Raw genomic sequence first — 144,179 nt, forward strand, 5'->3', positions numbered from 1 at the left:
ACTGTTCAATCAGAAAAACCCGCCCCTCAGGTACCTCCCCTCCCGGGCATGCGACAGATATTCTAATCTGAATCGCAGGATATGACAGAAATTATTAGGAAAAATCCATTTTTGCAGAGTTTTTATTGTACTATAACAAATTTTGTTATATAATTTGTTACTTAGAGGGATTATATATTTAAGATTATTTTATTTATAGATGTAGCAGAGGCTGCCGCTGCCCCACCTGTCTCCAAGGTTGCTATGGAAACAACAGAACATGAATTACCTTATGATAAGGTAAATGGGTTATACACAATCATATAATTTTAGCACATTGTTATCTGGCTAGTTTTTCATTTTAGAACATTTTGCTCATTTTGTCAAGCTTGTAGCTTATAGCACTGTTGCCAAATATTTTATTTTGTTTGATTTGTTTCATAGTGAAATTCATTACACAGTTTCCTTGCTAAGGGCAAGTTGTGAATTCCAAAGTCCTCTGTATATATTTTAGTTATAATATAAACTTAACTTTAAAAATTATAGATATTGAAACCTCGTATATTTAGATTTTAACAATATCATATATACAGAAGTGTTCGGAACATAGATTATACCATAAAATCATTAGCTATGCCATTTAACAGGAAAATATGGTGGCTAAATTTGTACCGGATTCTTCACCTGAGCTTGTTCACAGACAACCGGAAGCACCAAGGGAAAATGATGAGGTAACGGAAATTCTAGCAGTTAAATTTCGGAAGGTAATCTAGCAAGATGTCCTGTATAGAATTGCTGTGATAATATGTAACCCAACAACTAGCAAGCTCTGCATGATGTGTGATATATATTTATATAAGAAAATATTAGTGTGCCGTGAAATAGTGAGATGATATAATCATCACCATAATGTCTTCATCCATGACAACATGGCTCAAACTCTCCATATCCCAATCTTAATGTTTAACATAATTATATTATCATCTCTTCCAATTATTGGATGAACTCATTGTTAATTGTTGTGTTACAGCGATTGTGAGATACCAATCTCATTGTTCAGCGCTGTGTCACAGAGATTCTGATATATCTATCTCATTTTTTTCTGCTATGTCACAGAGATTGTGAGATAACTATCTCATTGTCCACTGCTGTGTCACAGATATTTTGTAGACAAAACTGTGAACTTTTTAGCTCACCTGAGCTTGCTCAGGGTGAGCTTTTAGGATCGGTGAATGTCCGTCGTCCGTCGTCCGTCGTCCGTCGTCCGTCCGGCCGTCCACAATTACTTGTGAACACTCTAGCGGTCGCATTTTTGCCTCAATCATCATCAAACTTGGTCAGGATGCTTATCTAGTTGAAAGCTCGGATGAGTTCGAACATGGGTCATCTCGGATGAAAAACTAGGTCACAAGAGCTAAAAATAGATAAACCTTGTGAACACTCTAGAGGTCACATTTTTGACCCAATCATCATCAAACTTGGTCAGGATGTTTGTCTAGGTGATAGCTTGGATGAGTTCGAACATGGGTCATCTCGGATGAAAAAGTAGGTCACAGGAGCTATAAATAGAAAAACCTTGTGAACACTCTAGTGGTCACATTTTTGAACCAATCATCATCAAACTTGGTCAGAATGCTTGTCTAGTCAATTGCTTGGATGAGTTTCGAACATGGGTCATCTCTGATGAAAAACTAGGTCACAGGAGCTAAAAATAGAAAAAACCTTGTGAACACTCTAGTGGTCACATTTTTGACCCAATCATCATCAAACTTTGTCAGGATGCTTGTTTAGATAATAGCTCGGATGAGTTCGAATATGGGTCATCTCGGATGAAAAACTAGGTCACCGGAGCTATAAATAGAAAAAACCTTGTGAACACTCTAGTGGTCACATTTTTGCATCAATCATCATCAAACTTGGTCAGGATGCTTTATCTAGTTGATAGCTTGGATGAGTTCGAACATGGGTCATCTCGGATGAAAAAGTAGGTCACCAGAGCTAAAAATAGAAAAACCTTGTTAACACTTTAGCGGTCACATTTTTGCATCAATCATCATCAAACTTGATCAAAGATGCTTGTCTAGGTGATAGCTCGGATGAGTTCGAACATGGGTCATCTCGGATGAAAAACTAGGTCACAGGAGCTAAAAATAGAAAAACCTTGTTTAACACTCTAGTGGTCACAATTTTGACTCAATTGTCATCAAACTTGGTCAGGAAACTTGTCTAGGTCATTTGCTGGGAATAAATCGAACATGGGACATTTCGGATGAAAAACTAGGTCACAGGAGCTAAAAATAGAAAAAATCTTGTTAACACTCTAGTGGCTACTGTTGTGATCCAAATATTCTGTTAATTGGTCTGAAAGTTTGTTTTGATGAAATTTCTAAGTCAAGATCGAACATGGGTCATCTTGGATGAAAAACTAGGTCACACCGCCCAAATATGGAAAAAACCTTGTTAACATTCTATTGGTCACATTTTCGACTCAATTTATCATCAAACTTGGTCAGGATGTTTGTCTAGGTAATTGCTTGGATGAGTTCGAAATCGCATGTGAAACTAGGTCACCGGAGCTAAAAATAGAAAAATCTTGTTAACACTCTAGTTGCTACTGTTTTGATCCAAGTATCCTGGAAATTGGTCTGAAAGTTTGTTTTGATGATTTCTAGGTCAAGTTTGAATATGTGTCACCTGGGTAAAAAACTAGGTCGCACTGCTCAAATATGGATAATCCTTGTTAACACTGTAGTGGTCACATTTTTGACTCACCTGTCATGAGACTTGGTCAGAATGCTTGTCTAGGTAATTGTTTGGATGAGTTTGATAATTCAGGTGAGCGATCTAGGGCCATCATGGCCCTCTTGTTTGTTTTCAGATCCATATGTAATTGTCTTCCAAGTCTTTTCCAAATTATATAAAATGACATTTAAGTTCCATTATTTAAAATTTTGCTTCTTCCATAATAGTTTAACATCTTTGTCACTAAATAAAACTGGATTTCATAACCTGATTATGCTCAACTAATCATCATTTATATTAAAACACTGTATCAAAATTTTTCTTATGTTTAACTTTATGAGAACATTTCTTTTTTTTCTAGATTTTTATGCTTATTTTGATAGTTTAAACTAGTGGTTGAAATTATATTTAATTCATTTTTATGTTCAAAATAAGTTTTATCAATTTTCTTTTTTTCAAAATTAACTTAGAAAATTGTTTCTTCATATCCTTTTAGAAAGTTCTTTATCTAAATATTAGTACTCATAGAAAATTTCGTCACTGATTTTTTTTTGTTCACAGAAATAAATCTTCATTGAACTATCCTTCACCAAAAATAATTCCCCTGCTCCCTATAGACAAATCTTGCACATGTTATACTGTGTTTTATTTATGCACACTTATTTTCTGAGTTGATAACTGTTTCTTCACAACTAGGAGGAGATCGATGAGGAAACTTTAGCTCTACGTGCTGCGTCCCCGCCTAAAGCCATCATTGATCAACGTACTCTAGAGGCTTATAAGGTAAATAATGCAAGAATTTCATCATGTTATATATTTCTACTCTCACGGAGTCACTCAAATTATTGCTAGAAGAAGTTACCTGTTATTATGCCAGTCTCATTAAAAAGGGAGAGTATTCTGATACTTTTAGTTATCCCGTTGAACAACGGAAGTTATTCCCCTTGAACATAGGAATATATTTTGAAAAAATCATTTTTTTTCTCACTAAACAAGATAACTTACCCTGTTAAGGAAGACCAAAAGGAAGATAAGATATTTTTCGTAAGCAAAAGGAATTGACCCTGTAAAAATTATTCATATGGAGCAAGAGAAATTTTCATGTTAATCTTAGTTACCGCCATTGGACAAGGTAGGTAACCCTTTGGAAATTTGTTATACACAAAAAATAAAAAGAGTTTTTTATAAACCTATTCAAATTTTACATGAGATTTTATCCTTTTAGAAATCAGTTATTTTCAGTAAACAAGGGAAGTTTATCTGTTCACCTTTGCTATTGTCATTGAACAAGGGAAGTTATCAAAACTTTTTTTTGTTTCCTTTGTATTGCTGGGAACTTTCATTGAACAAGGCAGGCTACTTTAGTTATTTGTATTGAGAGAAGTAACTCTTTCACTTGAGCAAGGGAGGTTATCCATATTATCTTAATTATTGCTATTGAACAAGGAAAGTAACTCTTTCACTTGAGCAAGGGAGGTTATTCATATTATCTTAGTTACTTCTATTGAACAAGGTCAGTAACTCACATGCGCAAGGGAAGTTTATCCATATTATCTTAGTTATTTCTATTGAACAAGTAAAATTATTGTTCTTTTCGAACAAGTCCGAAACAATTGAATGTTAATTGGTCATTCTTGCATAGCAGACTGGCGTTTCCGTGAGTTTTACACATGCCGGAAATTTCATCTGGCATGGGGGGTGCCAGATGAGTCGCGTGCGAAACAACAACGTCATTTTTAGCGCACTTTATGAATGAACCGCGTTAAAATGACGTCATTTTAGAAGGGGAAATATGTGCTTAGGATGACGTCATTTCGCCGTTGTTATTTTAAGTGTAAGTTCATACGCTATTGTAAGAAAATAGTTATGATGAAATGACTTTAATTTCCATGAACATATATCATATTGAGGTAAACCATTTTAAATATGAAATAATATGGCAGAATATGCAAGAAAAAATATCTTTCATATGTTTGCGGTTCGGATCGGAATATCGGGAACCCGCCCATGGGCGGTAACTCAGCAAGCCTCGTTACCGCCCAATGGGCGATCCCCTCGGGACGGATATTCCGGTCCGAACCGCAACATATGACAGATATTATTATTCTAAGTTATCATTATTCAAGATGAGATTAAACCATGATTAAATTATTTTAGTATTAATATGTTTTAGCATATATATTTATAGAATTATAGAATTATATTCCAGACATTACTATGGTAAATGGTATAGCCAGCCAACTTTATGAATATATGGATTTTATTTAATTTATATCTGTATATACAGCTTTACTGTTTGTATGGTCTGGAAAAAACAACAGCATAGTTCCAGATTCTGTTACATAAGCACTTTACAAATATTAAACATTTAATTTTCATTCCACAAAATTCTTCGTGAGCAAATTCTTCGTGAGCACTTGTTTATGTGTATAATACAAAGTGCCATATTTAAACTAAAGTCTAACATTTATTTTATGGTCAAGTTACTTAGAGCCTTTTAAAATATTATTTTTTTAGGGCCTGTAGTATACAGCCACATAACTTTACATTAAAGAGCCCGTTTTTTACAACTTATATTATTATTTCCAAGTTATCTCCCCTTATACATTTAAACAAATAGGCATGCTTAATGTTATTCAAGTAAATCAGATACATTTTCTAGTACAAATATTTTCTTTTACTAAATATTCTTTCTTTCAATAATCATCCTAAGTTATAGCAGTAACTTCATCATCCATTTTTACAAGTTTTTCTGTTGTCTTTTTTATAAATACACTAAGTAAAGTGACATTACGCTCACATTTTCACTGTCAAGATGAGTTGAATTAGTTATATATTTCAAGACGTTCACTATTATATTTGGTGACTGACTGATATTTTATCATTCATAAGGAAAAATGTTAAGGATAAAATATAAAAACTACCTTAATTATAAAAAGACTGTCCCACTCTTTTTCAAAATGAAATGTTACCGATACATTTCGAAAGCTATTTATAGATATTTCCGTGGGTCACATGGATTATTGATTATTTTTGCATAGTTAAAAGATAAAATTGAACATAATTATAGCAAAATGTAAAGTTATTTTGATTTCACTGTATCTGCATGGACATAATGTCACTTTGATAAGCTTAATATAACATAGTTGGTTACTTTATTGTTTTATTTCAAAATAAGTAGCAACTGTTCATAATTTTATATTATTTCATTATTTTTCTTATTATTATTTTGTATGAATATATTCAAATTAGAATAAATAGGCAATTATTGTTGTTTATTGCCATGATTATATTATTCAGATACTTGGATATTTTAAGTATCGTGAACTATCACCCACCATACTCAGGTCTTGTGTACCAGCAGATGAACTGTGATACAATGTACACAATAAACCACAGTGACCATGCTCATTAAAATCAGATCATTGTTTTCACTCCAAGACTCTACCTAGAGAAGGGTAGTGGAGGGAATCAAAGGGTAGTGGAGGGAATCAAAGGGTAGTGGAGGGAATCAAAGGGTAGTGGAGGGAATCAAAGGGTAGTGGAGGGAATCAAAGGGTAGTGGAGGGAATCAAAGGGTAGTGGAGGGAATCAAAGGGTAGTGGAGGGAATCAAAGGGTAGTGGAGGGAATCAAAGGGTAGTGTGGGGGGGGGGGAATAGTAGTAGGGTATCATTTAGGACATGATTTTAATGAGACTGCATAAAATGCTCATTTGTTCAGTAAACAATGGCAAGGAATGTTTTGTATATCCCTTCACTGGCTGAATTTATGTGTCAGATTTTCCCCTGATTTAAATTTGGAATAAACTTTTCAATGTTTTAAGGGATTTCAATATGAATATACAAGAAGGAGCCATCAGATGTATAGAGCCTGGTTAGACTACACGGTTGTGCAGACTGGCCTGGCTGTATACCGATGGTAAAGGCTGGTCAGTTTGGGTTCAAGCCTGTTTAATGTAGCAGTTAAATATACACCAGTGATTAACCCATAATTAATTTAATCATCATTATTATCAATTCATTTTCCAATGATTATCAATCATAGGCCAAAAGACCAAATGGTAATGTAACAAAGGATTGGTTGGTTTTGTTGCCATGGTAAACAAAATGCCAGCTTCACATTGTTGTTTTTCTTTACAAACACAGTTTTTCATGAGTTTTGTGCTTCCATTTTGACATGTGTTTTTTGCACTACCATTGCATGCAAACATATTCAAGCCCTACCATTATTCATACATTTTAACCACCATTGCAATATAATCTTAATATATTATATAACAGCGAGTAGACGATTGATGTTACTAACAAGGTGAGACGCTCATAGAAATTTTTAATTGAAGAATAACTACTGTCAGCATAAACTATATTTCAAAATTAAACTGATAAAGACCTTGCAGACGTAAGATAAAAAAAATTAATTTTGTTTTTAGAACATCTTATCACTATCTTCTAGCATATTATAAATATAAAATTATATATATTGTTTGTTGCATGTAAATCAAATATATATTTCAAAGAGTAACAGCAAGAATATTATCCGAGCATACCACAAGTGAAAATATAAGAGCTGGTGTTCATGAGTGAAATATAATTTTATCTTACATACAAAACAAACAAATTCTATTATTTCATGCTTTGGATGGTCTTAAGCATTTTACTGATTTTGCCGCCATAACGCATGCACTCTATCATATGTCATCAAATTTATGACGCACAATTCTGTTAAAAAAATATATCTGTAAACTTTAACGAATAACGTTACATTTTTAAGATGATACGTGCAAATCTTCATGTGCTTCTTGTAATGAAGCAAATTTTACTCACAACGGCGTGTATTTCTGACAATATTTCCACTTATTTAAGTTATTAAGTTCTTTTCATCTGAATTCAGATAATAGTCCGGCTACTGTGAAAATTATATTATATAATTTCACCATGAAGTTATAAGATATAATGTCAATGTCCACTGAAAAGCATGTAATAAAGTGTTTAATCAATATTTTGGTGGAGTGAAAACTGATTTAACTCTAAATCTGCAGTGGGGCAATAGATTGTATTAGAATAAACCATGCAGACCATGACAGCCGGTGATTATAAGTCCGTCTGATTGTTTCACTTCCCCTATTCATCCATACATATTTATGAACTTGAAAATGAGAATGTTTTGTCAACAAACCATTTAAGATATTGTTGGGAGGTAAAAATTCAACAATCATGTAAACTTCAAAGTTTTCTTTTATTTGGATATTTTATTCTACAAAATTAAATAAAGTCAGAGACTGTCATATGTACCATTCGAGAAACCTTTAAAAAAAGATCACATATAACAGAAGTCTCTAAAACATTTTATTGAAAAATTGAAATTTAAAATATATATATAATCGTCTAATGATGTGCTATATGATAATAGCGAATTAAACTTACGTTCATGAGAAATGATACAATAGTAAATATATTAATAAATAGTACTAGATGTTTGAAATATTAAGTTATTAATGCTTTTTTACTACTCAATGGGACCATATTGTTAGCAAAAACTGTTTCACATTTTACATTTCATCAGAATTATGATTATTTTTAAAATTTAAGTGAAACTTGATTAAAACATCAGATATAACCTGAAATAAGAACTAATGTAAAGTCTGGAAAATTACCATATAGTGAGTTAAGTCATGTTGATATTACCATACAGAACCAACCACTCAAGTCTCATGCCGTCAAATATTGCTAAGTTAAAGAAATTTCGTATGGCCAATCAACAGATTTTCACAAATTGAACAAGAACATTTTCCTACAATCTATTACCTTACAGCACCATCATCGTTTTTTTTCTAAAACACAAGTTTTAATGGATTGTAGTATTTTTGGCATGTATTTAAAAAGATAAGATTTCTTTCTCTATTTAATGCCATCTTTTTTACTTTACAATTCACCTTAACTTATGAAGTATAATCATAAAGAAATAAACATTTTCAAAAGTTATAACTACGAGTTAACTACAGTTTTTTCTTCAACTATTAAAATTGACCCGGACTACAATGTCATAACCTTTTACTCACCGAGCTGCTAAGGAGTTTTAGATCTTAATGTCCCCCTCTTCCACATTGTTTGAACACTCTAGTGTCACATGTTGCCTCAATCATCATCAAACTTTTACAGGATGCTGTCTAGTATTGGGCTCGATGAGGTTTAAACATGTCATCTCAAATGAAAAACTAGTCACAGACTAAAAAATATGTTAAAATCTTGCTAAACTCTCTAGACTCTATTGTTAGCCACAATCTGGAATTGGTCTGCAAGTGTTCTTTGATATTCTGTTCCAAGTTCGAATATGGTCACCTGATCAAATACTACACACCCCCAAATATGAAAATCATTGTAAACACTCTAGTGTTCATTGACTCAATTGTCCATCAAACTGGTCCAGGAGTTTGTTAAAGTAATTCTCTGATTATTTGATGTCAGTGTGAGCGATCAAGGGCCACCTTCCCTGTTGTCATTAAAGATTTACTGAATTCAAGAATATAATCAGTTCTCAATTTATGCTATTCAAAGAATCATAATCCTGATTTTAATGGCTAAATGAGTTACAACAACCATATAATTATCCTATTCTTAAATAATAAATGCAACAATTGTCTTACTAAAAATTAATGAAAGCTGTAACAAAAGCAATCTTATGTAACTTCAAATATATGACTTTATGAATAAAGAATTTCATTGCCCTTAGAGAAGAAATATAACCAATATAACAATTCCAGCACTTTATTATTGTAATACATGTGTACACTTAAAACATAAACATTATAAAGGGATAGGGAAGGCATGATATTTTTCAGCATGTTATGTATATAATATATTTTGACTAAATTATTTACCATTGTTGTGTTACCATGGTTACAAATGACTGTTTTTGTACATTTAGGAGTTGGAGGAGGAGAATGAGCATATCAATCAGGATTTGAAAAAATTAACAGCGGAACATAAACGTCTCCAGGAGTCATATGATTCCCTGAAAAAACAACTTTCTACACCAGCACCACCTCCTGTTGTAAGTTTTTATTTTAACCCTTTAACCCTAAACTTGTGTAATGGATTTGCCCTGCTTTGAATTTGGAACAGTCCATTTAAAGTTTAAAGGATTACAATATCTAAATACAAAATTTGTTTGTTAAATTTAAATTACATTACTATCTTCCTTTCTCACCAAAGAGTATTTAGGTTACAAAGAACATGAGACACATTTTGAGTGAGTGACCACTTAAACGTATTTCTTGCGTAATGTAAACAGTTCTGATAAGGTATTTCCTACCATATATAGCATATCATGAAATCTAAATTCACCATACAAAATTGCAAATTCAGGCTCCTTCCTTCTTCAACACTAACACTTTTTCCCAATCAGAATTGGGGTTTTTTTTGCCGTTTTGCTTAACATGAGGCTTACGTTCTCGCTGAGCCCACTTTCGTACATCTTTGTTACTGTTTGACAGATGTACTGGATGTAGGTCTTGTGTAATAACTCAGGTACAAAATTTCAATTCATTGGCTGCATAATAAATTTGATTGCACAAATTGGCCCAAAAATGAAAGGCGTTGCAACACTTTTCACTCTAATTGGCCACTAAAATGGCATAAAACTCGACTATCAATTAATATCAAGTATATTTGCATATTATGTACTGCACAGTTTACAAATATATGTATACCAATTGACTTATGAAAGAGTTTCAAATTTTATGATTTAAGGACCTCATTGGATTTTCTTTAAGAATAAAATTGTTCACTTAACATGCAGCACTATCTAACAATGAGATTGTGATATACAAATACTTAGGAAAAATGATAATGTTTTCGTTCTTTCTTTCATTTTCATTTTGTTCATTCTTTCATGAGATATACATATATTATATCTGACATGTATCGAAGAAAGTACAGAGATGAAAATAGTGTCAACCTAAATCACAGCTGACAGAGGAACAAGATAAAAATGTCCGACTTATAGATAAAATGAAGAAATTGAAGAAAAAATTTAAAGTTCCTGTGAGTATAGATTGTAGCTTTTATAATATACTTAAAAATGAAATATTGAGAAATATTGATGAAATAAAATGCATATTTTCATTATCTGTATTTTCACTGTAAAAATTTATTTTTCTCTGCAGTGAAACATATTTTCCATATTTTCGCTTGTATCTTGCTTGATAACTTTCTTTTTAATTCAGCCAATTCACAAATTGTGAAAGTAACCAAAACGAAGCAATTTGCACATTACAAATAGCTCTCACAACCCACATAAATTACCAAAATGAGGTCAAAATATAAAATACAGTCTAACTTGCCCATGCGACCACGTGTATTAAGCGACTTTTGTCTTAAACGACCACTTTAAATTCCCCCCGATCATTTTCTCTTTATATCTTTAATGTATTAAGCAACTTTTGCTCAACGCGACCAGCGACCGCTAATTAGTCACCTAATTGACATCAAACTTTTTCATTAAACGACCACTTTTACCTGTCAAGTAATTGTGGTGTTTTTAGAGAACGCCACCGTCGTTATGTCACAAGTGTCAGCAATCAAAACACAACAATAAACGTGTGAAAAACTCTATTTCCCATAACCATTTTAGCGTATGCAAATGAAGTTAAGTTATACGCGTGACGTGTATTATCCAATAATATCGGATAAACAATGCAACGCTCCGCCCATACTGAGATGGTGTATACGCTTCGCTTGTTGACATTTAGACTGCATTGAATTGACCTTGAACTTGATTAGACATTAAATTAATCGTAACAAATAGATGTAGTTTGTTTATTTCAAATGAAAAAATGCACAACAGAAAACATGCTTCACTAATAGGGTTTTCGTGTTGGAGACAAGAAAAACAACGGAGAAGATTAAAAAATTCTGGAAAAAATGTCAAACATGTACGTAATGGATCAAAACTGTTTTGTCAATAAATATCAGAACGTTATTTTTACATTTGCATCCGTTTAGAATTATCGGAGCGTACTTATTATTCAACATTTATATAAAAAAAAATGAAGTTGAAAAACAATCCCATCGAATAAAAAAGATGTCATTTATAAATTTTGACTTTTATATCATGCTGACTGTCTTAAGAGACCGTTTCATTAAGCGACCGTTTTTGGTGTTTCCCTTGCCCGGTCGCTTAATACACGTTTGACTGTAATAGCCTTTACTGCATTTGTAACACAGTAGAAATATGGTTATAAATACTGAAAAATAAGTCATTAATCGCACATAACATGTAAACTATTTCTTACATTTTGAATCATTTTACTTTTCCAAAACTCTTAGTCCGTTTTTCTCACGTTTGATTTTATGGAAATATTTTGGCTCATTTGGAGGCATACAGCTTTAAATATTGTTGTAAATTTATAAAGGTGTTTATACAATTGTAAAAAGCTCATGGCAGCTTATTCTGTATTGGTTATTAAGCCATGTTATGTCCCTCCTTCTCAAGGAAATGAGAGGTACCATTTATATTGCTTCATACGTCAGTTGGTCACTTGGTTTGGTCTGTCGTTGTGTGGGTCAGTCCTGATTCCCCTAAATTAAAACAATGAAATTCTGGAAGTTACGTATGTTTATACAGGAGGAACATGGTGAAGAATCCGGAGGAGGACAGCTGGAATTGATAGCGCGATTATGATGAACTTATCAAGGTATGAAAATATCTTACAGATTATAATATAATTTACTGCCATGTTTTTAACGTCACTTTTCATGAATAATCGTGGACGTTTATATAGTTTTATAAACATGACCCTGCTGTCGAATTTTTATGCAAAAATTTCATGTTTTTCTCTAAAAAAGGATGCAATTTGTTATAAAATTCCTGACAGGTTATATGACCGTATATAAATGGCTGTCAGTATTAACCACATCTGGTTGCTTGGTTTATATTTCCAAGACAACCACTTATATAGGGCCAGTAAACATGTCAAAAAAATCTTCATAACTAATATTATATTTTGTATGCGCTATATTGAGATGATCTCACCAAAGTTTATCAGGGGCCTATATGGCTGAGTGGTTAATTCATTTTCTATATAAATTCCTTGCCCTTGACCTTTGTCGTTTTAAATCCTGTCAGGATTTTTTGATTTATTTTAAATGAGGTAGCTATCCATCTAGCTTATAGAATGTTGGTGGTTATAACCCCATTCTTGACTGAAATATTGAGAGTCACATGAGGTCTTTTTTGCCCAAATAAGGCTGGAAATTTGTTTTATGACCTTAATATGACCTTTACAATGTTATAGTGACTTTAAACCCAACAAAATAAAACAGTTTACTAATTTTCTAAATCCCATTCTTAAAATCCTGTTATTTTATTATAAGAAATAGGTCCAAATGCTTTTATATATAATAACATAATGTCATTTTAACAACCTAATACCCCTATATGACAATTATGTTTGTGAAATTTGGGGTGATTTGTTACAATCCCAAGTCAAACATTTACTAAGCATAGGTATGACTGGGAATAATAGAAACATTTGTCAACATAATGTGTCTAAAAATAAAGATTTAATGCACTTATAAAGTTAATTATTTTCAGAATTTATGTGAGGTATTGATAGATGAATTACCTAAACCACAGATGAATGTTGTTGTTTTTGTTTCTTTCAGGTCATAAACAAACAGTTGTTATAGATCACAAGCCTCAAACATTGCTTCTTCTCCAGAACCAGGTGTCACAACTTCGCCAGGATAATAAACAATTACGAGAACGTTTACATGTAAGTTTAGTATACTAGATTATTTCTATGTTTCAACATGCACACCATAGCTACTGCACTCATTAATGATTTACCTCCCTTTATCTCTCTCATTATCATAGAATACACCGGTTATTATTTCTTCTCTAGGCAGTTTTATACTGTATCTTCTGATCTCCTTTCATTCTTTTATATTGACTTGTAAGTTTATAAAAAATCAATAGGCAAGTTATAATAACATATTGTTTATTGTCAGAAATTTTACATTCATGCTTTTTTGATTGAATTATAAAAGTTGAAAACTGTCAAGAACATCTGTACACAAGTGGAATTAGAATAATTGTCATACCTCTAAGTTTGTAATGCCTATAAATGTTTTAACATATTTCTTACCTTTATTGCATGCAGTCTTTAAACAGTGAGTGTTTTGCTGAAATAGGCATAGATTACCTTGTGTGAGTTTCTATCTTTACTGTGTTAGTTGGGATAAAGAATTATCTCCCCTTAGGACATAAGATCTTAATAGTCATGGTTTATGTTTGAGAACAGAGTATTAAAAATACATTATGTTCTTACAGACCCACATTTCACACCCGTATTTCACAGCTTTATCATGTTCCATACCATTGTATTACAACATTATTATGTTATCATACCAAGCAACTCATTATAAGATACGGTAGTTTACATACAACTTTCTTGATATCCTTCTCTTAAAGCTGCATGCCTCCAGATGAACCAAAAAATTTCAAGACAAATTATATGTGAACAAAATGTACTAAGAAAAATACAAAAACCTTCAAGATTTAAGTAATAATATACATGTTATGTGTGGTTAATGACTTGATTTTTCTGTATTGATTACCATCCCTACAGTGGGATGTTTGCAATGTGTTAATGACAGTCTTTGTTCACTTCACAATATTTTACTTTTATATGCATTTTAAAATTTTCATAGCATGAATTTGGAGGCATGTTGCTTCAAAAAAGGTACAAAGATTCATCATGAATGTCTTTATTTTGAAAAAGCTACAATGATTGATCATGAATGTCTTCATTTGGGAAAAGCAACAATGATTTATCATGAATGTCTTCATTTGGGAAAAGCTACAATGATTGATCATGAATGTCTTCATTTGGGAAAAGCTACACTGATTTATCGTGAATGTCCTTATTTGGTAAAAGCTACAATGATTTATCATGAATGTCTTAATTTGGGAAGAGCAACAATGATTTATCATGAATGTCTTCATATCTACAATGATTTATCATGAATGTCTTCATTTGGGAAAAGCTACACTGATTTATCATGAATGTCTTTATTTGGGAAAAGCTACAATGATTTATCATGAATGTCTTCATTTGGGAAAAGCTACATTGATGTATCATGAATGTCTTCATTTGGGAAAAGCTACATTAATTTATCATGAATGTCTTCATTTGGCAAAAGCTACAATGATTCATCATGAATGTCTTCATTTGGGAAAAGGTGCAATGATTTATCATGAATATCTTTATTTGGGAAAAGCTACACTGATTTATCAAGAATGTCTTCATTTGGGAAAAGCTACACTGATTTATCATGGATGTCTTTATTTAGGAAAGGGTACAAAATCCACCATGAATGTCTTCATTTGGGAAAGGGTACAAAATCCATCATGAATGTCTTCATTTGGGAAAAGCTACAATGATTTATCATGAATATCTTATTTAGGGAAGGGTACAAAATCCACCATGAGTGTCTTCATGTAAAATGGATATAAAGATATGTTATGAATGTCTTCATTAAAGATCCTGTATGTTTTGTGATTGATATTGTACCTGTGTGTATACCACTTTTCCAAGAAATTATATATGTATATATATAATTATGTAAATAAAGCAAGTTTCAAACATACAAGAATATGTAAAATATGTACTGCAAATATTTGTGCACATTATATGTAATCAATAAATTATATGCATTCATTTCTTTTTAAATACATTTCTAATTACCTCCCTTTATTTACATGAAATGGTAAATTCGGTAATATCTTCATAAATAATGCTTAATATTGGAACTTTACAATAATTGAATAAAAATCTAATGTGAGCATCAATTTATGAAATAGACCAATAAAAAAGTGTACAGGATCAAGCAAGCTGTTAATGAAGGAAGAATTTCTCTGACTCGTCAGAATGCCTTGGAGCCCGAGGGTTAAATGATGAGTTACGATTTTCTATTACGCCCCCGCCTGGGCCCCTGCATAGTGATGAATGGAGGGTTCATGATGCAACAAAAGGCTCATAATCAAAATGCTGGCCCTTTCATAGTTGACACTAAATAAAACCAGACCTTACCATTACCTTTTATTTACAATATCATTCATTAATGTCTCGAGTGCACAGACTTAATATCATAAATATCTACACTTAGGATTTCTCAGTTTTTATTTACAGTCAGGGATAATGTATTTGAAATTGTTTCAGAAAAATGGAACAACATTAACTAGTCTTTTGCGTGCGGAGAATATTTAAAGACCCATTTCTCTCTTGTCGCGAACATTGCTACCAAAGACCTGTTATGTTACCCGTAGTTTTATATTTTCTTTTCTTTTAACAACGTTGTTTATTTCCCACTATTTTCATATTTAGCCATAAAAACACCGGTAGATTAATTAGAGAAGCATTTTAATGTAATTATTGCCTATTTCTATAAGTTACAGTTTCTTATTTTTTTCTGCTTTAGTCTTAGAAATATGTATAAAACTCCATCATTATTTAGGAAATAAATATAAATTTTGTTATTATGATTGTTTAAACTAATTATTTGTAAAGAAAGATTTTAGAGAAAAAAGTGAAATGTTCAGTAAAATATATACTATTTGATTTACATACAGAACATAATACATATTATCATTTAATTCTGAAAAATTTTAATACCTACATATTATTGGGTAGCTGATATTCTTTGAAATATTGTGATTTTTCTTTACCATGTATTTTTTACATGTCTAAACATTCTATATAATCTTTATGCTGAGTAAAAACGCTTGTTGAAGTATTAATATATCTATCAATCTCTTTGTCTATGTAATAGTATGTTAATAAGAAAAATATCAAACAATTTTAAACAGTTTAAAGGTACATTATTCCTCTAAAATAAATAAATAAATATTTCATTCTGTAGAGAGGGGAATTCTATATTTTATGATATTGTAATAACTGATTAAAGAACCTGTGAGATGCTTATCACTTAAAGAAAATAGCGCTGAATGTGAAATATTTTATCAGCATACTAGTAAAATTAATGTAAACAAAGTCGTATTTTGACTTCCATACAGAATAGTTAATCATTATAAATATGTGGGGACGGAAAGGGTAGGGGTGGGGAGAGGATTGAAAAGGTAGGGGTGGGGAGGGGAGAGAAAGGGTAGGGTAGGGGATGGGAGATATTTTGATTTAAGTGATAGTTTTGTTTTTTGTTTCCTAACTCTGTTTTGCTAGATGACTTTGTAGTGAAATGTGTGAAGTCAGTTTTGAAGTTGTTTTTGTAAACTTTCCTCCAACAGTGTTCTCTTAATATTTTCCTTAGAATTTTTTTACGCCCTCAAACAAATCTAGTTTGTTTTATTTTGACATATGTCATTTTTAGCTAGTGTGTTTCGAAGAAAGAGTCGTAGGTATTATGATTGCTACAGTGTCAGCATGGTTGTCATGCAACAAGTTTTTTATAGTCCATTATTTAAAGATTTCAAAAACTATCAACATGAAATTTGGAATACTTGCTTATCATGACAAGGTGCAGTTGTTAGACAAGGGGCATAATTCTGAAAGCAATATTTTTGGAGTTATGCCCCTTTTTAACTTAGAATTTCCAACAGACAAGCATTAACACCACATGAGGTGCTTTTGTTTTTTTTATCAAACCTTTTCTTTATATACTTTATGCTAGAACATAGCTACCCTCAACTTAATAAAATTTGATCTTATGGTTAACTTGTTTCCAGTAGCAACTTCTTTTACAATAATTGTACTACATTTTTACGATCATGTACTTTGTTAGCAAATAGAATCTCTTTTGTTAAATACTTTTCTAAAATAACAAATTTCTAGTTTTAAAATTTTAAATAATTTTTTCTTATAAATTAATAATAATAGTTGGTTAAGTACCTGAGGTTAAGTCCTAGTAGTTGATCATTTCTATACTGTAGTGACTTTTTCTGTGCTGCTACTGATATTTAAGTATAATATCTTGTCTAATGTAATTTGTGAAAGAGATTTATTGTCTTACATTTAAGGGTGTTTAACTTATCATCTTTCCCACTGTTATTTTAGAAAAAGGAATAAAGCATACCCCCCCCCCCCCCCCCAAAAAAAAAAAAAAAAAAATCCCAAAAATCAACAGTAATTGATTAGAAACAATTTGATTGTATCAACATTTTGGTGACTTTCAAAAATGAATCTAAATAAAAAACTGTTTGCAAAATATTGTTAATTGATATACATGTACTTGAATTTACTACAATACCTTACATTTAACCATAAAATTCCTTATTATATTACCACAACTTGTTGAATAATACTGTAATCTATTATAATTATATAAAAAATATGATTTGTTATAAATCATCATAAGGATTCACCCAGTATAACTGGTAAGATACATAGATTTTTTTTTATTAAATCACAATTTTATTCACTATCAACTCATGCAATATGAATGTGTGAATGTTCACTATGGCAGAATTATATGTTGTTATATACATCATATCACATAACCAAGTTATTTATAACTTATATTAAACAGTAAGAATTCTCAATTTCCTGTCATGGGTGCAACATATTGTTTTAGACGATCTTTTGATGAACATGAGTGCTGAATGATTGAATGACAATAGACATATTGGCCAACAAAATTTTCAAGTTGAAACATATTCTACACTCAAAAGTACACTCAGTCTCAAAATTACACTCATACTCAAAAGTACACTCTGTCTCAAAATTACACTCATACTCAAAAGTATACTCAGTCTCAAAATTACACTCATACTCAAAAGTACACTCAGTCCTAAAATTACACTCGGATTCACAATTACACTCGGATTCAAAATTACACTCAGACTCATAAGTACACTCAAACTCAAAAGTAAACTTACAGGATCAAAACTACACTCACACTCAAAAGTACTCTCAAACTCAGACACAAAGGTACACTCAGATGTAAGAGTACACTCAGACACAAGAGTACACTCAGACACAAGAGTACACTCAGACACAAAAATACACTCAGACTCAAAAGTACATTCAGACACAAAAGTACACTCAGACTCAAAAATACACTCAGACTCAAAAGTACACTCAGACTAAAAAGTACACTCAGACACAAGAGTACACTCAGTACAAGAGTACACTCTCAGACTCAAACTCTTGCAATTGAGGCTTATAAACTTTTAACAGGGTTGATCTTATGCCCTCACTTAGGTTGGGAGGCATATAGATTTGCCCTTTTCCCTCCATCCTACTCTTTGTCCATCTGTCTGAAGACTGACAAAACACTGGATATGTGCGGACATCCATGTCCCATGGAGACATTTCTTGTTAAAGAATAAACCATTCCTGAATGTGTTTTTATGATTGAATTTTTACCCCAGATTTTCATATTTTGTTTTATAAAAGCTTGTAAATTTTGTCCATAAATATAATTATCTTAGTTCAGATCTTTTTTCTCCCCAATTTCTTATCTGACTGGGTTATGTTCAAGTTTGACAGTTTGTTGATATTGTTTTTTAAGTTGTGTGCATGCATTTTCTGAAAGATGTTAGACTGCATTTGATATTTGTAGATTGGATATGTGATTTTTTTGTGTGCATATAATGTAACATATATGTGCATGTTTAAATATCACCTATTTGATAGTCTGTATAATTATCACCAACAAACAAACAGCATATTGGGAATATTAGTAAATTTTAAGGTTTTCTGCAGTATTAAAGTTAGTTTGAACAGTATTAATCGGGTAAATCCCTCCCCCTCAGTCTATTAACCAGCAGCAGTCCCTCTCACTCAGCCCTCCCCCCCCCCTCTGTCTATCAGCCATCAATCTTTATATAATACATAAAAGTCACATGGTATGAACATGAATATAACTGAGGAATAACTTTACAAACATTAGAATATGCAAATAAATGCCCAAGAATTTGTCTTGTTATAAATAGTAACTACACAACATCAATACAATTTGTTGTATATTGGGGGATATCAGTAATACTTACCAAAAAAATCAACAGAAAGAAAAAACAAAGTTTCAATAATAATAGGCTATCATTGACAAAAGAAGGGGAATCATATATCAGTATAACACTTATTTGTAGCATTTACCTCCCTGTAATAATTTAAAACTATATTGGGGAATATCAGTAATGCTTACCACCAATAAAATCAACAAAAAGAAAAAAAAACTTAAGTTTCAATGAATGACAAAAGAAGAGGAATAACTCTTGTAACTTTGCATACCAAATATTTGTATCGTTTCTCTCCCTTTAATAATTTGAAACTATTCAATTGTTGCAGGAAAAGACGGGCAGTATTTCGTCTCTCGCATCACTGGATGATACTTCGGAATTAGATCGCCTGCGTCGCAAACTTGAAGAAATTGAGACAGATCGACAGAGATTACAAAATCAGGTAGACAAAATATAGACAGAATAAAGATTGTCAATCTTGTAATAAAGACCACTCTTGGATAAAGTTCAAATATCAAGGACCTTTCAGTAAAAGGCCATAATTTTATTTTAATATTTCAGTAATTTTAAGCCACTGTCATCCATCTTTGGAGGTCATTTAGTTATTAAAGGTCACCATTCTTTATCTATGATACAGTTATTAGTTTAGAGTACATTGTCATAATTATAATATGTTAGATTTGTTGTATGTTTCTTGTAGAGAAATTGGTTATTACTGGTTAGTTATCCAGGAAAGCTGTTTAGGTGGACTGAGGACAAAACATGTAAAATTTTGGTGGCTACGTGGTTCAGTGGTCAATGCGTAAGACTAGTAATCTAAGGAGTGAAGTTGATTAAACAAGCAATCTGGTTTGAAACTCCAGAGACAAACAGCTTAATAGTTTAGGAATGTTGGTGGTTCTACTCAGGGAACTTATGCTAAAAGAGGCACCTGATGTCTAACTCTATCTCTAGAGCCGGAAAGTTGACATATAACTTTATAATCCCCTTCTGCAAAGCAGGGAGGGATAATAGGTATGGCCTCAGTCTGTGCGCCCGCCAGTGCGTCTAGCAATAACACTTACGTTTCTGCTCCATAACATTTTATAGTGCTGAAAATTTTTTGAAATAACTTGGCACAAGTGATCACCATTATTAGATGATGTTTGGTTAGTTCTACATTTTGTGTCCGCTCCATAGCATTAAACGGCTGCAATGTTTTTAAGATAACTTGGCAGAAATGATATAGCATGGCACAATATCAAGGTCATGTTTGGTTAAAGGTCAAGAAGGACACATTCATGTCCACTGCGGAAAGGGATTTGGTTATCCTTCAGGTTGCCTTGTACAATTTTATTTGACCTTAAAAACCAAACATAACAAAAGCAAAAAAACTATTCTACCTGTCAGAGAGATTTTATATTGTATACTGTGCTGTAAAACATAATTTCATTTTGTACACATAACATTAAACTGTAATTTGCTTGTTCATTATCACAACTTTATCTCAGATTCAGGAGAGCAATGTGTTCCCAGAGGAGCAGATACAGAACATTCGTGTGTTAGAGGAAGAAAATACGCAATTGCATATACAAGTTAAACAATTAAAGTCTGAAATAAACAATATTAAATCTAATCAAGATGTGCAAAATACTGTAACTTTGACTACTGGTAATAATGTAGATAAAACTAAAACAGAATTAGAATCTGAAAGTGCAATTACACCTGAGAAAAGTGAAAGTTTGGAACAACTACCTGCAAATGTTGCAATGCAAGAAGTTGATGATATTAAAAAAGAAAACACTGCTCTTCAGTCGGAGAACTCTTTGTTGACTGAAGAACTTGAGGCTCTTAGGGACACATATAACAAACTTGTTATTGCAGGTGACAACTTGCAAGAAATGTATGATCAGTTAGTGCTGGAGAAAGAACAAATGCACGAAGAGATGGAAAACATTGTGACAGGGAAACAAGAACTTGCAAAAGAGAATGAGTATCTATTAGCTGATGGTAATGCAATGCATGATGATATTGAGAGATTAGTTCACGAGGTGGAAAAGTTACATGATCAGAATCGAAGCACTCTTAAAGAGAAAGAAGATCTTGAGAGACGCTTTAGTGCACTTAATCAGAGTAATAAAGCTAGTGATTTCACTAGAGTTGTAGAGGAGAGGGATAAGCTAAGAGTTAAGGTTGACGAATTGGAAAAATTCTGTGAAGAACTTAAACAAAATCATGACATTGTCATAGAAGAAATACAGAGTGTTCAGACCACTTGCCAGAGAGCTGAGTATGAAAGGGACCAATTACAACAAGAATTTGATTCATTACAGGATGAGTTTGAAAATGTTCAAGGTTCTCAGGAAGGGTTACAGCAAGATTATAACCAGTTAGAACAGGATTATTCCGACCTGCTAGCGGATAAAGAGAAACTAGAACAAGAGTTTCTAGATGTACAGACTGCCAGTGTTAATGTAGAGAATCATGACCCAGCTGTTGTTCAGGAGAAAGAAAAACTTCAACAGGAAAATGAAGTACTAATGATGGAAAAGGAACAGTTAGAGATGACAATGAATGAGTTATCCAAGTCAAATGCTCTAATACAAGAAGAACTTGCAAGTTTACGTTCAGCATTAGAATTAAACGAGAAAAAAGAGGAGAAAGATTCAAATAAACAAGATAGTGGTGTTAATACAGAAACAATAACAACAGTAAATAACAAGGAAGGAATGGATAAAGCTACAATAGATGTTGTTGTTGAAAAAGATCGAAGAATACGTTCGCTTCAGATACAGATTTCACGTCTACAGCAACAACTTGCCGTAAGTTTCTAGCTGCATTTTTGGTGTCACATTAAAGTTGTTGTTTTGTAATGTAAATGTCCGTAAGTGTGTATATATAATATAAATGACTACAAAGGGAAAGTGCAATGATTATTGTAATATCATGTGAAATTATTATTAGTTTCTTAGTTAGTATTTTGCAGAGTGATTGTTTACAAGATATAAAGATGAAGTGTCTTTTTAAGGTATTTTTGTCACCTAGAAATGATCGTTGATGTGTATGGGTGCACAGTCCTGTGGGTATAAGGTTTATTCATAGGAATATAGTGAAGATTCATGTTCCCACCTTGACCTTTGTTTTTATTGGTAGATTGTTGCACCAAACTAAGTTTGTTCACATGACACCAGAAGAAAATTATTAAATAGTAGCAGTTAATGTTTTTAACTGATTGAATGATGAGTTAGCAGAAACCTCGTCATTTGTCTTTATAATAAGCATATCATTGCATACATGTATTAAATTTTGAAAACTGTTATTTGAGCTCCATGGCTGAGTTACGTTCACTTTGCTAAATACACTTGAGCTCCATGGCTGAGTTACGTTCATATTGCTAAATACACTTTAGCTCCATGGCAGAGTTATGCTCATTTCGCTAAATACACTTGAGCTCCATGGCTGAGTTATGCTCATCTTGTTGAATATACTTCAGCTTCATGGCTGTGTTATACTCATTTTGCTAAATACACTTGAGCTCCATGACTGAGTTATGCTCATTTTGCTAAATACACTTGAGCTCCATGGCCGAGTTCTGCTCATTTTGCTAAATACACTTGAGCTCCATGGCTGAGTTATGCTTATTTTGCTAAGGATATTGTAAACCCATGTTTGAGTGTTTCAGGGATATTTAGTAATTGGGGCATTTTACATGATGTATGATAATTAATTTGTACTATATAACATTGCACTTTCCCTGTAGTTACTCACATAGTATCCTGCATATTTCTGTGTAAGGACAATCATTGTTTGACTGTTTCCACCTGTTTTTTACAAAGGGCCAAATTAAGATCAAATGATGCAATATTGTGATACAAAGACACAAAAATGCAACATGAGATGGCAGTATTAATATTGCTGTTTGGCACTGTACTTTTGTTGTTCTTCTTGTGTGTATACTCCATTGCCAGTTTAAGAGCAGAAAACCTAATTAAAAAACATGATGCAAGAAAATTTGATAAATGTCTAAATGTCTCAAACTTTATCAAGTTTGAGTTTTCACATTTTCTCATTTGTTTTTGCCTTTTATTCAATAGTACAGTGTTAATCTGGCATCTTATTTTAAGCTTGACTATTCAATGAATAGGGAGAGCTATTGCACTAATCCAGGAGTCAGCATCACATTTTGGTTAAGATTTTTCTTGCAAGTTGATATGAAACTTATTTGATAGTGAATAAGGAGGTCATTGCCCAAGCCCTATAACTCTGAAAACATGGATTTTGACAGAATTATGGCCCTTTTTAAACATACAAAATTCTGCTTCATACAGGCTCTTAAACGTTTGAGCAGGCCGATATGCTGTCCTACTAACAGCCTTGTTCTGACATAAAATTGAGTTTTTTTTACATTTTCATTTTGTCTTATTAAATATTTTCCCTTCTAAAAGAGTTAGTACCAAATGCAAGACATAGATAATACTAATATTGATAGAATGATGGTGTTTAGTTGAGTTTTATATAAGTTTAGGAAACTAAATCTTTTAGAATAATGAGGAATTGCTTTATTATTTAGATAAGCCATGTAAGTTAGAATTCAACATAGAATTTAGTCTCTATACTCCTTTAAAGCTGCACACCTCCAGATGAGCCAAAATATTTCAAGAAATTTAATCTTTATAAAATATATTAAGATCTTAAGAAAAGTAAAAAGATTCAATATTAATCAATTATTTACATGTTATGTGCGATTGATTGCTTATTTTGCCGTATCAATCGCTATTATTCTGCTGCGTTAATACTAATGCAGTAAGAGGTATTTATGTATATTTTGACCTCTTTTTGGTAATTTACATGGATTGTTAGTGCCGTTTGCAATGTGTAAATCACTTTCTTTGTTCACTTAACAATATTTTACTTTTGAATACATTTGTTAAAATTTTCATGCAAATTAGCATGAATCTGGAGGCGTGCTGCTTTAATTAGGTGGATTGTGTTTACTATACATTTTTTTTAGTTTTTTGAATTTTCATGTTACTCACATTATCAGATTAATTAATGTTTATAGAATGAAAATTTTCATGTCAATGTATATAACCATTATTCATTAATTATAAAATTAGTGAAGTGATAAGATTTATATTCTTTTAACTAATTATAATTTTATTTGTAAAAATTTAAAAATTCAAACAGTCATCTTAGTGCAGTAACGGGGTAAGTCCTGCTAAATTTAAAAGGAGTTAGCCAGTTATTGCATTAAGGTGACGAAACAGTCATTGTTATCGTGGTAACACAACAACAAAATTGTTGCACACTTTTTTAGTGATAAGCATGAAAATTAATTTAAATTCATTATTAAAGAATTGTGTCTGAACACATTCAGAAAAAAAATCTGATTAATTTCCGTGGTTAAATTTGCCTTGAGTACATAAGCTTAAATAACTTACTAAATAGTGATACTTTTCTGTCATAAAATTATTATGTATTTTTATGTACATGTATTCATTTACACATGCATATGCATTATATTATGCAATATTTATGCTAAATATAAACCACAAGTCATAGAACTTGGTAATGAACGTGCAATAAACTATTTGATATTGAATATATTTTGTGCATTACAGGAATCAGATGGTCACTACCGTGGTGTTATCAGTACATATAGGACTCATTTACTTAGTGCTGTACAGGTAATATATAATTAAATTTATATTGTTACCAGGTATATAATTATATTTATATTGTTTCCAGATATATATATAATTATATTTATATTGTTACGGGATATATAATAAAATTTATATTGTTACCAGGTATATAATTATATTTATATTGTTACGAGATATATAATTATATTTATATTGTTACGGGATATATAATAAAATTTATATTGTTACCAGATATATAATTAAATATATATTGTTATGAGATATATAATTAAATTTATATTGTTACCAGATATATAATTAAATTTATATTGTTACCAGATATATAATAAAATTTATATTGTTGCGGGATATATAATTAAATTTATATTGTTACCAGGTATATAATTAAATTTATATTGTTACGGGATATATAATAAAATTTATATTGTTACCAGGTATATAATTATATTTATATTGTTACCAGGTATATAATTATATTTATATTGTTACGGGATATATAATAAAATTTATATTGTTACCAGGTATATAATTATATTTATATTGTTACCAGGTATATAATTAAATTTATATTGTTATGAGATATATAATTAAATTTATTTTGTTACGAGATATATGATTAAATTTATATTGTTACGGGATATATAATTAAATTTATATTGTTACCAGGTATATAATTATATTTATATTGTTACAAGATATATAATAAAATTTATGTTGTTACCAGATATATAATTAAATTTATATTGTTACCAGGTATATAATTATATTTATATTGTTACGAGATATATAATTAAATTTATATTGTTACGAGATATATAATAAAATTTGTATTGTTACGAGATATATAATTAAATTTATTTTGTTACGAGATATATAATTAAATTTATATTGTTATGAGATATATAATTAAATTTATTTTGTTACGAGATATATAATTAAATTTATATTGTTACGGGATATATAATTAAATTTATATTGTTACCAGGTATATAATTATATTTATATTGTTACAAGATATATAATAAAATTTATATTGTTACCAGATATATAATTAAATTTATATTGTTACGGGATATATAATTAAATTTATATTGTTACCAGGTATATAATTATATTTATATTGTTACCAGATATATAATTAAATTTATATTGTTACCAGATATATAATTAAATTTATATTGTTACCAGGTATATAATTATATTTATATTGTTACGGGATATATAATAAAATTAATATTGTTACCAGGTATATAATTATATTTATATTGTTACGAGATATATAATTAAATTTATATTGTTACGAGATATATAATAAAATTTGTATTGTTACGAGATATATAATAAAATTTATATTGTTACGAGATATATAATAAAATTTGTATTGTTACGAGATATATAATAAAATTTATATTGTTACCAGGTATATAATTAGATTACCTGAAATATAATTAAATTTATATTAAAACCAGAGATATATGATTTAATTTATATTGTTACTAGATATACTTGTATAATTAAATTTAAATAACTGAATTATAGAAACATAAAATTATGATTTGAATTAAAAGAACGTAACACCTCCCCCCTCCTTCCCACCCCACCCCAAGCATTTAAGAGATATTATTTCACATATAAATAACATTTCATATTGTTTTGTATATTTTAACAGGGTCACATGGATCCAGATGTGAAACAAGCTTTATATAACATCATTGAGCTGAGAAGTATGGAACAGTTTTGTTAGAACTTCTCAAACTACATCATACATTCCAGCACTCCATTAGCAGACAAAGTGATCAAAAAATAATTCATTCCAATCAAAACTGCCAGTTTGAATTTGACTAATGTTAACTTAAAAAGAACAGAAAAAAGTGACTTTTTAGGGAGAGATTAAACTGAACATGGGTTTACACCTTATATGACAGATTCCTTATAGAAATTTTCTTTAGAATCATGCATTTTTCGGAAGATTTAAACTTGTACTACCTTTTTACTTTACCAAAACTTCCCAGAATCAAAGGGCTAAAGTTTCTTCCCAATGAAGGATTAGAATCAAATCAGGTAAAAACTCAGTATTTTAAAATGTTGAATAGCTCCGAGATGAACAAATTAGGAAAGAAAATAGAAAGAGCATGGAAAAATTTTATTAATCAATAGCAACTTCTTTTGTCTTAACATCTTGAAGATTGTTTATGTTGTTTCTATGTTAAATGTGCCATTTATATTCAGATATATTTTTACAATTTTTTTGTACAATTTCATATTTTATTTTTTATGATATATTGTATAGACAAAAGCATTACTGATACATGTATAATCATTTTGATGGGGGATAAACCATCAGACATTTTCATAAGCTTATATTTTCACAGAAGAAGCATGTAACCTTGTTCCAGTGTTACAATAGAGATAATGGTCTTGCTCCAGTGTTTACAATTTAGATAATGGTCTTGCTCCAGTGTTTACAATTTAGATAATAGTCTTGCTCCAGTGTTTGCAATAGAGAAAATGGTCTTGCTCCAGTGTTTACAATTTAGATAATGGTCTTGCTCCAGTGTTTACAATAGAGATAATGGTCTTGCACTAGTGTTTACAATAGAGATTATGGTCTTATTCCAGTGTTACAATATAGATAATGGTCTTGCTCCAGTGTTTACAATTGAGATAATGTTCTTGCTCCAGTGTTTACAAAAGGGATAAATGTCTTGCACTAGTGTTTACAATCAAGATAATTATCTTTACATTTTATTGTTGTTTTTTTTGAAGACAAATGTCTTACACCAGTGTTAACATTAAGAGATAGATATTTTGCTCTAGTGCTTACATTGGACACACTGGATAAAGTCTTTTTGCTCTTGTACTTTATTGGATAAGTCATGTTGTTAAGAGTGTTTTCTTTTTTATACATAAGAGGCAGTTGGACTTAGACAGTAGAGCTATTTGCCATGTTTCAGTGTTTTCATTTTTATACATCAGTATGATATGTAATTTTCCAATGTTTACATGTCTTACACTAAAGATTGACTTATTCTAGTGTTAATAATATAGACATATATCTTTTTCTAGTGTTAACTTGGTTACACTAGAAGTATATGTCTTATTCTTGTGTTTCATTAAAGATCGATGTCTTGTTCTAGTGTTTACATTAGAGATAAATGTCTTGTTCTAGTGTTGACATGTTAACATTAGAGATAAATGTCTTTTTCTAGTGTTTAAATTAGAGATAAATGTCTTTTTCTAGTGTTGACATGTTTACATTAGAGATAAATGTCTTGTTCTAGTGTTTAAATTAGAGATAAATGTCTTGTTCTAGTGTTGACATGTTTACATTAGAAATAAATTTCTTGTTCTAGTGTTGACATGACTGTTTACATTAGAGATAAAGGACTTGTTCTAGTGTTGACATGTTTACATTAGAGATAAATGTCTCGTTCTAGTGTTTAAATTAGAGATAAATGTCTTGTTCTAGTGTTGACATGTTTACATGAGAGACTAATGTCTTGTTCTAGTGTTTACATGAGAGATAAATGTTTCGTTCTAGTGTTGACATGTTTACATTACAGATAAATGTCTTGTTCTAGTGTTGACATGTTTACATTAGAGATAAATGTCTTGTTCTAGTGTTGACATGTTTACATGAGAGACAAATGTCTTGTTCTAGTGTTGACATGACTGTTTACATTAGAGATAAAGGACTTGTTCTAGTGTTGACATGTTTACATGAGAGAGATATGTCTTGTTCTAGTGTTGACATGTTTACATGAGAGATAAATGTCTTGTTCTAGTGTTGACATGACTGTTTACATTAGAGATAAATGACTTGTTCTAGTGTTGACATGTTTACATTAGAGATAAATGTCTTGTTCTAGTGTTGACATGTTTACATTAGAGATAAATGTCTTGTTCTAGTGTTTACATTAGAGATAAATGTCTTGTTCTAGTGTTGACATTAGAGATTAATGTCATGTTCTAGTGTTGACATTAGTAATAAATGCCTTGTTCTAGTGTTTACATGTTTACATGAGAGACAAATGTCTTGTTCTAGTTCTGACATGTTTACATTAGAGATAAATGACTTGTTCTAGTGTTTACATGAGAGATAAATGTCTTGTTCTAGTGTTTACATGTTTACATTAGAGATAAATATCTTGTTCTAGTGTTGACATGGTCACATTAGAGATAAATGTCTTGTTCTATTTTGACATGTTTACATTAGAGATAAATGTCTTGTTCTAGTGTTTACATTAGAGATAAATGTCTTGTTCTAATGTTTACACTAGAGATAAATGTCTTGTTCTAATGTTTACATTAGAAATAAATGTCTTGTTCTAGTGTTTACATTAGAAATAAATGTCTTGTTCTAGTGTTTACACTAGGGACTGATGTCTTGTTTTAGTGTTTACACTTAAGATAGATGTCTTGTTTTAATGTTTAAAAGTTTTCACTAGAAAAAGATGTTTTGTTCTAATGTATATGTTTACACTAGAAAAAGATGTCTTGTTCTGTGTATATGTGTACACTAGTAAAAGTAAAAAAGATGTCTTGTTCTAGTGTATATGTTTATGCTACAAAAGATTTCTTGTTTTAGGGTATATGTTGACACTAGAAAAGTGTTGTTCTAGTGTATATGTTTACACTAGAAAAAAGATGTCTTTTTTGTACACTAGAAAAAGATGTCTTTTTTTGTGTACAATGTATATGTTTACACTAGAAAAAGATGTCTTGTTGGGATGTTTACACTAAAAAAAGATGTCTTGTTGGGATGTTTACACTAGAAAAAGATGTCTTGTTGGGATGTTTACACTAGAAAAAGATGTCTTGTTGTCATGTTTACACTAGAAAAAGATGTCTTGTTGTCATGTTTACTCTAGAAAAAGATGCCTTGTTGGGATGTTTTCACTAGAAAAAGATGTCTTGTTGTCATGTTTACACTAGAAAAAGATGTCTTGTTGTCATGTTTACACTAGAAAAAGATGTCTTGTTGTCATGTTTACACTAGAAAAAGTGGTCTTGTTGTCATGTTAACTCTAGAAAAAGATGCCTTGTTGGGATGTTTTCACTAGAGAAAGGTGTCTTGTTGTAATGTTTACACTAGAGAAAGATGTCTTATTGTAAAGTTTACACTAGAAAAAGATGTCTTATTGTAAAGTTTACACTAGAAAAAGATGTCTTGTTGTAATGTTTACACTAGAGAAAGATGTCTTATTGTAATGTTTACACTAGAGAAAGATGTGTTTACACTAGAGAAAGATGTCTTATTGTAATGTTTACACTAGAGAAAGGTGTCTTGTTGTAATGTTTACACTAGAGAAAGATGTCTTATTGTAAAGTTTACACTAGAGAAAGGTGTCTTGTTGTAATGTTTACACTAGAGAAAGATGTCTTGTTGTAATGTTTACACTAGAGAAAGGTGTCTTGTTGTAATGTTTACACTAGAGAAAGATGTCTTGTTGTAATGTTTACATGTTTACACATGTTTGCTTTAGGTTTTTTTTACATATTTTACATAGAAAACAAATTTCTTGCCGCTACATTCCACATCAAATAAACATCCACAATTCCAGCACATGTTTATACATGTTATACATGTATTGCTTTGTTAATTTTATTTGCATATTATTGTACTTTTTTTTTACTTATTTGTAATAGTTTTTTGGGGTTGATGTAAATAGAATCTGTACTTTTTTTAAGTGTTTTTATCGTAATTATGTTTGATTGTTTTAATACCGAGCTATGATTTCAAGTTTATGTTTTTATATATGCATTGTTATTATCATACTGTTATCATACTGTTATCATCATAATTTTTCTGATTATCATTCTGTCATAATAACCATGACAACCATATTATAAACTTTAGTTCTCTTCCATGTTTATGTACACATGTTTTTTTTACCTATATACTTATATGTACTTAGATAATAGCCCCAAATTCATGTATATATTTTCTGTTCTTAAAAGAAAGTATTGGAAAATAAATGCAAGTATTGAGCAGAGATTAGATATTGTTGTTTAGAAAATAAAGCAGCATGCCTCCAGATTTTTGCTAATTTTCATGAAAATTTTTAAAAAGTTGTGAAGTGAACAATTAAAATGGTTTACAGCACTTACAATCTATGTTATTTACCAAAAATGAGGTCAAAATATAAAAAAAAGCCCTAACTGCATTTGTAACACAGTAGAAATATCGTGAAAAATACTGCTAAATCGGTCATAAATGGCACATAACATGGAAATTATTACTTTTATCTTTGTATCTTTTTACCTTTCTTAAAACCTCAGTACATTTTTCAGAAGTTTGTTTTTCTTGAAATATTTTATCTCATCTGGAGGCTTGCAGCTTTAAAATCTGCTGGATAGAATTTGTTTACGGCAACATGCTTCCAGATTCATGCTAATTTTTATGAAAATTTTGAAAATGTATTCAAAAGTAAAAGTGAACAAAGTTTGTAAATGACACTTACAGTCTGCAGAAGTTCAGAACCTTGAAATTTCAGTCTTTTTCTCCAGATATTGTTACAACGAAGATTTTAGTTATAAACAAATGCCTAATGGCCTATATACCCCCTGCAGTTTTATAAATTGGTAAATACTCTTCAACGTGAAGGATATAGATAGATAGTTTTATTCTGGTAAAAATATATGTCATAAATTCAATATCAACATCAAGAAACACATGTGAACATGAAAGTGCATGTGTTTATGCCATATATGCAATACAAAGGATGATGCAAAAAGAAGGTATAAAGTCCACTTATTTCCATTGTGGTCCTTAGAATTGATGATATGATTTGGTATGAGTATAATGATTTCTTCCATGGTAAAAACTGAAACAAAGTGTTCTAATAAAGTTACAAATATCTAGTTTATAATAGGAAAATGTGAACATAACAATTGAAACACAGATTCATTTATTCTGACATTTTCCGAGAAGTCTAGGTTTATTATGATATTCTCATATATAAGGTAGTCAAGACATTATACGGTTAAGTGTAGTGACATTATATGGTAAAGGACGTTATATGGTAAAGTGACATTATATGGTAAAGTGACATTAAATGACAAAATGACATTATATGGTTAAACAACATTATATGGTAAAGTGTCTTTATATGGTAAAGTGACATTATATGGTAACGTGACATTAAATGACAAAATGACATTATATGGTTAAACAACATTATATGGTAAAGTGTCTTTATATGGTAAAGTGACATTATATGGTAAAGTGACATTATATGGTAAAGTGACATTATATGGTAAAGTGACATTATATGGTAAAGTGACATTATATGGTAAAGTGACATATTTTATGGTAAAGTGACATTATATGGTAAAGTGACATATTTTATGGTAAAGTGACATTATATGGTAAAGTGACATTATATGGTAAAGTGACATCAAATGGTAAAGTGACATATTTTATGGTAAAGTGACATTATATGGTAAAGTGACAATATATGGTAAAGTGACATTATATGGTAAAGTGACATATTGCATGTATATGGTAAAGTGACATTGTTAAGTGACAATATATGGGAAAGTGACATTATACATTTTTAATATTTTTTCCTGATTCAATAGGTAAGCTTTAAAACAAATGTTGTAAGGATACATATAAATTGTAAACACTATACTTAATGTGTTAAATACATTATGTGGTGAATACATATGATGTGTTACATCATTACATACATGTAAGGCAAACTTTTGTTGTCAATGTAAGAAGAAAAAAGTTTTCCAAACGTGTTGAATAATGTTTTATATTTTTTAATACATTATAAAACTAACAAATTTGTTTATGGAGACTATTATTTTTTGAAACAAGATATTATTTGAACTATTTTGATGAAATAAAGATAAATATTTATATTAAGTGTTTGTCATGGATGTTTTCATGAGACTAGAATCTGTTTCTTCTAAACTGTAGATTTCTCATTTATGTTTACCTCTGCTATCAAGTCACGTGACTAAACATTTTTACCTCTGCTATCAAATCACGTGACTAAACATTTTTACCTCTGCTATCAAGTCATGTGACTAAACATGTTTACCTCTGCTATCAAGTCACGTGACTAAACATGTTTACCTCTGCTATCAAGTCACGTGACTAAACATGTTTTACCTCTGCTATCAAGTCACGTGACTAAACATGTTTACCTCTGCTATCAAGTCACGTGACTAAACATGTTTACCTCAGCTATCAAGTCACGTAACTAAACATTTTTACCTCTGCTATCAAGTCACGTAACTAAACATGTTTTACCTCTGCTATGAAGTCACGTAACAAAACATGTTTACCTCTGCTATCAAGTCACTGACTAAACATGTTTACCTCTGCTATCAAGTCACGTGACTAAACATGTTTACCTCAGCTATCAAGTCACGTAACTAAACATGTTTACTCTGCTATGAAGTCAGTGACTAAACATGTTTACCTCTGCTATCAAGTCACATGACTAAACATGTTTACCTCTGCTATCAAGTCACGTGACTTAACATGTTTACCTCTGCTATGAAGTCACGTAACAAAACATGTTTACCTCTGCTATCACGTCACGTAACTAAACATGTTTTACCTTTGCTATGAAGTCTCGTTACTTCACAATGTAGGGATACAAACAAAAGCTCCACAGATACATGTATATCTTTTAACACTATATATTAAACATTGTACTTTTACCATTATAATTGTCGGCATTACCAGGTTGAAAGAAGTTTTTTTTTATTTTATATAGACATCGGTTTTAATAGGCAGGTGTTTCTTTCACAGAAAAAGCTAATGTTACAATGTATAATATTTTCTGGGGGTTAAGTTTTACGTTGCAACACCACTGTTAAGGTTATATGGCGAGTTTCTAGCTTCACTGGTGGAGGAAGACCTCAAGTGTCCCACCGTTCATTATTCCCAATTTTAATTACGTGAAATTCATGCAATTTTCTTTTGACGTATCCATCAATTAACAGTAGGTAATGAGGATATTTCAAACCAATTCCCTCATTTTTAATATTGTTTCCCGGCGACATGTGATAGTTAGGTCTGCATTGTATTTACGGATTTGATCTATGTGAGCGTTGTGATTGAGCTATTTTTTTATTTTTCTTAATTTAGGCGTTTGTTATTCGATATATTCACAGGTGGCAGTATCAGTGTTTGGACACCCCAACACACCCTGCCCCTTGACCCCTGCTACAACCCTGAAAAAAATTCACTATATACAGTATACTAAATACAAAACCACCGATAAAACATGTGACACGGTTAAGAAACTTTAAGTAAATGTGCAAAGCTTGGAAGAAAGTTACGATCGGATAGTAACATATATTTATTTATTAGAAGAATATATACCTCGACTGATTTACACCAGAAAGAAATGGCATGCGATAACATAAATGCTTGAAATTCTTGTAGGTCAGTTGTCACTTGGTATCTAGGAAATTGAAGCGCTGGTAAAAAATTGACTTTTTTAAAACGTTATGAAATTCTGTTCAAACTTGTTCACGTGTAAGACACTTAACCGTCTCATACTAATATTAGCAAAAATTTAAAACTAATTCATGTAATAAATAATAATTTGAGTTTTTAATGTTCAGGGGCGGAGGCTATACTCCAAGTGTCTGTGCATTAACCGCTACGCTTTTAAGCGCATTCAGCCAGGTGTTATTTGAAAATGCGCGTGTTTTTCGTGGGGTTTTCATACATGTATATATACATGTTGGGTTATCACAGTGAATGGACTCAGAAGTTGACCAGCAATATAAACAAGACAAAAGGTAAGATTTTGATTTTAATTTCAATATTTTGTTATGCATGTATATGTATATTATATAATACAATCATATTATATGATACTAGAAACATAACGTGTAAAACCTGTTGCATGTTAATTATAATCTATTTCACGACTTCAGTAATCTTTTTCCAGCTAGCTTATGGAACGTCGGTGGTTCTACTCGGGTGCCCGTTCGTGTCTGAAATAATGCACGGAAGGGTACCTGAGGTCTTTCTCCACCAGTAAAGCTGGAACGTCGCGATATGACCTATACTGTGACGATGTGACGTAAAACCCAATATAAAAAAACCCAGTAATCTTTTAGAACAAACAAGCTAGATTTATGTTTACGAATGCAATTAAATTATACAACAGTTATATAAAAAATATCTGAAATATTTTTATAAGGCAAATACTTTGTGGTTAAGTTAAAGCAATTGTTAAGCATGGCAAAGAATGTAAATGCTTTGACTTACAATTCGACAAACGCCCATCAAACCCAGTAATGAATTCTTTTTAAAAGATTTTATTGTACAGTTACCAATAAGTTACCAACTGGCCACATTATTATTATTATTTGTTTATTTATTTTTTGCGTGTTGGCGATTGGCAGATTGATATAGTGATTTGGTACTTTGTATTGACGAGAAAATACCAGTTTGTTTCCATTTTACTTCTGTCTCATACATTATTTCACATACATTCCTCAGATGATAACCCCCTCATATGCCCTTAATTTATTATTAAAACATTATAAAACCCATGATTGTCCTTTCTCCATGATTACCATGAATTAACTATTCACTTTATAATTGGCTTTGAAATATATTCTTAAACTATGACTCCACTGAGGTTTATTGACATGACGGGACTTCAAATATTTTTTTGAGATTATTACTCCATTTGATGTAGATTTATGAGCAAAATTTCAGATCATTAGCTTGCTCCGTTTTTCCAGAATAATTATCATAATAGTGAAAAATGACCCAAAATTGAAAAGCGTTTAAACGCTTTTCACTCAAATCGGACTGAGAATAGCACAAACCTATAATTTTCAATGTATTTCTTCTATATTTTTGGTTATATTTTATCAATATTTATGTTTTAAGTGCTCATGTTTATCTATGTGAACAATTAAAATTTCACGTTTTTAGGCTTATAGACCTCAGTGGAGTTCCTTTAATCATGTACTGAATCTACGCTAAATAACTGTTTAAAATAGATTTCTTGTTTTACATGTCATTTTCATAATTTATTAAGACAAGATAAGGTAAGATAAGAAAAGATGTCTTTATTTCCTCCAAGAATGAAGAGATACATGTTAATTATACAAATTACAAATATATTACAGTGTAAACAAAGAAAATGAGGGGTAAAAAGAAACATTGATATATACATATATATTAGAATTATGACAAACTATGAATATGGTATAAACATGAAGTAAATAATGATTTTACAAAAGATAATATATACATGAAGAAAAAATAATTGCAAAAGAAAAAAATGTAAACTGAACAATAATATATACTGTGTTAAAGTGGAGATATAGTGTTATTAAAAAAAAAATCAAAATGTCAAATGAAATACATATATTTCGGCGAACGATTATGTGTCCGTGAAAACAAATTTAAACTCGATTTTAACTCGTTTTGCATGAGAAACTGCTGATTGCGATTTTCACGTGCAGACACGGACCAGTAGATTAGTGTATATTTTATAAAACCTTTCAGTGAAATTTTATAGATTTTTATGTCAATAAGAATAAGACGTTGAACAATTTTTTTTCTTAGTTTTCTTTTTTTTGATATGCCTAGAATTCCGCAAAATTTAAGCGCGTTTAATGCTGCTATGACGATGAATGCCGTCGCCTTGAATATTAGATGTTCTGCTTGTGCTATTCGACACTTTAGGGAACGTTTCAAACATCAAGGCGTTCAGAAGGTCGACCACGAAGTGGACGTTCGCGCGTCACGACGCGTGCACAAGACCGCTATGCTCGGAACACCCACCTGCGTAATCGAGTCTTTAATGCCACAGCGACTGTTACTAACACCACTGATACATATAAGACCGTATATCTGCCCAACCGTATATTTTCCAAAACTGCCCAACCGTATATCTGCCTAACCGTTCATCTGCCCAAACTGCCCAACCGTATATCTGCCCAAACTGCCCAACCGTATATACATGTATGTCCAAACTGCTTAACCGTATATACATGTATGTCCAAACTGCCCAACCGTATATCTGTCCAAACTGCCCAACCGTTTATCTGCCCAAACTGCCCAACCGTATATCTGCCCAATCATTTGCGCGAGTGTGGGCTTCATGGGCATCGGCCATATATTGGTCGTCACCGCGTAAATTGTATTAATCGGACACGTACACACCAACGCTAGCTTAGAAAAAAATGCAATACAGTAGTGTTCTTTTCTCTGACGAGTCGAGCCGAGATCAATACGCTGATTATCCGCTTACGATGCCAGGCAGACCTTCTTGCTGAAGGTGGCCATACCCGATAATAATTTGTGACCCCTTCTGCATTTTAACTACCATTTTACTACTTTTGGATAAACCCTCAACGATAATTTTTTCGCAATGAATTACTTTTTCAATACATATAAATCTACTTTAATCCTTATTTTATCTGCACTCAAATACAGGAGAGGTTTCTTTTTTGTTCAGTATATATGATGTTCAGTTATATCCGTTTGCCAAAAAAAAAACGAAAAGAAGAATTCGAATTTTACCATTTACTTGTAAAATGTCTCTTTCATGGCATTGTCAACCCTAGTAGATGAAAATAGGATTTAAAATGATAAAACAAGATATTTTTTGTCTTTTCATATCCCGCCAGACATTCGGAACGTCCTCGGTTATTATTTATAATAACGTCCTTACCCGAAGACTGACGGAAACAGCCGAAAAAGTGCGAAATATGATTTTGTAACGTGGTATTCTTACATATTCGAAGTAGTACATAGGGAATGAAACTACTGTGTACTACATGTAATTTACGCCACATATCATAACGTACAGTATCAATTTTATAACAAAATGATCCTAGATGAACAAAAATAGAAGTTTCTTAGTTACACTTTTAACAAACACACATGCATTTATGAGAAAAATAACGACCTAAAGCAGAAATAGCTGTTATACAGTATATACAGTATTTAACCTTTCATATAGGTCATGAAACGAAACACGTTGTGAAATTTGTACAGATTCTGTAATATTTTAACGCATATTAATTTCGACTTGTATATTTTATTTTCAATTTTATTTTCAATGATTTCTATTGAATTTTAAAAGGAACTATCTCATTTTAATGAAAATTGTAAGCACCCTTGTGAAGCCATATTTTCCTAAAATTCTAAAGATGTCATTTTTGAGGGATTAACATGAACAATCGTTTTATGAACATAGTTTTGATTCTTTTTTAGCTTTCCAAAGTACACAACTGATAAAATAACTAGAGCTTCATCTTATCTATAAAGTATTCAATTGGACAAATCCAAAAAAGACCCAAAGCATCTTCTGTTTTTTGTGTATTTTGGCATCCGTTGAATCAAGTTCAGGCATTGTTTATGGGCTCATTCTTGTAACTGGATCAATATTTGTAGAGGTTAAGAATTGTTTGTTCACTTCTAAAATGTCAATAGACGTAGAGAAATGTTTAATGACTTTAAGTTGCTGTGTCTGGAAAAAAATGAAAAGGTTGGCTTGCAATAAAGTTAGAAACAATTGGCATTTGTAAACTTGTCGGAAAAGCTGGGTATGAGCTTTTACATTGTTTATTTATATAAAATAACAAAATTCTAAAGTTATGGTGTAAAAAAGATTGTACAAAATAGCAAGTTGTAGAGAAATAACAATACAGGAATATTTGTTACAAAGACATGCGTGACTACAAGATTGTGAAGCGTTATAGTTTAACTTTAGTTAAACTTTACTGAATACAAAATTTAAAATTACCATAGATTTCATTTGGATTTAAAGAATCGTAATTCTCGAGTGCTGGACTTGTCCTGAAGTTACATAAAAAGAACATAATATTATATGCTTAAAAGTAATACACATGTCCCCATGTGGTTCGAACAAAGTATGTCATTGCTGTGCAAACAGCTTCGCCATTGTGGTTCCGACAAAAAATTAGTCATTACAAATAAGACAGATTCCGTGTTTGCGAATCAGACAAAATCCGTTATTAGGAATCAGACACAATCCGTTTTTGGGAATCAGACAAAGTCCATTATTGAAATTCAGACAAAATTCGTTATTGGGAATCAGACCAAGTCCGTTATTGGGAATCGGACAAAGTCCATTAGTGGGAATCAGACAAAATTCGTTATTGGGAGTCAGACAAAGTCCGTTTTTGGGAATCAGACAAAGTCCATGATTGGAAATCAGACAAAATTCGTTATTTGGAATCAGACAAAGTCCGTTTTTGGGAATCAGACATAGTCCGTAATTGGGAATCAGACAAAATACGTTATTGGGAATTAGACAAAATCCGTTATTGGAAAACAGTCAAAGTCCATTATTAGAAATCAGAAAAAATCCGTTATTGGGAATCAGACAAAGTCCGTTATTGAGAAGCAGACAAAGTCTGTTATTGGGAATCAAACAAAGTCCATTATTGGAAATCAGACAAAATTCGTTATTGGGAATCAGACAAAGTCCGTTTTTGGGAATCAGACATTGTCCGTAATTGGGAATCAGACAAAATACGTTATTGGGAATCAGACAAAATCCGTTGTTGGGAATCAGACTAAATCCGTTATTGGGAATCAGACAAAATCAGTTATTGGGAATCAGACAAAGTTCATTATTGGGAATCAGACAAAATCCGTTATTGGTAATCAGACAAAATCCGTTAATGGGAATCAGACAAAATCCGTAATTGGGAATCAGACAAAGTCCATTATTGGGAATCGGACAAAGCCCATTATTGGGAATCAGACAAAAATCGTAATTGGGAATCAGAAAAAATCCGTTATTGGGAATCAGACAAAGTCCGTTATTGGAATCAGACAAAATTCGTTATTGGGAATCAGACAAAATCCGTTATTGGGAATCAGACAAAATCCGTTATTGGGAATCAGACAAAATCTGTTATTGGTAATCAGACAATATCCGTTATTGGGAATCAGACAAAGTCTGTTATTGGGAATCAGACAAAATCCGTTATTGGGAATCAGACAAAGTCTGTTATTGGGAATCAGACAAAATTCGTTATTGGGAATCAGACAAAATCCGTTATTGGGAATCAGACAAAATCCGTTATTGGGAATCAGACAAAATCTGTTATTGGAATCAGACAATATCCGTCGCAATTCAGACAAAGTCTGTCGGTGCGAATCAGACAAATCCTTCATTTCGGTTCAGACAAAATGCTTCATTGCTGTTAAGACAATACCCGTCGTTGGTTTAGACAATATCCGTCATTGTGGTTCAGACTAGATGCGTCATTTTGTTTCAGGCAAGATGCGTTATTTAGTTTTAGACAAGTTGCGGACTGCGGTTCAGACTAGATGCGTTATTTCGTTTCAGACAAGATGCGTCATTGCGGTTCAGAAAGACGCGTCATTGCGGTTCAGACAAGATGAGTGATTGCGAATCGGAAAAATATGTCTATGCAAATTAAAAATCCATCCTTTCGGTTCTTATAAATTCTTTTTTAATTTTAATATATATTCGTGTTTGCAATATTTGTTATGAGCAGGAATGAAAAAAAAACTTACGTTGTTAACTGATATCCCACAGTGTCTTCAGTCATATTGGCACCATACTGCTTGTTTGTAGCCGTATCCGAACCTGAGAATAATGAAAAAATGTGTTTCTTTTATATACAGTACGGTGATGTATTTAACTAGATACAGTACGGTGATGTATTTTACTAGATACAGTACGGTATTGTATTTAACTAGATACGTTACGGTGATGTATTTTACACATTTAAGGTTAAGATCTTATTTATTTTGAACTCTTAAAAATCGCGTAATAAATGTACATATATTATGTCAGGACATTAAAGTTCTAATATAGTACTCTCGTCTTATTAGGCAACACACTGGAGGACCTTACAGTCTAAATATTCTATTTAGTTCTATACATAATGTTTATTTTTGCGACAGTTTGAGAAGCTTGTTCAAATTAACCACTTTTGAGCTTGAAAATGTCTTTGTGCTTCAAGTTATTTTGTACTTATTTATTAACAAAGATGATGTTTTCTGCTAAAATCTCATTACCACATTGTTTATAAGCATGTAACTATAAGTGCCACAGTATATTAACAAGTCTAATTCCTGTTATCACAAGAAAGGTTCAAGCTAAAAAAATATAGGCTCTTAAGTAAGGTACAGTGATCGGACAGTACGTGTACAAATCAAATTGTACAGGATCGCATGACGGGGTGGATCTACATAGATTTTGTAATCGATTTACTTGTTTTAGAAGATAATTTGTTGATTCTTTTACACACGACTAAAACACACAGTCCGAACACTAGCAGCGTTAGAACTTGACCAGAAGCAAAACCTACAATCACTATCATTAATATGCCTTGCATCAATATATTGTTGTTATCTGAAATAAAAAATAACACTTGAAAAATAACATTTTAAATATTTCAAATAAAAAATATCCTCCTGTTCGTATTTAAATAAATGTCACAACAATTTAGAAATGATACTGTTATACTACAGTGTTCTGGCCGGGTATATTTGTTTAGACAACATCAGACTAAAAGGGACTCCATGACATGGCGGGACTGGAAATATTTTGTCGAGATTATTACTCCATTTGATGTAGGTCTTCAGATCATTAGTCGCTCTGTTTCTATTCTTATTTAGAATAATGACCCAAAATTTAAAAGCGTTGCAACGCTTTTAAATCTAATCGGACTAAAATAGCATAAGCATACGGTTTTCAATGTATTTCTGAGTATATTATTGAGTTATCTTTTGTATATATTTCTGATTTAAGTGTCACAGTTGATCAAGGTGAGAAATTAAAATGTTATATGTTTTAAGGTTTACGGACCTCAGTCGTTTAAAAAACAGAGCAAAATGTCAGCAGATCTGAGATAAAATGTTTACTAAAAATCTACCAAATCTCAATTGAGGACTTACAAATTAATCAATTTTAATAATTCAGATAAGATATATCGATCTTAAGTGTACAGTACTGTTTCAGAAATATTACCCTAAGTTACAAGTGTAGTGGTGTTAAAAAGCTGAGTTCTTTAAAGCATGATGATACTATGTTTAATTTATTACAGCAGGTAACAGGGGATTTTAAATTTGCGGAAGTACCTTGAACATGAACAGTTACGCTTATTTCAACCTTTCTTTTCGAATCGAGTCTAATTGCTGTACAGGTATATCGCCCGTTGGTTTCCTTCGTGGCTGTTCCCAGTGACAAAAGTCTATTTGAACTATGGTTACCCCAAGACACTACACACGCTGGAGCACAGTTACTTGAGCACGTGATCACCGGAAGTTTATCCCCCACCGTTACAATGTAAATTTGCTCTTCAGGGAATATTTGTATTGTCAAAGCTAAAAATAGAAGTATCATGTATTTATGAGGTATAACCGGAACTACCTTGTGCTACTAAAATAGTTAAATGCTTTAAACCCATGATGAACTACAATGTGTATAATTAGCAAGACAGATTTATCTGACTAAATGACTATTCAAACTCAAATAGATCTTTATGCAAATTACTGATGAATTTTTTATACTTTTACCTAGTATCAGTAAAACATAATCAAAGTGCTGCAGCACTGAATGCGACGGACATGCAACCGGAGAGACATTAAGGCTTCTTTTAGAAAAAAAAACAAAACAAAAACAAAACACAAAATATATAACAGAGAAAATTCGTTCCATACAAGTTCGAGATTTGTAGAGCAATATATATTTTGTGTCCCAAACTGATATAATTCAGATTTTCTACTTTCAAGCACTTAAATACAGAATGAAATTTATGCCTAAAAACTCTGGTCAAACTTGTAAATCAGTGTCCTTATCGATTTATTCCAAGAAATGATATGTAAATAGAAAAAAACTGTTAACGAAATATTTCTAAAATAAAACCAGGCAAATAAACTTCAAACATAAATTATTGCATTATACATTCGAGAATGCTATTTAGAATTGCTTCGTGTTATATCATAGTGGGCATATAGACAATAAAATATAAGTCATTTTGTATTTTTTATGTCTCATTAAAAAAAAATTTGGTTAAAATCATCAGCAATTAATAGTGTATTTTTTAGATTTTTTTTATTTACAAGGTAAAGATGTAGAGGCCAGAGCACATCGTTTTTATTTTAATTTAAATGTCACTTAAGCACTACAGTGTTTAGTTGTCCTTTTCAATTTCACACTAAATTCCATTTTCAACTTGTTTGCTTCTTACAATTGTATAGAATTTCTAAAAGTATTGGTTTATTACATGTATAATGTGTACTCCCTAATCGCCTGTCCAAAAATCAGAACAGGTGAAGCAGAATCTATTTTTAGAATAGCGAAGGTTAACTCATATCATGACCTAGAAAAATATGTAAACAAACCACAAGATTCGGAAGTAGAACTGATATTATAACTTCCTTACCATGAAAGACTACATGGCGGTCAAGTGTTGAAAATTAAACTCTCTTCTTACATGTATTTTCAAAAATAGATATTTATACTAACCATTGTACTGTATCTAAGATATTAATAACTGCTGAATATTCAGCTAAACCCGCGGTATGAGTCATGAAAATAGTTCTTCTTTTATTAATGCGCGAGTTATCCTAGAGTCACGAAAAACTTTTGATAAACTTTCGATTTGTTAATAATAATGTTTTGTATAATGAAGAAATATTTATTTCCTACTAATAATGTCTTGGAACTCAGAGGTTACACCTTTAATGTAGTATAATTTGCTGTCCTACTTTTTCGACAGCGGTAAATCGTTTCGGCAGTAATTTGCATATTGCGCAATAATACTTCGGGACTACAACGTTTTTATCAATAATATACGTTCATATTTTAACTTGGATAACTTAATTTGAAATTGAAAAGGCTAAATATGGAAGATTTTAAGATATCCAGACAAAGTATGGGAGTTTTGAAGGATCAAATTCATGTACTATTTCTTGGGCTGTTAATCGGTTTAGGACACACTGCGCGATTGTAGCCAACGAATTCCCATGTAGATGACTTAGCTCTGAACGCGCCTGAGGGCGCGTCCGTCGCAAAAATCAGATACTGCTTATATAGACCTTAGTATGAAGAGGTCCATTACTATGAAAAATCGATCGGATGTAGTATTTTCTCGCACATGCGCAATCTGAGTAGGGCAAAAGATTATCACGAAGTAGAAGTTCATGTACAAATCTGAGTTAGTTGACGTTTAAAGTAAAAAAATAGCTTTGTGGCTAAAATCGCCATAAAAAATGCCATTACAGTAATTTTACAAAACTTTGAGAGGTTACGAACATTTCTGAGATGGGTAGCGAAATATAACACATTTATATCTCATCAACACATTTCAAAAAGTAGGTTAATGAATCCCATACTTTTTGTCACTTCATAAGATTATTTCCAAACATTGATAAGATATGTATATTTAATATTTTTATAAAATAACGATTATTATAGTTTGATCAACCGGTCACGTGTTCATCTGTTTGACACCATATATGCGCCGGCACCTTACACATAACCAAAGGAAGTGCACCGTACCAATTGTGTAATATTGCGAAATACACGAGTAACAAAATTCTATCTTAAACACCCTGCTGTTTCAATTTAAATGACTAATCGAATAGCCGTCTAATGATACTTTAAACAGAAGACTTTAGTATGCGCTTTTAATTGGTTAAATTTTCTTATATCTATTATAAATATCAAATCACATTTTATGGACCCACCGCTTTAAGTCATGCAAAAATTACTATTTTTTTTCTGTAGACATTATTTGAAATCACATTTATTTAAGCCTCTTTAAATCTGATAATAGAAAGAGATGGTGCTTTAGAAATTGCACTTGTAGACCATAGAACCCCTTTTCCGAGTACATTGTATTTTAAAGGTGACACATTTCAGAAAACTTAATGCAAAATATTGTTAAAATCTTACCCTTGTATACAAATTAATACAAAGGATCTCATGACGGAATCTAATGCATCATTCAGAGTCTTTCAAATTTAAAACAATCTGAATTAATGCAGAAATGTTCAGGTAAATTACTTGAATCTACCATTTATTTATCAAAATAAACTATTATTCTAAACTGATGGTTAATCATTAAAATTAATCTTTAGGTTTATATTAAATTGTTAATGAATTTGTTGTATTCTTTCGTATTAACCTTTTTTGCCATACGCAGAATATGTATGCGTGAAATGCTACTTCGTTTCTATGGAAATATCGTAAAAAGCTGTAAAGAAAAAAGCAACAACCACGTGCCTAATGCTAAGATGAAGTTACAGTTGCGCAATAAATATGTCCAAGGCAGATAAAATGCATTGAAAAAAGCAAACAATTTAGTTTAATACTTCGACTGGATTATTGATAGTTTAAACTTTTTCGATATATCTAAATACAAAACTTTGTCCCACAATCCACAAGTTCGGGTGCTTTAGGGTAAATGATGTTGTTCAAGGGATTTTGTGTAGATCGGGTGAGCACTATTCGCTTTATTTAAATCATTCTTTAATTCAAATTGATTTCTGATCATTAAAAATTTTATTTATGACTTTTTACTTCTCATAAATTACAATTAATATAACATATCGAATTCTTACTTCTTACACTCAAAGTAAAGTTATTATCGAAGACAGTTTCGTTTAGTATAGTTCTGAATGTAACATTCTTCCCATCAAGATGTTTATTAACTTGAGGTATCCAAATAAAATCATCTTGCTGGATAAAAAGCGCAGTTTGATCGCTTGTTAACCCATCTAAAAGCCATAGTGTTGTTGCGTTGACATGTGGTTTATCCGGTGCGTACACGTACAACGGCTCATTTTCCTCCAGTGTTCCGTTTGGTTTAGTCTTTAGTTCTTCTAAAAGAAAACAACAACAACAACAACAAAAAATCAACAACAAAAAAAACAATTACCCCCCCCCCCCCCCCCAAAAAAAAAAAAATAAAAAAATAAAATATGAATATGTACATTTAACACATTTAAAACATTTTTTTCATATTCTGTATACCTAAGACATTTGTCAAACTACAAGTGTCGTATAACAATAGCAGGAAGCTAAGAAAATAAGATTTAGCTACTTTAAATGAGATAACTTCCGTTGCTTTAGTGCCTCATTCACGAATTCGGCGTTTCCTCGTAAAAATGGTCTCAATTACGTTTTATCTGCTTAATTACGTATTAAATGACGCGAGTTGATTGGAAAATGTCACAGGTACACCGAATATAAAAAATCATAATGTAATATGTACTTTATTGTATTTAAAGATATCAACGAAACTAAAAATCGCCATCAATACGCTAGTTAGGTCGTCATTTTCACGAATGATTTTGAAAAATAAACATTTTACTGGAAATATTTTTGATGAGGTTCAGAGTTTATTATCTTAGCAACCGTATGCGCTAATTCATTTCTTCCAATTTGGTGTACAATAAAAAAACTGGTCAATTTTCATATCACGGTGCTTGTTTTAGCTACTTTTGCACAATTCCTGCGTTATTTGCACAATCTTGCGTTACTGAATATACACGGTGAGTAATGACAACAAATAACAAGTAGTTGGAAATTGAAGACACTGCTTTATTGAGTCTGTTCATGAGAGGTGATATTAAATCGTTCACATCCCTAGCACAAGCTTAAGCGCTATCGTTCATACCCCCCTAGCACCGGCTTAAGCACTATTGTTCACACATGAGCACCGGCTTAAGCGCTTTTCAATCCATAACAATTTAAATTATTGGAATCATTATACCTAAAGACCCAGGAAAATTCAACAACACTGGGATGTGAGGAAAGTATAGGGTAATGTTTTTGTCATTACACTTAACTGCTTTTTAAATAAAATTTATGGGAAATCGAATAAATAAGCACGAAGAAAACGCAATGGCCGTGTGGTGTAGTAGTTCGCATACTGACCCGGCAATCCAGAGACCCGTGGTTCGAGTCCCGGCTGCGGCGTGCCATTTTTTTCGTGTCGTTTACCTGCGTATAATTTCCCAATCATGACTTTCTGTCTTCCATATATGTGTCATATTCCCTTTGATATAATTAACAAATGCGTGTTTTAATGACATGTGTTTTTTAAATGTGTTTGTACTCCAGCTTTACCTCTTTAGAGCTGATATTTAATTAATAGTTAAACTGTTCACTTACCCATTACATGTAAGTGGAAGCATTCCAATTCAGGATTTTCAGGATATAGTGTTTTGTCTGCTAATGTTAAGTACATTCGATCATCTATCAACATCACATCATTCAACTCTATGCTCACTACAGTCCTGTTGTCAGGATGACGTATCAGAAGATCTATATTAGTTCTGTTGTACAATACTCGTCTATAAGTAGTAGACTTATATATTTTATATTGTTCTATATAACCGTCAGATGTCCAGACATAGACGAATAAGTCATCCAACCATCCAAACTTAATTTTTGATGTTTTGTATTCTAGATTTCTTGTATAGGTCACTGTTGACCCCTCCATTGCAAACACTGTTTTTCTGTCTGCTATGCATCGATCTGAGAAATATATTTAAAATTCATACAGAAAAATGTCTGCCTCAGGGTTTTTCTATTTAACATGCTCAGATAACTTTCTCTGCAGTTTTCCTGCAAAATAGTGATACAATAATGTTTCAAACGCCCGAAAAAATTTCGAGGTATAATGTTATGCACCTGATCGTCCGTCCGTCTGTATGCAGTTTTCGTGCCCGGCCTGTATCTTTGGAAACTACTTGGCAGTTATGATAACCATAATATGACGACGTGCAGCGTGCAGTTTTGACCTTTCATTTTGTATCAGTTTGAACCAAACAAAAATTTTCTTGCATAAATACTACCTTTAATGAGACGTTGTGCAGAACGCAGGTTCCGGCTTCCTGATATCAAAATTGGTTCAATAATGGCCCGCCCCAGGGTTCACTTGATTTACATGTATGTAGATATTATTAATAAAACACATCTGAACTTTATTGTGTGAAAATACGATGGCCATTTGGCACGGAAGACCACAAAATAACTGGTATTCATTTTCAAATTGGCTTTGCTGAAACGAAAGCTACTTTAACCGTACAACTTCAAATGTATATAAAACTCTTAAACTGCAATAAATACATTAATCCTGACCCTTTGGACAATACATTGTATATTGTAGTTTGTGTTATCCGAATCATATGATTTGTCCGAACATGAATGACACTAGTAATTTACGGAATTTTAATCCATGTTGTTTCCATTATTGGTTATATTAGGTTATTGTACACCTAGACAACACAGTTATAACATTGTGATTTATTTTTGTATCTGTATCTATTATTGTGTGTGCAATCATACAAAAACATTTTGCACATTTGGCGGCCATATTGACTTGTTCTACTACGGTGCAAGAATATTGTCATCTTGATATATATTCTAATACTTAATTATTGCCCTTGACTTAGTTATATTTGACCTGTAGGTCTAAAACTTTTCAAGAATTTGTACTTATGCACCTTGGGGTTTGCTTGTGTGGGGGCACCTGTGTCCTAAGGGGTCATTTCTTGTTAGTTTTATTTTGGCCTAGAGTTAAGACATTTGACATATAGCATTGCCTTGTTGGCCTCTACAAAATAGGTTTTAATCATGCCCCTTGGGTCGATGTTGGCCCCGCCCCTGAGGTCACTCACTTTGTTGATATAGTCTTGTTTGAGAAATTCTTATTTTGTGAAACAACGTACAATGCTTAGAGCTAAACTATTTTGAATATAACATTACATTGTCTGTGAATGTTTTCAAAATTATTTCTGTGAGCAAGGAACGTTACACTCATTTCGTCGTGCTGGCCTCAAGGTTATAAAACTATTTCCTGAGTTCTAGCTTAAGTATCAGGATTTTCATTGGTCAGTGTACATTCTGTGTCAGATTCTGACCAATCATAGACCTAAGATCTGAGTAAAATTATAACCAAGGCCCCTGTTTGGTTCCAGGAACGGATTCAAGAATGTTTCAATAATCTTACATGATTTCTCCCAGCTTCTGTAATTTCTGTTTATACATGCACATGTAGTTTATACATCTCCTTGGTAGCATAATTGCTTATTTTGAGGCTAAATGGCTGATTTCATATGACCTTATATATGATTTTCCTTAAATACATTTATAACGCTGCAGTAGTATAAAAGTATTTATAACTCAACTTACAAACCACTTACATTAAATAACAGCTGTTGTGATCACTACAATTGAAATAAAAAAAAACTAACCTAATGCTTCTTTTCCTTCCTTAGTTAGTCCATTCGTTGATCCGAATATGATAATCAGTATACAGCAAACAAATATGTCCATGTTTGTAAATGTCTATAATGTATCTGAATATGTACAAAAATGATTTATGAATAAACAGGATTATAACTTTTTCAGTAACTTTCTTCCTGTCTTGGTTGAATATTAATTAAAAAGTTTTAAAACACGGAAACCAAACTACTTGTGCTCACCAACTTTTTAAGTACACTTTCCTTCAACTCTGACGCTGTGGACTCCCTTTGCTTCGATGACGAATTTGAGCGTAGCCAGTCAAATCACTAGGAGGAGTTTGCGTTATTATAAATAATAACCGAATTCTTCCGATTGTATGAAAAATAATACGTTTTATTGTACTTATATATTATTTATACATATGACCTCAATATTTTGATGTTCATAATTTTGAAAATTGTCCATAACTGAAGAGGAAACACAAACCGTGCCCTCGTATTGTTTATTCTTACTTGTGATACCAATCGGAACGTCCTCGGCTATTATCTATAATAACCTCGGAGTAAATACGGTTTGAATGTAGTTCTTGTAAACCTAAACCATGGATATTACCTTTGATGATGTATAACGAATGTTTTTATATTTGGCATCCAAAGGAAAATAAAGTTTATTTTGGTAAAGTTATAAATGAACATATGTCTGGCAATCAAAACGGATTTAGAAATGCTCACTGATCAATGTACAATTGTACCCAAATCCGAATAAATCAATCACAACTTCTCGGCCCTTTCCGTCCGTCAGTCTTCGGATAAGGACCTCGAACACAATAGTATGAATATACAGAACGGATGCGGTATTTCGGTAAAATAACACGAATGGGCACTGATGGTCTTGTTCCAACAGTAAGCTGGTAAGTCGCCATATGTCCTAAAAAACAACATGCAAAACAACAACAACAACAACAACAACAAAAAAGCTGATATACATTTTCATTGGAAAAGTAATTAAGATAAATAGTATACCGAATGCTAGATATAACGTTATGCAGAATGTGCGTGTATTTTAAACCTTCAGTTACCACACTGTCTATAACGGAAGTAATCTAGAAAATTAAAATAATCTTTTTTTAGCATGAGAATTTACGAATACATCTCAAAGTTCATTCTCTTAATCTCTAAAGGGGGAATTTGGGGTAAAATAAATGATTACTGCCTATATTAAAGAATCCATTTTTACTTATAGTTGTATTTTATTTTATGTATCTGTCTGGAATTACATGAATATGTTTTTACCAAATGAAAAGCCTCTGCAGATGTTTTACACAGATAAATTACTTGAATACGTCTGAGTGCCCACAATATAAATCCTGTGATGTTTGGACCAATGTTGCTTCTGTATATGCGAACAATTCCATTATTCCTTGGCACTCTGATTAATACAGTACTTTCAGTACTTTGATTAGTAACGAGAAAGGCATCATTTTATAAATTAGAGAAAAAATGAACATTGACTTTACGTATCTAACTTTAAAGGGACTCCACTGAGGTTTTTTTTACATGATGGGACTGAAAATATTTTTTCCAGACAAATGTACCATTTGATGTAGGTTTAGACCACTAATTTCTTTGCGAAATTCCAGATCATTCGCGATTTTCGTTTTTCTAGGATAATTATTCAAATTGTAAAAAAACGACCAAAAATGAAAAGCGTTTAAACGTTTTTCACTCAAATCAGACTAAGAAAAGCATAAAAATACGATTTTCAAAATATATTTCTTAAATATCTTTGCATATATTTCTGTTTAAAGTGTCCAAGCTCATTTATGTAAGAAATTCAAATGTTATGTTTTCAGGCTTCAAGCATAAGAATATTAAATAAAAAGAAACGTTAGGTTGTACTCACCAATTTAAAATGTAATTTAAGAAAAAAATATTTTATGGAAGGAAATGACAATACGAAGCATTCTGAAAAATGGTTACATTTTTATTTACCCAAAATGAAAAAAACAAACATTATGTACATACTACATAAAAGCAAATATTTTAGACATATTATTCTTGTAACTGTCACAAGTTTATTTAATTACAATGATCGGATGTATATGCATATATTAAACTCGCAACGGGAACTTTACATGTACCACGTGACTGTAAACTATGTGATAATATGCAACGGTTACGTTTGCACACACATAAATATAATTAAGATATTAAGGGTTTTGTCGGCCTGTTTCTTATGTGACGCACACAACCGACCCAAATTCAAGTATACTATTTTTATCGGACTATTTTAGAGCATTATTGAAGGGTATTTTATTCCTTTGATATATATTACTTAAGAAACACGATTGTTTTTTTAAAACATTTAATGACACACAAAATACGGAGAAGAGAATGTTTAACATTCAATTCAAGTAAAAAGTACCTTGTAATTCCCTAATTTTGCTGTGAATAATATTATTATCCTCCTACGAGCAAAACTACTCTTGAATTTTTATATTACCGCCCAGAGGTTTCTGTAACGCATTGGGTAAAGCCCAAAACAGATGAACTCTGCAGATATAAAAAAGAAACAAATGTTGTTAAGGCTTCTTAAAAACTATCCTTCTTCCACTTCTTCTAATATATACTATATATTCTTGGGTCAAATCTGGTGCTTTCTCTTATTGTGAAATATAATTATGCCAATCTAACATGCAAAATAAACAAACAAATATCCACGATATATATAATACAAAATAATGAGAGAAATAAGAAAAAAAAATCTTCTATCACTAAAGTAGTTAACTGTCTTGTTTTTAATAAACAGTATAATTTTAAGGACTTCAACTATATCCCCAGTTTATTTCTACTTTTAATATCCGTTTTTTTTTCATAGAGAAAAACAGAAGATTATCCAACAAAAATAAAGTTTTAAGAGTGCAAAACATTAATTGGTTTTCATCTACGACGGTTGAAAATTCAAAACAGTTTGATTTCTTCCCCCCCCCCCACCCCGAGCATACAGAACACGTCACGTGACGTAATAATGTAATTCTGTATTGATACTTCCACGTGCATGGCAGACGACAGTTGCTAGACGCATATATATATATTTGTATTTACAGATGAACAAAAACATTTCTACTGTACAGGCTTATCCAATCAATGGTTGAGACTGAGACACGTGACTTGCACTTTATAACAGGCACAGTAGTTTCATTTCCGTATATTGAAAATACTTTGTTCATAACTTTCATGTACTGTCTTTTTTATTTCAGGACCTGTTTTCAGTCTATTTTCAAGAATTTCTTTTCAAATTTTCGCACGTGTTGCAACATATTTTCTGATAATATTTATATTGACACAGGTTAGCTCGGAGCACCATACTACATTGTTTGAATTTATCTTCACATCCTGGTATAACTGGATCTGTAGATTAAAATAGAAAATATTTTTTTAAATTTGTATTTCGTATGCTACCCACTTTTGTCACTGGAATGAACCATATATGTATAGGAATGAACCATATATGTATAGGAATGAACCATATGGGTATAACTGAATCATAAAAGAAACAAAAAGATATATAGAATGAACCATATTGGCTTAATTAAATGAATTATATTGGCTTAAATGAACCATATTGGCTTAAATAAGGTTTATACAACCACATTAGTTAAGCTTCGAAATGAGCTATATTGGCTAATATGCACCATATTTGCTTATTGAATGATTTTGATTTATATTGGCTCAAATCAATGTTAAAATGAACTATATAAACGGATATAAAGCATATTGGCTGATATGAATCATATTTGCTAAAAAAAGACATAATTATGATCTTTAATGAAACATAAAAGTTTACAGTACTACACAAAAATGAAGATTGGAGATGAGCAGATAATAATTATGTAACGAAAGCTTGCTTTAAATTAATCAACTGACGGCGTGGGCGAGTGGTTAACGCGTCGAAATAGTAATCTAATGATCGCTAGCCGCATATGGGTTCAAACCCCGTCAGGAGCAAGTCGTTGTTTCTTTACGCAAGAAACGCTCATTGCTCAGTACTGGTCGGTTCCAGGAACTGATTCGAAAATGTGTCTGTTAGCTTATAGCTTCATAAATAATCGAACTTAAATAATTTCAATATAAACCAAAGTGGAGTCATGAAGTTTGTCATATTTGCTAACCGTATTTACCATATTTAGCGGGAGCGGGCGGTGGTGGCGCATTTGTCACGTGATTATCTATCTTCTCAGTTGGTCTGGATTCGTCCGAAAGAGGACATCGTCTTTGTGTGCATGGTTCCCGGTCTGCTGGCTTACTGGCAGGATCGCATCCAGAACTCGTCTGCATTGCGTCGTCTAGGCAACGAATATCACGTGACTTTTGTCCTGATCCACATGTCGCGGAACACTGAAAAAATCAATGACTTTTGAAATATATTCAATTGTTTATTCTTTTTTTGTCAAACTGAAACTATAGTTTAAAGTTTAGAAAAATAAATTTCCTATGATAGAGTCTCGCTATTGAGTGCAGAAGTATAAATGTTATTTAGGTAATTTGAATATTGCTTTGGACAATGTGAAATTATTAGAATAAACAGACGGTGAGGATCGAATATAAGAAATAAAGATGTTTCTACTAGCAACATGAATGATATTTTATTATATTTATATTTATATGTAAATGCATATTTGCTCATGGTAATCACTCTACAAAATCTGTGTACAGTGTTTCTATAGTGCCTGTGTACAGCGCCCCTATAGTACCTGTGTACAGCGTTCCTATAGTACCTATGTACAGCATTACATTCAGTATATTCAAGAACAAATATATACAGAAATGCGAAAGAACATACATATACTTTAAATTTGTTATGCATGCTTGTCCAATATGTATAATTTCTCTTCATTTTACATAATAAAATTGAAACAATAAACCATGCTAGCTATATTTTTTCAAGATACGTAACTAACAAACCTGACTCCATTCATTCATATACCATTCCGGTTGGCACGGCTTAAAGTCACATGACATATACGTTGCCGGTTTCTCCTCATACACACATGCGCTCTCCGACACCACAGTGACTCTTCCGCCATGTCTTTTCGATGCGCACGCAATCTCGCGATTTTGATATACCATACCACAGGTCCCATTACACTGGTGATAAAATAAGCATGTTCTTGGAATCTGATATCATTTATCTTTATTAATTCATAGATCACTTCAAATATTACATGTACATGTTTGAAATCATATTTTAACAATATAATTATGCATGATTTATGATATAATACACCACTGCAAATGTACATTTAAAAGAAACCGCTGGACTTAAAAGGTTATTTAATCCATGTACGATAATTTGATGTCAAAAATCTTTAAAAGTTAGATAACCTTTTATTTTACGTATTTCATCGTTTGCAAACAATATGTTACATGTATGTTATAACTTAAAAAAAACCTTATAAAATTTTTAACGTAATTTGCCAGTTACCTCAGACCATGGGCCAGTGAGCCAAAATCCTCCACAGTCGTCATCTCGGCAGGTTTTCTCGCTCTGCGGCTTTTCCCGATCTGGGCATGCGGTCAGTTCATTTCCGGTATCACTGAAGCAGTGCACGTGACGTGAAATTGTTCCATAGGCACATGTTGCCGGACACTAATTGATTGTAAAAATAATTATGATAGACATGATGTTATTTCTTGTAAACATTGCAGACAAAAGTAAAGGAAACTGATAAAGGCACATGTCACACTATAGTATTTGAGAAGAACGTATAAATTTCGAAGGAAAGTTTTCATAAAATGTTCTAATTAGTAAACATGGTTTGATTGTAGGAAATTGATTTCAAAGATTGTCTAATAACGCATGTGTGTAACGTATAACAAAAGTATATCTAGCGTACTAAAATTGTATGGTATCTCTAATCACCGTCAACTTAATAAATATCAGCGTTTGGGTAACGTTCACGAGAAAATAAGAAATGTATGTAAAACGTATGAGTTACGTTTATAAAACATATGAGTAATGTATGTGAAACGTATTATAGTAACGTATGAAAAAAATATATGAGTAACGTATGTAAATTGTATGAGTAACGTACGTAAAACGTAAAAGTAAATTTGTTAAATGTATGAGTAACGTATGTGAAACATATGTGTAAATATGTAAAAGTTATGAGTAATGTTTATGAAATGTATGAGTAACGTATGTAAAACGAATGAGTAATATTTTAAATGTATGATTAACGTATGTTTAACATATGAGTAATGTATGTGAAATGTATGAGTTACGTTTGTAAAACGTATGAGTAACCTATATGAAAGATATGAGTAACGTATGTGAAAGGTTACGTAAAATAATGACTTTAACAAGGGCAAAATTTCGCTCGATCAACATTTCGGACTAATTGGCAAGGTTAAATAAGCGCGAATATTGATTTTCGAAACATCTTAAATTCGCAAAAAAATTCGCTTTTTACAGAATGCTATAAAGTTTACCGGGTGTGGGGTAATGAGATTTGATTTGCAATTACAAATATGAAACGTATGCGAAACGTTTGAGTGACGTATGTGAAAGGTTACGTAAAATCAGATACTTTGGTAAAGAAACATTTCGCGCTATCAACATTTCGGACTAATTGGCAAGGTTAAATAAGCGCACATTTCTACTGTCAATTCAGATAAATTTTAAAGATTCTCCAGAAACATTGATTTTCGAAAAATCTTTTATTCGCAAAAACTACACTTTTTACAGTACGATATTTAGTTTTCCGTGGTGGGAGTCATTAGTCTAAATTTTGCTGATTTGATTTGTAAATTTCGCCCGAATACATACTTTTCAAATCTCCGGTATGAGACTTTGATTTGTATTTTTCACCAAAATACATACTATACAAATCCCGTTGGAGGACGCTGACCACTTACATTGTACTCAAATTTTATATGATATTCATGAATTCGTCGATAATTTTTGTTTCTTCGCACAACCCTGCGCATAAAAAAAATTGATATACCTACTTCACTTATCTGTTCCTTTTTTAAACTTAAGTTTGGAATGGAATTTATTATGCAAATGATAGAATTGTCAACGACTATATAATTTTTTGACTTAGTACAGGAGATATAAAATTATAACTAAATAATTCTTTGAATTTTGTATTTACAGAATTATTTACAACTTTTCAGAAGACAATTAAGCTAGAGGCCTAAAACGGGTTTGTAAAATGTTGGTGTAACATTTCTGTATTAGATTTAAAATCTTACATGTTCCGGCCATTCCGTGTAATACCAACCGGAAGTACATGATCCGGTATCACATGATCTCTCCTCTTGTCTTACTGAAGGTGAACCGCATTCATAATCAGAAACTTGTTCACCGTTTGGTCGCGTGCACACATACCGCCGTGTTTTGTACCCGGTTCCACAAGACACACTGCACTTACTCCACGCTCCTGGTTTCCAGCTGTAATATACATATGCAGTCAACATTTTGTTCCCTATAACAACTTTTCCCTCAAAATTTCTTGATATATTCAGAAAATCCATCTTTAAAAAGAAATAAAAATCAAAAGAAAGAGTCGCTATTCTAATTGAGCTGATCTTTTTCTCGAAATGGGTTTCTTAGTAGCGAAGACATACTAAGATTTGATTATACCATTTTGGTAAGAGCTGTCTTGAGGCCTTTCTTTATTTACATTATCACAACATATCATAGGATGGAATTTGATATAAATCTATTGACATGACAGACCTTGGTGGGCAAGGACCATAGTTACATTCCTTCACCACTGCCGCCGGCTTCTCTTCGCCACTACAGAATGTGTTGTTGACCTTCACCTTCTTGTCTGTCACGAGACATTGAAGGATTGGAGACTGTTTACCTGTAAATAGAACAATCAATCGCTTACATCAAAACCAGAAACTGCTTACATCAAAACAATCAATCGTTTACATCAAAACAACCAACCGCTTACATCAAAGCAATCAATTGCTTACATCAATGCAATCAACCGCTTACATCAAAACAATCAACCGCTTACACCAAAACAACCAATCTCTAACATCAAAGCAATCAACCGCTTACATCAAAGCAATCAATCGCTTACATTAAAGCAATCAATCGCTTACATCAAAGCAATCAACCGCTTACATCAAAACAATCAACTGCTTACATCAAAACAATCAACCGCTTACATCAAATAAATCAACTTCAGATGTTAAAAAACAAAACACCGCTTACATCAGAAACTCACGTAACTCATTAAGTTTTTTGTTTTTGTTTTATTAGGGTGGAGACACGAAAGTCGTTTGTGGCGTCGTCCTGGAGTAAAGTCATCATTAATCAAATAATGTAAGAAATATCATAACGAAAACGTACCTTGCCCGCACGTGCTACTGCACGTGGAGTATCCCGCCACGGTCCACGAGTACAAAGATGGTATTCTGTTATCATTATTATACATGTCTTCAATGGCGACACTTGTTTCACTGTCGTCTGTTATTACACCGGATTTTGTTGCTTGCTGTTATAAAATGATTAACTTTTATAATGTGAACAGTTTTTATATAATAATAATAATAATAATAATAATAATAATAATAATGATAACAAAAATAATAATAATATATAATATATAAATATAAATATAATATAATAATTAAATAACTTCCTTTATGTATCAACTGAGGAAGCTGTCAGAATAAAGCGAAACATGTTTTGATACTTAAATTTGTGTTGGTATTTGATCCAATTGTACTACATAGTCAGTAAGAATTTCATAGATTTCAAAAAAATTCTGTGATTAAGATGAGCAAAGTATATCTTTAAATTACATATATGGCATTTAATCTTTATGATTACATATATTATGATTATTATACTCAAACATTCTTCAGTTAAATTAATTGACTTTCGTAAATGGTCAGAAATGAGGCCAATCCACTTACTTATGAGGTAAATAATTTGAGGATGTATTCACTTGAGGTTACAATTGTTCAAAATGAAACCATTTGTATATACTAATTCCTTTAAACAATTTTAACAATAGTATATGTTTTCCTGAAAGTGGTTTTGAAACAATCTGTTTCGGTGTGATTTCTTTGAAACTAGGAAATTTTTTCATAGAATATATATTGTTGTAATCGTAAGAGTAGGTTATGTATTGAATTGAAATATTCCTTCCTGTTCAATCATTGGTTACTTTTTTCTGGGGTTTCATATTGTAACAAAAGGGAATGTGTTTTTAATCTTTGCCTATGATACAAAAGAGAAAGAACATCAAAACACTGGGAAATCTGATTAATACTCGGGGGCTACGCCCCTCGTACAAATCATATAGCCTCGTGTTTCGATCACAGGTGGCAGTATCAGTGTTTGGACATCCCACCCCTATCTGCCCCTGGACCCCTATTACAACCCTGAAAAAAAATAATTCAACACTCTAAGGCTTACTATAAGGTACCAAATACAAAACCACCGATGAAATTATATGAAAAAGAAATTTCCACTATCAAAATTATAGTTATAGAAAGGTGAAAAGCCTAGTATATGTTCATTTGCCAAACAATGTGGAACACGGGAAATCGTCGTTTCGGCGACTGAGGCGCATTCCGGCGGGATTTCGCTGCATCATTCATTAATATCAATAAAAAGAACTAGAATTCCACAGCTTATCTAATTCAAGTTCACTATCATTCCGATTTTTTCTGTTTCACGGTATTTTTTGAATTGTCGTAGCCATTTTGCAGTCTGATACCTGGGTTGAAATACGCGATCTGATTGGACGAGCCAAATTGTGCGTAAAACACACAGGTATCAGAATCCAAAATGGCTACGACAAGTAAAAAAATACCGTGAAATAGAAAAAATCGATAGAATATTGATATTCGTTAGACTTGAATTAAGTAAGCTTTGGAATTCAAGTTCTTTTTATTGATGTAAATGAATGACGCAGCAAAATGCCTTTGGAATGCGCCTCAGTCGCCGAAAAGACGATTTCCCGTGTTCCACGTGGTTTGGCAAATGAACATATAGTAGGCTTTTCACCTTTCTATAACTATAATTTTGATAGTGGAATTTTTTTTTTTTTATATAATTCCATCGGTGGTTTTGTATTTGGTACCTTATAGTAAGCCTTAGAGTGTTGAATTATTTTTTTCAGGGTTGTAGTAGGGGTCCAGGGGCAGATAGGGGTGGGGTGTCCAAACACTGATATATACTGCCACCTGTTTCTATTACTTACCATCTATATAAATATTGATTGTTTATAAGGTTTTTTTATGGCTATTATACTCAAAATTTCCCAAATTTACATGACATGGGTTGTTGCAAATTGTTACAAAAAATAAATCATTTTATGACGGAATTCATCGTCGCATACCCACGGCCGAACCATTAACATTTATCAGTATAAACATTTATCAGTTATGTTATGTTACATGTTTATCAACTGTGGGTATCCGACGCTGGACGGAATTTTTTGTTTTTTCTAGAAAAATGTAAAAATATTAAACAGAAGAGAAGCAGGATTGACTTGAACTGATGACACAAAGTACACACAAGTACACACAAGTACATACAAGTACACACAAGTACACACAAGTACATACAAGTACACACAAGTACATACAAGTACACACAAGTACATACAAGTACACACAAGTAAACACATGTACATACAAGTACATACTAGTAAACACAAGTACATACAAGTACATACAAGTAAACACAAGTACATACAAGTAAACACAAGTACACACAAGAACTCTACAAGTACCATACAAGTATTATTAGTTGATTTTAGCATTAAACTCCCTTACATTTAGGAAAGGCATTTGCTTTCAGTTGAAGTTCATTATAACTTGCAAAACAAGGTGTTATTTATATATTATATAGTGCCATGAAAAATGTACATTTTAGGGAGAAAAATTTTTTTTTTAAGATTATGAATGTTTAAAACAATTTTTTTAAATAATGAATTAATTTGTATATAATTAGCAAAATTAGTAAATAATGTTCGACTTGGTAAAATATTAAATAAATAATTAAGTGAAATATCCCGCGTTTATTACCAATTAATAAAAAATAAAGTAAAACATCTTCAGAAAAATACAAAATGTAATAGATAACTAAACCTACTAAAGCATCGTTTCTGTTACTTATGACGTCATCATCTCCAGTTACTATGGTGACAGTTTCATTTCCGGTATCATCAACTGAATCGTATATTATAATACTAGAGTTGTCGCCCGTTGTTTTAGTCGCCGCTGTCGTTGTCGTCGCTGTTGTTGTCGCCGCTGTCGTCGTTGTTGTTGTTGATTCAACATCTGTTAAACAGGATAGAAAAGTTTAACATGTTTAAGAATTTTATTTGGTTTTTATAGTAAACATTATAAGGGTTTTTACTCTTGTATTATTATTTTGTCGGGAATGATATAATCACTAAGTTTTAGCGAAATTTTATACATGCAAATAAGGTGTAAATCATCGTTTTCCCTTAACCCTCTTATTGTAATAATCATAAAACTTTCGTGGTTCAGTAAAAGTTGACAATCATTGGAAATCATTAACTACCGATGGACGGATGAACGATATCTCACGTTAGATACCGTTCATGAAATAACATGCTTTAATTCAAATTAGACATATTCAGTAAGAATTTCATAGATTTCAAAAAAATCATGTGATTAAAATATTTTACTTAAGGATGAGCATAGTATATCTTTAAATTGCAAATATTGCATTATGATTGCATATATTATCATTATTATACTCAAACATTCTTAAGTGAACTTAATTGACTTTCGTAAATGGTCAGACACTTACTTATGAGGTAAATAATTTGAGGATGTATTCACTTGAGGTTACCATTGTTCAAAATGAAACCATTTGTAATTACTAATACTTTAAGCAATTTTAACAATAGTATGTATTCCTGAAAGTGGTTATGAAACAATCTGTTTCGATGTGATTTCTTTGAAAACTGGGAAAGGATTTCGTAGAATATATATTGTTGTAATCGAAAGAGTAGGTAACGTGTCAAATTGAAATATTTCTTCCTCTTAATAAAGAGTATGTCAAATAAGAAAGTCTAGTCATGTTTATAAGATTATATGTTTGATTTTTTGTACAATGTTATTGATAAAACTAAAGACTTACATATAAATAAAGTTTCACTATTTCTAGCCCGTGCACTCGTGCGCCCGTGCACATGTGATACCGTTAAATAGAGAGGTTTGCTACAGTTTTCATATAGACAGAATGAAAACCGTTCGGTTGATTTTTTTCAAACTTTGCATGATATCAAAATATGGTGTAACGTTGAAGCAAAATTTTAAGGGGCACCAATCTCGCTTGTGAATTAATTGCCCTCGAGTTTTTAAGTTGTTTTTTTAGGCTATTTCAGGGGCAGATAACTTATACTTAAGTCTGATTTTTACAACTGTTGGTTTATATTTTACACTTTTATTCTTGGTCACGATACAAAAGTTCATGCCATTCCATAAAACAATTATGCCATCTTGTTTTCATTTTAATAAGTAAAGTGACTAAAAATATACCATTTTAAAGAAAATTAGCGAAGTTTTAGATAAAAAAAAAATAAACTGCACTTTACCTATTTTCAAAATTTTGTATAATGGCTCTAAAGAAAAATTGCTGTATAAAAAGCATAACAAAAAATACCTTAAGTAAAAGCCTTTATTGTGAATTTCCTACCATTGAAATAAGAAAAAAATCAAATTCAAGGGCAGATAACTCAAAAGCGAGACCGATGACCCCCGTTTGCTAAACTGTTTCTGTTATCATGCAAAGTTTAAATATACATTCATATCCCTGTAATACACTTTAACAAATTTCTAAAGAGGTTACTTAGTAGACTAAGATCTACCATATTGGTTTTGTCCCGTATCAAGAGCTGATCGTGAGTTTTCCAAATCATGCTGGTTGTCTACCGTGTTAGTTTGTGACGTCACACCTTCATGCTCCACATGCACACGTTCTTTTTTGTTCTTTTTAAACTTAAAATCGTAAGAGAAAATAGGTCGTTTTTTATCAGCGTTTATCGTATTGACACTTGTTTCTTTTTCACTTGGAATTCTACCTACAAACAAAAACGTGAAATCAGAAGCTGTCACGTTCTCTTTTTCTGAGGTAATGCAATGTGACGTCACGGTAAAATTATGTGACGTCACGGTTAATCATATAGAGCATGAATCGCGAAAAGGAAAGTAAAGCTATTTTAAATAGGAAATAATCGGGTTCAAATCCATGCAAAAACGGTTATATTTAAAGGTATGGATTAGCACCAGTCCTGATAGTAGAAAAAGTGGCAAAGTGGCAATGCATAGCAGTAAGGAAGCGTGTAGGTACATGATAATTATACTTCTAACCATTTTATCACGTCATTATATTGATTCCTGTTGATGAAGTGTATAGAAATGAAATGAAGAGAATGTAATATTTTACCTCTTACTTGTTTGAAAATATTAAACTGATAAACTTTGAATCGAATTCCTACATTTTTGGATTTAACAATCTCTCTTCTCTTGCAGTTGACTAAAAGATTTGGGACTATTTCTTATAGATGATACCTTTGGCATATTAATGCGCGCGGCATGAACTCGAGAGGTTCGTTCCATTTAAAGAAAGAAGCGCATATGAAAATTTCAAACATTTTAAACGAAATACCAGACAAGTAGATCTATATGATATATTATAAAATTTGTTGTTTGAACATACAAACATTTCATAAACTAAATTTTAATTTTACAATTTGTTGACTACGCTATTGATATACATTAACAGTTGTACATTAATAGATAGTGATTCCATGTACTTTGAAGGAAAGGAAATAAATGTAAAGAAATATACCAAAACAACAAAATCATAAATGTGTTAGAAAATTGAATTTAAAGCTACACAATATAAACTTTTTATGTTGATAAATAAATATCAAAACAGTTTACATATTATATTTATACATTTATTATATATTATTTTACTAAAGTTAATTTAATAACATTAATGTTAAAACAGTATACATGTATTAAAATAAGTTAACATACAAGGATATAGATAAAATTAGTAACGAAGCACATGATTAAAATCTCAAACCGAAAACAATTTTCTTGTATAATTTCGAATCGCTCTTATAATATATGTACGACCGTATACATGTATTTTTAGAATAACATAATTATGCTCATCGTCGTTATCGCCCTATGGACATGTACACCAGGGACGCATGTTCCGATTTGAATATGTCATTCTTTTTTCTTTTACTTGCATTTTACTTGCAAGCCTCATTATCTTATCATACAATGGACAGGTTCGCCGAGTCCCCGATATTTCGACTAACCGCAGCACATGCCAGACAGTGCCAAAACACCATTTTTGGGGAAGGGGCCTCAGCCTTTTTCTTGGGGAAAATATGCGTGATTTTGGCATACTTTGGGAAAAGGGGTCTTATATTTAACACAAACTTTTAACAAGTTCTTCAAAATAGAAAAGCAAAAAGCACTGGGGAATACAAATAAGGCAGTCAAAATCCTTAATTCAACACCATCATTTAATTAAATGTTCTAAATTCTATGGGAAATTTCAAAAGACTGGGGAATTTTAAGGACCAAACTGGGGAAAAAAACAGGTTAGTTTGGTTGGGGAAGTAGCCTATATTCGGCCCCTACAAAGAAGGGTTTTTTGGCCCTGCCAGATAATATTGGTCTGTTGGCGCCAGTTATGGTGTTCTTATTATAAAGGGAAACAATTCATATTGTGAAAGTATCTATATAACACAACAAGAGTTGCCGCTCATAGAATTAGAATGGTGATTCTTTCTTTTCTCTTTCTTACTTTTTTCTGTCTTTTTTGCTGGGTTATTGTAATGACAATGTTTCGGCAATTTTGCTTTGCTGTTCTGTTGTAGTAAGACAATGAGTGTCCCTTTGTACAATATTAAAACCACAAACGCGCATCTAAGTTGAAACACAGACCTTCCTAGCTTCCTTACAGAAAATAATCCGAAGTCCCTGTCAAGGTTCGAGCCTACAGCGGCGAGGGACAAGTGATTTTAGTCAGTGGCCTTTACCACTCGCCCAAAAGACAAGTAAGACATGCTAATCTTATTAAATACGTAAAATGTCGGAACATGTCGAATTTTCACAATTTACGACGAAGTTATGTCATAATAAGTTTTCTTTCAATATTGGTAAAAAAATAACAGTTGATTCTGTCTTGAAAAAAGAAATTGTTCTTGAAACACAGGAGATAAGACTTTTAATAGGCAAACACCAAATAAGTTTTAGACTGTTTCTTGATTAACATATTTGGTAAGCATGTATGGATAATATGTTTTCCCTTAAAAGATTTAGACATTACATATTAATGATGTTACAGTGTTTGTGTAAATAAGTTTACTACCTCCCTCTATATAAACAACTGGTGCTATCCCCTCCTCTTTTATACCATAATCTCTGTAATAAGTGGGCACACTGTATGAATAGTCTATACCCTCGTTGCTTCCATACGCCAGAATCTAAAACAATTTGAAAAAAAAAATCAAATATGTTCAAATACACGTGCAAATATTATTTTGCTTGCAAACAGTAAAGAAGCTTCAATATATTTCTTTTATTTACATTAAAATCATAATTATTTAATATTTTGTAAATTTAAGCAGTTTAATTTCAAAATACAAAAAAACAAGCACATACCATGACGTCAATTGAAACATCAATTGGTCCGTCGGCACGAATACATTCGTCGGGACAGTCGGGACCAGAATGTCGGTCATACGTGAAAGTAGTACCTAGAGCAGGGTAATCACCGAAGCGTGATAATCGGTATGCACTGTTAATCTGGAAGCTCCCGTCCGTCGCCTTCAAAGCTAAAAATAAAATCATTGATAAAATGTTCGACAAACTTCGGAACATTTCGGAATTAGAGCTGCCATGAAAGTGACGAATACCCCAACCCACATCTCTGTGACACAGGATTTTTTGTAAGTACATTTGTAATTATTTTGAAGCAGATAAATTGGGCTAGGTTTGAAAAAAAATTCAGGAAATATGTAAGTTAAACTATAATAAAGAGTTTGCACAAAATTGCCCGACATTTGACTTTCTAGGGCAACCTTGACATTGAGTCAAAATTGCCACACCCTTGACCATAAAGGATGACAATGTGTCGGCGCAGCGACAGCAAGAGTTCCGCACATCGCCTAAATAATGTGAACTTTTGAACCTGGATTGAAGAAGTTCGTTCAAGAAATATAGAAATATAATTGCAGCATTCGTTCTGCTGTCCTGCACAAGGGGGTTTACAGAGAAGTTGTCTGACATTTGACCGTAAATGGTGACCTTGACCTTAAGCTAACACAGTGGCAGCATGGTTTCTACATATTGCTATGTTAAGATGAACTTCTGACCCAAATTTGAAGAAAGTCCTTCATTGTGAATAGGTTTTATAGAACGGACACGATGGAGAAAAACCGACAGACGGATTGAATTCGCTTTGTGCATTTCTGAGTAAAAAGCTTTGCGATGATAAAACTAAATTAAATTAAATTAAAAAGATTTTTTTTGCGTCATAGTTATATAAAACTGTAATATAAAAATAACACATGTTTCTTAGGGTAATAATGCATATTAACAACCCGAGAACTGAAATAATTATTTCAGTTCTGCTTTTTCCATGATACCAGGCAGCCAGGGGAGAGAACTAGAACATTACGTTTTCTTTAGTCTAAATAGATTACTCGCCCTTGGAGAATATTGGAAAAATATTGACCGGATGATATTCATTTCCAGGATAACTCGATGTGACGACAGTCAAAATATGAATATGAGTTGTACCAAGATAATTTCGTGAGTTGCGATTTTCTTTGATCAGTATATTAGCTGCACCACGTGGTATCGTATCTATAGTACTGTAGCCAAATTTAACGCTGTCAGTAAATGATTTATGTATACGCTTGCACGTGTCATCATTTCCACCACACACGCCACACGTGTCAACCACAGTTTCTGACTCCACCACACCATCACAACCTATCGACTGCAATAAAAAATCGTTTTAAATTAGATAAAAATAAGATACAGCTCAATTAATATGTGAGATCATCAAAGACTCAGAAGAAGTATTAGAATATCTAAGCGATGAAACAAAGGTTGTCCGCGGCGAGTGGACTGTTCTTGGCCGTCAGAAGGCATGTCACATTTCCCTTCCTTGTTTGGAGGCGAAAGTTGTACCGTGTACTTTGACACTCTGAGTTTATACAATTATAAGCGTTCTTGAAGTGTTTAATAGCACAGACGCTTTAGAGTCAAACACCGCCCCACCAACACGTCTACACACGCCCCCGCCAACACGTCTACACACGCCCCGCCTACACGTCTACACACGCCCCCGTCTCTTTGTACCACCCCTATCAGCTTTCAGACAATAACTTTTAAGAAGGACGTTTTGAACACTTTACTCTTTACATGACTGAGCCTTGACGGTAACTTGGAATGTAAAATAAATGTGGAAATTGGTCTGATATTATCTATTTTCATTTCATAACTATTAATGTAACATACTTAACATTACTATCTTGTCACGAACGTTACATTGTCCTTCCATACAGATTATCCATCAAACAATCAACATTTTATTTATCAAATCATTTGTTAAATAATTTCACCAACTTACTTTACATTGCCCACCGATACAAGCCTCGTTCTGAGATTCTCCACAAGGCGATCCATCAGAAACGTTCCTTCCTAAACCGAGATAAAATCCAGCTCCCACTGGTCGACAAGCCATTTCACACTCCCTCAATGCTGGAAAATGGAGCAGTAATAAAATAATAAGATAAAGAACAACATTAAGAAAAATTTACGACAAGAGCGGTGGACAGTGTATCTAGTGGCTAAGTCACCAGGGCCACACCGGTTTTCATGTCTACAATCGCAAGTTTTCGGCTATTTCCGTAAAACATCGGATGTTTAGAGGAAGGAGTGGATATAATTACGTCATAAGTAAAATAGCCTGATTATGTTTTAGCATTGTCGAAACCTTCTGCGGTTATTCATAATCAATGTGTGACGGAAAGAGCCGAAGAAATTGCGATTGTTTTAGTGCATACTGACATCAATATCTCCATACAATTTCATTTTTTATGTAAATTTTTGTTCGAAAACTTAAAAAGTAAGAGTGAAAAGCATAAATAAACTTTTTTTATGTGGCCTACTTACATCTAATTGCTGTGAACTATTTTTTTTTTGTAATCTCCCTGCAAAAACCTCTGCATATGCTTGATAAGCCTTCTATTATCTGCGGGACTTATTTTGCAATTTATGCGCGCAATTTATGTCAGAAACATTCCAATATAATTAATTCAAGTTTACATCACTACATTTTATCACGATTTTTAAATTGGAAAAAAGACTGAAATGTAAAATCTGCGCATGTTTCCTACGCAATTTCTGCGGAAGATAATTAAATGACAAGCAGAGTTTATTCTAGCCTATAATTCTATAGCATTTTGGTACGGGATTGAGTAGAGTTTGCAGATTTTAGTCATCACAAAGCCCAAATGTGATCTGGTGGAAAACTACTTAAATGACTAGTTTATATAATAATATGACATTCTTCTTTATATTTTCAACCGTAAAGAAATAAAATAGCGTCTCACACACTTGTACAATATGGATTTTATTTCTTCCCATGCTATACAAATTAAATGTAGCAGAATATACAATAATTTATTCACATTACGTTTATTGATATATAAGACTTAAACATGCGATTTTGAGAAGAAAAGCATACGGTGTGTGTACGGAATCCAGTGGTATCTTTTCCCGCCATACAGCCGCATCTCTAATTCGCGACAACTGTGTTCAACTTGCTTTATACAACCCTGCAATTAATGATAAAGTTTATAGAACATTGTTATAATACGTATCAAACCGGAGACAAATATGATATCCCACTTTATTACTATGGTGATTGCACACTTAATAACTATTGTGATATCACACTGCCTAACTATTGTGTTATCTCACTGCACAATAATGGTGATATCACACCGCCTATTGTGTTATCACACTACACAATAATGGTGATATCACACTGCCTAACTATCGTGTTATCACACTGCACAATAATGGTGATATCACACCGCCTAAATATTGTGTTATTACGCTACACAGTTGTGTAATCAGTCATGTTACACTACATAATCGTATTTTTATAACAGTTCGTGGTGGTTTCATAATAAAGAAAAAATGTGTCATTCGAAGCAAGTTGATCTAAAATTGCATGTGATTTTTTTACGTTGAAAATTCCCCTACCGGAAAAAAATGACATTGATTTTTTAAAGATAAGAAGGAAAGAAAAAACAATTCGTCGACATATGTCTAGATATAATAGATAGTATAATAACAACATATCAATCACAGAAATCTCACTCTCACGGCGAGACAAACATGATTCTTTTATTTCTTCCTTGATAATAAAGCTTAGCAACCCTGTTGTATAACATGCAACAAAACATGTAATAAAGATAATTTACACTTGAAAATGTTCTTAAGAATACATGGCAAATCTCGACATGCCATCTCTACTCTGAAGTCTGAATCTCATATCTAAACAATTTTATGATAACATGTTTTATAGAATTGCAGCAGAAATTGTTAATGTAGCATACGTAGTATTAAACAATTTACTTCCCGTATATTAAATGCCCATATGCCTCAGAAATGCTTTTATCTATATATCTCAAAATCATTTTATTATTGATGGCTTGTCATAGTTTCATTTTATTATTGATGGCTTTTCATAGTTTCATTTTATTTTTGATGGCTTTTCATAGTTTCATTTTATTTTTGATGGCTTTTCATAGCTTCATTTTATTTTTGATGGCTTTTCATAGCTTCATTTTATTTTTGATGGCTTTTCATAGTTTCATTTTATTTTTGATGGCTTGTCATAGTTTCGAAAAAGTTTCTCATTGGTAATATACATATATATTGCTTCTGTTGCTTTTTGGCGTTAATAGAGGTATCATGGTTTAGTATTTTGTATGGAAGTTAAATTACTAGTTCTTTTGTATTTGCTTCTTTTCATAACAAATAACTTCACATTAAGCTCCACTCTCTTCAGGTGATAAGCTTCTTATATGCTCTAAAACAATTGTTAACACACTATGAAACTTATGTTTGCCCTTTCCGATGAAGGGAAAATATATTTGTTTCAGAGATATACTGTGCCTTTAAGCAAATTTGTTTGCACGAACTCTTTCATCGATCTAAGTTCTGTGATGGTATGATTCGTGATGTAATTATTTAAAGTCATGATATGAGACATTGTTTGGATGATTGTTAACATCACATAGTGCTTAGGTAGATGGAAATATACATATCCCCGTGTGAGTCCTACATTCGTATGATAAAGATTTATTTAATGAGTTACATATAACACTAGTTTCACATAAAACTGAATAAAACATTTACCGTTATTTCGCATATCTTTATTTCTTCACCTTTACCTATACAGGCGTTAGAAAATGTTCTGAAAAGAAAGACAAAAAATAAATTAAAATAATGCGGCGATGAATCGATGTTATACATGAAAGCTAACATATGTAATCTCTAATCTCTTATTTGTATGTACCACAGTAGATCAGCGAAATCAGTGTATCCTGTCTTGCGAGCATATATAATCCTTTGTGTATACCATGTATTGCGATTACAATTAGATACTTGGAAGCCCATTTATTTTAATTTGAATCTTTCTTCCGAGAACAGAATTTAGACTTGTTTATATACCCGTTATACAATATGACTTGAACTTTTCGGTGGAAAAGGGAGGAAACGGCAATGTTATTTCGTTTAAATGCTTCCGCCCCTACCATACCGTTGAATTTGTTTGGGGGTGGGGGAGGGGTAGGGATAGGGAGAGTATAGGTGGGATGTTATTTTTTTTCTTGTTGCTTTTGATTAATTTTTTTTTGTGATTGGGAAGATTTCACGAATATACTTAACGTCTATGACGAATAGTAATTTCAAAATAGTCCCTTTTTAACTACTTCTTTAACATAAAATCAACAATAATATGAATGTTGTAACCATGTAATTATAGGAAACTGAACATGCGCCCTCTAGAAATTCGTTACACATCGTGAAAACTTGGCACTATTTCTTCAGTCGGTGATTGACAAAACCTCATTAACGTCAACATCGCTATTTTCGAACTCAAAGAAACAAAAATAAACAAAAGTATACAACCATTTGTCATTCATAATAAATGATAGATTGTCAGCATTTAACCTTGTAGCAGTACAATTTTTATATTTTTGTGTACCCTAATTGCAAAAATGGCTCGTTTAACACACTACTAACTTTCTCAAGTCTACTTTTTATTCATGATAAAAATTGAATCTCAAGAAATTATCTTGGATTTAACATTGGTTTTCTATTTTTTGTTTTACTGTTTTACATAGTGCTGTTAATTTTCATCTGCGTACCCAGTTAAAGTAGATCGGCAGTCACGTGACCGTGTATTAATTCCTGTGCCGCAATCTACGGAACAAGCCGACCATTCGCTCCAAATATCCCATCTCTGATTCGGAATGTTTCGGTAGTTATGGTGCCCTTCGTGCCTTTGCTGAAAAATACAAGATAATTTTAACAATTTTAATTATACAATTACACATCACTCAATTAACAGAGAAGACTTATTTTCGGGCCAACAATTTCTAGAACAAACAACAATGTTTTATTGAAATTAAACTTTCGAAATATCGATGGTGTTTCGTTTACTAACAGCCTTAACAACATAATAAACTAAAGGCCATGTAATATAAAAAAAGGAACCAACAAGTAAATGAACCTCCGTTTGCAATCTATTGACCTGACAAATAATATAAAGTTACATTGTGACCCAACAATATTATATTAAATAAATATAATATATGTTATCAGTTCGTGAATTTCCGACTGAATGATGATATTGTATCTGTACTCGCATGTTCTCGACCCTTTCCGTCAAACTTCGGATAAGAACCACGAACACAATAGTAAGAATTCAGAACGGATACGGTATTTCGGTCTCACCTTCGCTGTAAACAAATTGTAATTAAATGCAGCAGATGCTGACTAATTTTATTCCGATATATCGAGTAAAAGTCAAGCTAAATTAAGTAAATTTAAAGATATAAAGGAAACAATATATTATTTATAAACATATTTTTATGTTTGTAGAAACAGCAAGTAAAATGTCTATCTGTTGACATTCATTCGGATTTGTTTCCAGTTGTACATCATTAGGCATTTTTAAATTGATTATAGTTGTCAATATATTCTCAATCATAATTTTATCGAGATAGAAATTGTTTGGACGTCAAATATATACATTTGTTATACATTATCAAAGATTGAATTCTCTGTTAAAACCACGTGGTAGAACTACTTTTAATCCGTATTAAAATCTGCCTCTGTAGCACTCTAGTCACAACAAAATTACCTGAAAATGGCAGACTCGGTTTGATTGAGTCAGAACATGAGGGAAAATGAAAAAGTGCTCTCTTTAGCACCGGCTTGAGCGGTACTCAATTTTCAACACTAATTAATGATACCGAAGGACCAGAAAAATATAACAACACTGAAGTGAAGTACGGAGCTACTTTTTACAGCTGCCACACGGCACCTGATACCTACTTTCGACTAAGTCCGAGGTTATTATGAATAATAGCCAAGGTGTTCCGATTGATTGTATCTACTTTACCATTGCCAACACAAAAACTTTCTCATTAGTTACATTTTTGGCAAGAAATTTCAGAGATAGACATGAAGTCATTTCTTATTCAATTTTGTAATTGGCATTTTAATACAAAAAAAATTGGTTAGTTATTACACCATCAACAAGTTTATTTTAGGTAAGCAATTACTAAATTAAATTTAAATTGCTTTTAAAGTAGCAATTCGTAATTAAACGTGTAATCATGATTCCAAAAGAACTTTAATTTTGTGCTGAGTAAGGTTAATTATTTTAAGTGTTTATGCGCGTGCTTTCCTGATATCTGTACAGTAATCAACAGAAAAAAAATTTCGTAGTTCATTCTACAATGCTTAACTGTTTTAAATTTAGTTTCTGAATGATATATTTTACTTGTTTTCTGAATATTTAGATGTTATTATTTTACCTCTATAATTGTAAAGACTTATTTTTTATCTTTTGTTTTTATTGGCTGTGGATTGAGTGTGTGATGTTAGGTTTTATAGGAGAGAAATAAGTTAAAGTTAAATATTGAAAAACATTTGTCAATATTATCTGAAATGTAATTGTACTATTGTTTCTATTTATATTTTAATTAATTGATTAATTATCTTTTAAATTAATAAATTAATTTGTATATTGATTTAAAAGATAATTAAATATTACCATAAGTATGTTCTTGTCGGCAGAGCTCTACACTGGAGTATCCGAGCTCATACAGCGCTTTACTTTGTTCGTTCATTCCTTCCTTCCTTCAATTTTAGAAGGAAAACGTATATACGTTTTGAATAATTTAAGATATCTGGGACACTATTTGTATCTAACAATAAAGAAATGTTTTATTCTTTGAACACAAAGTGTACTTCCAAATGTCTGTTTAAAAAAGTAGGTTTACGCATATTTAATTAAGGAGAAGTTTGTTATTAATACAAAATTAACTGCATTCAGCAAATTTATTAAATATTTAATTATTTACTGTACCATCAAAACTATTTGCGGAAATAAAAATCATAGAAATCTAATTGTGCCTATGAATAAATTTCACTTCACAGAGAAAAGTTAATTATTTCAGAATCCCGTCTCTGCTTGTAAAACAAATTTTATAGGAAACGGGGATATACTTATACAATTATGTTCGAGGTAAAATAATTAGGTAAACCCCGCCATTTTTCTTATATTAAGAAGTTATAAGCGTCCTGGTAACGCGGAGCAACTGAAAATCTACACAACTTGTCGCTTTACCCGGAAAGTGGTGAAGTTGGCCAAACTAGCAAAATATTTAATAAATACCACAATATCTGAGAATGATCGCCATGAGGTATTTTAAATGATGTTTCGATATCATGAACAAATTCAAAGCCTGTTTGAATGCACCAACACCCGTGAACTTCTCGGCTACTGACTTTGATTTTAACATTTGATAGATACAGCAGAGCATACGAGTCTTATTTTGATTTATTTAATTTTAATTTTAAAGTATGTTAATATGTTTGGATTTCGTTACATTAAATCACGATGTACCACAAAGTATCTTTGCAAGGAACACAAACGGGGCCTTCGGCGGCCATGTGCTTATGGTCATATACTTCAAACCATTGGTCCCTTATCGTTGTTCGAATCCCGCCAGGACTTTTGGATTTTTTTCACGTGGGGATGCTATTTCAGCAAGCTTACGGACCGTTGTTGGTTCTATTCTGGTTCCCGAGGTCTTCCTTCACCAGTAAACCTGAAAAGTCGCCATTTCTCCATGCGTAAAATCCAACAACAACGACGACAACAACAACAACAACAAAATTATTTTTAAAACAACACAAATGTCGGTAGGCATTTGTATACCTGAATGTTTGCAATATGAAATTTATACTTTGGCAAGAAAAGAATTAATTAATTAATTAATTAATTAATCGTCTTTTCTATGGACGAACTGTATAAAAAGGAAAACACGTTGTACCGTTATATCACGTTGCTTGAATTATCCAAACCTCATAAATCTAAAATCTTCTAAATTTTTTTCTGTCTGGGAATTTAGTAATATACAGCAGATTATTGTGTGACAATAGTGCACAGCGACGTAATCTTTACACAAATTTTAATTTCATGAACAGCTAAAATTCCGATGACAGCATGGAGCTAAAATTTCCCAGCATGCCAAATTAATTATAACTCGCTACCATTACCCATCAAGTTCCACTACAAGTAAATAGTTTCACGTAACACATATAGTTTATTTGATCTTTTTCGGAGGCTTATCTTAAAATAGAACATTTTTCAATTGAGAATTTAATTAAATGCATGTTTATTTACGTGTTCAGAATTAAACATTTATGAAATCTAGCATACGAAATAAGTATAATATTTTAGATTAAACCCTTAACAAATACTGGTTAAACTTTTATGATAAAAGTAGACTACATCATTTAGTACAATTATACTATTGCACAGCAGAACGTAACTACACAGTGATCTCCACCACAAACATTTTTTATCAATATTTTGACTTTTTTTTTTAGCTTTTGAATTTATCTTTCATTATTTTGTATACTTTTGATAAATTTTTGATAAGCTGTAACGAACGTACGTAAAGTTAAAAATGAAACAGAAAGAGAAAAATGACGTTAGATTTTCTATGTAACGTTAATCATCACGTGACGTCTGTACAATTATGCCAAGGGAGGTAATCACTGTGATGAGTTTGAACAATGCCGTGCACTATATATTATTCTACACTACAGTGCATATTCACTACGTTATCATATAAAGTTAATTCGCAAAATTTCAATTTCTCACAGCAGTGAGCAGTATTATATTGGTGATATAAGTAATATGAAATTAGGCAAAGCCTATGAACGGGGAAGTCGTTAAAAATTCCTTTCATTTTTTCCGTTTTAAAAGTGTCATTCGGTATTTCATGCACCACTTCCGTTTTCACTCGGAACACTCGACGTTTATTATTTATCCGAAAAGTTGAGATTTGTTCCGTTATCGGAATACACCGTCTTTTATCATTGAGTTACATTGTAAATGGCGGCGCCTAACTAGAACTGACACTGAAAATTTCATTGATAGGTATAGAATTCTATATATTTTTTTTTATTTGATTTTCTTTTAAATATACACGTGTAGTCTATAGCCGGGCAAGCCAAAGGACTTTGACTTCCCCGTATTATATTGATGATATAAACGTCATAAATGCCTATTGAAAATCCACGTTACAACCGTACAATTTTACAAATCTTTACGATATCCGGACAATTCCCCTTATTTACAGATGCACTTTAAGCTGATAACGGAAGCTTTAAAGCAGGAAGGAGACATATAATCATTGGATGACTGCAATTCTAATCATCACCTAAATATCCAAACTAAATATGTCAATACGTGATTTAAAATATCTCAACTTTTACAAATATAAAAATAACTATAAAAAAACGCTAAATAAAATATCAAATAATTTTAAACAGCGAGTGTGATTTTTAGTTTGATCTTCTTATTGTCTGCTGGTGCAGTACACGCCTGACATTTAATGAAAATTAATTTATTTACAAATTGATGTAAAATTAAACTATTCTTGTCTGCCTTTAGCTCATGCCCAATTTCCCAGCAGTTTACAATCAATTTACCAACGTCTTACAATCAATTTATCTTAATAATTTGATTTAAAACTGAAAGTACAACAACATTCCGTCGGTTTCACCAAGGTTAGAATGTGGTAATATTTCACACTTTAAAAACCTACACTGACAACAATTAATCGCTTGTGATTAAATTGGTAAATATACAAATTCTTCTTTCTTCAAAAACATCTGTTCCTCATAAAACAGTAAATATACCAAATCAGATTATTATAATTCAATAAGCTTATTGACATATAAAATCATTTAAAGATAAGGTCCAAAATATAATAGCCTAAGAGCTTAGGGCCAATTTATAAAAAAAAAATTGCCCTAATCTGAAAGAAGTCTCTTCCTAACTAAATTCTATGTCTTACAACATTTTGCATTCACAACGCTTCAGAATCCAAGATGGCGTCCGACATGGCCGCCGATTTTATGCAAAACGGGTCTATATTTTATAATGATAGTTTTTACAGCAAAGCTTATACCGTTTTCGATAATAATGTGTACATACCTTGGAATCTGAAGTGTTGTGAAAACAAAATTTTGTAAGATTAACATTTTTGTTAAGAATAGACTATATACTTGCTCTGGTCAAAGTTTCAGATTTGGACAAAAAAAAAAATAATAAATAAATAAAAAAAAATGAATAATTGGGCCTCAGCTCTTAGGCTATAAGTCCAGCACCCGACGTCCAACGGCCCTAGCACTCCATAAAAGATCTAACTTCATCGGACAATGTTTAATATTTTTCATGATATTTCTTTATAAAACCTTATGTACATGTATATTTTTCAACAGTTACATTCATATCCAAAATAGTACCCTCTTAGTTATGATATTATTGGTGACATGTCCATAACAAAGCGAATGTGTAAATTGAAATAAAATACCCTTTCTAAAATAAGATTATAATCGCAGATGATCGTACAGAAACATATTTGTAAATTTGCTGACTTTAGCAAAATTCAGAAGAAAATACACTTCTCTATTTAAACATTTGTTTTTTATCTTAAAGACAGTTTGCATGTCAAACAGACAGCAAACCTACGACATAAACATGACAGAATGATATCAAAACAACAGTATGTGTTACTAGAATAGATCAATGAAGCATGTGTTCGTTTAGATTTATAAATAATTAACCACATTCTCAATTTGTGCATGGTTAAACACTTCATAAAATCTTTTGATGTTACCACTCACAAATATAACCTCTGTAATAGACTAATCAAAGTTAAAATCTGCTTCACCGAGAAATAAAATAATGCCGTTCAAATTGCGACATCAAATATGAACTTGTAGATAAACTCATATATGATGCAATGATCACATGATACAAAAACCACGTGATACAATGATCACATGATGCAATGATCACATGATACAAAATTACGTGATGCAATGATCACATGATACAAAAATCACGTGATGCAATGATCACATGATGCAATGATCACATGATACAAAAATCACGTGATGCAATGATCACATGATACAAAAATCACGTGATGCAATGATCACATGATTCAAAAATCACGTGATACAATGATCACATGATGCAATGATCACATGATACAATGATCACATGATGCAATGATCACATGATGCAATGATCACATGATACAATGATCACATGTTATAATGATCACATGATATAAAGATCACATGATCAAAATTATTACTGATTGGTTATATCGATGTTATGATTGAACAGTCACAAGTAGTAGTATCATCAATAAACAGTGGCAGGAAAAGAAACAGTAGCCAGGAACAGTAACAGATCAGTTACAGTATATATAGCAGTAACAGTAGGAGTGTCAATAACAGTAGCAGTAGCAGTAGAATTTACAAAAGCATTATAAGTTACTGTAATAGTAGCAGTAACGAGAGCAGTCACAGTAGCAATAGCCATTATTACAGTTGCAGTAACAATGACAGTTACAGTAGCGGTAAAAGTAACAATTACAGAACAGTAACATTAGCAGGAACAGTAACAGTAGCAAGAAAAGTAACAGTAACAGTAGCAGGAACAGTAATTGTAGCAGAAGCAGTAACAGTAGCAGAAAAAAAGAAACAGTAGCAGGAACAGATACAGTAGCAGGGACAGTAACAGTAGTAGAAGCAGTAACAGTAGCAGAAAAAAGAAACAGTAACAGTAGCTGAAACAGTAGCAGGAACAGAGACAGAAACAGTTGCAGAAGCAGTAATAGTAGCAGCAAAAGAAACAGGAACAGTAACAGTAGCAATAGCCATTACAGTAGCAGTAACAGCCACAGTAACAGTAGCAGTAACAACAACAGTAGCAGTATCAGTGATAGTTACAGTAGCGGTAAAAGTAACAATTACAGTACAAATAGTAATTCAACACCATGCCGGTACATAGTAGGAAAAATTTCTATCCTTATAAATGATTTTGTTCTGCATAATACCCGTTTAAAAAATGTTTATTCTTCACTTTCACAAAAACCGAAAATATGATGCACTGTTTATCTTATACTTTATTTTTCTATTACAAACAGATGAATTGATGCGATAAAAGTAATTTATTACGTAATTAACTGTTCATTTTAGACACTTTGAATCCTGCCAAGTACCTTTAAAAACAAATAAATGAATCTAAATATCTATTGTTATACTTCACCCTTAGGAATTTACAGATGTTACATGGAACATTCGTGCTAAATGTAAATCAAACTTTACTCGAAGATTTGATCCATATGTAATTCACACACTATTTAGTGATTCTCAAAGCAGTAAAGTTCGTACTTAAGTTAAAACATTGCTAAAAACTAGTGACTAAACTAGAATTAAGAATTTCTTGCAGTGTTTCTCACAGAACAATAAAGTTCATTCTGGAATAAGTTCTCAGTTATAAATTCTTGAAAGCACTTAAAGCATTTTGTGTTTCTCATAGCAGAAATGGTCATATCTTCAAACTGAAGTTCAATGGATTTGAACTGTATTTTGCCCAGTAAAAAATATTTATACTTTAAAGCTGCATGCATTAAGATGAGCCAAAATATTCCTAAAAAATAAAACTTGAAAAAAAAATGCACTAAAATTTTAAGAAAAATTAAGATATCCAAAATTCAAGTTATAAATTACATGTTATGTGCGACTAAGGCTTGATTTTGCTATATGTATGTATCACCGTTTCCTACTGCGTTACTAACTATTTTGACTACTTTTTGATAATTTATGTGGATTGCAAATACCGTTTGTAATTTGTAAATTATTTTCTTTGTTCACTTTACGTTATTTTATTTTTTAAATACATTTTTGTAATTTTAATGAAAATAAAATTTGTATGAATCTGGAGGCATCTGAAGACAGATGAACCTTCTTCGTTTAGCACATATTAGCTACATACGTGCATATCTTAAGCTACATTATAAAATTATCAGCCGCGTCAACGTTAAATGATGACTGTTATCAAAGATCGGAACACAGACGTTTGTGCGAACACACAGAGAGACATCTTATATCAGCAAAATTTCAAAACGCCTACTTCAGAATGTTCCCATAAAATACAACACACCTGTTGCACGTGCACTATAATTGTTGTTTATATTACTATCCGACGTTACATCTGGTTTTACATGTCTGTGGTTACTGCACACTTTAAATGTCGACATACATTCGCTTCAAGCTAAAGCATTTTCTTCATATAAAATGACTTCCAAAAGCAAAAAACTCAGACCCGTCTAAATATTAGGCATTTTAGGACAAAAAAAGGTATGCTAAGTCAACAAATTTTTTTACGAGTTATTCTGATATAAAACAAGTTCGCAATATATTACTGCGTGCAGCTTAATCTGCTGTAACCAAAAATGTTGAGCCTATGTCACAAGTATGCAGCCATGCCAGCCTGACATCCGGGTATTTTACCTTCAATTTCTTGTAAAATATCAAGTACGTTTCACGTGACGGTGTGAGTCAGGCCCTCATTCGGAATAACTCGCCGTTTTTTTTTTTTGCCTAAACGCCGATGTTCATCTCGGTTTCCTATTTTAAAATGTTTACTTGAACTTCGTAGAATTTAAAAGTTCACCCATTCATAGCATTGGCCGAGTATAATAGAGTTTGACGAATTCTAAAATACTGGGCTATGTATATGTCTGTATTCAGTATTAAAAAAGATATTCTGAATTTCATAATTATTTTCTTTTTATACACTAGTATATTATGACGATTTTTATTGTTTTAATGTTGTTGTTTTTTAATTTAAGATCACTCTTTTTCTATTAAATAAAGAACTCAAGTTGATATGATTACCATCCCAGTATCATTGATCTACCTGTCAGTGCCACTTCAATTTATCGTCTGCTGTAACATAATTTACGAGTCATTCCATTACAAGAAAGTAAGAAATAAAAATAGTCAGAAAAAAAAAGTCAAACGGAACGTTCTGTTTCCCAATTGAGTCGAAATGTACCAAAATAATAGAATCTGAAATTGTGTACATTTAGTTAATTTCATCATCAACTAATCATGCTTTTTCTTGTTCTTTAAATTCTAACGCCTCTTTAATATTATTGTAAATAAAATCCGTCTATTACATATCTGCTTACATTGCATGTTAATATAACACACGGGCGACAAATCTGTTTAATGAGGCACGGGCGACAACTCTGTATAAATGAGGGACGAGTGACAACTCTTTTTTAATGATGCACGGGCGACAACTCTTTTTTAACGAGGCACGTGCGACAACTTTTCCTTAATGAAGCATGGGCGACAAGTTTGTTTTAACGAGGCATGGGCGACAACTTTGCTATTATGAGGTACAGGAGACAAATTTGCTTTATTGAGGCACGGGCGACAACTCTGTTTGAATGAGAATGAGTTACAGGCGAAACCTTTGTTTTAATGAGACACAGGAGATAACTTTGTTTTATTGAGACACGGGCGACAACTCTGTTTTAATGAGGCACGGGCGACAACTCTGTTTAAATGAGGGACGGGCGATAACTTTTTTATATGAGGCACAGGAGACAACTTTGTTTATTGAGGCACGGGCGACAACTCTGTTTGAATGGGGTACGGGTGATACATTTTTTTAATGAGGCACGGGCGACCACTCTGTTTTAATGAGGCATGGGCGATAACTCTTATTTTACGATGCACGAGCGACAACTTTGCTTTAGCATGTCACGGACAACAACTTTGTTTTAATGAGGCACGGGCGGCAATCGCAGTTTGAAATTTGCCAGGTTTTGTAAAATGGCATCAGTTCATGTAAGACCGGACAGAAGAATCGAAAAAAAAGTTTAAATATTTAATAAAAGCTTGCCGAATTTATCGAGGTGATGTAGAATGGTCTTATAACCTTCACAATCTAGGAATTCATGTCAAATACTTTGTTTTAAATGAATACTTCTCTGATTTAATTCGATAAGAATTAAAGATATAACAGAATATATAGATCTTTAAAGTCGACTCGAAACAAATAACATTTATATATTTGATTTTTCCTCCCATGTTTAATTCAGCTGTTACTTTATATTTTTATTTTCTGTTTATAATTCTTGCAAACAAATTTTATCTTCAATAAATCATCTAAATCAAGACAGCGAAAGCGACGCGTGCAGACGACATTAAATCTATATCTACTCTAAATTGTAAAGAACGCGCACGCGCCAAATACTTAGTTTTTTATGGTCTGCTTTTTGAAGTTGTTCTTTCATCTTCAAGAGCGTAAGAAGTGTACACTATTTTAAGGATTTCTGTAAATATATTTAATAAAAACTGCATTTCTTCTAATTACTTACATATGAGGTCTGTCATACACACGAAACACGTACAACCCGTTTTAAAATCTAAACTCCATTTTGCTCTAAATTAGCTATATACTTACCTCTGTGCATTTTTACTTTATCCTTTTTTGTAATCGTTATTCATATTAGAAAACTTTCAATTTAATCAATAAGATTTCATCATCATTATCATTATCACCATCATTATCACCATCATTATCACCATCGTTATCATCATCATCATCATTATCATCATCATAAAAATAATGATAATAACAACAAAGATTATAACTACCCCTATTGATTATATTTCTTTTGTGGGCTATAAGCGGGGGAGTCAATCTATTAATTGGGCGACTTGCCGGCTGCTTCTTTTTGTTTCATTCGGAAACGAAATACAGGACTATGTCCCGTATTTTACTATGTCAAATACATGTATAGCATAGGTCTGTACTCCGGGACAGTGTTTAAATGTTTAACTTTATGTTCAGTTCTAAAACAAACGACAGTTCATTTTTTTTTGTAATACAAATTGATGTCATTAACTTTATCATTCAGTTACGAATAGGCTCGAACAAATTATCTCCAGTAGGTTAACACATTGTGAAGCCTAATGTGACAAAAATCATTGAAAAGTTTATATTTTGGGCCAATTTTGTATATTATGGGCACATCCAATCACATGTATGATCTTTTTGTTTATAAACAGATTCTGATAAAGGACACGAGTCCAAGTACATTGTATATAAAGTTTGTTATTGTTTCATAAAATTATCTTAACAATGCTACTTAATTATCATCTCTTTTTAATTTTCAGCCGTTCTTTATTTTCCCCACCAATGTTGTAATCATTTTATAATTAGAAGTGCAGGAAGTTTTTGTTGAATAACTAAGAACACCTGCACGAGCGCGTTATTAGCACGATCCAATCTTCTGTTACGACATTTTCATCGTAAGCGTAATTAACTGAAGTACCTTGTAAGTTATGTGATTATCGTATAGTCAAATTAACCGTTTACTATCACTTTAAAATTGGCATGAATACCAATGCATCATCCATTGTGACTCGTCATGCAAAAGACCAACAGGTTGTCATGGAAACATTTTTTTATTTTTAAAAGGTTTATTACAGATTGACACGTAATGGACTATATACGCGCTGATGAGATATTTCTTTCTTGTATCAATTGAGGACAACAACAAAGGAGCCCAGTGATATATTTAACATATATATACACATCATGATCTCACTTATTGGAGGCCCGTTAACGTTTTCGTAATTCTCTTTGAATTGAGACTATGTACCGAAATAATGCCATAACTAATATAGTGTCAGCTTGAAGACAACACACCATATCTTGTCAGCTTCTGTATATAATTGTTTCTCATTTGCCCAGTACATATTTGCATTAAAATATATACTCCCATCAGATATTATGAACAATTAGGGATGGATATAATAATGACAGCATACGGACAAAACCGCACTAACTATAACTTATTTTAATAATTCGCAAAATCACACTAATGTAACTTATTTTTTTAGGATGGCCAAGCAATTCATATTAACAATGGTGAAAAAAAAATACGTACCTTTTGATTTTCTTGAGCACTTGCCGATCTAGCGGTGAAATGTATGTACAGCAGTACTAATGGAATGGTAAATCTGATCCTGAAAATATAAATGTATACAAGATAAAAATAATAAAAATAATCCTTATTTAAAATGTTAAACAATGTTTGGAAATATATCTGTGAAATATGGGACCAGGCAATGAGGTTTGTCTCAAAATTTCAAGATTTTCATTGATCAGTGCACATTCTGTGACAGTTTTTTTATGACCAATATACCAGAAATTGGAATTTTAACTTGTAGAATGTGGTTAAATTCTCGGACCATGATCGTATAATGACGTCACATCTTATCAAAGTCACAATTCTGATACAATGAAATATTGCCTTCCCGTAAATGCCAAAAATATTCATTATATGAGTTTGTTTTATCTTTATAAGATGATGTTAGATATGATGATGTATGTAAAATTTTAATTAAAAGTAAACCATTGTTTAGCTAATAAATGCATTTTGCGCACTTTGATACCGACACCAAGTGTACACTTCCGGTTTCATCATTTGAGTATAAAACAAAGTAAAAAACACTTCCTTTGTAGTCGAAGTCAAACGTTAAATTTATACTAGAAATAGAAACATTGAAACTATTCACGAACTCATCAAAAAAAACAAAGTAGACGCCTTGTTGAAAAACATGTAGGAAGAAAGATGCAGACGACTTTTATTCTGCCCGTTTAGTGTTCATTGTATACGGACGCCATTTTCCCAGCTGGTTACTCAATGACTTTGGCAGAAATACAAATATATTGTTTTACAGTTTACAAAAAAACTTACATAAATCAATTGCAGTAAAATAACAAACACAGATTACCTAAGTAACCCAAGAAATGTGCTGATGTATAAACCAGGCGTATGAACACATGAACATTGCCACAGATAGACGGTAATTCGGCTTCTGTAACAAAACTCAATCATTTCTATCAAAACCTTGTCAGGAAACAATCCTACGCATTATGGAAAGAAATGCTCGTGTTTTTGTTCTTGGAATTTTAATTATTCCCATGTTAGAACAATATAAGTAAGCTTGCAATCCTTAATGATAAAGTTAAACTTTGTCCAGCATCACTACTTACATATAATCAAATATCTATTTATTTTCTTTTATTATTTTTGCATTTTTAAGAGTTTGCACAACAATTATCAGGGAAACGAAGTAAAGTGTGTATGTTTTTAAATTATATTGTGTTGTCTATGTAATGTTATTATGGTAATATAATGTATATATATATTTATGTACTAGCATGCTGTCTTATTTTGGGTTTGTACTTTTGATGATACGTGTACTTAAATGTGTGCACAAGCTTAGCGGAATCATAATGTAAAGCTGAAGCTTTATGATCAACAAAAGATTTATACAACTGTATGGGATTTACTCTTTAAATATTGATATAAGATTGTCTTCTGATTGTTGCATACAGAACTCTCATGACGGAATAAAAGAGCATAAGACTGTCCCGCACATACAAATAAAAATGAAATAAATGAATAAATAAAATGAAATGATAAATAAATAAATAATCGAATAATAAAATAGATAAATAAGTAAATAAAATGATAAAATAAATAAGTAAATAGATTAAATACGTAAACAAAATAAATAAAATGAAATAAATAAATAAATAAATAAGTCAATCAATCAACCAATCAATCAATCAATCAATCAAACAATAATATAAGTAACTAAATAGATAAATGATAAGAACTCTACTATACAGCTAGCATATTAGGTTCTACATAAGTAGGAAAAAATCTTTCAAGTGGTAAAAATATGTCTGATTTAATCGTGAATATTTCTAACTGTAGGTAGCATAAAAAGTTCGCAATTTACCCATAATTTCACGTTTTTCACACACCTATTAAATGAAATCTAGTATTATAGTGACTTACTTTATGATTTACGAGGAGATAAGCTAAACTAATTTGTATTAAATGCAACGTAATTCTAAACTTCTGAGTTATTTCAATTCATCTACATTTTTAAAGTTGTATTCTTTTCATCTATTAATTTAAGTGAAAAGAACGATGTGGTAAAATTACAAACACCGTCTTAAGGCCGTTAAAATAGCTGATGTGACTGATATAAAAACTCATTTGTTAACATAGGTGGGTATAATGTAGGTGTTGAATTTAAGTAATAAAGAATAAATGTGCATTTCAATCATATCATTACATCATATTATATTACAAATGTCGTCTGCAATTGTGAACAATCCGAAAGATGTTGACACTAATTGCAGTTTCACCTCAACGCTCGAGATGTCTGAAGCTTTTGATACTAGACTACCTCACAACTTAAATTAGAGACAGAGTTGCACAGTGTTCAAGTTCATAACGCTGCTTCACTGCATTTTCAAACCATAGACAAATTTACATCAAACCCACCTTGTCACAAATTTACTAACACTTGTTTACCTGACTAGGACCTAAATGCTGAAGGTTAAATGCACATTATGCCTCAGAAATGATTTTGAAAAGGCAAGCATGAATTTTATAATATTAAAATGATAAGTTTAGAGCATTTTGAATGATTATCACATGAAGAAAGTAGCGCTGACTGTGATTTTTTTGTCATAAAAGTAGCAAAATGTAAACAATGTAGTATTTTGGCTTCCATTCAAAATAATAAATGACTATATTTTTACAAATTGCCAAAATACAACAAGAGCAAAAAATGCGGTTTTGATATTGGCCAACGACGAGAATTATTTTTTGTAAACTATAGTAGGACACAAAGAATAAATAAAAGGTTTTTGAGAAATGAAAATAAAATCATTTCTGAAGCATAACGGGCCTTTAATTAGAAATAGCAGTATCATATACTTTTATTAAAATTAACACAATGTTCGTGTACACATCTTATCAAAACGTATGTGAACAATTTATAAATATATACATAATTAATAAGTAAAAAGTAATTTAATCTTTTTTTAAAGGCACGAACAATCGCTAGTAAAAATAAAACGTATTCAAGGAATCATAATATCAACTATGACACAATTCATTAAACTGTAATAAAATGCATGCATTTTAAAATCACGTGATATGTTAATTGATGAGGTTACTGAATCAAATTTTCATGTAACAAGAAATAACAAATTTTAATGACTATTTACTTTCATCGTTTGCATGTTTAGGAATTTCTCGTCTGCTCGTTTTTTTTATTATTTTTTTTAATTTATCTCTTGATCAAAATTAAAAAAAGTGTTACTGCCTAATTACTCTGAAAATGATAAAAAAAATCTTCTCCTTTTTTCTCTTAGCCTTGTGTCACAGGGTGAGAAAAATGTGCAGGCTGACCGGGACTTGAACCCGGGACTCTCGGAATACCGCACCGCGGCTCTACCGACTGAGCTATCCGGCCGCTCACACATTTTCCCCCTAAATAGTGAACAGTTCTGAACCGTGACACTTGCCTGATAAATTTTGTGATATCAGACTCTTGTTTTGATATTCTATTTATCATGTTTGCATTTTTAATATGCGTGTCATTCCTTGAGAAATAGTTCCAAATGGTTTTAGCCAAATGACAGAGAGTCTTTAAAATCTAAAAAAGTATTTGTACCTAGTCTCGTACCAAGTTATTTGCAAGGGCTATTCTGATCGCTGCATGCAGGTCGAAGGTTAAACAGGATTAGATGAAATCATCGAATAAAACTGTCGGAAATAGTCCGTTATAATGACACATTGCTTCCTTCATGAGAGTGTAGGAAGAAGAGTTCGTGTCACCAACTTCCGGTTTCCGTGTTACAAACCACAAGTGCAACACGTGCTGTAATTCTAAAGAAAAACACCATCATACGAATACCAGAAGTTGTAAACACCGTAGCGAGTACATAGTCCGGTACAAATCTTTAAAAATTTCTGCAAATAATCATATATTTATCAATCAATGTTCTCATTAAGATATTATGGATTGGTATGAAACACTTCTCTTCTTTTATCTCAACTATTCCGCACTAAGCTCACGATATATGCGTTATGGTTGCATCATCTATGTGCTTTATTTTAAAATCAAATGACGTTAAAATAGACAGAGAAAAGTATATTTGGCAAGTTGGGAAATATGTTAAAACTTATTATTGTATTATATTATACATGTATGTGTTCCTTCTTTATTAATATAAGAGTCAGCGAGCCTTTAAATAGTAAAATATTCAAAAAGGATAGTGACTGCTTGACCAGGCACTATAATTTTTTTGTTGGACCGTTAAAATTTTGCGAGGACTATTTAACAAAAGCACGCGTAATATAAGCTGACTGCCAACAATTTGAGTACATTTTACAAGAAAAAGCGATGTTATATAAAACCACCACGCAATATACTTCGAAGTCAAAGACTGAGGTCCGTGCAAAGTTTGCGGCTGACTGGGAAACCACATTAATGCTATGAGACCCTCTGTGCTGTGTTTTATTTTTAAAACAGCGTATAGATAGATAGCTAACAGAAAATGTTTTCTATTTATTTTTAGTGTCCAACTTTTTTGTCAGCCAATGGAAACGCTGTATTTCTTCCAAGATCATTATTCGCATGGTAATTGTCGGAATTTTACCCAATGGGAATTGCCCAAAATCTGCCAAGGGAGATTTCCAAAATAATTTTATCAGAAATATCCTAGACCAATTTCCCAATGGAAAATATATTTGTGTATGGAAACCATCCAGATATTCCTTTCCAATGGAAACATCCAAGCTTAATATCCAACATGGGAAATATATGGACTTCTTTTCCAATGGGAATAATCAAAATATCATGATAGATCCTTTTAGTATTAATATTTTCCCATGGAAATCGGATAAAATAGAAATAGCCTATGTACATTGTATGACTCACGATCGAAGATAATTCTCCCATTGGATTTATCAGAGATCATTTTCCTTTTGGAAAAGTCTAAGGTAATATTTTCCCATGGAAAACGCCACAAATAAAAATAGCCTATGTACATTGTGTTACCCATAATCAAAGATAATTCTCCGATTGGATATATCATAAATCATTTTCCATTGCATTGGAAAAGTCCAATAGAATATTTTCCCATTGGAAACGTCTGAAATAAAAATAGCCTTTATACATTGTATGTCCCATAATCAAAGATATTTCTCCCATTGGATAAAATATTTTCCCATGGGAAACGTCTAAAATAAATAGGCTATGTAAATTGTATGACCCATAATTATCAAAGGTAATTCTCCCATTGGATACATCATAGATCATTTTCCCATTCTAAAAGTCCAAGATAATATTTTCCCATGGGAAACGTCTAAAATAAAAAAAGCCCATGTACATTGTATGACCCATCATCAAAAATAATTTTACCATAGATCATTTCCCATTGGAAATGTCCAAAGTAATATTTTTGCCATGGGAAACAGCTAAAATGAAAAAAAAAACATGTACATTGTACGCATTACCCATAATCAAAGATAATTCACCCATTGGATATAGCACAGATTATTTTTCCATTGGAAAAATCCAAGATAATATTTTCCCATGGAAAACGGCTATAATAAAAATAGCCCATGTACATAGTATAACCCATAATCAAAGATAATTCTCCCACGTATCATAGATTATTTTCCCATTGGAAAAGTCCAAGATAATAATTTCCCAGAGGAAACATCTAAAATAAAAATAGCCCATGTACATTGTATGACCCATAATCAAAGATAATTCACCCATTGGAAATATCATAGATTATTTTCCCATTGGAAAAGTCCAAGATAACAATTTACCATGGGAAACTCTAAAATATAATTTTCCAATGGATATTATATGACTCATATGGAGATGAAGATAAGCATTTTGGTTAATATAGGATGCATGTTGCCATAATAAAGATTAATCGAAAAATGACACCGGAAATACGTGATAGTTTACGCATTCCATATATTTATCAATTATCTGACCATATGATGAAAGGTAATATATGGTTTTGTTTTTGTCCACCAATATTAAGATTCAATAAAGCTTATCATCCTTTTCTAATAAACATCGAGTTAAAAGAAAAAATGGCAACAATAAAAACGATTAAAATTAAATATCCCTTGCCCTAAACATGAATAAAATAAAATAAAAGCAAGATTATTAAATAAATAAAATTAAAAGAATAAATAAAAAAAAAACAATAATAAAGAAATAAAAAATTAACCTGCAAACAAATACAAAAAACAACATATTTACAAAAACAACAACAACAAACATTTATTAAAACTGATAGTAATCGAGAAATTCTTCGTGACCTTGACATTTTATGGAATGCTATAAACGTTTAAAGTGCCACTTATCTTACTTATCGCTATGAATGAATCGTGAGATATTTTTATTTGTCACTCCATGCCGGGATTTAATTATCTTTAATGTTCTATTACCACTGTAAGCGTTATGAAAACTTCCATTTTAACGATAAACATGAAAGTTAATTAAGGTTATTGGAATATAAGATGTTTATTTGTGGTCTCTCACTTACTTGTACTTGTTCTTTAATCTTACAAGAACATGTTCCCACTCAGACGACAATTTCATATCATTTAGTTATGACTGATTTCACAATGACTAATAGATAAAAGATAGAGCAATTGCTGCAGCTGCTGCTACAGACAACAATATTTTGCTGTTTATGTTGTTCATGTTCGTTTGTTTTGTTTTGTTGCTTGCTTCATTCGTAGTGGGCGTTGTTTCCAATCCATAGCAGACTTCTTTAAAGCTATTTAAGTCTTCCAAATAATATAATTTATATAGTAATAACTTTGCTTTTTTTTCTTTGGCAATTGGTATAATTTTTTTATTATAGTGAGTTAGTATTTTGCATGAAAGTCAAAATACTACTTTGTTTACATTTTGCTACCTGTACAACAAATAATTACACATTCAACGTCACTTTCTGAAGCTGTTTAACCTCTAAGAAGCTCTAATTTTATTACAAAAACATAAGAAGAATTAAAACAAATATTGATTTCTGAGATATAATGTGCCTTTAAGGTAAAATTTATGTTAATGATACTTAGACTATTGTAACGTTATAAAATGATTATAACAGTTTTGGTGTAACAGCACCTTATCTTAACTGCAATGAGTTGTCTATTCTATATTGTATCATTCTTTGTATAAACATTGCTTAGTTATATGCACCGAGACTTTTGCTGACAAATTTGTTGACACTATTGCTCACTATTTTCCTGACAATGACAATATTATTGAGAACTTTGCTGAGAATATTGCTGACAATTTTGCCAACAATTTTGCTGTCAATGAAAATATTTTTGACAATTTTGTTGACAATTTTGCAGACTTTTGTTCAATCAAAGTACTTGAAGTACTTATGGGGGCGAATTTTCGAATTTCGATATATTGTTTATTGATTCATTCTTTTAATAACTTCCCATGAAGTCCTCAATGGGAAAAATACAATTATTATTTAAGAAACGCACACAAATGATATTATTTTTGACCTGAAACCCCTTTAATATTATTTAATATAAGATGTTTCGTAATTATATAAATATTCGCGGCGCTATGTATTCACTCTATTACACGTATAATACATATGATAACATATGTAAGAGATGTAACATCTATATGTATACAATTTATTGCTGTGCTGGCAGAGAGATTCTTTGTATTTCACAACAAGATATCGTCTGCTAAAATGAAAAGTCATACTTTAGTAATAAAGTATTAATATTCAATCTGTTATTGCAGGTGTCTATGTTGTTTTATTTTATTATATAGTGAAAGCTATCACATTTCTATCTTTATTCTTACAAAAGAAAGTATTTTAGGAAAGTATTTTATCGTTGGTAACAGGTATTTTGTATTTGGGTAAAAGTAAACAAAATACTTTAATCACGCAAGCACATGTTAAACAACATTGCACATTTAGCTTATATCAATACGACATGAAATATTACATTAGATTATTACATTAAATATAACATTAAAATTACATTAAACATTATATTAAATATACAGTAACATTAAAATTATATTACAATAGATTTTACATTCAATATAACACTTAATATTACATAAAATATTACATTTAATATTACATTTAATGTAACATTAAATATTAAATTTGAATATAACATTAAATATTACATTTTTTATTTATTATTATACTATAATATATATAACATTTTAATTTAAATATCAATGACTTCGAATGCGTTATAAAAGCTACAATGTGTAGTATACTTTTTTATTTTTTTATTAAACCTTTTCTTATTTATTTAATGTAAATAATCGTGAATCGCTAAACAAAATTTTGGAAGAATGCCAAAGACATCTGCACGAAAGTCACGGTTTTGTTTAGAGATTGTTTCATGTCACTTACTTCCGGTTACTTAATTGACGTACGTCAGATGTCAATGAATTATTTAAGATGGCATTATGTCAAGTATTAAACACTTTTACCGTTTATGGAGTGCATACTTGTAGGAGGTTTGAGTCATAGAGCAATGTCTCGGTGCTTGTTCTGTAATGCCAAACAAATCGTCGTGTCAAAGCGGGCATTTGGATATAATGAAGATCGTTCTATTAATTGAACAAACTGTGTCTCTATTGAGTTCAGAGGCCAAGTGACGGAGATTGTGTTGGTAATTGATCACGGCAATAAGCCACTTTGAATTCACCAGAGCACAGTTCAACCACTGAATCGTTCCGATGCAGACTATCAAGCAGTTTACCAGTACTAGTCGCTTTGAATTTCGCAAGGAATTGATAACTTTCGTGTATGCCAGAGCTGATTTACAGCGCGAATGACCGTTGAAAAGATTTTATGGTCAATCTCAACGAAATTGGCCTGTACGTAACGTCCGGAAATCATCCCGGATCGCCAGTTTGACAGTCCATGGCTTAAAAGAACAAATGACAGACATAAAGGCCTTAATGTGGCTTATATTGCTCACTTGACTTTCAAATACACACATCTTGTGCTCGGGTAAGCCATGACGTATATAAGTCTACATTTTGACATTGTCCCTAGAAACATGGCAGGGATCTGTACATAATACCATAAATTCTATGTAAAATACAAGTATGGTAAATTCTTTTTCGAATTGTAGAAAAATCTAGTTGAAGATAAGGTCACCTATTAAAGATTTATGCGGGGAGCAGATGTACAAAACATCCTAAAATTAACGCTGTGTGACGAAAAGTCATGACTTTAATATACTTTATAGATGTACACTAAACGTTGCCACTGTCTAATTTTCTAAGCTCTAAGCGTTGCATTTCCGACGAAAACATGTCAAATGACGAAACATGGACATTTCGCCCTTAAAGAGGTAACTATGTCTGGTTAAAATCAAATTAAAAAATGGAACCACTATTGTGCTGGTCAACAACAAATAAGTACGGCTGACGATGGACAACCAGTAACTTTCAAAGTTTTTGTGTGTGTACTTTTATCCAAAACCTTGCATGAACTTTTGGAACTCACATCATCCGTAACCAAAATATCTGTCTCTAATTAGTTATACAGGCATATAAACAAACTTATAATATTGTTGAAGATAGATAGAACGTCTGACGCCTTCAGTGAACTATTTCATTCACTGTATAATTATAAAGAACATTGAGCAAATAACCTGTCAGCAAACAATCCTACATATTTTAGAAATACTGTCACATCTGTTTGAATAAACATACTGTTGGAGTAACCCCTCCTCGGCAATACTCGGCATAGTTCGCTTCTTTCCGTATAATATGTTGACCGAACTTAAATGAGCTGTTATTTTAATTATCTGAAATTATTGTCTAATTGTTTTATTTTATGATGGTCAAGATCTAATCGTATATGTAAAGTACATAAATAGGTAACTCACTAAACATTTACCGAATTATATATATTTTTTTATGTTCGTCCTTTTTGTTTGCATACATATGAAAACTTTTGTATATAAATGTGTATTTTTATATATTGCATCGTCAAAGTAAATGCAATAGGTGTTGGTGTTGGTAGTAAATGCAATTATGATAACCGTTTCTTATTATACCGCACGATTGTAACGTCGCTTTTTATTGGATAATCGTGGCATTGATATAAGCTCTATTATACTTCATTATCATTGGATAATCGTGACGTTAAACACGATTGCTGTCATGTTATGGAAAAAAAACTTTCTTTTTTCCTGAAAAAATAAAATAAATCAAAACGATTGATCAGACAAAAAGATATTCACGAAGATGCGTGCACTTTTATCGGGCAAAATCTTTCAAATAGAAAGACCCTGGCTCGGGTAATATTTCCAAACAAACGTTTTTTATATTACTAGTTATATGGATTTTTGACAGGTTATATGGCTCTATATAAACAGTTGTTTACATATATAACGCGAGCCGCTAGTCGAGTATATATCGTGATTAGGCTTATATTAATAACTTCAAAATGACGTAATTATGGTCGATATGGTTAGATATAGCACGCCACGTGACGCATTTTCTTCGTCTGACTTATTAGATAAAACCTGAAATGTTTTTTTCTGCAGAGATAATGCCAGCAATCATTTGAATTCAAAGCATTATTATTATTATCACGACCCCGTACAATAATTTTGTACGAAAATCGAATTTTGTGATATAAATTTTATCTTATACTTTTTGTTAAATATAAACATGTTTGTGCATATAATTACCATCACAACACAAAATGGAGTGTGCACAAAGCGTGATCATCTTCGCACAAGAATGATAAAATTTGTATTTGATAAAGATCTTTATTATGTTCGTTAAATCAAAAAAAACAACAACAACAAAAAACCTATTAACGTATTTCGCAACATTTGTTGCGAAAAGGTTTTTAAGTAAAAATTAAGGAAACAAAATTTTTGGTGCAATATAGTACTCGACCGCATACCTTTTCAATAATCGACGTAAAGGATGTAGTAACTGCGCATGACACTTTATTGCAAACTTTAATTTATTAAATCATTGCGTGTTTTTAAACATTTTTTATCTGTTTTTTTATTATTATTATTATTTTATTATTATCATTATCATCATCATTATTATCATTATTTTCCAGTTTTGGAAATATTGTTGTTTACTTAATTGTCACTTAGAAAAGATTCCTTGACGAGTACATGTTTTGGCTGATTCAATGCCGGTAGATCAAATGCTTTCCATCTGAGTTATTTAGACGTTTTAATACGAAGCCAGTTATAGTATTTTTACATTGAGAATCATATTTTATTTTCTCATGTAATAAACGGTATAGACATGTATTTTATGATGCAGTATTGATCCATCATGGCGGGGTATTTTTCAAATAACTTCCCGTCTTGTTAAGCCCGAGAGCAGATGTATGCATATTTATAATGAATTATTAAATCATTAAATAATTCAAATTCTTATACGGATTAAAATCAATCCGTCAATATACAGGAGAAGAGTTAGTATTTATCTATTTGAAAATGATCTTATATACTAAATGCTACTCGTAAATTGTATAACAGTTTTCCATGTTTTTAAGACCGTTTCCTGTGCTTCGATAGTTTTCGTTCAAGGTTTCACGACATCGAATTTCAAAGACGAACCGCCATGCATTTTCCGCTTTACATTTTATACTGTCAAAGAAACCATTAAAATATGTTTACCATTCACTCGTCTTGCAAGTGTTGATCATAAAGAAGATGAAATAAATTATTATTACCAGATTCAAGTTGAAATACAAGTGAAGTTTTTGATAAAAAGTCAACGCTTGCTTTGACATTTAACATTTGAGAATATTCCCAGTAGCCTACCGACTCGGGTTATATTTCAAAACAACCGTTTATATAGGGTCATATAACCCGTCAAAAATCTTTATAACTAATGATATATTCGTCTGTTCATATTTATTCCATACTGACGCAACACCAGTGTTAAAAGTACACCATCTTCATAAAATATCATATATATTTTTGTTTGATCAATCGTTTTGATTTATTTGTTTGATTGACTTTAGGTAATGAATGTGAGCACTTTTGTGTTATATAACCAGTGGACCAAAAAACGTTATACTTTATGTTAATTCTAATATGCTAAAATCTTTTCCTTAAAGAGCAGTATGTCAAGATTATATTATTATATCTCGATGTTTACAATACCTTAAGTACAGATAGGTACAATTATCAAAATATGAGAGGGTTTTTATCTTGAGAGTATTGTCAAACCTGTGATAAAGACCACCCCCCTATAAAGACCATCCTGTAAATGAAAACCTCTCTTTGACAAACCTTCATTGATAAAAATACTACAGCAATAATTCCGAATAAAGCCCACTTGTCTATAAAGGTAATGTGTGGTCTCTCCTTTGGGTGGCCTTTTTTACAGGTTTGTCTGTATAAAAATATATCTCAAATATCTTCCCTCAAATATATATCAGGTATCGTAAGAACCCCACATCGTTTCCGTAATGATTTCCAAATCATGCTATTTTAAGTACACTTTTTTCTAAAAAAATACTCTTTAAACAATCTTGAAAATCATATACTTGTTGTAGATTATAAATAAGACGGATAAGCACGCTCAGTGCATTAATAAAAATCAAACTTTTATATTCATCTGTTAAAACAACTGTCTGGCAAATTCCTCACCAATAATTGTTTCTTACAGAAAATGCATCAGAATACAAATCCCAATTAGAATCATTATTTTTTGTTATTTTTTTCTACAAGGGTTTCGACATTGAAGATTTAAATGATAGAGTTCAGTGAAAGAAGCAACATTACTGTCTATCTTCAGAGCAATTAGATGTGGTTTTTTATGTATGGTAATCTAATTAACAATTTTCTTAGATTACTTGAGAATTCTCTACCTTTCAATTACACTAGAATAGATATATATACTCAGCGATGCAAATGTTAAACAATACATTTACGCTACTTCCAAGTAACACGTAGACGTTCAAGGCCTATGAACGGGGAATCAGATAAAAAAAATCTTTCATTTTTATCTTATAATTTTCGTTTTTAAGGTGTCATCCAGTATTTCTTGCACCGCTTCCGTTTTCAATCGGAACACCTCAACTATTTTTCTTGAGCCAAAAAGTTGTTATTGTTCCGTAAGTGAAAAGTAGATTTTTTTCAAAAAGAACTATGCTTATATATAATTGATTAACAATGAACACGTGCTCTTAGTATCAATATGTAAAATGCGTGTATTTAATTTTATCGGGAACGCATATACCTCTTTTACTAACCTCTTATCCCCTCCAAAACAATTTCATTTCATTCTACGACTGCGTTCTCACACCACTTCAATTGGGGGAAACAAACAACGTTATTCTTTGAATGGTTCACAATATATGGTGACGCATTGAATGCTCACCAAGTTAAAACAAGTCTGCAGATATTTCTGACGTTTTGCGGTACCTATTTTTATAAGTATTGTCATCCTTAAACATGGCCAACAAAATTTATAGATAAAGCTTGATGGTAATTGACTGGATTTAGGTGCTTAATTTAATGGTACTGTATGGATAATCGTTAAGTACTTATGAAACTAATTAGATACCTGGTATTTGTTATTGCACCAACATATACGATATTAATGTGTATCTAATAAACTTGCATACGACAGTGCACTCTAATGTAATACAGTTGACTCTCGGTAACTCGGAACTCAAGGGACTGGGCATTTCACTTCGAGACAAACGGAATTCGAGTAACGTGGATCTGCCGCCATTACGTTTATATTCGTACATGTATAAACATGTGCCTGATTGAATGTTCAAAAAAGTAGGTTTGTCATTGTTGAGCGGCAATGCTGCAATATTTAACCGTTAAAATAACTACAAACAAGAAATAAATAGAAAGATGTTATTTAAAATTTAATACATGTATATTAATAGTGAAACATTAACACAAACATTCATTTCTATTTTCTGAAATGACATAAGTTTAAGTACTTTTACTTCTAGGTAAATCAGTTTTTATTGGTATGTTTTGCCGGCTTCTTTTTCAATAATATGAGTTGAACATGTCATTAAAATATCAAATAAAACAGACGACTAGGGTGCAATCATTATATAAGTCACTAAGTTTTGTTTGTCTTTTTATTTTACAATTTTACATTTTATACATTGAGTATTGATGGAAAAGGAAAATATAAAATAAAAAATTGAAATAAAGAAGCGTTGTGCGCGTAGTAATTCTGTATAAGATTGGACTACTTGCAATTGCAAACGATGTTGTCTTGATTCCCAGATGTTTTGACCATGGTAAACAAAATAAACGAACGGTTTTGGGAAAAAACGTGGTTATAACTACAATAATGTCAAATAATGTCAACACAGATTTTATCTATTCTTGACGCGCTTGTGATACTGATTTTAAACAATTTACTTTAAATGCAGTAAAAGCGTTTTTCCCTTTCCATTGAACTAAAAGTACCTAACAGCCATTTATAAACCGAAAGCATTTTTTTCTTCCGACATAATTGTTTCAAACTTAAGTAACATAATCAAGTACAGGTAATAGAAACTCTGCCAAGTGTTTTTTAATCACACCGTTTGTTTTTTTGTAATGTCAAACCTGTAGCCAAAAATGTTTTTACAAATGCTTTGCAATTTCTCAAACAGATTTACGTGTTTGAACTGAATGGACCTCAATCAGTCAAGTCTAGATTGACTCGAGTTTAGTTTTAGGAATCTGAGAAAATATTCAAGTGTATATGTATTGTAAATAAGCAAATATAACTACAATCGCATCTTCTCGGCCCTTTCCGTCTAACTGCGGATAAGATTATTATTGATAATAGCCGAGCTGTTCCGATTAATATAACAAAGGACATGCTATATACCATTCTGCTGTTACAGTTATACGATATGACATACGCTTTTAAAATCCTGAAGGTGGCACTAAACACACTTACTATTTTCCTGCCATTTGTATAATATTTCGTTTAAACTATACAAAACCGTTTAAAAATTTCGTTTATAAGATATAATCATTCGTTATATCGTTTAAATACACGTAGCACGTGGCTTTGCATATGCATGATGATATGGTGTAGGAATCCTAATGTCTAACAACATTTTTAGCTACTAGTATATAACTATAGAAGGTTCATGTACTAATAAGGTACCAGATATGATGGCTGAGTTGGTACGCTCTTTGTGCGTCTAGTTGGCGCTAGCGACAACACAACAAAGCGCCAAACGGCGCGTTGTAGGACTTTCGTCTTTTCGTCCTGTCTCTAGCACGGCACTCGAAAGGGCGCGTTGTCGTGCGGCGCGTTGCTGCAATGTCGCCCTGTCGCTTGGCTTATAAGCCAATCCTTCAATTTGAACCGAGCGACAATGTTACATCGCGACAACACACCGCACGACAACGCGACGTTTGGCGTGCCGCGCAAAAGCGTACTAAATCAGCCATCATAATCAGAAGTTAATTATACCTGGAGTACAAATGGATTTTAAAAATTGATGACAAATAATGCTCTCGAGGACTATTGCTGCCTTCATGTGAGAGAAAATTTACGTGATTCCAATAAGACTTTCAATCTTGACTTATTTGCCGGTTTGTTTGGTTTGTCTGTTTTTGTTGTTGTTTTGTGGGGTTTTTTTTGTTGGTTTTTGTTGGGTTTTTTTCTGTACAGGTACCTAACATGTAACAAATTGGGTTTAATATTTTTTTTCTTTTTTCCTTTATAAATCAATGCAAAATAAAAACACACATATATAACAGTAGCTATAAGCACAAATGGTATACACTGATAATATCTATCCTATTTAATATCACTTAGTGAATTAACCACAAGGATTTTCATCACCACTACTCCAGCTAAGGTTTACATTTTCACCTTTTAAGACATTAATGTTTTAATAATTTGTCTGATTTTTTATCTTTGAAACCAATACCAATAAAAAATGCCGGCGTCTTATGCATTGCTAGGTATACACGGTCTCGATTTTTGTACTAAAATGCTATATTAAAACATAAAAAACAAAGTTTGTTAAATTTGTATAATATTTTGACATGAAATAAATCAGCATGCACCAGCATATATAATCTCAAAAAACAAGTACTAAGCAATGAGATTATATTTTCTCGCTTAAGGAAATGTTACTTTAATCAAACAATCTCTTATATAATGATGTGCATCATGTACTAGTAAATAGTCACTATAGGAGGCTTTTGTCAATTCAAAGAACATAATTATAAGTATTTACTTTTGAATGTTTTTTTTCTAAATAAACTTTGTTTTTAAAATATTTTTTTTTCTGAATCAGTAACACTTTTTACACTGGCATATTACGTGTGTCAATTTTCTATCATAGCACATACCAAAAATAAAAATAAAAAAGAGATCCGAATTTAAAACTAATTGGAAAAATGACTTTTTTTGCAAAAAAGGAAACCTTATAAAATAACATATTTTTTTAAAAGTAAATTTTAACTTTGCTTATAGTCAGTTAGGAGTTTTTGTCTTATTTGATGACGTCATTGATATCTTTCTACCATGTGACCACTATCAACCAATCAACAAACAGTTGCGTTTACAAGAGATCGATACTTTGGATCCCCACTATCATTAACCTTTGTGGGGGACGAGAAAAATAAGTTTTGAAAAATAAGAAAATAAAACACCTGTAATTGAGCACTTTAAAGGGGAAATCTGCGTGAAATCGTAAATTATATGTTTGAATGTAACCTCTTTACAGTTTGATATACTGATTTTAATATTTTTGTTAATATATGTGATTTATATCTTTAAAAATATATACCACAACAAATGATACTTTGTTAAGTTAACAGTCGATGTACTGTTTTATGTTGTCACAAATATTAAAACATTTTTATTTATTTATATATCTAAAGCAGGTGTAAGTATGCTACTTAAATGCGAGTCACGTAATTTTCTAACGTAAAATTGCATGCTGGGAAATAATATCGGCTGCTGAAATATTAATAATGTGTAGCCTACCAGAGCAATAAAAACTGTTCGCCCCTTTCCGATAAAGTTATTATTGTTGATAATAGCCGAGATGTTCCGATTGGTATCAGAGAAGACAATCGCAACTACTCGGCCCTTTCCGTCAGTCTTCGGATAAGGTTATTATAGATAATAGCCGAGGAAGTTCCGAATGCAGAGAAGATACAATCGCAACTTTTCGACCTTTTCCGTCAGTCTTCGGATAAGAATATTACTTTGGACAAAAGCCGAAGACGTTCCGATTGGTGAAGACACTGAGGATCTGCTTTTGTACCATGCTGTCCCAAAAGCGATTGCGATCGTTTATATCATTTCGTTGCATATAATCAGTTTTAAAATGTTAGAATATAATCGATCATGATAACAATTTCATTCAGTTCTGAGCGTGTAGCAGAAAAAGGAAAATAAATTTGTTTAAATTATTGAAATGTTGCATTAAACAATTAATTGTATGATGATAAGATGTAATTGGATCTGTCCATGTGCCGGGAAATAAGCGTGTCACCTGAGCTAACAAATCAAAGCACAGAAGGCGCTGACTTTGTTTGGGTCACAGAATGTCAGAAAGGTGAAGGTTGTGAGATTATGAACCAATTTGTATTTGTATAGTGCCACCACTGCTTTTTTTAGTGTTATGACTGTAGTAAATTGGCTATAAGGCTAATTGTAACACTGATATTCAACTCAATGTTTATTTGGCTTAAACAATTAAAAAAAGTTGCCTTAACTGGGATTTGAACTCCGGATCACTCGCTTACTAACCGAGCGTGTAACTCCTCGACTACGGTGAAAACCACATTGTTCTAAATTAGAATTTGTAACCCTTTTGCAATTTTTACGCAATGGTTTTCCCTTAATTTTTCGGCGTTAGTGTACTTATAAAGGGAAATAACCGCTTCGAGGAGTTTGGACTACTTCTGGTATTTGCAAAAGAAGCACACCAGAGTCTAAAATATCGCTACCATTATTTGTTTGGTCTGACGACCCAAACAAATAAAAACTATCCTAAGCTGAAAGGTTTAACATAAGATATAGATTTTACTACACGATTTTGTAATAATTATTTTCTAAATAATTAAACAATGGATTGTACGGGATTTACCCATACATTTTATATGAGATTTACTCACACATTTATGAGATTTAGCCATAAATAGTATGAGATTTAGCCATGAATTATATAAGATTTAGCCATGAATTAAACGAGATTTAGGTTTACATTAAATAAGAAATAGTTTAATTTAAATAATATATGAAATTTAGCCATGAATTATATGAGATTTAGCCACGAATTATATAAGATTTAGCCATAAGTAATATGAGATTAAGCCACAAATAGCATGCGATTTGGCCACGAGTTAAACAAAATTTAGCCATACAGTTAATGAGATTTAGCCATATATACTAGTGATATGCTAGCAATTGGTCCTTTTTAAGCTATCATAGTTATATTGTGATTAATAAACATAAGACGACAAAAGCGACCTCTACCGCTCGATCACAGAGTCCATGGTGACCACGAGGAGAACTACCATTGCAACATTATTCTAAATTCAATAGCAGCAATTTACAAAACATCAATTAAAAATCAAATTATTTGCGTTTAAATTTTAGTTTTAAACATTTTGAAATACGAAAAAATAAACTACTTTTCTGAAATATGTTAAAATATGTTTTGCAGTATGAAATGAGATATCTGAACTCCTGAACTTTGTGTTTGTCTGTAAAAAAGTAAAATTTCACACAATTAATTTATTCACAACTGTGACATGACCGTGTTTCACGATCTTAGCCTGCTATATGTTGTCGTAAATTTCTATATAGGATCTTAATTGAATTTTGACATTTCTGAAGAGGGACCAATTAAGTAATAGATGTAGCTAGAAGAAAATAAAAACGATTTGAATTTGTATAGAAGAAATTTTGTAAACCTATCTGGGAAAATTAAATTGGGAATGTTAAATGTCGACCTCATCGTTCCTGTGCATGCTATCAAGCAGTTTACCAGTACTAGTTGCATTCACTTTTGCAAGGAACGAGTAACTTTTGTACATCCCAGAGCAGAGGTACAGTGTGAATGACCATATAGAGGATTGCATGATCAATCAAAACGAAAGTGACCTGTACCTGCACCGTCCGGAAAACGAACCCGGGTTACCTAATTCACAGTCTAACGCTCTTTTGGACGGTTTTTTTTTATTATATTATTATTATTTTATTTGTTATTAGCTGGTACCATTGACAAGCGTTTATTTACGAAAGCGGCGTGACAATTACGTATGGACTTAATTTCTAAAAGTAAATGTGTTGCAGCATGAATACACAAATAAATTATTTGGTAAATTGTATGGGTACGAAACCATTTTTATACCACTTGTCCCTCACCCTGCTGGTTCGAATCCCGGCAGGAATAACGCATTGTTTCATGTGAGGAAGCTGTAAATGCAATCGGAACTCCTCGACTGTTATTCTTACCCGAAGTTTGACGAAAAGGGTCGAGAAATGCTGTGAATGCTACTTGTTTGTTGTTCTACGCAGGTGCCCGCACGTGATGCAAATAATATGCGCCGAAATACTTTTTGTATTGCTGTTGTAAAATAATCAGATCTACGCTTATCCACATTTTGTGCATTAGTGCACCAAATCATGCTAATAAACAAATGTGTTTTTAATTTACCAAAATATACCCGTTTTTGTGTGTGTGCATATCACAGAAGTTAATTGTGCAAAACTGCCAACATGCCTAAAGTTTTTGCTATTAACAATAAAACTTCAGTTCGAATAAATTAACCAATTAGATTTATTAACATATCAGCAAAGCGAGTATAGTGGTAATCAATAATGCATTAGAAAAACGAGCGAAAACTGAATTAATGTAGTACTAAATGCACTAACATGGTAAGAAATAATATCTTACTAAAAAAACTTGTTATTAAATCATAACAGCTTTCCGCGTCATAGGTAGCACTTAATTTCATATTTACCTACTTTTGATTTTTACTGATATTACAAGCATTTTTTATTTTCATTTTTATAGTATATATATTTGCTTGTTATTACCGCTGCACGACTCTTAATAAACCCCTGCATATAAACTAGATTTCCCACGAGTCTATGAGTTTACATTACTCCTGGAATTTCAAGAAGCACGTAATCTTAATGTTACTACAATTGTCTGTCGAAATCTCCCCCGTTAGAAATAACTCTTGTCACAAAGTTAATAAAACGAGGGAGATTCTTGAAGTATCTTGAAGTATTGTTACATTTTCTAGTTTAGTTTTTCAGAGCATGTTTTGGACCACACTTGTATTAATGTTGTTTATAAATAAGAGATATTTAACATTAAGGTGCTGGATTCGTTTAATAGAACGCCTCGATTCAATAACGCTCACGTGACTTTATTACTATGCACTCGAAGCCCATATACTATTTATGCATAGATATGTCACGGTTAAACGCATTTCATTTCTTAAATAAATATGACAAAATATTTGTGTGTCTTTAAAACCATGCAAGAATTGTGCACTCTGTGCATGTTAGATGTATAGTTATCATTTACAAATAAAAACACACGTCAATTGATAAATTATTATGGTTCACCATACGAACTGTTCAAGATAGAAATTGGTATACATGTATTATGCAACCTCCATATAGCGGACTCCTGTAGAACAAGTACCCTCTTTACATCTACAGTTTCAATTCTGCTAAAAGTAGGACTTATGATAAAATTTAACCCGTCTTAAAGCAACTTCTCTCAACAACAACCAAAAATCTTTGTATCATTAAAGGTGTTGCTTTGTCGAGGTTGTACTGTAAACTTACGACTCGCGAGTTTTCAATAAGTGTGCCAAAAAATTATTGAATTGTTTAAATTTCTTTCTTGGTTTTAATACATGAATTCTGCCCGGAACGTTTCATAAATGCATTCTATACTACACCAGTAGTATCATTTCTATCTAAGATAGTTTTCCTTCCGCTTTGATACATCTGTGCGGTGAACAAATGTCTTACATAAGATACAGTACAATAGAATGTGTGCATGCCCGCCAATTAAAAATCTACTCCGAAGTTCTACAATCACAAGGGTATCGTGATAACAACGTCGCGTGCATGTTGGCAATAACGAATATATGCATTGTTTATTTAATTAAACGTACTTACTAACGCCAAATAAATCATTTCGATCTATGCATGCAGCAGAGCTATTTAAGAAATGTATTTATGATTTTTTTTAACATTGCCAATAGATTAAGTTTCAAAATTGATGATTGTATGCATTATTTAATAATATGAAATATTATAAGCGACCTATCCCAAGTTGCTTTGCAAAGCACGGACTTTCTGAACTTGATAAAAACTAATCTCTCACCACCCCATGTGCTCCGCTAGTAATCATATTTTTTTTTTAATATTTCACAAAAAATATCTAATCACCCGTGCAGCGAAAACGACTTAGCGATATTAAAAAAACATATCAATCATTTAAATATTAAACATGCAGTTAGCGCTTTTCACTAAATACCCTTGATATTTATATCAGTTTACGATGTTTAAAAAAATGTTACTCCATAATGTGATTTTCTAATTGATACAAAATATTTATCAATTTCGGTAAAGTATTATAGTGTGCTATATAAACGACATTAGAGTGAATTTCCTGATATTATAAGATTTTAAAGTTGGCAAGTTTTGTCTTAAGGTACTCTACTGTAATCTATAAATAGTAGAATAATGTAAAAATACAACAACAACAATAATAATAATAATAATGATAACAATAATGATATTAATAATAATGATATTAATAATAAAATAAAAATAAAATAAAACATGCTTATTGTATGATAAATTAATTACTTTATGAAAACTGTTGTGTTTTTATTTTTTACTTTTCTTATTAGAGTTAAGACTTATGGTATTTTTTTTTAACAATCCGCTATTACATGTTATTATAAGTCACTATTTATAAGTTAAATTTTGAATAAAAAATTATAGATATTTACCAGAAAATAAATATATCTAAATAAAATAAAACAAGAAAAATACGCATATTAATGTGATGTCATTTTATGCATTTTAGAAGATGTAAAGATATTAATTCATATATTTATCGAATTGATTTAACTTCTTCACTTCAGTACACATATCTGTATAAAATATTTCTCAAACATTCTTTGAAAATAGATAGATATCTTATTTTATTATATATGTAATGATGACAGACGTTTAAAAGAATTAAAAGGCACAAAAAAGTATTTACCTTTTCAGTGACATGTTTATTGACACAAGACTAGTCATTAAATCCAAAAACTTTGTGGACAGAATAACATTGATTTTATCCTTTCACATACTGTATCCACTTTCAGTTAATAAGAAACTCGACATAAATCCTTGTTTTATTGTCGCATTTACATTTCTAGGTCTATTAAGTTTTAGATGATAGTCTTGATTAAATCGTATTTCAGAAACTTTTATAAGATGTTAACAAAAAAACTTGTCGATCATCTCTGAAGGATTCCGAACGTGGGATGATGTTGCATTTAGCGAGACTGGTGAAATACAGCTTGTGTCTACATGTTAAATATATCCTTCACTTAAAGCGAACTAATTACAAAACCACAAATCTTAAAATCGCAGCGATATATTTGTACAAATAACCCGCCAGCTTAAACTCCGGTGGGTGAAAGAAAACAGTTTCACTGCACACCGTGTCTATTTACACCCGCTTCTTAGTTTAATATACTCCCAGCATCGTGAGTACAGTAAAACCTGTTGACAATGAAATCCCCATGTTTTTTTTCTAAAATCTTATTGTAATCCCGCAACCTGAAATCGCATTCGAAATACCCGCACGAAGTTTGACGGAGAGGGCCAAAAAGTCGCGATAGCTGGTAACTATTGACATATTCCATGAAAAAGCACATGTTTGCAAACTAGTCATGAAATAAATCATATTTATTTTTAAAAAGCTATTTTTGTCATCTTATATGACTTACAGTACTTAAGTCAACATGCATGCATTGTTCGGTGTTCCCGTTAAATATTGTAATGTTACTTAGAAAGGAGTGGGTTTGGACATACATTGTATAAAACAATAAGCTTAAAATTTCTATAGTACAATTAAAGGCCCATTATACGGAATGCCGTTAGGGCCATCGCCTATAAATGTGTTGATCTAAAACGCGATAGTCGATAGTACGATGGTGAAAACGCGAAATCACGAAACTACGATGGTGAAAACGCGAAAGCACGATGATGAAAACGCGATAGTACGATGATGAAATCGCGACAGTACGATACTACGATGATGAAAACGCGATAAACTATCGTGTTTTCACCATCGTACTGTCACGTTTTCACCATCGTAGTTTCGTGATTTCGCGTTTTCATCATCGTACTGTCGAGTATCGAGTTTCAGACCAAACCATTCATAGGCGATGGCCCTAACGGCATTCCGGAATGCCGTAAGGGCCATCGCCTATGAATGTGTTAATCTGAAACGCGATTGTCGATAGTACGATGGTGAAACACGAAATCACGAAACTACGATGGTGAAAACGCGAAAGTACGATGATGAAAACGCGATAGTACGATGATGAAATCACAACAGTACGATGGTGAAAACGCGATAGTACGATGATGAAAACACGACAGTACGATGATGAAAACGCGATAGTACGATGGTGAAAACGCGATCGTACGATGGTGAAAACGCGATAGTACGATGATGAAAACACGACAGTACGATGATGAAAACGCGAAATCACGAAACTACGATGGTGAAAACGCGACAGTACGATGGTGAAAACACGATAGTTTATCGCGCTTTCATCATCGTAGTATCGTACTGTCGCGTTTTCATCATCGTACTTTCGCGTTTTCATCATCGTGCTTTCGCATTTTCACCATCGTAGTTTCGTGATTTCGCGTTTTCATCATCGTACTATCGACTATCGCGTTTCAGATCAACACATTCATAGGCAATGGCCCTAACGGCATTCCGTACCATTATGCCGCAATCATGCTATCATTTATTTCACAAACACTTATTTTTTTGTTATCTTCTTTCCAAAAAATACTCATTTGCCACATCGATGAACTATCTTTGCTTCTTTTGTCTGGTTGACATGTGGTATAGTTATAATGAATAAGTATTAGATACTACTTTGTTCCCTTTACGACACATTACTACACATTCGCCGCTGCTTTCATAAGCTGTTAAACATATACATGCAATACTCAAATCAGCTTGTCCGTCCGGCCGTCCTTTGGTTTTTCCTTGTCCGCCCAATAACTTTAGATTCCTTTGACCCACAGTCTTCATATTTGGCATGGACGTTGGTCATGACCATTAGATAACCCCTTTTGCTTTTGAGGTCACTGGGTTAAAGGTCAAGGTGACAGGGGCCTTGACTTCAAAAACTTGTCCGCTCAATCCCTTTAGAATGAGTTGGTCAACAGTCTTCATAGTTGGTATTGAGGTTGGTTATGACCAGTAGATGGCCCCTATTGATTTTGAGGTCACTAGGTCAAAGGTCAAGGTCAGACGGGCATTGACTAAAAAGTCTGGTCCGTCTAATAACTTAAGATTCCTGTAACCCGCGGTCTTCATATTTGGCATGGAGGTTAGTCATTAGATGACCCCTATTGATTTTGAGGTCACAGGGGCCTTGACTTCAAAAGCTTGTCCGCCTTACGACTCAGATGCCGATGTCCTGACTTAAGCCGAGAGGAGTGGCCAACAGTTTAATAATGTATTTAAAAAGGATTTAGAGCATTTTAGATGTCTAACAACTGAAGGATTGTAGCACTGAACGGCAGTAATGTGTCATAAAGGTAGCAAAATGTAAACAAAATACTATTTCGACTTCCATACAAAATACTTATTCATTATTATTATAATACCAACTGCCAATAGAGCCAAAGAAGAACTATGTGGCAAATGAGTAAATTTTTGGAAACGGTAACAAGGCATACTAAAAATAAAATAAAGTATCAGAGTGATCAAACTGATGGCATTTCTAAGGCATAATGGACCTTTAACACATCATGTTTGTAATGTCGTGACGGTTTTGGCGGCTGCTAATGGAATTTTTTTTTTAAAATGTTTTGATCAAAGAAAGGAATTGTACTGTGCTGCATTACAAAGTCGTTTTAAGGGCCTTTGATAGGTTATATGACCCTATATACACTAAGTATATAACCGGTGTATAGAGGCTCGGGTTATATAAGCTAGGTCTTCATACTGGTCCATATAATCTATAATTCTAATAATAACTAATAGCATATAAGTAAAATGGAAATTTTTGTCACTTGTCGAAAAAAGTTGAGAACATAATTATCTATTAAAATCAGCGGATAGTTGCAATTCTCACATTTTACAGCTGTATTTAAAGCTTTATTGAAGATGACCCTCCCAGTGACACATGTGAAGATGATAATCGTGCTGTGATGTCTCACAAAATCTTAAAGGTTATAACCACGAACTGATCTTGCCATGTTTAAAATATTGACCATCAAGTGTACTTTAAAAAGCTGAACGAAATTTTGAAAAATAACACTTAAAATAGAATCATGTAAGCTTGACGCTTACATTCTACATTTACGTATTTACGCTGAAATGATAAAACTTATGTTACTTGAAATTCAGAATTATAATTGAATCCCTGAAACGTGTTCAAAATTGATCCCACAGTGTGTCCCTGCTTACCACCCATGTCTTTTCGCTCAAATAAAATCTCTTTGATAAAAGCATAGTGTAGGATCATCCCTCATAAGTCAAATACAACCAATGGAAATTAAACCAATGACCAGACTTAATATCAAACTGAAATCAAATTTGAAAATTTGTGAATAGGCAACGGATAATGAAAGAGGGGAGGAGCGTTGGCTAGTGGTTAAGATACCTGCCTCTCAAACTCAGGGATCATAGGTTCGAATCCAATCGGGCGAGACCATGTTTCTTTATATGACACCAGTATTGATTGGTTCCAGGAAGCGGACTCAGATGTGATTAATATAAGTTGCAAGAACTTGTTTCGCAATCGAGCTTAAATAAGTATGTTAAAACCAAATGCAAAAGAAAAAAATTTGTTGGCATATACAGGAAGCGTTCCTTAAAACGCTCTTGTATTTTTACAAGATAATGCATATCAGTGGTCTCAATGATCACTTACTACAAGATCATTATGTTCTAAGGCCTATAGACCTTGGTAAAAATGCTAGGAAAACCGGCATAGTTGTTTAACATCAAGTCAGTTGTAAATCCGGGTTCCATTCCGGGGAAAGTATTTACCGTGCCGGGAACTGTCCGTCTCTAACTGAACTGCCTTCTTAATGCGGCTGTTTTGTTTCGGCGCCAAAAAAATGCCGGGGATATGTCCAATTGGCAAGTTTGGTGCATTTAGTCATGTGTCGGTGGAAACTTTACCAGGATTCAAAAGTCAAAATCCCCGTTATTCCAAGGTAGAGGAATGGTTACAATTAAATTGTGCATTATTCGAAAACTGAATAAACCGGTACAAGGAGTGCTTGTATTCTTTTTTTCACATTAAATATAGCACAACGTTCATCATTGTCAATTCGCATCATATTTTAAATGGCGGTATTATATATGCAATGTAATTAGTGATCATAGTGGACAAAATTTCACTATTTTCGTTTTCAAATGTTGAATTTTGCTTAAGCCGGTGCTAGTGGCATATGTGGTAACTGACGAGGCTCAGTCTAACCGAGTCTGCAACATTTTCAATCTTGCCGTTTTGGGCGTTCTTTATGGATTCCGTTTTTTCTATAGTTTATTGTCATATCAGTGTATTTCATTTGTGTGATGAGGCGGCTGTAAAGGTTGTACAGTACATTTTATCAAAGATGTTATATTTTAGATCCTTGAAGATCGTTAAACACGACAAATTATTTGTGTCTCCATGTTTGTGGTACTTTCAGTTATTTTTATTTGATCCTTTTCTAGTTCGGTGATCCCAGTTTTAATACATTTTGTACTTAAATACTATATGTATACATGTAATAACACTAAGGATATGTTGCATGATTTTTAAATTTGTCTTTTGACGTTTTGATTTGTGCAGGATCTTTTCTATTTGAAAGACCCTGTTTTGAAATGTGCAGGCTTTATTACCTTTCGCAATTCCATTTAATTCAGTTTTGCCTATTGTTTGCATCCCTAGGACACACGCATTCTTTTACTTGAGGATAATACGCCGCTTTTCATGGAATGGCATGAACGTGTCACGTTGGAGGTTCCATGATATCTGTCTTATGGTCACATCTGCGGATGTTTCTTAATTCAAAATTTCACAATTTTCATGTTTAAATGTTGAATTTTACTAAAGCCGGTGCGGGGGGGTGGGCATGGGCGGTATAGCTTGTAATTACCACTTCCGTCCAAGAACAGATTCAATCAAACCAATTAACGTTTCTATTAAAAAGCCAACTTATCTACTCACTTCAATATAAATGAACTATAAAATACCTTTCAATGACAATATCGGAAAAGGTGCGAGAGTGTGTTTTGCTAAAAGGTTTGGTGCCAAAAGGTCTATAACTGCATGTGTATCATTTCATTTGATGAAGGTCAACGGTCTACAGAAGTATCTCATTTTCATTTACACATTTGATTTTTTTAAAATACATGTACACATTCATGAATTTCTTAGAATCACCGAGGAAGAAAATGGATTCATATTTTACAAGCAGTTAAATCGACTTTATAACCAAGTTAACCAACGTTTAAATGTTTTGTAAACTGTACTGTACAATAAAACTTTAAGTAATTAAATATAAATCTACTAATTAAAAGTGGTGCGCAATTTTGTCGGAGACTTTTATATATAGATATATAGCTCTGTGATTTTGTATATTGATGAGGACATAGCCTAAAGCAATGTTTTACAGCCTTTACAATTTTGGACGATAGAATGGCAGTGGACCCAAATGTTTACCTGACACAGGTCTAAACATCAAAGCCGTTCTATCAAAGTGAAATCTTACACTGACTTTTCAACATTGAAAATTTTAGATCGTCATAATTGTAATAAGTCTCGTACTAATGTGTTACCTAATGGCATTTAAAAACTTATTCTTTGTTGAAACGCTAGTGTGCTGGAACCATCTGCAAGATAGTGTTGTGTGCGCACAAACACTCGAGGGTTTTAAAAAGTTTCCCACAGATCATTTCTGAGCCTCCTCCCCGTAGAATTATACCAAAAGTGATCCTTCTTCGTACCTGAGCAGATACAGAATAATGCCTTACAAATATGACTTCGGATAGTTTTCGTTTTTCGTCATATTTTCTTAATAACTCCGACTTTGTTTATGATGCTGGTACATGTAGCTCAACTGATACAAAGTTCAAGCAGGTCTGTTTATCACTTTACTTATTTTTTCATAGAAGGTTGACAGTCATTTTAAATGGTTTATAATTAATATTATATTGTCATTTATTGGAATTTGTATGATCGTTAACATAAATACAGGAAAGTTCCGTTCCATTACGGTTTGAAGATTCCGTAATACGGTATTGAGATTTTAGCCAGCATTGGAACGCCACTTTACGGCATTTGTTTACAAATGGCTGCCAGTTGAGACAAATCCCGATCCCGTCGTTTATTTCGTTTCTAACAAAAAGTTTAAGGTATTTAAACAACTTTTGATATTCTTTAACTGACATCATTTTATATGTTTATATCTGTGACCGTTTTATTTGATAAAATATTGCGAAAATATCCAATATTTGAATTTATTGGTTTGCAAATAAGATAATTTGCAGAGTGAAGTTACTTCAGTTAGTTGATGCAATGCAGTTCTACTTCTACAGGGACCCAGCACAGTGTTGGGATAGTGTAAAAAAGTAATTCTAGGAAAAATATCGGTTTGTTGTTCAAAAACGGTATAAGTGGACTGTGGAGACAATTATGTTATTGTCTAGCTTAAGGTCTTCAGCGTACCCGTTTATATATATGACATGACGTGAACGCTGAAGATAACCCCGTAGGGAAAGTCCACCAATAATCGTGCCAGGAATCTGACACGCTCGTATTTATTTATCGAACATGCCACGAAGTAAAGTGAAGCATACCTTGATAAAACGATATATAATCTGTTGATAAGCCAAGGATGGACAAATAAAAATCTTATTAGGAACATAAACTACCTAATAGTTTCCGACAGGTAAAAATTTCGGCACTTGGCCGCCATATTGCCAAAATGTTGACCACGTGATTACGAGATTGACCTTTATGAACCCATGTGCCTCCAATATTTTTATAGATTACTTTTTTTTAAGATGTTGAAAAAGGTTATTTACTGACTGTTATATTCAATAAAATCATATTTAAATACTAAAAAAAATATGAAAATAAAAAAAAACATTATCTTGAATAAAAATATCGAAATCATGTCAACAAAATGTTCTAAATATAGTACACAACTCTATTCAAATCTGTTCCCGCGAATGACGTCATACGAGGTCTCGCGTGACACTTGAATGTCATGGCCGACTGTAGTCGGCGAAAATTGATGTTTTACAGTTAAATAGGCAATTTTTATGACGGTATTAATATTTTATTACTTGAATTGGTATAGAACGATATTTAAATAATTGTTTTACCGTAAAAGGCACAAGAATTGATCGGGTCGAGTGTATTTGCAAGTGAAAAACAAGAATAAATCAACTTAGGTTATTCTGGTTAGGTTTCGTAACGGGTCTAATCCAAAACTTTAATGCCGCATCTGATGAAAAACAAAAATGTTAAAAAGCGGCTTATAAAGTTTTGGAAGCCAGAACTAGTTATTGTCAACCTCTAGTGATGTCATTTAGCTTCAATTTGATATATAGCTTTATATGAATTACGTAAAAATGACTTTGCAATTTTGACTTATACTGGACTTGTGGCATTCGGCTGATTTGGCGAGTTCAACCCCTTGTCTCAGTGTTTCTGCCAGCTCTGATTTTCTGAGGGTCTTTTATGACCCCCTGTATGATATTTTAGGGGTCATTTCAAATTCATAAGGGTCATGCCAATAAATTTAACAAAAATGTAAAAAAAAAAAACAGGTAACACTTTATAAGTTTTATTTACAATATTTTGTATATTTTTCGTGAAGAAATTGGTCAATCTCTGCTATTTTGGATTATTTGTCATACAATAATAACGCTGTATTTCTTAAAAATTATGTGTGTTAATTTTCATAGAAGAAAGAAAGTCGATACTATATTGAAATTCGTTCATAGTCGCCTTCTATTTTTCATAGTGCTTCATAGTACCGCCTAGTGACATAATCAAGGGCCAAATAAAGCTTGACACTAAATATGTTAGTGTTCATCCTTAGCTGTTTTACAGAAATTAGAAACATTCTCCTGTCGCTATCGCTCCCTTCGAAGTTTCTAATTTCTGTAGAACAGCACAGATGAACACTAACATATACGCAGACTGCATTTTCCAGCAGACAGTTATTCGTTCGCAGAATATGACGACAACAAAATAAATAATTTTGTCTGGGCGCTTTCAATATATGCAGTAACGTATAAATGCAAGCGTTTATTAACTATAGTTGAAATTGGCTAAATGCCGGACCACGGACCCGGTAAATTTCATTTCTCATTAAAATTATAGTGGAGCCCACGGTAAACATTCCGTACATTTTTATACTGAATTGACGGTTTATAGTCTGTATATCTGACTTGTGTTGAAATCAGCGACGGTGAAATTCTTGCGTCACAAAATACGCACTAACTAAATTTCATTGCGTCATGGCTGAAAATAGTGCGCCAAAAACGCGCTCTGGCAGAAACACTGTTGTCTATATATTATATATACAGTATATATTTTTTTCTAGAATTACTTTTTACACTATCCCATCACTGTGCTGGGTCCCTGTGGGTTAAACCACTGATTATCACTCCTGAGGTCCCGGGTACGATCCTGGGTTACACCCTTGGGATTTTTCAGAGGCACTTTCAGTGTTTCCCACCTACCTAGAGGTGTTACTGGTAAGAAACCGAGGTAATCCTTGCATGTAACAGTAACAGTATCAGTGCTTTACGCTGGGCATGTAAAAGAACCAAGGGGTTTATATATTCAATAAGAGCTAGGGATTGTTTCCCGGATTCCCTTGTATCTCATAGCTGAGTGTCTCTTTAATGTATACCTGCTTAGAGTGATCGCAAACAATTTTAAAGCAGTATGATACATGTAGAAGTAGAAGATTTTATTGTTTTGTTTATTTTCCTAATTAATATGAAATTAGACAAAGCCTATGAACAGGTAAGATAAAAAACAACATTTTTCTGTTTTAAAGGTATCATTTGATATTTCATGCATCGCTTACGTTTTCAGTCGGAATACTCGACATTTATTATCATCCGAAAAGTTGCGATTGTTCGTTATCGGAATACCCAACCTATTATCATTGAGTTAATTATTGAAAATGGTCTGACTTGAACTGACACTGATAATTTCATTAATAAGGTATAGAATTCTATATATTCTTTTTTTGTTTTTTATTTGATTTTCTTTTAAATATACATGTGTATAGTCTATAGCCGGGCAAGCCAAAGCCCAAGCCCGCTTCACGGTCCCGACCTTTGACTTCCCAATATTAAAATGAATAATAAGAAATTCAGGTGTGGAAAGCTCATTTTGTTTAATATCAAACATAACATGTTCAATATACATGTAAAACTGATCTTTCGTGCATTTCGTAAATAAGTAAAGGCAGGGACTATAAACAGAAATGAATAAATTGGTGGTGTTCAATCTGCTATACCCGAAAATCTCCAAACTCTTCATAGTGATTTGATTGGCTAAGCTATGAATAGCAAAGCAAAGGTGACCACTTTGTCAGAGTTTGGAAAATCTCGTTCGCCATTTTTGTTAATCTCTAATCTATTATCACAGTTAATTTTTGATATGTTGATTTATCAAAATGGATATGTAAAAGTAAATTTTTATATTTATCCTCATTACTATACATGTAGGTCTTATCAATGATAAGTATCGATGTTTATTTTCTTATTTTGTACATTATACTTCTACAGGAAGTGTTATATGGCACTGAAGACTGGCACGTCTAGTCTGAATTATGTAGATGCTTAAAAGCACCGTTATATCTATATTTAGCTCAAAAGGATTCCAAAATGGCGGCACCATGTAAATGTGATTGTAATTTAAAGTATTTTATCTATTCACATTATTCAGGTTATCTAAGAGAGCTCGGACTTTCAGTGTCTTATCACAGATATACATACTTCTATATTTAGCTCCATGTTATGATCAAACCCAATTGACTGCTTCCTGGATATGACATAACCAGTAATCAAAACAGTATGGTTTGTAGAAATCAAAAAAGAATTTCACCCCAAGCAGGATTATCCACAAGATAAGGAGTTTTATGCCCAAAACCTTTCCCTGTTTCTCTGATTATTTGGATTTTTTGTACTATACAGGTATGGTTAAAACTGATAGAATTAGTGCTTGGGTTTCCAATAACATAAAATTATCTACTTTGTCAGTGCTGATCAACCTACGTCATAATTCAGTTTAAAATCATACAACAGTAGATACAAAAAATTATTTATTCGATCACTAAATCCTGAGATGTATCATATTTTAAGATTCTACTTCAAATTTCATCATACTTTAAGTTTTAATGAATCCTAAAAGACAAATATTTCCTATGATAATGCATCTTAAACAATTAATTAAAAGTGGAACAAATGATTTGAAGTGATGCATAGAATAAAATCATCACAGTTTGACCAGCCTTTTGCATCCGATCAAATTCCCGGATAATACTAGACAGGGATTTTATGGGCTTATTTTATAGTCGATATTCAGTCATATTCCCAATGGAAAATAGTATATTATTTTCCCAATCCACAGGAAAAAATTCCCAACTGAAAGTAACAAAATAAAAAAATTGAATAACAAATTCTAAAATCTTTAATAATAAGGGCTTCTTCACTGTTATGCTGCTTAAATGTTTGAGGATGCCATGATGCCCATCTTAGACAGTGATTCTTTAATCACTGCAAAATTTAAGTCATGCTTTTTTTTCCAATTTTTAACAAAAATTGCTGAAATTCTCATTTCCTTTGGTATGTGTCATTGTTCCCAAAATTCTGGGAAAAAACCCTGAAAACAAAAAATTAACAAATTCTTTCCAATTTAAAAATAAAAATTACCACATAATAGACAATGAGAGATTTTTTTATATGAAACTTACACAAATAATACAGAAATGTTAATTATTATATTTCTTGTCAAAATAAATAATACGAAATAAGTAGTCAAATGCAAATACTTAAAATTCCCTGGCTTTAATATATACCGTTTGGGCAAGGACATACACTCCAGGGTTTCTCTTTTATGCCTAATGATAAAGTAAAACATCATTGTAAAAGACTTTTAAAAAGACTTCCTGGATATACATGTATCACTTGGATAATTTTATCACAAAATGGAATGAATTCAAAAGTTTTGTTTAAATTGCTTTCTCTCTCTATATATGTCAATTACTAAAAAGTATTTTGTATATATCTTAGTCAGTTTTACTGGTGTTTTTACTTAAAGCAGCTTGCCTCCAGATTCATGCTGATTTTCATGAAAAATTTGAAAATTTATTATAAAGTATAAAATTGTGAAGTAACAAAAAGACAGCAATTTACACATTATCAATGGAACTTACATTCAATGTTATTTAACCCTTTCCCCCATGAGCATATTGTGAAAAATGGCCATTTTCACTGAAAAGCCTCCTCTTACAAGTTCAAACTGCTATGAAACTATGAAAAATGCTTCAATACTAATCAAACTTGGCACAAATGTTGACTGGACCATTGCCTTTGTAACGACATGCTCAGTCTTAAATTTCCTGTTACCATGGCAACGAGGGGACATCTCAAAATTGCCAAAAATCACTATTTTGCCTCGTTTTTTCCATCAAATTTTATTTCAAAGTGCTGCAACTTCTCAACGGATTGAGATAGAGTCAAAGGCTTTTCAGCGTTGGTTACACGTTACCTTATGATCGACCTGGGGTCATTTTTAGCCTCTCACAAGTCCAAAATTTTCTTGGCGATGAGGGGGACTCCGCCCCCCTTCAAACCCCCCAAACAGAAGGGGGCACATCCCCCTTCTGGCAACCCCCTGATGTATCTTTTGGATGGGGGGCTGCGCCGAAAAAGTGCACACTTTTTTTAGCAACATTTCTCAAACGAAAGCATGTGTTTGAGGCCCAAATAGGACATTTTTTCACTATTTTAGGCCTAAAAAAAGGGGGGGGGGTCAAAAGTGCGTTGTTTCGCGTATATATGGGGTAAAGGGTTAACAAAAAGAGGTCAAAATATGCAACAATAGCCCTTACTGTGTTAGTAACACAGTAGAAATATAGATATAATTACTGAAAAATCTGCCATTAATCACACATTACATGTCAATTATTACTTGAAGCTTGAATCTTTTACTTTTCCTAAAATCTTAGTACTACTTTTTTCTCAAGTTTGATTTTATTGAAATATTTTGGCTCATCTGGAGGCATGCAGCTTTAATATTTAATTTGAATTATATTTTTTTTCCATAATGTTGTAATTTGTTATATAAAATGATGACAGACCTGAGTGTTAAGAATATGATTATTTACAGCATATTTGCCCTTATTTATGGTCATTCACTGGAAGAAATGCTATATTATAAAGTTTTTGGATTATCACAGATTAGCAGTCAGATCCCTGATAGATTATTCTGTCATATTATTGTATGAAGTCATTAAAACACTGGTAAAGATAAAATACCTGTTGACGGGCTCGTAAATATTTGTACTGTATCGAAAAGGAATGCTATAGATGTACCTGTATATATATGTATATGAACTTAAATGTACATATAAAATGTATAAACATGTATACAATTTTATCATGTACAAAAAATTGCTGGGTTTAAAATTAGAATAATGACAATGGAATTAATTAACTATAAGTGATTTAAAATTGTTTGATTCAAATTGATAATTTTAATGATTACAATCAAGATTAAGATAACTTTAGCATTGAAATGTTTAAGTTTATTATACAAATGTATTAAAAATACGAAATTTTCTGTATATGAATTCACAAATTGTTTCAAAACAGACAGAGTGTCAGAAAGTGTATTAGAATTTTCATGGATTTAAAATTCAAATAAAAAATTTGATTTTGGTGTTAAATTCAGAAGAAAAACAATTAATTGTGTATAATGAAAGAAAGAAAAAAAACAAATTTTAAAATTTTAGTACATAAGTACTGTGCAAACTTCAATGTTTAATCAACTGTAGTTGAGAATTTCTAATTAAATCCCAAATGAAAACAAGAACATTTGCATGACTTTAATTTAATATGCATTAATCTTGTAAAATAATTGTATCTGGCAGAGTTTTTGCTTTAATTATACAATTTATCTAATATTAGTTACTTAGAATAGATCTAATAATGCTACAGAATAATATGAAAAACATGGAAGTATGAAGATATATTTGGCTTTTACGATGATATTCTTTTGATGATGCAGAAAAAAGTAAATCTGTAAAGTTTCTTGGATCAGATCTTGTTAGGTCGGAATAATGATGGATGGAAAATCTAGGCAGAGGTATTTAAAATTTGGTTCAAATGTGTTTTGAAATTTTATATTTTTTTTCTGATTTTACCTAAAGATTTTGTTATTTATAGATTTTGATTGGTATTGATGATATTTTATATAAATAGCTGTGGAATCTTTATCTTTTTGGTTTAAAGTAGTGAACTTGCCCTGCAGTAAACTTGGAGTGGCTCCACTACCCTCGAGGTAACTCAGAGCACCTAAAATACCCTGGAGGACACTTGGAGTGGCACCACTACCCTCTAGTAAACTTGGAGCGGCTCCACTACCCTCGAGGGCACTCAGAGCGGCTCCACTACCCTCTAGTAAACTTGGAGTGGCTTCACTACCCTCGAGGGCACTCAGAGCACCTCCAATACCCTGGAGGACACTTGGAGCGGCTCCACTACCCTCTAGTAAACTTGGAGTGGCTCCACTACCCTCGAGGGCACTCGGAGCACCTCCAATACCCTTGAGGACACTTGGTGTGGCACCACTACCCTCTAGTAAACTTGGAGTGGCTCCACTACCCTCGAGGGCACTCGGAGCACCTCCAATACCCTTGAGGACACTTGGTGTGGCACCACTACCTTTTGCTAGGAACAAAAAAATTTGCTCAGAATTCATGGAACGGGTCCACTATTTTCCTTCCTAACAATCTGTGCTGTCTTGTCATAGTCTGCACTGTTTTCTATTCAGTCAGTACTTTTATCCCCATAAGTGATGAATGGTTTTGTCCAGATTAAAATATGGAAAAGTCCATTTAAAATGTTTAGGGTAGTAAGGGTTAATTGATATTATAAGAGATTTCCATTGAAAAAAATTAGCATCCAAGAGTATGGTGTCTGGTAAGTGTACTAAGGCACTGGCTTTGAGCTCCACATGTTGTAAACAGCTATATATAAGTCATTGTTGCCTTAAAGCAGCACGCCTCCAGTTTCATGCTAATTTTCATGAAAATTTTGAAAATGTATTTGAATGTGTAACATTATGTAGTAACAATCAATGGCACTAACAAACCATGTCAATAATCGAAAAGTGGTCAAAATATGCATAAATAGCCTTTTAACTGCATTAGTAACGCAGAAGAAATATAGTTGTAAATACAGCAAAATCACATAATATGTAAAATATTACTTGAATTTTGAAACTTTTAATTTTCCTTACATCTTAGTACATTTTTCTCAATTTTGATTTTATTAAAATATTTTGACTCATCTGGAGGCATGTAGCTTTAAAAAAGGCAAAAAAAACAAACAAAACAACAAATGATAAAATATAATTTTATCGTAGTGATGTTTGGTAGTAGGAAAATATCAAAAGTTTGAAAAAATGTAAACCAAACATCTTTATTTTTGTGCCATAATGAAAATATTTTCTGTTAATCTGATTCATTAAAAGATTTTAAAAATTTCGATTTTCCTCATAAAAAAAGACATGGGAGCCTAGAGTTATAATATAAGCAGCTGCTCATTCTCTTTAAAACACTGGTAGGGAATTTTTGTGGCGATTCAAAAAAATATCATTTACGATGATAAAACTGTAATAAATGGAAATATTTTAAGAATTCAACATCTATAAAATTGTTTGCCTATGCTATTAACATTTGATATATACTGAAAAATAATCCCTGTTTTTAGATTCACTGATTTATAGATTTCATGCGATCATATCTTTTTATACTTGAATGTAAAGATGTCTGATTGGGACTTGTAGTTTACATCTACTGTAAATATCTTATATGAATTTCAAAAATATGTTTATATGTACTTTTATTTATAGTAGATTCCCATGTGTGATTTGTTATTATGGGGGTTGGTATGAGGGTGTGGGTGGATGGTGTGGGGCAGAGATTGAGGGTATTATATTATGTAAGTATAAGTGCAGTTGATGTAGAAGTTACTCCACTCCAAAACAAAAGCCTGATTCTTTAACATTAAATGTGAGAGTGTCGCCAACACACATTTAGTTGTCAGTCTGCTTAAATTGGACTTTTTAAATAATGCTATTTTAAGCCAGCCAATCAAAATGTTCATACCAGAGAGGTTTTTTTTTTAATGAAATCTTCACTTATGAAATAATAGCCAGACACTGTATACTAATAACTATATAGATTTTGCATTAAATGAAACAACTTACAAAATTAATGTTACATACATGTATAATAATTTTCCAGTATACTTTCTGCACCACATTTAATACAGTGGTGGAATTAAGTAAAACATTAATGATTTAAAAATAATAATACAGTGTATTGTTCTAAATCAAAAGCACAAAACAAATTATTATAGCATGTTTTATTGTTTATTTTATTACTGTTGAATTGTGCTGTATGACCAAGAGCTAATATCACTTCCCCAAGACATTGTACAGGTATGAGATAATTAATTATTAATCAGTGAACACCTGTTACATTGTGATAATGATAGGAACTGATCAATGGAAGATCAATTGTACAAACTTTTTCTATTCTGTTATATGTAAAACTCTTTAAGAATGCTTGAATTGGATGGGAGTGCTAGAATTTAACCTTTTTTTAAAAAAAAAAAAAAAAAAAGAATAGTTTTAAGTCAGCATTAATGAATATGTCCTTTCTGAATGGAGCAACATATTCTAAGACTGCTTAGTAATATTATATGCTGAAATATCCTATAATAAACAATGGACTGGTCTAAATTCAATACAGGATCAGTTTATTTCACATATCTAAGGGGTGAAAGTTAATTATCTTACCTTAATAAATAATTCATCACTAATTAGGGAAGGTATTGTATGCAAGAATTTACCTTATAAAGAAAAGTTTCAGTTGCTTCAGATAGTGTCAATATATAATGCTATTTTCTGTGCCATTAAATAGATATTTTTACATTACACAAAGTAAGATTTTTTACACCTGAAATTATGCATTTTCATTTTATTAAACTGTTTGCCATGTTGATAGAAGATGTTTAATTTAGAAATGAAAGTAACTTAGTAATTTTGCCTCAAAATGTTTATCAGTAAGATATATATTGAAAAGTTATTTTGGAAAAAATAGTTCTTTGATTTTATTTATCGTGAAAGTTGACATTGTTTAAATTTTGCGTTCGGGCATTTGTTTAAACATTTTAATTATCATATAAATTATTATGTGAAGCAAATTGATTTATAATTTGGTTCCCATTAATTAGATAAAACTTTAAAATATAATGTCTTTAGTTCAATGTGCATTACAGTCAATGAATTTAAGATTTTGATTTTTTCTAGCCCGATTTCAGTTTTGAAATTATTCTGCTATATATTTAACTAAATTTCTTAAAATTTTCACTGGCCTGAACTAATATTCACTAATTTTCACTGGCCTGAACTAATATTCACTGGCCATGGGCCACCGGGCCAGTGCTAAATTCGATGACTGGCATTATAGTAATTGAAGTTAACTAGTCAATAGAGTTTTCTCTTTAATCAACATAATTTGTCACCTTAGTGCAGTAACAGGTTAACTTTATTGAAACTTAATCAGAGTTAACTCATTACTGCACTAAATGACAATAGCTTCATTTTTTTCTACTTCAAAAAATCAGCACCATGGTGGGATTAATTATAATTTAATGGTCTTTTAATTGGAGACTTTTTCTGTAATGTGTATGTAATGAAACAGTTTCAAGTTTTATCTCTATAGATTTAGATCTTAAAGTTGTCTTTTTAAAAATCGTTTAAATAGATAGGCTATGATACAGTCTCCAGGAGGTATTCATTTCAAAAGAGATTCAATAATATTTTCTCTTAAAAATATATCTTAATATCTATCACCACAAATTTTCACACTGGAATTTTTGTGTTAAATTTTACAAATATTATTATTGAAAAGGTCAAAGATAGTACATGGGGTTTTAATCAAATATAGCATAAGTAAGCAGATGTGAAAATATTGACTTTATACACATTTTCCGATACCTATGATACTGTTGTATTTACGAGTTGACCACTAAGCCAACAAGTAATATACTTACCAAAATTTATACCAAAGTGATAATTTACTTGATCAAAAGAAATAAAGTTGTTTTATGTGAAAAGTTGGATATAATTAAAGTTTAAATCAAATAATTGGAATTATTCTTTGCCTGGTTATTGAGTTTGTAAAAAATGATAAGTTTAAACCTGTTGGAACCGAAATTGTTTTGCCTAAATGGCAACCAGTATAGAGCCACTGGCCAGCCTGTACATCTATGTATTCTGACCAGGCTCTAGATACTGTTGGCTGACACAGTTTAAATCTTGATTTTGATAACCTCTAAATTGATAATGGATAGTTCCAAAAAATGAAAACTGGACAAGTCCATTTTAGAAATAAAGCAGAGTTAGGGATTAAGTAATGCAATGTGTATGGCAGATTTTGAAATATTTGGGGCATGTATTATGCTGGTATGGTTAAGAGTTAGATAGTAATGGCGTTTTCATTATAATTGTTACAGGGTAGAATAATGACTACAACTTTTTCAGTTTAATTAGTTTTCTTTTTTTTCTTTAATAAATCTAGGTATTTGTTGTCCCAACTTTTGTAATGATTTGAAATTTGTATGTTTATCAATTTTATGCACCCATTTAAATGTGGTAGGGTGGCAGTCATATAGATTTGTCCTTTTAGAGGTAAGTAAGGGTGTTGTATAAATTTGCCGTTTTAGAGAAGGTAGAGTGTTCATAGAGATATACCCATGTCTGTCAGTCCTGCTGTCTCGATGGAATCGAATGTGGAGTCATCCATGCCCAGTAGACACATTTCTAGTTGAAGCATACAATTTTGAGTCTTTTTACCGTTTTATTAATATCCTTGACCTATAAATACAAAACAGTTAATACACTATCAGACAACCGGTTGAATTAACAAAGTGTGTTAAATTTTATTTATTTATTTCAGACCAGGAATCCTAGTACGTGCAGCAGGAAGACCTAGTCTAGGTCAAGTTTCTAGCTTTGTAGATTTATTTCGACAAACTTTCGCAAGTGTGAAATCTGTACCAGATATTGGATCAACATCTCCTAGAAGTCTGCAAGTTCTGAACAGTGGAGGTATGTTAAATAAATATGAGCCGCATCATGACAAAACCAACATAATGGGTTTGCGACCAGCATCCGCGCAGTCTGATCAGGATCCATGCTATTCGCTTACAGACCCTATAACAAGTAAAGAAAATGATAGCCAACAGCATGGATCCTGATCAGACTGCAGTGATGCACAGGCTGGTCTGGATCCATGCTGGTCGCAAACCCATTATGTTGCTTTTGTCATGACACGGCTCATATATAAATAATCATATTACAAACATATAATATTAATGTCAATTTCGCATTTTTATTATTTATCACTTTCAAGTCCGCTTCCTGGAACCAACCAGTACTGGTTTCATATGTAGAAACATTGTTGTGACCCGATTAGGGTTCAAACCCTTGATCCCTGGGTTGAAAGGCAGACACACACCTTAACCACTATGCCACCGCTCCTCTTAATTAAGTATCTCCCATCCTTGTGGCAGTGCAGGGACAGTAACAAAGTGGAAATGAGTGGAATTTTTACCATTCAGCTGTCCCCAGGACACTTCCAAGTGAATGCTTTGTTTTGATTTGGCACAAAATAGTCAGAGATATATGTCTTCATTACGCATTTCTTATCTTCAGTATAATATATTGCCATATTGTTATCTAAAGTATAGTCAATGATAAAATTTCTATTTTATGATTATAGATAAGAATGCATGATATGTACTTGTTACCTGAAATTATTTGATTGTTTTGTGAAATCTTTGGATTGTTTTTGTGAGAAAATACTGCATGATTTAATGGATGTACCTTGATATAAATATTTAATGCAACTCGTTGGTTTTCTTATCTTGAAGATAAGATTAAACAGAATGGTAAAAGATGCCATTTCTTGAAACTTTTTGATACTGATGGTAACATGTTATCTTTCAAAATAAAAAGGAAAACAAACAATAGGGAGGGGTGGCTTAGTGGTTCAGGTGTCTACCTCTCAACCCAGAGGTTTGGGCTCTACTGGTATCCCAACCTTGTTGCTTTAGATGCCACCAGTGTTTGTTAACTCCTGGATCAGACTCAAAAGTGATACAAATAAGCTGAAATGTTTTGCCATAATCAAGCTAAAATAAAATATAATATGTTTAAAGTAATCCTCACCACAATCAAGCTGAAATAAACATGTTTAATGAGTTATTATCGACATTGTAGTAAATGCTTTAACGGAAATAAATGACTTTTTTATATGCAAACATGGTTACGGTTTATATGGAAGTATTTTAAATGATAATTATTTTTTGAAAAAAAAAAGGCATTTTTTTATTATCTGAAGCATATGTTAGCGGCCATTGGTGACCCGGTTACGTCATCCGACCCGGATGTGAAAGATGTGCCCGGGGAAATTTGACTGTTGGACGCCAATGCGCGTTCAAGTCCGCATGACGTCATTTGGCCTTGACGTCATGCGGCCATAAATGGCTGCCTGTAGTCGAACTGAGGGGATGTAAAAATACCTTGTCTATGTTATTGTTTATATATATTGCTAATATGCAATACAAAAACAAAAATGAGCTTCAGTAATTATTCTGATAAAGAAAATAAATGATTACCAATACAGATGAATCCCCTTTAAACTAACCATTATCATGCTGGAATTGAGAGATGCGAACCTTTGTTTCCAGTATAGCATCCAAGCCAGCTTGCACACCTTGGCCATTAGATTATTTGCTATCATTAATCCTTTATAAATATATACTAAATTTTGCTTATAAACGGATTAAAAATTTTTGAATACAGAAGATTGTGAAAAATAAAGTTCTAGAATTAACCGATTTATTACATCTTTGGCTGATGCTAAAATTTTTTGGCGGGGAAAGCATTGTAGAAAGACTACCTAAATATCATTGTCTGAGGTCAATTGTCAAGGAGAAATTTTGCTTCACTCTATGATTGAACCAGTCACTCCTGGATTACTAATCCGAGGCTCTCGCTATTCAGCTAAGTGTATGATTTTATAAGGAGACTAAACATTGTGAGATTTCAGCAATACAGGATCTCATACCAAGAAAAATACATAGAAAAATACATTGAAGAATGATGTGCCATATGTCTATAACAAAAGTTTGAGAATTTGCCAATGGCATTATACTTGTTTTTTATACATATAGTTGTTTTTCAAATGTTTTATGACTTTTCAGTTATTATAACCAGCGTGTTTTTGACAGGGAGAATTCTGGAGGGTTTTTCTCATGGGTCTGTTGAAATAAAAATGAAATAAAAATTAAATAAAAATAAAATAAAAACAGCATACATGCAGTTTAAAATGCACATCTGTCTCCCAATGATAACCATTTTGACTACAAGGAAAGTAAATTAAAGTATTTAACTTAAATGGGTTTCTCTTATAATGCCTATTTACCTAATTGAAAATTATTTCAGTCAACCTAATTAGCTATGTACATAGAACATTATGTTGACCGACAATGTATTTTACTTTTTCTTGGCGCCTCAATTTTTTTGTCTGTAATGACATTTTATTAAAGACAGCATGTCTTTTAAACCATTCTGCCTCCAGTTATGATAAAATATGATTTATGCGAGGAAGTTTGTTGTCATTTTTTAAAATTATGCCTTAGAAATGTGTATCATGTAACAGACTTTATAAATTCAAGACAGTGAAAAAAATCAAACTGATTATTTCAGTGAAAAAAATCAAACTGATAATTTCATTATTTCAGTGAAAAAAATCAAACTGATAATTTCACTGTTTCAAACAGTGAAATATCAGTTTTACATTTCACTGATATATTTCTATAAACCACCAAAAAGCATGTAATAAAATACTATATTGTATTACAGGTAATGATATAGTGAATGGTAGAATGAGTTCTCCTCCAAAACGACATCTTGCAGGTAACAATAACATATTATATTTTATCAATATTTTTAGGCCTGTATAATTATGCTACAAGTTATATTTCTTTACATTAAAGCAGCCTTCAGTTTTCTTTAAAGTTTAGATATGTTATTTTTACAGATAAATCATTTCATATATTATATATTTCCAAATCAAAAGAAGTAATGTGGAAAATGAAATTTGCCAACAATAAAATTCATAAACTGTAAGGAACCCTCTTGCTACCTCTAATATACAGGTCTGCTCTCTATATAGAATTTAATCATACGGACAATTTGTTCTGATATAGGCTATGCATTTCAGAAAGTACAAATGAACAATATTTTAGACATATACTGTGCATTTCTGTCAACATGAATATACAATATTTCAGATATACGGTACTCATCTCTGTCACCCAGTCAACATGGAAGAAGAGACAAACAACAATACGGTTCCGTTGGCGACGTCACCTCAACATCAAGGGTATGCATTAACCTAAATAGTTTTTCTAATATTAATCATAAAAGTATAGACCTTAAATAAGAATTTGCAATGTTTTAAGAGAAATAGTAGTTTCCTTTAAATAGCAGAATCATAATAATAACATTCAGCAACCTAGAGGACTTTCTAAAAAAAAACTTTTAGCATGACAGTGAAACAAGTTTTTTCAATTTTTATTACCCCCGTACTTCTGATAAAAAGTTATTGACTCATCCAGCTTTGTTATCGGGCTGGCAACCGTCTGTAAATCATTAAACTATTAACTGTTACACTTTTATTTCATATTTATGACACTAGTACTGATAAGGCTAAAAGGCATACCAGTCTTTGGTTCATAAAAGTCTCCAATTGATTTTATAATTGGCTTTGACCTTTACCCTCACGTTCATTTAAACCTACAATTCAAGTCCTCCATAAATGATTTATTTTCTTGAAATGGCTGCTATATACAGAAAGGAACATGATTTTTATACATGCTAATTCTATAGATAGTAAATGAACTTGATACTACAATGAACAAGAACAACAATGGTCCAAAGAAACCAGCAGATAAAGGTCCTTTAGATGGTGATGCTTCAGACTCCCATAATGACACTGTACCACCTTCATCTGTCAGGACCTCTCTGCCCAAAAAACCCCCTAAGCCCATGCCGAAACCCTCTAAACCATTACATGGAAATGAGATATCTGTTTATGATGATTCTTTAGACCCACATGGTAACAAAGTGCCATCCTCATTGAATTCACTTTCGCAAACAACTTCTTCTTTTGTTGAGAATGTACCAACAAATTCAGTTATTCCACACACAGAGCCTGTACCTGATTCTAAAGAAGATAATTATTTGGTATACAAACCAGATATCAGTTCTGTTAAGGACTACAGTTCTGATACAAATGAAGAAAAGTTGGTTGATGAGAAAAACTTACCTGCAGTTAAAACTATTGTAGCAAACTTTGAAAAAAGCTTTAAAACAAGAAAGAAAAAAATAAGTAAAAGTACTAATAAAGGTCAAACAATGTTATATAATTTAGACAAGGCTTCTAAATATGAGGATGTATGTAAAGCTCCTGAATATACTGATGAAAATAAAGCCTCCATAGTAGATTTGGATATAGATAAAGCTTCTGTGGATTCTGACATGCTTAAAGCAACTCAAGATGTTGAGGGAGCTGTTGGCGGTCACGACATTCATGGAATTTTACAAAGCAGTTCTTCTGATATTACTCAGAAAAAAATTTCCTCTGTACAGTTCAATGATGAAGTAACTGTTGAAATGTTTTCCCAAACAGATCCAACTGCTTCCAGCACAACCAAAGCAGTGCTTGCTCAGGGAGATGGCCCTTCATCCCCAGCAAGTCTTAAATGCAGTAGAATAACCTACCTTAATGAATCAGGCACTATATCTGATGCACCAAGACAAATTAATTTTGATGACATAGAAACATTTTCTGAAAGAAATCCAACTCCAGTAAATTTGATCAACAGTCAAACAGAAAGTAAAAACAAAGAGCAATTAAAGAGGAAAGATAGCATGCCAAAGGTACTGTCACCTACTGCCCTGCTTCGTAAAAAACAGAAAGTTGTAGCTTCCAGCCAGATACATATGTCAAGCCCATCATCATCCAGCTCTGCCGATGATAGACCTAGATCACCTAGTGATGACGAATTTCCTTTACCTTTTGATGAAAATATACAAATGCCTGTAAGACAATATCATCATAAAAAATCAGATGTAGGCATGAAATCTTTGGTTTCTCATAAAAAGTTATTTGATAGTAAATTATCAGAGAGAATTTATTCACCAGAAATCAGATCTAGTGAAGAAAATTTCTCTTTGTCAGGGTATAATTTTACTGATTATATGATTGACAGTCCAGAAAAGATTAAAGAAATCACTACTGATTATTTGATTGACAAACCAGGAAAGATTAAAGAAATAACTACTGATGATATGATTGACAGTCCAGGAAAGATTAAAGAAATCACTACTGACAGTCCAGGAAAAATGAAAGAAATCACTACTGATTATATGATTGACAGTCCACGAAAGATTAAAGAAATCACTACTGATTATATGATTGACAGTCCAGGAAAGATTAAAGAAATCACTACTGACAGTCCAGGAAAGATTAAAGAAATCACTACTGATTTTATGATTGACAGCCCACGAAAGATTAAAGAAATCACTACTGACAGTCCAGGAAAAATTAAAGAAATCACTACTGATTATATGATTGACAGTCCACGAAAGATTAAAGATATCACTACTGAATATATGATTGACAGTCCAGGAATGATTAAAGAAATCACTACTGATTTTTTGATTGACAGTCCACGAAAGATTAAAGATATCACTACTGAATATATGATTGACAGTCCAGGAACGATTAAAGAAATCACTACTGATTATTTGATTGACAGTCCACAAAAGATTAAAGATATCACTACTGATTATATGATTGACAATCCAGGAAAGATTAAAGAAATCACTACTGACAGTCCAGGAAAGATTAAAGAAATCACTACTGATCATATGATTGACAGTCCAGAAAAGATTAAAGAAATCACTTATGAATATCCCTCCATATCAAAATATCCAGTAAGCCCTACCTTACCAGAACTCCAGCAAAAAATAATTGATGAGAACTTTAGGGGAACTGTTGGTACAGTCTCAGGTATATATGGGAGACCTGATGAACTAGCTTCAGATAAAATAATTGATGTTACAAGTACTGACATTGACAGCTTTAAGTATACAAGCTCATCCAAACAAAATGAAAAAGAATCTGATAGAAAAAGTTTTGATAGAATTACTGGAGGAATAGGTTCATTCAGTTACATAAGCCCCTCAAAAGTACACCAAAAGATTTCGGATAGAGAGTATACAGATAAAAATACATCAGGAATAGGTTCATTTAGCTACATTAGCCCCTCAAAACTACATCAAAAGATTTCGGATAGAGAGTCTGCAGATAAATATACACCAGGAATAAGTTCATTAAGCTACATTAACCCCTCAAAACTACACCAAAAGATTTCTGATAGAGAGTCTGCAGATAAATATACACCAGGAATAGGTTCATTTGGCTACATTAACCCCTCAAAACTACACCAAAAGATTTCTGATAGAGAGTTTGCAGATAAATATACACCAGGAATAGGTTCATTTAGCTACATTAGCCCCTCAAAATTACACCAAAAGATTTCGGATGGGGAAACTGCAGAAGCAGTCACACCAGGTATAGGTTCATTTAGTTGCACAACACCATCAGATAAAACAATGAAAGCTGCAACAGATAAGGTCTTTGCTGTTCATAATCAACAACATAGCATACCTTCACTATCAAAACCTCATACTGAAAGTGTTAAAGTGTCAGCAGCTGTTAGTCCTGGCATTGGTACTTTCTCTTATACATCACCGTCAGAACTGCTGTTAAAATATGCCAAACTCAGAGAGTCTGTTGATAAAGATATGGAAAGAAAAGGCATTATCATGCACAGCAGGGACAACATGGAATCCTTTAAGAAAGTAATTATGCAACACTTTAAAGATATGCCATATGCAGATTTGTTAAATGAAGAGTTTGATAAATTTGAGATTACTAAAGAACAATACAAACATTGGAGAAAACGTTATGAAAGGGAGCAACATTTGGATAATTTACGTTTGTGGACACATGCTAATTCTCAGTCTGATGTTTTACTCAAGAAAGTCCTTTCTGATGCAAGTTCTTTAGGTGATATAGAACGTTTGAACACTGACCCAGGTGTTGAAGTTAAATTTGATGATGATCAACTGTTTGGTGAAAGGAAGAATGAGAATTTAAAAGTATCAGGTTTAAATGAAGATAGCATGGTTGAAGTGACAGAGAGTAAAGCTAAGGGAATGCCAAAAGAGAGGCACCACAATTTAACAGAACCAAGGATAGAAATAAAAAATGGTTGGCAAAAAAGATGTAAAAGAAAAGAAAGGTTGGATAACATCCGGAGATGGACTCAAGATAATTCACAGTCAGATGTGTTACTTAAGAAAACTGTATCTGATGAATCAAGTTGCTTAATTAAAAGTAATGACAGTTCCTTTTCTGATCTAGATATGAATGTTCTGGGAAAAGAAGAAGGTATTCTCATAGAAGGCACTGATGGAAATGACCTTCACTCAGCACTAGCATACATTCAGCATAGTCTTGTACAGTTTATGTTACATATCAAGGAAAAGCATTTGAATGGCACCCCAATAACAGATGAAGACTTTAAAGAGCTATTTCGACTACAAGCTTTCATGTCTGAAATTTCAAACCAAGTGGAAGGGAGCACAAAGCAAACAGATGAGAAGGAATCAGATTTGACTATTGGAACTGATGGTTGCGAACAAAATCATGACCTGATATTGTTCAACAAGATAAGAAACCAGCTTGATTGGACAAGAATTATGCTGAATATTGCATGCAGCAACATGGCTGCTCACCAGTCTGATTTAAGAGTGGAGTCTGTAGATTCTATTGAGAGTGGTTACTTGGGTGAGACTGATCTTAATGAAGAGGAAGCAGAGTCAGATGTTGATGATATATCATTTCCACAGGAATCTGAATACATGTTTAAAACAGTTTCCAGTGATACTGGTTACCTTGGTGATGAAGATAAAAGTGATACTAAAATAAATGGAACACAAGGAACTTCAGACAAGCTTGGGAACAAAACTGGTCTGAGGTTGAAGAAGAATAAGGTCAAAGATGTGAAAGGAAAGGCAGGTTCAAGTGAAGATTCTGCTAGAGGATGTGATGAAATAGGCGATGATGTTGTTGAGAAGACTGGTAATCATAAGAATGATGAGGGAAGTTATTATGACACAGGGAATAAGGGAGGTAATTCTGTAACTTCATTAGAAGTTCATGCACCTGATAGTGATACAGGGACAAAAGAGAATTCATCAAAAATGGTTAAGTTACTGACATGTGTCGAATATCCAAGTGACTCTAAGGAGGTTGAGTTTGATGTGGGTCATACCTATGTAAAGTTAGGGACAGAGGGGTGGTACAGTGTTGAAGCTCAACAAGAGGGGATAACTTCTGAGGCGGTTGAGCAGCATTTATCTCTTATGGTAACAGACATGTTCAATGGTTCATTCAGTTGATTGTTGCTGATGTTTAAATTGCAAAAAAAGTGAAATATGTTGGACTTTATTTATAGTTTTATATCGAGTTATAGACCCTTTACATGCTAAAATCGAATCATGCACTGATCCTTCTGTCCACTGTTTTTTAAGAGTTTCAATATGAATTAAAAAAAAAAGATTAGCTAGCTAGGAGTAATGTCAGGTCAGGCTGTACAGATGTGCATACTGGCCTAACTGTATACAGGTTTCTTATGCAAGGATTTTCACTTTTAGCATACAAAGAGTTAATTTCTTTTATTACATGCTTTTCAGTGAAATACAGTTTTCACTGTTACCAAACTATATCTTGATACGGAGGAAAAGAATATTTTCTAAATTAGTGGAAATGACGCTAGAAATACATGTAGCCTTGAGTAAAATGTGCTTGATAACGAGAAGCATATGAATATCTGCACATATCATTATAAATGTAACATAATCCATAAAATATTACAGATATATTTAATTATTTTTCAACAAGAACAATGTGCAGTCATGTTTTTATGATGTCATGAATGAGAGCACATGTCATTAATCAGTAAAAATTATTTTAAAACCCTAAAAAAAGCATGAAATGAATAGAAAATTTGTTTCTTTTGTATGTAAAATTATATTTCACTCATGAACACCAGCTCTTCTATTTTTACTCATGGCTTTGCCACTCGCGAAAATGATACATCTGGTATTTACTCCAAAATATGTTTTGATCTTACATTCAAAACAAACAAGTATCCTCTATGTATTTGTTTCCTTTTTTTATTTTCCAATTTGTTACGTTTTTGTTTATTGTTTGAAATTGTTTTTTTTTTAATTTGTTTTTGTAAACTCATAATAGATGAAAAGAAAATAATTGTAATATTATATAAAAGTTTTGAATGTCTTCAAGTAAAAGGGAAGGAAATATTTAGTTCTTATTGTGTATTCTTTAACTGTTTGGTAGCATCTATATATTATGGTCTTATAAAACTTTGTGTAGTCATATTGTCATAACGGCAGCGTGATTGATTTAATGGCAAATTTTACCTATAAATATATACATTACAGTGATTTTTACGCTCTATGTTGGGAAAGTACAAGCTTCAATCAATTTAACGCGAAATATCAAGTTTTATTTCATGCTTTCCAGTGTTTTATTGTAATATATCAGATGATTATATTCTGATAAACCACTAGTGAAATTTATAAAATATAATTTTCACTGTAGCCGGACTATATCTGAATGCGAATTAAAAGAAAATCATAACTGAATGGAATAACAGGCAGAAATAAATGCCGTCGTGCGTAAATTTTGCTTCTTTAGGAAAAGAAAGTCGATGTCACCATATATTATGTAAAAATTGTAACAAAATTATAGAAATGTAACAGAACTATATTTCAAAATTGTTGATGTGACGTCATGATGTGATGACGTCACAAAGGTGAATGCGCGACGATACGCGGCAAAATCAGCAAAAATTACTTAAAATCACTTAAAACGCATGAAATAAAAAGAAAATTTATTTGTTTTACATATAAGATTGAAATATATTTCATTCGTGAACACCAGCTATTATATTTTCACTCGTGGCTACGCCACTCGTGAAAATATTGCATCAGGTGTTCACTCAGTGATATTATATTTCAATCTTACATGCAAAACAAACAAGTATCCTCTATGTAAATTTAACGCTGAAAACACTAACACTTATTTTTGATAAATTGGTAACATATATGTTGGTAATATTTTCAATTAGTAAAAAATGGTAATAAATTGGTAGATAATTGGTTACGAATTATTAATTTAAACATATGTTTTACATGTGGTGCATTTTTATCCTTGTATTGTATTAAATTGGTAAAATTGGTAATAAATTGGAAGATAATTGGTTATAAATTATTTATTAATTAATTACAACTTTGGTTACATGTAATGGTACAAAATTGGTAATTTATAAAAAAGGATAAGTTTTAAATTCAATTGGTTATAAATTGACAGTTTATTGGTTATATTAATCATTAGTTAAAAAGTTTATTGGTTATATAAAATATGAGTAATAAATTCTAAAAGTATTGGTTATATAAAAATTGGTTATTTACCTGATACATATGAACATAACTAGTAATTAATTGGTTATAATCTTTATTTGTCAGGACATGTAAACTTAAGAGGGGAGCTATACTTATCAGGGTATTGTAACATTATTACTTTAACATCTTTATTTGATTGACTGGTGATGGGAAGGTTTTTTTTTAGCACGGAGCAAACCCTTAAAAATTACTTCAGATATCTGAAGAATCTTCATCTTATAGTATGAAGAAATCAGGTAATATTGAAAACATGGAGCATTTTGTGGTCTAAATATGCTTCTGCTGATGCTATTTGTGTGTGTTAATGCAGCAGTTCAAATATTTCTGTTTAAAGCAGCATGCCTTCAGATTCCTGCTCATTTTCATGAAAATTTTTGAAAATTTTTTTAAGAGTAAAATATTGTGAAGTGAACAAAGAAAGTCACAGGAGGCTCATTAAATGATGAATAGCTAAAAATGACAATTAAGACAAGGCCAATTTTTAACCAGGTTTTCCGAAGGAAAAAACTGGTTGATTCTTGGCTAGTGGGGGGGGAAAAGGCGGGGGGTGTAAACAAGACTGATCCCGGGTGTGAATATTTAGTCTTAACCCCTCCCACCGTTTGATTCTTGGCTTGCATTTCAAAACTTCATTATAAATTTAGTTTATACTTTTATCTATATTAATCAAAAAGTTTCTTTTTTACCTTTAATCTGTATAGGTCTTGGTGTCTAATTTTTTTATCTCACCCTGCGGCAAGTTAATAAAGTAAAATGTTTACCTAATGGACTGAAAATAGATTTTTTAGCTAGCTAGCACACGAGGCCTCCATTGCCAAGTGGCGATGTTTTGCCCATTTTCTTCTGTTGTCAAGTTTAGTTCGAATGTTTTTTCATGAATACTCTTTCATAGCTAAACTTTGTGTTTAGACAATTCAGTGGAAATATTCTTATACTCCAGTGCTATAGCTTGGATATCAACTTTGTACCTCAGCAGTATTGACTTTTTCCCCAAAACACATTTCAGTTAAATGGTACAGATGATAAAATGTTTGAGACTTATAACCAAAGGTTTTGATATTTTTTTGTATGTGTAAGTGTGTGCTCTTAATATGAGAACAATATGAAATGTTTGATACAACACTGCAGTAACTGAAAGAAGAAATAAAATATTGCACTTAGTGTTCTGTCTAACTCTCATTGTTGCTCTCCTTTTGTTGCTTTACTAAGCTTGACTGTTTTGCACTTGCACTTCAGGAAGGGTCACCAGACAGGGGTCAAAAGTTATTTGGGTCATCACAGAATCTGGAAAGGGTAAGCATAAGAAACCTCCTTCCTTAGCTTATTAGCTAATGTTTCTTGTAATATGTAAACCGACTTAAAATAAAGTTTCTTGTATCTTGTATCTTAATGTATCCTTCTAACCTTCCTTCCGGTCTTCCTTTTCTTCCTTCCTGTCTCCCTTCCTTCCTGTCTTCCTTCCTTCCTGTCTTCCTTTCTTCCTGTCTTCCTTCCTTCCTATCTTCCTTCCTTCCTGTCTTCCTTCCTTCCTGTCTTCCTTCCTTCCTGTCTTTTCTTCCTTTCTGTTTTCCTTCCTTCCTTCCTGGCTTCCTTCCTTCCTGGCTTCCTTTCCTGTCTTCCTGTCTTCCCCTTCCTTCCTTCCTGTCTTCCTTCCTTCCCTTTCCTGGCTTCCTTCCTTCCCTTCCTGTTTTCAAATCCTGTCTTCCTTCTTTCCTTCCTGTCTTCCCTTCCTGTCTTCCTTCCTTCCTGTCTTCCTTCCTTCCTGTCTTCCTTCCTGTCTTCCTTTCTTCCTTTCTTCCTTCCTTCCTTTCTTTCTTCCTTCCTGTCTTCCTTCCTTCCTTCCTGTCTTCCTTCCTTCCTTGGGCTTCCTTCCTGTCTTCCTTCCTGTCTTCCTTCCTTCCTGTTTTCCTTCCTTCCTTCCTGTTTTCCTTCCTTCCTTCCTGTTTTCCTTCCTTCATTCCTTCCTTCCTTCCTTTTGTTCATAAATTCATTTGTTCATTTCCTAACAATTTCTCTTTTGCTAGGCAGAACAAATAAACAAATGCAATATTTGTGAATCAGTAGCTGACATATATATCAAGGAGAACAATTGAAGTTTATACATCAACTACATTATGCCTATCTTTTTGTGATGCATGTTGTATTTTTCTACTTACCTGAATAAGCATTTCCTATGATGATACTATCACATTTCTAATGTATATTCAAGATTGCGTACTGCATATTCTGCAGAAAGTTCTGGGATTTTTTGTGAGAATAAAAGCAGCATTGAATGATAATAGTAACTGTAATGTTATGATGTTTATATTTTACCCCTTAACATGCGAAATTTGGAACATTTTATTAGAATTTTAAGGGATTTTAGTCACAAAATTAAGAAAAATTGAGTTGTCAACAGTCAACAGTCTGGTCAGACTACATGGATGTTCAGGCTGGCCTGATTGTATATTGGTGGCAAAGGCTAATAACTTTATGATTATGCAGATTTTAACACACTTGTTACTATATAAAGTAACAAAATTTACTATGATTTCAACTGATTAAGAGTGTCATGTGACTGATTATGAGCTTTGGGGTCTGGGGCTGAAAACTCGTTGTCAAAATCGGCCCTCTGAACATGAGTATGTGCACAAACTGAAACAATGATGCCACAATTTACATCATCAAAACAGCTAGCTGCATGTTAAACTGGAAGTATGTTATACACATTAATCTCTTGATTTTATGATGAGAACTTAAGTGTGATTTATACAAACAGTTTTATTGAAACTTAATGAAAAAAATATCAGAGAAATTAAAACTTGCTTCTTGATTCTAGTGGACTTTATATACTGTACATTTGTACAAATAAGGGGAAGCAACTCTGTAGAAGTTATAGTAGAAATCTAAAGGGACAGAATTTTCAACAAAAGAAATATCAAAGTAATTAAAAAAAATGCCCTCAGGCTGTATTAAGAAGCCCTCTGGGCTATTATTGTATTTTGCGGGCTGATTATCACCCTTCAGCTCTGTGTATTTATCTCTTGTTATGTTAAACAAAATGTTACATTTTTTGACAATTTATCCATCCCACCTTTGAATTGATGTAACAAATCTTATAGAATGTATATTAGGAGGTATCATTTGAGCCGCGTCACAACAAAACCAACGTTTAGTGTTTAATTTAAACATATTTATTTCCTGAATATTTACATGATATACATAATACAATACAATCGGAATACAAATATATAATATATTCAAAGAAAAGGATGAGAACTAAAGACTAAGTCTTATAAAATTCTTCTCCTTTATTAAACGTTATGTGTTTGTAACCAGCATGGATCCAGACCAGCCTGCGCATCTGCGCAGTCTGATCAGGATCCATGGTGTTAATGCTATCAGTTTCTCTACTTGTTATAGGGTTTGTAAGCGAACAGCATGGATCCTGATCAGACTGCATGGATGCACAGGCTGGTCTGGATCCATGCTGGTCGCAAATGCATAGTGTTGGTTTTGTCGTGACGGGGCTCAATTTTATATTGTAGAGAGATGGTGGAGGTGGAAAAAGAAAACAAGCATCTAGAAGTATGACACCTGATTCTCGCTTTATGCTAGACAAGGTAATAATCATCCCTACACTTATTTTATAATGTTGATTAATTCGCTTAAATGCTCTATCACTGCAGTTTGTTCAAATCTTGCTCCGCCTTTCAAACCAGCAACCAGGTCAATGTAGAAACAAGTCGGGGCATGACACCATGATGTGTGTCTTCATTTTAAGCTTGGAACCGGATAACTTTATTGAAATGATGCCATTTTGCTTGAATTGAAAAATGATATATTTGTTGTAAGACAACTCTGGTAGGTACTGTATAAGTGGTTAAGTTAGTGATGTGGAAATATTGGCAAATATTGTGAATTGACAACAATTGCTAAAATTTCCTCTCGCTTAAATATCAACCAACCGGTCATTAAATTCTACCCTTGCATGACACGGGTAAAATATTCAGAGTATTGAACCCTTTTATCTGTATGTCTTCCTATCATGCCAGGAACCAGGTAATGTCTTCCTATCATGCCAGGAACCAGGTAATGTCTTCCTGTCATGCCAGGAACCAGGTAATGTCTTCCTGTCATGCCAGGAACCAGGTAATGTCTTCCTGTCATGCCAGGAACCAAGTAATGTCTTCCTGTCATGCCAGGAACCAGGTAATGTCTTCCTGTCATGCCAGGAACCAAGTTATGTCTTTCTGTCATGCAAGGAACCAGGTTACATCTTCCTGTCATGCAAGGAACCAGATTATGTCTTCCTGTCATCTCAGGAACCAGGTTACGTCTTTCTGTCATGCAAGGAACCAGGTTATGTCTTCCTGTCATATCAGGTACCAGGTAATGTCTTCCTGTCATGCTAGGAACCAGGTAATATCTTCCTGTCATGCCAGGCACCAGGTAATATCTTCCTGTCATGCCGGGAACCAAGTTATGTCTTCCTGTCATGCAAAGAACCAAGTTATGTCTTCCTGTCATGCTAGGAACCAGGTGACACCACATTAATGAAGAACTCAGTATAAGTGTATCTGGGCCTACCTTCATCACAAGCCATGGACCATGTTGGACTAGAACATTATTACTGATAAGTTAAGCTGTGAGACAGACTTCTGTAGTAATGAGTTTAGTTGACAACACTCCTCGGTGTTCATACTGCCAGAATTATATCTTATCACTGATGGGGAAAACAAAAAATTTAATGTATCATTTATTTTTTATGATTCATCAGATCCAGATGTGTGTTATAATGATGATTGATCAAAAACATTTCTGGCATATAATTCTGTCTGTTGTTTTCTTTCCAAATAATCATCAGGTAAACAAGTATAGAATGCATGTTGCAATGTCACAGACAGGATCTTGTACTGGTATAAAAGACATTTCACAAGACGGTTTTTTCTTGTAGATGTTAAAACCCCCACAGTGCTAGTGGTGAAAGTATTTCCTTTGATAAAACCCCCCATTTTGATAATTTTTTCTTAAAGCTAAAATTTGAATTTTTAGGTTTTGGGTTTTTTTTTATGAAAAAAAAAGGTTTAAAAAAGCTTCAGAATGTTGGGGGTTTCTATCAGATCCCCCTTTTTTGCCTGAAATAATGCATGGAGGGGTACTTAGGTATTCCTCCACCAGTACAGCTGAAATATCATTGTATGAAATTAACAATGTTGATGTGACTTAAAAATTCAACAAAAAATAATGAAATGCATTGTTACGAGCATGCACTATTATTAATGTGTATGCATATAAATTTTTCCAGGAAGTTACAGAGAGTCAGAACCGAAAACTACAGACAGAGGTCGCCACATTACAAACTGAAAATAGACTGCTGAAAGATAAATATAACCGGGCTCAAGGTATGATTTTAAGTAACATCTTAAGTGTGCATTTACAAATCTTATAAGTGTGCATTGACAAATCTTATAAGTGTGCATTAACATAATTATATATTATAATTGTGCATTAACTTATAAGAAAACATCAATAAATCTTTTAAATGTGCAACAACAAATCTAATAAGTTTAATGCATTAACAAATCTATAATAAGTGTGCATTAAAAAATCTTATAAGTGGGCATTAACAAATCTTATAAGTGTGCATTGACAAATCTTATAAGTGTGCATCAACTAATCTTACAATTGTGCATTTATAAATGGTTACATATGTGCATCAATATTGGCTTGACCATTTATACATGCACCCTTGTAAGATTTGTTAAGTTTAAACTTACAATCAATTAAGCTTTGTATTATCCTATGGTATGAAAAAGTGTTTTTTTACGTCATCTGTGATTGTCATGATGTTATGTAAAATAAACAGGAATGTTAATTTAGGTTTGGCTTGATTTTTGAATTTTCGTGACACCCTCTCTTGCTTTAAATTTTGGGAAAGTTCATTAAATTTTTAAGGGTTTTTTAAAACAAAACAAAAAAAATTAGCTAATCAAAGTGCTTGCTAAAACAAAAAGATTGACAATGGGCCTGGTCTTTTCGGGTTTCTTATTGTTTAGTACTGGTTGGGGGTTTTCAAAGCTTATAGTTCCATTACAATAAAAACTAAAAAAAATTTTTTTTTTTTCGTTCCTTTCGTACCTAAATATTTTAAGATAGATTTTTGCTCTGTACTTATTAATTGATTAAAAGAATCGAAAAAAAAATGTTTTGGGTTTTGAGAGGTGGATTTGATAGAAAAATTATAGGATTTTCCCCTGGGGTTTTAAAACCAAATAAATGTCCAAAAAAACGGATAACCAAAGGGAGGGCAATGTAATAATCCCTTTTTTAAAAAAATTTTGAAACCTTTAAATTTAGGAAAAGGGTTTTATTTATAGCAAATTTTAAAAAAAAAGTGTAAAAAATTGCACCCCCGGTTTAAAAACTTTTTCCCAAAAAAGCATTTTGAAATAGTGATTCTCCTTTTATAGGTTTTAGGGGGCATTTAAAAACCAGTTTTATACCAACAGTCATTAAAATAATTTTTGGTTGGGGTCAGTATAAAAAAAAGGGGGGTTCCTGGCCCAAATGGGTTAAAATTGTTGACATTAACCACTTGCCCCTCATTTCTTGGTTCGAATCCTGACAGGGGGTATGGGAAAAAATTTTATGTGAGAAACTATCAAGCTAGCTTAAGAAACTCAGTAGTTCTACTTAGTGCAGTTCGTATGTGAAATAATGCATGAAGTGGCATATTAGGTCTTCCTTCACCAATAAAGCTGGAAAGGAAAGTTACTGAATAAACCTTACTGTATTGGCATGATGTGAATTCCAAACAAAAAAAGTTTTAAAAAGACAGGTCCAGGAATGTGCATAATGTATAAGAATGTGTCTGTGTGGGGTATTTGGTTAAGTTATGTGGTAATGTTTCATAGGGGAAGTATAATTAGAATGTTGGACATATTGCAGTCATTATATTAAGTAGATAATTTTGCCTATATACTGTTAAAATATTTTAGTGAAATCAATAACTTTAACAGATTATACTGTTTGCAACTGTTCAATCTAATGATAATTAAGTAATGTTTCACTACTCCATAAATTGTTAAGTTTACAAAATAAGGTAGTTTTCAGTGTTTTATTTATGTGGTATGAATTATTATACAGTTATATTTAAAAGTACATACAGATGTTTATTAGATCACACTTTATTAAAACACCAGATCATGATCATTAGAAGCATGTAAATGTATAAAACAGCATCTGCAGGAAATATTTGAACGTTTTTTTGAAAAAAAGGTATTTAAGTTGATTATGTTATGCTTCAGGGGTTTTCACTAAGGAGAAATGCCATTCTGAGTGTTCCCACATTTTTTACAGCCATTATCATCAAACATTTTGATGCATTTGTACTTTTTCATCATATTCTCGTAACACTATTAAAACTTTTAATATTACATGCAAGCATGAGGTGCATGTTGGGAATGTTACTATTTTTAGATTTTCTTTGTTAATTGCATTCTGGAAGTTTTACTATTTATAGATATTATGCAGTGCATGTTGGGAATGTTACTATTTATAGATTTTCTGTGTTAATTGCATTCTGGAAGTGTTGCTATTTATAGATTTTATACATTTATGGTATTGTTACTATTTATAGATTTCGAGTTTAGAGAAAAGGTTAGAGAGTTCACATAGAGCAACTGACATGGCCAGACACAACTCGGAGAAATCAAGAACGCTAGAAGCTCATAAATCAGAAATAACCTCGTTAAAGGTAAATCTGAATATGTATCTAAAAAATTGTCTTTGAAAAAATACATTTTTATACTGCATTCAACACAGTCTCTAAAAAAAGGAAAAAAAGGAAAATGGAGAATATTCAATTTTTTTATAATTACAAGATTTATTTTCGTCAAGTGGTATGAAAATAAATATTACATGAGTAGCGATCTTTTTTGACATTAAAATTTGAAAGACGTCCCCTTAAATTTTATATACTTAGCTGAATTCAGAAGAAAGTAGCCTAGCTAAGACACTAGTGAAAATACAGAAAATATGTTTCACTGCAGTGAAAAATAAATTTTTAAAATGAAAACACAGAAAATGAAAATACGAATTTTATTTCATCCATATTTCTCAATATTTCATATATAAGTATATAATAAACATATATTTTTTCACTTTCTCTAGCATAATGTATTGCTATTCTTTAAAGATAAAAATACTCCAAAAAACAAAACAAAACAAAAATAAAGATAAATTTCATAAATTATACAATATTCTTACATGTAACACTATTTTTACATGCAATGATATTCTTACATGTATTGGTATTATGCCTTGAATGCCTCTGTGATGGTGGTGGTGGTATTAATTGGTAGTTTTCACTCTGGATCACAGTAGTTAGCCACATTGAATTTACACAGCTCAATTATCGCATCATTCCTGGGCAGGCTGTCGAGCAGTTTACCGGTACAAGTTGCCTTCACTTTCGCAAGGAACTGAAACCTCTGTTCATATCATAGCAGAAGTATAGTGTGAATGACTGTGGAAAGGATTTCATGATCAATCACAACAAAAGTGACCTGGGCCATCCAGGATTTGAACCTGGTTTGCCCGATTCACAGTCAAAAGCTGTACCTCTTTAGCTAACTGGATGGCTCTCCTTGAATGCCTCTGCTTTTAAGCGAAGGTTTTAGTTGTTTAACATACAGTGAAACCTTTACAGAACAGCCCCTCTGTAGAACAAAAACCTGTGTACAACAACAGTATCAGTTGTTCCCAAAGGAAGACTTCACAAGTATGGTAATCTAGAGTTATATCTTGTTATTGTAGGAAGAATTAAGTAGAGTGAAGGCTTTATTAGAACAGAGTGAGAGGCATTTACGAGACGAGGAAGAGAGGCATGCAGTGGCGGGGAAAGAGATTGTCAAACTTACCGAGCTTAAGAATGCCTTACAACAGCAGGCAGATACAGGAGGAATAGCTGCAACCACTGATAAACAGGTAGGAGTGAGTGATATACAATAAGTGGTTTATAATGAGTGTTATATAATGAGTGGTTTATAATGAGTGATACACAGTGAGTGATTTACACTGTGTGGTAGGTAATGAGTGGTTTATAATGAGTGATACACAGTGAGTGATTTGCACTGTGTGGTAGGTAATGAGTGGTTTATAATGAGTGATACACAGTGTATGATGTACAGTCAGTGCTATACAATGAGTGGATCATCAATGATACACAGTGAGTGATATGTAATGAGTGATACACATTAAGTGATATACAATGAGTGGTATATAATGTGTGATACACATTAAGTGATATGTAATGACTGATTTGTAATGAATTATACACATTAAGTGATATACAATGAGTGGTATTCAATAATACACAGTGAGTGATATGTAATGAGTTATACACATTAAGTGATATACAATGAGTGGTATATAATGAGTGTTACACATTAAGTGATATGTAATGACTGATTTGTAATGAATTATACACATTAAGTGATATACAATGAGTGGTATTTCAATGATACACAGTGAGTGATATGTAATGAGTTATACACATTAAGTGATATACAATGAGTGGTATTTCAATGATACACAGTGAGTGATATGTAATGAGTTATACACATTAAGTGATATACAATGAGTGGTATTTCAATGATACACAGTGAGTGATATGTACTGAGTTATACACATTAAGTGA

General features: G+C 32.2%; 5 protein-coding genes across 6 annotated transcripts in view; 3 read left to right on the top strand and 2 right to left on the bottom strand.

Moving 5' to 3' along the window:
• Nucleotides 1–199: 199 nt before the first annotated feature.
• Nucleotides 200–10,230, top strand: LOC132754759 (uncharacterized; the record flags this gene model as incomplete). The annotated part of the gene is made up of 5 exons (XM_060745449.1): nucleotides 200–279; nucleotides 627–743; nucleotides 3,418–3,504; nucleotides 9,648–9,773; nucleotides 10,216–10,230. Coding segments are annotated over 5 exons (425 nt in total), but the record flags the coding sequence as incomplete, so codon positions are not given.
• A 3,132-nt stretch (nucleotides 10,231–13,362) lies between these two features.
• Nucleotides 13,363–27,672, top strand: LOC132754760 (ankycorbin-like). Its single transcript, XM_060745450.1, has 5 exons — nucleotides 13,363–13,497; nucleotides 20,029–20,142; nucleotides 21,191–22,501; nucleotides 25,301–25,366; nucleotides 27,015–27,672. The coding sequence occupies exons 1-5, from the start codon at nucleotides 13,363–13,365 to the stop codon at nucleotides 27,087–27,089; spliced, it is 1,701 nt and encodes a 566-aa protein (XP_060601433.1). The 3' UTR covers nucleotides 27,090–27,672.
• A 10,864-nt stretch (nucleotides 27,673–38,536) lies between these two features.
• On the bottom strand, nucleotides 38,537–47,855 carry LOC132754757 (uncharacterized). The gene is made up of 7 exons (XM_060745446.1): nucleotides 47,485–47,855; nucleotides 45,930–46,190; nucleotides 42,441–42,686; nucleotides 41,572–41,712; nucleotides 40,869–40,941; nucleotides 39,100–39,152; nucleotides 38,537–38,823 (listed from the first exon to the last, which is right to left on the bottom strand). Exons 1-7 carry the CDS (start codon nucleotides 47,813–47,815, stop codon nucleotides 38,810–38,812), a joined length of 1,119 nt encoding a protein of 372 aa, XP_060601429.1. The 5' UTR covers nucleotides 47,816–47,855; the 3' UTR covers nucleotides 38,537–38,809.
• A 4,700-nt stretch (nucleotides 47,856–52,555) lies between these two features.
• On the bottom strand, nucleotides 52,556–105,959 carry LOC132754758 (thrombospondin type-1 domain-containing protein 4-like). Of its 2 annotated transcripts, XM_060745447.1 has the most exons (18): nucleotides 105,496–105,959; nucleotides 83,279–83,357; nucleotides 71,063–71,202; nucleotides 70,050–70,107; nucleotides 68,365–68,455; nucleotides 67,246–67,376; nucleotides 66,408–66,609; nucleotides 65,268–65,440; nucleotides 64,975–65,089; nucleotides 62,444–62,656; nucleotides 60,694–60,881; nucleotides 57,934–58,078; nucleotides 57,307–57,436; nucleotides 56,820–57,018; nucleotides 55,048–55,212; nucleotides 54,528–54,710; nucleotides 53,744–53,960; nucleotides 52,556–52,973 (listed from the first exon to the last, which is right to left on the bottom strand). In XM_060745447.1, exons 1-18 carry the CDS (start codon nucleotides 105,531–105,533, stop codon nucleotides 52,843–52,845), a joined length of 2,598 nt encoding a protein of 865 aa, XP_060601430.1. In that variant the 5' UTR covers nucleotides 105,534–105,959; the 3' UTR covers nucleotides 52,556–52,842. The 2 variants fall into 2 exon arrangements, with proteins under 2 accessions (XP_060601430.1, XP_060601431.1); XM_060745448.1 differs by lacking the exon at nucleotides 62,444–62,656 and having other exon boundaries at nucleotides 105,496–105,958.
• Nucleotides 105,960–118,727: 12,768 nt separating this feature from the next.
• LOC132754761 (uncharacterized) overlaps nucleotides 118,728–144,179 on the top strand; it is a 68,479-nt gene continuing 43,027 nt past the window's right edge. Inside the window, exons 1-11 of the mRNA XM_060745451.1 lie at nucleotides 118,728–118,876; nucleotides 123,762–123,913; nucleotides 126,734–126,787; nucleotides 127,165–127,256; nucleotides 127,763–132,376; nucleotides 135,734–135,790; nucleotides 138,025–138,099; nucleotides 139,785–139,881; nucleotides 140,268–140,284; nucleotides 142,119–142,235; nucleotides 143,297–143,467. Coding sequence (XP_060601434.1) covers nucleotides 118,851–118,876; nucleotides 123,762–123,913; nucleotides 126,734–126,787; nucleotides 127,165–127,256; nucleotides 127,763–132,376; nucleotides 135,734–135,790; nucleotides 138,025–138,099; nucleotides 139,785–139,881; nucleotides 140,268–140,284; nucleotides 142,119–142,235; nucleotides 143,297–143,467 — 5,472 coding nt within the window. The 5' untranslated portion in view covers nucleotides 118,728–118,850. The remainder of the gene's footprint in view (nucleotides 118,877–123,761; nucleotides 123,914–126,733; nucleotides 126,788–127,164; nucleotides 127,257–127,762; nucleotides 132,377–135,733; nucleotides 135,791–138,024; nucleotides 138,100–139,784; nucleotides 139,882–140,267; nucleotides 140,285–142,118; nucleotides 142,236–143,296; nucleotides 143,468–144,179) is intronic.

Source organism: Ruditapes philippinarum, unplaced genomic scaffold, assembly GCF_026571515.1.
Source record: "Ruditapes philippinarum isolate M1 unplaced genomic scaffold, ASM2657151v2 ctg1308_1_1_1_1, whole genome shotgun sequence".
NCBI classification, from domain to species: domain Eukaryota; kingdom Metazoa; phylum Mollusca; class Bivalvia; order Venerida; family Veneridae; genus Ruditapes; species Ruditapes philippinarum.

Excerpts from the sequence above, each read along its gene's own strand:
- LOC132754757 (XM_060745446.1), bottom strand. The coding sequence starts at position 47,815 with ATGGAGGGGTCAACAGTGACCTATACAAGAAATCTAGAATACAAAACA. Across the intron at positions 40,942-41,571 it reads CAAATTATCTTCTAAAACAA|GTTCGGATACGGCTACAAAC; the intron begins GTAAATCGATTA and ends CATTATTCTCAG. Across the intron at positions 39,153-40,868 it reads GTGGGATATCAGTTAACAAC|GACAAGTCCAGCACTCGAGA; the intron begins GTAAGTTTTTTT and ends ATGTAACTTCAG.
- LOC132754760 (XM_060745450.1), top strand. The coding sequence starts at position 13,363 with ATGTTGTTGTTTTTGTTTCTTTCAGGTCATAAACAAACAGTTGTTATA. Across the intron at positions 13,498-20,028 it reads AATTACGAGAACGTTTACAT|GAAAAGACGGGCAGTATTTC; the intron begins GTAAGTTTAGTA and ends CAATTGTTGCAG. Across the intron at positions 22,502-25,300 it reads GTCTACAGCAACAACTTGCC|GAATCAGATGGTCACTACCG; the intron begins GTAAGTTTCTAG and ends TGTGCATTACAG.
- LOC132754758 (XM_060745447.1), bottom strand. The coding sequence starts at position 105,533 with ATGACTAGTCTTGTGTCAATAAACATGTCACTGAAAAG. Across the intron at positions 67,377-68,364 it reads CTGGATTCCGTACACACACC|CATTGAGGGAGTGTGAAATG; the intron begins GTATGCTTTTCT and ends TCCATTTTCCAG. Across the intron at positions 65,090-65,267 it reads ATGTTTCAATTGACGTCATG|ATTCTGGCGTATGGAAGCAA; the intron begins GTATGTGCTTGT and ends AAATTGTTTTAG.